The 130,179-nt window shown below is 39.3% G+C and overlaps 1 protein-coding gene across 1 annotated transcript; it reads right to left on the bottom strand.

The window, feature by feature from the left end:
* Positions 1 to 8,538: 8,538 nt before the first annotated feature.
* On the bottom strand, positions 8,539 to 77,964 carry SLC1A3 (solute carrier family 1 member 3). The gene is made up of 10 exons (XM_009903722.2): positions 77,628 to 77,964; positions 75,784 to 76,047; positions 58,580 to 58,717; positions 28,954 to 29,158; positions 27,541 to 27,583; positions 19,418 to 19,713; positions 17,644 to 17,877; positions 12,552 to 12,746; positions 10,496 to 10,630; positions 8,539 to 9,124 (listed from the first exon to the last, which is right to left on the bottom strand). Exons 2-10 carry the CDS (start codon positions 75,962 to 75,964, stop codon positions 8,920 to 8,922), a joined length of 1,632 nt encoding a protein of 543 aa, XP_009902024.1. The 5' UTR covers positions 75,965 to 76,047; positions 77,628 to 77,964; the 3' UTR covers positions 8,539 to 8,919.
* Between the last annotated feature and the right edge of the window lie 52,215 nt (positions 77,965 to 130,179).

Raw genomic sequence — 130,179 nt, 5'->3', positions numbered from 1 at the left:
TCCTCTTGTTCTGGTACTGGCTGCCTGGGAGAAGAGACCAACATCTGTCTGTCTACAACCTCCCTTCAGATAGTTGTAGAGAGTAATAAGGTCACCCCTGAGTCTCTTTCTCTCCAGGCTAAGCAACCCCAGCTCCCTTAGTCTTTCCTCATAGGGCTTGTGTTCCAAACGCCTCACCAATTTCATTGCCCTTCTCTGGACTCATTCCAGCAAGTCAACATCCTTCCTAAACTGAGGAGCCCAAAACTGGACACAGTACTCGAGGTGCGGCCTAACCAGTGCAGTGTACAGGGGCAGAGTGACCTCCCTGCTCCTGCTGGCCACACTGTTCCTGATGCAGGCCAGGATGCCACTGGCCCTCTTGTCTGCCTGAGCACACTGCAGGCTCATGTTCAGCCTACCATCCACCAGTACCCCCAGGTCCCTCTGCTTTCCAGCCACTCTGACCCCAGCCTGTAGCTCTGCATGGGGTTGTTGTGGCCAATGTTCTTGATGTTATTTTTATTCACCATATAACCTTTCTAGGTAAGAAGTCCCAGCCTTTTTTGCATCACCTCATAAGGCAGCTATTTTATTTCACATTCATTTCTCTGTATCTCTGTCAGTTACTGTACATCCTCCTTGAAATGCTCAGTCCTGGACTATCTACAAGACTTGAGATGTGTGTGCACCAAGCCCTTTACATAGCAGCAAAATGGTATCTCTGCTCTTGTTTCATCTTTACTGATGACACCCAGGATCTTGCTGTCTTTTTTTTTGGCCAATGCATTGATCCTGTGATTTCAATAAGCTGTCAGTGGCAATTCTAAGATCCTTTTCTTGGCTCATAAGTGCCACTTTAGAGTTCAACATCATGTACCCACATTTTAGATTTATTTTTTCCCCCCAAAGATGAACAGCATTGTATTTTTCTAAAGGGAAGGTAACCTGGCAGCCTTTCACCCACTGAGTCTTGTGAATTCCTTCTGGAATTTGGCACTAGTCACAAGGAATTTAACTGCTTGAAAGAGAATAATTCATCTGAACTCTTACAGAGATTTCCATACAAACTTTCTTCTCCAGAGGACTGATAAAAGTGTTCAATACAAATAGCCTCAGCGCCAGGTTCTGGGAGGCCTCCCTTTGGGCATTTCTTCACCTTTAGCAGTGTCCTACATTTTTTTTTCTTCTCTTTTAACAAACTCTAAATCCATAAAATACCTACCCTTCAGACTCTGGCAACACTTTTTTGTACTTGCAGGAGTAGAGTAGGAGCGTGAGGCAGATCCTCCCTTTACAGAAACTGTGTCAGCTCATTCAAAATACCCTGTGTTTGTTCATGTGCTGAGTGGTTTATTCTATTATCTTTGCATAGCAGGAGGCCAGAATTGCTGCTGCGTAGTTCCCAGTATCTCTCCTAGCACCCTTTCACCCTTCCAATACTGCCTGTTTTGTGTTCACAGCTAAGCTTATATCTGGAGAGTGCTTTACTGGCCAGACTAAAGTATGCTGTGAAAAGTCGTGAACTGAAGGGAAAGAAGGAACAAGCAAAGCTTGACCTTGTAATTTGTTGATTATGGCTCTCAAGTAGAAGAGCCACTTTGGCAGTAAACAAAGTCCTGCTCCCATGCTCCTGGGATTATTTTCACAATTCTTAAACTCTTTATATTTTTAGCAGATTATGTGCTTTTTTGATAGTGGTGGAGTTTCATGGTGATTTGGTTGTTGTTAAACTGTGAAAGTCCCAGTGCAGTTTGACAAAGATGTCAACTGACAGGATGGCCAATATCTGCAACATCCCCTTTCAAGGGATGTCATTTCGGTAGTATTGAGCATTACAAATGTCAAATGTTTGGAGTCATGGGTTGGACCCTTATAATACTGATAATAATTTGTAGCACTTCTTCTTTTCTTTTTGGTGCTTTATGTACATCATATTTTTAGAGAGTAGTAAGAGCTGGAAATGGATTTTAAGACTACGTGAGCAAAGTTCTCGTAATTCTGACTCTAAAATTCTGCAATACAATGTTTAGTACTATAGGAGCTCGCAGCACTGCTGGTTTGCAAAGAAAAAGCTCAGGCCAGATGACACTTGCTTTATGCAAGCAGAGATCACCTATGGAGCTTTTGGATGTGAAGCTGAAAGATCTCACCTGACTTCTCTGAATTCGGAAATCAGTTCAGAGATTATGAGGCAAGTCATTATCCCACCAGGAGGAAACAGAAGGAAGAAAAATGAAGTGTCATGCACTAATTATACTCTGAGAGGCTCTGTAACATGTTTGCATGTTAGAGTAGTTGAGTTGGGCCATATTCTGGCCTTTGGAGGAAGGGAACTTTGAAATTGTCATATGTTCTCTTCATCAAACATACCAGATGCTCCTTGACCACAGCTGACAGCCTGACTTTTTCAGCTAGGTGTTAATCAAGGGTTTCTGTAGAAAAGGCTAACATTTGGTCTGACTTTCCAGTCCTTTCAAAATGCAGTATGTCAGTGAAAAGCCTGTATGTGTCAATAGAGAAAAGGTTTGACAGGTACAGATTCTGAGTGTGCAAATCTAATATTTTCATATCACTTTTGAGGACATCAGATTACCAAGAAGAATTCCCTTCAAAGAGAAACAACTGAGCCTGGAAGAAAGATTAATAACTGTGTGAAATTCCACAATTAGTATTAACAAATTAGTTCATGCACCATAATTCCCTTAGTATCTAAAATAATATTTCAGGAACTGTAGCACATATTTTCCCCAAGACACCTTTATCGTGCCTCAGAGATGCTCAGATAAAGCACAGACAAATGTGGAAGAATCCATACAAGAATGATGGTGTTCACAGGTGAATACAGTACACTTTATGTACAGTTACTTTATGTAAGTGAAATGGGTAACAGGATAATAAGTAATGATGATAACAACAACATTCTGCATTTGAAGGAGATATTAAGTGTTGTGCTCAACTGTTCATCAGAGGATTTAACTTAATTTTTTTAATTGAAGGGAAAATGTTACTTGTAAAAAACATTTGCCACGCGATGGCAGCATAATCCAATGAGATACAAATTTTGGCTGTCATTGCTGGGAAACTGCAGGTTTTGGGAGGCTGATTGTTACAGAGCCACAGTACATCTGAAAATGAAGTGTTGGCAGCATCTGAATAACTCTTTTGCACTGTGAAGGCTAAGTGGCACAGTGGGTTAGTACTGTAGTTTGTTTTGTTGTTTTTTTCTTTTTTTCTGGAAACTCAGCCTTACATCCTGGCTTAGCCTGCAAATGAAAGCAAGTTGGGTGGTCTTATCCCAGACCCCATTTGTGCATATCACAAAACCACCAGGCAATTTGGCATGGCCAGAAGCTGCTGCCTTAGAGAGAAGCATGATTCAAAGAGGAGAGGAACTGTAGGTCACAAGCAAGGTGAACCAGCAGATCTGTGAAGGGAAGTTTGTACTGCAGCTGCTCAGACCAAGTAATAGCCTCTCATAAGTACTCATTTTATTGGAATATATTTGCACTGTAGTTTACTGTCTGTGCATGAAATCCAAGTTAGATCATTATTTTACCCTTCACAGTATCACAGTATCACCAAGGTTGGAAGAGACCTCAAAGATCATCGAGTCCAACCTGTCACCACACACCTCATGACTAGGTCATGGCACAAAGTGCTATGTCCAATCCCCTCTTGAACCCCTCCAGGGATGGTGACTCTACCACCTCCCTGGGCAGCCCATTCCAGTGGCTAACGACTCTCTCTGTGAAGAACTTTCTCCTCACCTCAAGCCTAAACTTCCCCATGCGCAGCTTGAGACTGTGTCCTTCTGCCTATTGCTATTCATGAGAGTCTTGTCAGTGAAAGGAACCAGCAAGCACCACAGGATTTGGCTTGTTTTTATATGCAATTGCAATTAACACATTAGTTTTTGTTTTGAAGAGAAGGTAATATGAATTCTCAAATATACCTTCAGTATCTACAGCCCAGCAGATAAACAGTACAAAGGTGTTATGCATCAGGACTAAATCCTCAAGGTTTGCATGGTGCATGAGACATGACCCAGGTGTGGCTGACAACTATGTTGTATGGGCTCTGCACAATCTTCATTACTCTAGAAACAGCTCTAGTGCTAGGGCAATACAATTGTTCCCATTTTATTGTATATGAATCAAAACACAGAAAGGCTGAGTTTTGTCTAGGCTTATGAAGAAGACCAACACAACTGAGACATAAATCAGGTTTTATGAAGACCTGCTGCAATGGAACTCTTGGCAGAGAAGCTACAAAAATGAAGAGTAAAGCCAAGAGAGAGAGGAATACCATACTGTAGAAACCAGGAAACTGGCTGAGACATTGAAAAAAACCAATCAAACAAAAACATGATTCAGGAAATCAAAACAAGTTTTGGAGCAAGGGTAATAGTAACAAGAGTGGGAAAATATCAGGGAAGCACTGTTTTTTAATAATTTTTATCAAACATCAGGACTTTTTAAAAGCTCTTTGAAAACAGCACACTGAAGAAAAAGTCTAAGCAATCAGGAAAAGTAGAAAAATGTGCAATGTCTGGAGAAAGGAAGTTGTAAAGAGCAAAGAAAAAGCATTAACATAAAAGTATATTGCTGAAAAATGCAGTTTTGAGACAAGTACTTGTGAAGCTGTGCCAAATTCTCCAAGTACAATTGGCTCTAAAGTGAGGAGATATTACAGAAAAGTTGAAATATTTCATTTTGATATTTTCCTAGTAAAATGTTTATGTTTTAGTTGTGAGTTACAGTTCATTTTACAGCTGAGTTTGTTTTAATTTAAAATAAGAGTAGAAGTGATCCAGAAGCAAGATAGGATGTTTCAAGAAGTGCAGAATAAACATTTCATTATACCTGAGACTTTTTTTTAAGTAATAACAATAAAAATTATGCATGATGCCCTTTAAGCATTATTGTCCTCAGTTTTTCAGTTGTCTCAATGAAGTGAAAAATCAATTATTTGTGCAGCCCTAGTTGTGTAATGAGGCATGTTGGAGGAAAGCTTTGGTCAGAGATGTAAGCGCTTCTCTACTTTTGGTATTTTAGATACTGCTGAATATCTTAGAGTTATTTGAGACTCTAGGTGGGAAAAGAAGGGAAAGCAAAGGGCTCACCATGCAGGGTTGTATCATCTGAGAGTAGCATTCTTTGTCATCAAAAGGAATCTTATTCACTGGCATTGCAATTCTGAGTTTTCAATTTGGCTTGGACATGTACAAATCTTCATCTTACGCCATGCTTCTGTTTAAGCTGCTCTCTTTAGAAAGATGACACATAAAAATCCAGGCAGGGAGTGATCTATCAGTTCATCTTACATGTTTTTATCCTGTTGTGGAAAATGGTTGATCACACTAGTAGCAAGTAGATCACACCGAGCACAACTAACACACTGTTAATTGCACTAGAAGCAAGATACAATGTTCAGTACCAGTTCCATTGTAACTTAAACAAAGCACGTGTTACACAGTTAGTTGAAAAAAAAAAAAGCTCTAAATTTATTATCAGTTGTGCCTGCACTGGAACACAAATGTCACTTGTGTGAATTCAGTCCTTCAGAAGAGAAGACAGCAACACTTTCCTGTGCTAGTAGTGGATTTTCCACATGCATGATCACTTTGCTTTATTCTGGCCACAACTGTTACAGAGACATAAATTTTTGCCTAAGAATGGCATGGGTGAAAAATAATGGAATACCAGAGATCATTATTCTGCATGGGGGCACAGAAGAGCAACAAAAGCCACTGTGTATTAGTATCTCCAAGTGATAAAACTAACAGTCCTTCTTCAGTTGTTCCCAGTCATGAGAGTAAAAAACCCACTTACCTGGATAGAGAGAGAATGAATTCGTAGGTAAGTAGAAAACAAATGAGAAATGTGCTCATACATTATGAAACATTGTGTCTTCTCTGATTTTTTTTTTTTCTCACAAGAAACTAGTTGGAGTACATATTGTTTTCAACCAAGAAAGCACAGATAAAATTCTTACAGGTCGTTGTCCAGTCGATTTGTTGGTGTATGCTCAGGAAGGCAGTATTTGTCCTTGCTGCCTCCATCTGCTCCAACCAACACAATTTTCCATATGAAATTAATTCAGCTTATGTTTTTCATACTTCCCTGGTTTTTGTGGTGAGACATTCACTTACACTGGATGATAACTACTGTCAGAAGTTGGTGCTGACACCATTTCAAACCACTTCTATGAGAAAAGCAGTGGATTGCCTAGGATGGCTGTAATGTTACAACCCAGGAGGTGGAGGGGGTATGGACCAGTTGAACTCGTAGTTCAGCTGAATCAATGAAAATGCAAACACTTCTAAATTTTTTTGCAGGTATCAATATGCATTTATGTATTTGCATTTGATTAAACTTAAGTAAGACAAACACTGGTTCTCTTGAATTATGTTCCTCCTTTCCCACTCTTTGCCTATTTAATTTTTACCATGAAACTATACGCAGGTATTTGAGGTGCAGAAACCTTGCTGTACCAAAGCCATGCTGTATAAAATGGCCTGTAGTTCCTGAAATCCCATATTGTGTGTTTATGCAAAGCTTCTATTACAGAGCCTTTGAAAGAAATTCTAATTCACAACAAAAGCAGTAATGTAAAACTATTTTTATTGAAAATACATCTACAAAGTAATGCTTCTCAATCCACTCTGGGTGCATATCAATGCTGAACCGCTGAGGGATAGGGAAGAGAATCTTTCTATAATACCTGATTTCCATAACAAAGTTAGTATAAAAAAGATCACATTCTTTGTGACACAATTCATTTTTCTCAGCTGATGTCATAGAAAGACAGCCACTTACATTGTCTTTGCAATGTATTTCCAAACAAAATCTTAACAAAAAATTAAATTGTTATGCCATACATCCTACAGTTAATGTTTATACACACATTCTGAATACAGTACCTATATAAAAATGTCTCTAATTACATATCATAAAATGCCTGTCTGTATCCTAGATTGCATTCTGTTAGCAAAAATATCCCCCTATAATTGTTTTCTTTCAGTCAATGAATTTCTCTCAGAGATTCATTTATAGCTTCGTTGGTTTGACTGCTCAACACTCTGTATTAAACCCTGCTCACTTCATTCATTGAAGAGTTCTTGGTCATGTTGTCTGCGTTACTCAACTGGAGAAGATGGGCAGGAATTTTCAGTCCTTAAAAAACCCAGTCTTGCCTGGGACAAGATTTGACTCCAACCAGCACGCTGAAATTTTCACTACAGTTACTTGTATACCATAGTTATGTTTAGTGACAGAAGCAACATGTTGAATGTTTTTAGGGTGGCAACTGGGACATTGCAATATGCCATCATAATTTTTGGTAGGGTAAGGGAGAAAGAAGGCAACTGAACATTGTTTTTTATTAAAAAGATCACTCAACACTATTTTGCCTGTTGATTAATATTTTTTTCATTCCCCCAATTGTAACTGTTATTTTTTTTTTCTAGTTGAACCTCAGTAACAGTATAAGGCAAAAAGGAAAAAAATACATAATTTATATTTCTAGAAAAGGGCTTCATCAGGGAATAATCTTGAAATGAACAAAAAAAAGACACAGGATTGAAAGTGCATTGTCTCCTTTTCTTCATTCTTTCCATGTCTATTCCCTGAAAGAATCTCACAATATTGTACTTTAAAGTCCTTGATAATATAAACTTAATCTTTTATTATAGCATTTACTGTTTTCCAATATATGTATTTTTCCTAGTAAAAAATAAAAAAGCATCTAAAGTGTTATTATTATTTTTTATTTTTGAGATGCTACTGAAAAACACACAAGGATTTCAAAATTTCATATTTTGATATGAGTTCCTTCTCCGTATGGAAAAATGTAAATCCAGCAAATAGCTCTGTGGGCTTAATAACCAATCCTTTAGGAAGTTTCCATTCAGAAAACCTCCTGTTGATTGCGGGGATTCATATTCAGAATCCAATCCCTATAAGATCTGGGCATCTCTCTCTTCTGCACCTTCTCAGAAGAGGCTGGCACTGCTTTCTATTTTTATTATTGCTTATTAAGTAGATAATTGGCATACCCAGAGAACGCTATCTACTTTTTTCCCAGAGGTAAGACACATATTCTGTCAGAGTCATTACAGCCTAGGGCCTTGCTCCTACAAATACACACATAGATTGTTCATTTGGATTATAATGTTGAAATTTAGGGGGGAAATTGTACATATGAAGATGTTTGCAAGTAAATGAGAGCTGACTAGGTTAAGATTTTGTCAAGTTCAGCTGAGGCTAATGCAACAAACTGTCTAGATAAAAACTTCCTCAGAAATATTTTAACTCAGCTAATCAAAGTGCTGATTTTCAGTATTTTTTTTTTTGCCTTATTTATGTGTTTTCCCCCTTTTTCTCATTTCAGTTAATGTCTTTTTTATTGTCCTGCTAGTATTTGAGCAGTGATACTACACTAGAGGAAAAAAAAACAACAACAAAAACCACTCCAGAAAAAAAAAAGTAAAATTTGTGTTAATTTATTTAGTTGGACGCAGTTATCAAGTTAGAACTATTGATTGTGTGTTTGTAGGCAGGAATTTTGTAACCAGTATTTAAAATAATAAAACCATTTCAGGTTCTGTTATCTGGTTTTACTTTCCAGTTCATTAAAAAAAAAAAAACAAAAAAAAAAGACTAAGTTCACAGGACTGAGCAATCTCTCATTTTATCCTCAGTTATCACATGTCCAGCAGGACCAATGTTGTTGCCTGTTAGTTTATTTTTAAGTGGGAAGCCAACATATACCATGATCACTGCTAATTTGGAAATTTGAATTTTCATTACTCCTTTCCCATGTTGTCATGAAAGCAGAAATCAATGAATAAGTGAACTTGGGCAATTCAAGATATAAATGGCTGGAAAAAGTGTGTGTTTATCACACTTGTAGTGTTGGACTCATGCATTCTTTACCTTACATCTTGGTTTCACTATCTAATGGTTTCTCGCTCTCATTTTCTTGTGAGATCAGTTGGTATGGTTTCTTCATTTCATTCTCCTCTATCACAGAATTACCCATTTCAGCATCCCTGTTCTTCAGCTCATGCCGTGATAAATGTTCAACAATTCCTGCTCCGATGGAGTCTCCCAAGACATTGGTTGTGGTACGGAGACGATCCCTAAGGAGAAAACACAAATTAGCCTTAATTTCACCACAAGTATTGCAACTAGCTGTTATAGCGGCCTTTAAATGGCTACCAGATGATAGTTATTTGATATATATTTATAGTTGGTAGCACATAAGACCCTTAATGGGAAGCTTGTGAGTTCAAGCCTGCAGTGGGCACTAGTGTCCTCCCTACTCTAGTCATGAGGTCTGTGGTGACAGGTTGGACTCGATGATCTTTGAGGTCTCTTCCAACCTTAGTGATACTGAATACTGAATACTGAATATGTGAACTGCTAATGCCATGATTTCTTCTACAGTAACTGACAATTAACTGATATTTGGAGTCACAAAATGTTCTAATACTCTTGACAACTTCACAGCAATCAACAACTGTGTGTTGAGGACAGCGAAGGAGATGTTTCTCAGAGGCATTTCCATCCTCTTGTGGTTAATGTTTATATTCTCTAACCATATAAGCCAACGAGAATCTACCTCGTTAGGGTCATTTGTCTTCTGACCGTAAACTATGGTCAGTAATTCAGAGCAGAACTGCAGTGAAATAATTCAAAGTAAACTGCAACAATTCATCCTTGGAGGGCTCTGTCCAAAAGACTCAGGAGGCAGCTTGATGAGCAGTGACTGGCAGTGCTACTTGATAAGTATTCACGTGCATAAGGCTGTGGGCATGTGGTTAAATAACCTCTTCTTGCAGAGATATTTGAGAAGACTGAAGTGTAAAAGCCTCTAGAAAGTGTAATTAACAGACATTAGCAAAATAGAGGTCAGAGGAAATCTGCCTTTGATTTAGATCTGGACCTAAGAGATTTCCCCATACACCAACAGATGTCAGTTAGTCTTCTACAGAGGAAGAGAAATAATGTGGGACAATACATTGTGGTGGCTGGATAGGAGTTACACAACTGGTTTTCATTTCAGTGTCCATAGGGTAAACTCGTGAAACTTTCCTAGGTTAGATAGCCAGTGGGGCTACAATGAACTGTGTTGGGTGTGAACCAGCTCCAAGTGTGATTGAGTGATTGATGGAAAGGTTTTCATATCATCCTACCAAGAAAAAAAAAAAAAGAAGGAAATATTTAAGCAATTACTTGCTAAGTTAATTATAGTGTATCTGAAAGTTTCCTTAGTACCCTGAGGATCCAGTAACTCTTTCTCATGCAAGAAGAACTAGCATTCAGTAAAACCCCTCACCATCTGCTCTGAGAAAATACCTTAATCACAAAAAACTGTAATTCTTTTTAACACTTCTTTCCCACTGCCTTCCACAGCAAAGAAGTACACACTGCAGCATTACAAGACTCTCCCTGATTATTGCACTTCTAAATATAGTCTAAGCACTTAGTAACTCCATAAAAATACTTACAAGAACCAGTCCACTGCAATGATAAGAGTGATATCATCTGTAGGCAATCCTACTGATGTAAGCACAATGACCATAGTGACCAGTCCAGCTTGAGGAATGCCTGCAGCCCCAATACTTGCAGCTGTGGCTGTGATGCTGTGCAAAGACATGATAAAAAAACAATTAGTTGGCCTCCACAATAAACTCTCCTTATCATCTGGCAAATACTAAGAACAGATAAAAGGCAAGATGGCATTTGTGTAGTAGTAAATAAAAGGATGAGACCAGTTCCTTATCTAACCACTGCATAGATACAGGGGATATGGATTTTAATCTGAAACCTATATCCAGAACTCCTGAAACACAATTTTGTTAGGCGGACAAGAATATTATAGCTATGTGCCCCCACTCATTGAACAAACTCACTCCACAAGCTCAAACATGCTAAAAGAAAAGCTGAGGAGGTAATTTTGTACTGACAGATTTAATGCAAGAACTTTTGGTCTCTGTCCATCTCACTATATCTTCATTCGAGGTGAAATACCTGTCCTCCAGCAGTTGGCATTCTGCCATCAGAAAACAGAAAGCTGCCAGAAGCCCTGAATCATACACTCTAGTAACTTGAAAGAACTATGCTTATCCACACCTGGTTTAGGAAGAATTTGTTTTGTCAGGTGATTTGGCAGGGAGCAGCTGTAGTACTAATGAATGTAAAACTATTGTCTTGGAGCATGAGGATAGAGTTTTAACTTCTGTTGATATAGAATTAGGCTGGTGTTTCTTATGAAGAGAGTAAATTCTTCCTGAAAGTCATAGTACATAGAAATGTCCACAGTTCACCATATCTGAACTTCCAGTATTCCTGTGTGATAAATATCCTGTCCTACAGTGTGCCACTTTCCCCTTGTTGACATTCTTTCTTCTGCAAATGCACCCATCACTCTTTTACCTCAAACTGATTGAGTGATATAATTTATTTAATGCAAATCAGTTATCATTGAGATCTGCTTAATGGGTCATTTGCTGTTCTATTTCAAACAGGAAGCCTTGCTTGCTTGGACACATAGGTATCTGTGGTGGGTTGAAGTTTCTCTCCAGCCCAGACTAGCTCTGTTAGAAGCAAATGAAGCTGTATTTACAATCAAAAACTACACTCTCCAATGGTATGCAATGAATATGTACAAAATACACAGTATTTACAATATTATACAGATATTTATGGTTAGGAAATAACATAAAATCCCTCCTGGTCAGAAGACCTGGGAAGTTGTTCCACTGTCCTCTCAAACCCCCCTCTCCCAAGAGACAGAGGGAGAGAAGTTGAGAGAGAAAAAAAACAGTGGGTTAGACTTATCCCAAGGCCAGCCGGAAGCATGTTATCTTCTCCTGAGTGAAGCAAATCAACCAAGATCAGAAGAGAAGAGAATGGTGAATTTGAAGAATTGTTATGATACAGCTTCTCTTATCCCAGACATTTATCCAATGAATTTGTTTAGAATAATATTTTGTTTTCCTTTTTACACCCAATAGTGATTTATTTATATTTTTCTACTTTTCTGCTCAAAATCTACAGCTGGATTTTAAAGGCATAGCCTAAACCCACCACAAGATCATCTCCACCCCAATCATTTGGTGTAGTAAGAGGTATTACTGTTCCTCACACAACTTGCTCTCTTCGAGACCATCAGGACAAAGAAAACACAACCAATGCTATCATTAGCACTTTGACGCTGCTGTTTTTCGTACATGCATGATAAACTTCCTGGTACTGATTGTAAGTCTACACATCTTAACTCATGCATGAAATCTTCAGAAAGAAAATTTTAAAACCATGAAAAACTGTATTAAATGCCATGATAGGTGTGTCATGTTGCAGTTTTGTAAAGGTTTCTCTAATGGAGGACTTGTGCTGGTGTGGTCTCCTCTGTGCAGAAGATCTAAATCATTACAGTTTTTCAGCTATTGTTGTAACTCATTTTTATCTCTAAATGCTTTTTTTTTGATCCCACACATAACAGCAAGAAACGGTCATCACAAAGGTGCTTCTATTAGATGTAAGTAATAATGACTTCTGTACCTGATTGTGATAATCTGCCCAAAGTTCAGATCAAAGTTGTTAACCTGTGCAATGAAAATTGCAGCCAAAGCCTCATATAAAGCAGTTCCATCCATATTGATTGTAGCACCAACTGGGAGCACAAATCTTGTAACTCGTTTGTCCACACCGTTTATTTCTTCTAGACACTTAAAGGTCACAGGTAGTGTTGCAGAACTGTGACAAAAAGAAAGTAGGTAATACAGGATATAAATGTTATAAAGAGGAAACTAAAAGAGTGTAATTCATTATGATTACACAAGAGATCATTCTGTGATTACACAAGAGATGAGAGCTGAATTTAAACACTTCTAATGATGCAGGTTCTTCTAACGCTCTTGGCATCTTTTTCCAATGGTTAATTACTGTTTCGGTCAATGCTGTCCTTTGAGTGTGTCTAACTTCAGTATTTTCTCATGAAGACAAAGCAGAAGAATGTTTTAAAATTCCTACTTCTCATTTTTATGTCATGGACTTATGATTGAGTCGTCCATAATGATTACTTTCCTGAAGTTGTACAAAAGAAGCTACTCAAGCCTTCAGTAAACAATATGCTTTCTCTTATTTATGTCATGGTTGCTCTGGAAAGGACATTTTGATAGACAGTTATATTATTTCACCACTTGTTGTTTGACACCAGTAGGCAGATAAGCACCACATAGCCACTTGCTTACCTACCCCCATGATATTAATGGGAGAGACTAAGAGGAAAGAAACAGGCAAATTGAGGAAACACAGGGGTTGAGATTCTAAAAAAGAAATTTAATGAGTGAAGGGTAAGTGGAAGAAGAGAGACAGAAAACAAAACAAGTGGTGTAAAGGCAATCACTCATCACCCCTCCACAGATAAACCAATATCCAGCCAGATGATCAATGTTGCTTTGGTTACAATGCTAAAACATGACACTCTATATAGGTTGGACATGATGATCTCAAAGGTCTCTTCCAACCTGGTCTATTCTATTCTATTCTATTCTATTCTATTCTATTCTATTCTATTCTATTCTATTCTATTCTATTCTATTCTATTCTATTCTATTCTATAAAGTTAACTCTGTCCCATTCAGGCCCTGTACACCCCTCAATCTTGTGCTGCTACAGGAGCAGCCTGGGCTATTTTTTTTTAAGAGATTGATGTGTACATCTGATCTTTTGACAGGTTTCTAATACCTAGCAATTCAGATTATGCTGTCTTAGTGATGTCTTCATTGCTAACTACTTAACAGACCTTCATGCCTTTGAAAAGTATATCGATACTAATAAAATAAAATACTGATAACATATAAAGAAGGGTCATGGAAGATCATGCTAGCAAAATCTCTTTGATGACTGTCAAATTACAGTCATATTTTTAAAAGCTTTCAAACTCAAAGTATAGCATGCACTCTTGTTCTTACTGAGAGTCTTGAGCAGTACCAAGTGGAATGTCTTACATAACCTGGAATTTATACTTACAACACTGTTACTGTTAACTGCCAAAATTCTAGTTTCATTTTATCTTCTCTTAAACACTGTTGACTGATATTAGTTTTATAATCTTCTTTTAAAATTCAAATTCCCTTTTAGGCATTCCACAGATTTGCAAGGATTGAGAACAAAATGTCAAAACCAGGATTACTAATTGCCCCTCTCTACCCACTAATACATGATCATATTTTTTTTAGCCCTCCAGCTTTCTTGGTGATACAAAAGATAAATCAGATTCCACACTAATGGTCATAGCAGCTGCTTTTCCAGACCTTCAAAATAATCCTGAAGACCAAAGACTTGGATTTAGTAATAATCTATCTTTTCAAATCTATTAAAATGAAAGGTGCTCTATGGAAAGATCATATGGTATAGAACTGTATATTTGATTACAACAGTGGTTCCTTCAATCATAGATGCAAAGAGGATTTTTATTTCCATCACTGGCTATCAGGGCTTTGAGCACAGAACATCAGCTGCTCTCTCTTAAGCTCTCTCAGAACCCCCTCTGACCACACAGCATATCATGCCTCATGAATTTGGTGGCCTTTTATGATTGAGTTATAGCATCAGTGGATAAGAGCAACTGATGTTATCTACCTGGACTTGTGTAAGGCATTTGACACTGTCCTGCATGACATAGAATCATAGAATCAGTCAGGGTTGGAAGGCACCACAAGGATCATCTAGTTCCAACCCCCCTGCCACGGGCAGGGACACCCTACACTAGATCAGGCTGGCCAGAGCCTCATCCAGCCTGGGCTTAAAACACCTCCAGGGATGGGGCCTCAACCACCTCCCTGGACAACCCATTCCAGGGCTTCACCACTCTCATGCTGAAGAACTTCTTCCTCACATCCAGCCTGAATCTCCCCACCTCCAGCTTCATTCCATTCCCCCTAGTCCTATCACTACCTGAGATCCTGAGAAGTCCCTCCCCAGCTTCTTGCAGGCCCCCTTCAGATACTGGAAGGCCACAATTAGGTCACCTTGGAGCCTTCTTTTCTCCAGACTGAACAGCCCCAACTCTTTCAGTCTGTCCTCATAGGAGAGGTGCTCCAGCCCTCTGATCATCCTCGTGGCCCTTCTCTGGTCATGTTCCAGCATGTCCATATCCTTCTTGTAATAGGAGCTCCAGAACTGGACGCAGTACTCCAGGTGGGTTCTCACTAGCATGGAGTAGAGGGGGAGAATCACCTCCCTTGACCTGCTGGCCCCACTTCTCTTGATGTAGCCCAGGATCTGACTGGCCTTCTGGGCTGCAAGTGCACACTGAGAGCTCATGCTGAGCTTCTCATCCACCAGCACCCCCAAGGCTCTCTCCTCAGGGCTGCTTTCCAGCCAGTCACTGCCCAGCCTGTATTTATGCCTGGGATTGCCTTCACCAAGATGCAGGAACCTGGTCATTAAATCAGAAAAACATGGACTAAAGGGATGGACCACTTGCTAGAAAAGGAACTGGTTGAATGATCACACTCAGAGAATTTTTGTCAATGGCTCGATGTCCAACTGGAAACAAGTCATGGGACCAATGATCTTTAGCATCTTTGTCAGCAATATAGACAGTGGAACTGAGTGCACCCTCAGAAAGTTTGTAGGTGACACCAAGCTGTGCAGTGCAGCAGACATGCTTCAGGGAAGGGATGCCATCCAGAGTGGCCTGGACAGGCTGGAGAGTATGGGCCCATGCCAACCTCATGAAGTTCAATAAGGCCAAGTGTAGAGTCCTGCCCTTAGGTCAGGAAAATCCCAGGCACAAATATAGGCTGGGTAGAGAATGGACAGAGAGCAGTCTTGAGAACTTGGGGATTTCAGCTGATAAAAAACTCATCATGAGCTTGCAGTGTGCACTTGAAGCCCAGAAGGCTGACCGTGTCCTGGGCTGCATCAAAAGAAGTGTGACCAGCAGGTCAAGGGAAGTGATTCTCCCCATCTACTCTGCTCTCATCAGACCCCCCATGGAGTACTGTATCCAGTTCTGGGGCCCTCAACACAAGAAGGATAGAAACTGCTGGAGATGGTCCAGAGGAGTGCCACAAAGATGATCAGAGGGATGGAGAAGCTCTCCTATAGGGACAGGGTGTGAGAGTTGGGACTGTTCAGCCTGGAGAAGAGAAGGCTCTGGGGAGACCTTATAGTGGCATTCCACTACCTGAAAGAGGCCTACAAGAAAGCTAGGAAGGGACTTTTTACAAGGGCTTGTAGTGGTAGGCTAAGGGGGAATGTCTTTAAGCTGGCAGAGAGTACAATTAGACTGGATATTAGTAAGAGACTCTTTACAGTAAGGGTGCCCAGGGACACTGTGCATAACCCCTCCCTGGAAGTATTCAAAGCCAGGGTGGACTGGGCCTTGAGCGACCTAATCTAGTGGAAGGTCTCCCTGCCCATGGTGGAAGGGTTGTAACTAGATGATCTTTAAGGTCCTTTCTAACCCAAACCATTCAATGATTCTTTTGTGCTTCCCCATTTCGCCATGCATGTTCTTTGCCAGCTGCATCCTTTGCCAGCAAACTGTTACAAACTACTTAAAAATTGCAAACGCCATGGCTAATCAAAGTCACAAGGCTCCCAGCCATACAGTCTGCATCAACAAACTAATTCAATCCCTTTATGGGGATTCTTATTGAAAATAGAGTTCCAATCAATATAATCATAGAATCCTTAAGGTTGGGAAAGACCTCTGAGATCAGTAAGTCCAACCCTCCACTCAACACTCACGTGACCACTAAACCATGTCCTGAAGTACCATATTTACACATTTTCTGAACATTTGCAAGAAGGGTGACTCCATCATCTCTCTGGCCAGCTTGCTTCAATGTCTGACCACTCTTTCAGTAAATAATTGTTTCCTATTTAACCTCCACTGTGTCCAGTTCTGGGCCCCTCAGTTTAGGAAGGATGTTGACTTGCTGGAACAAGTCCAGAGAAGAGCAACAAAGTTGGTGAGGGGTTTGGAACACAAGCCTTATGAGGAGAGGCTGAGGGAGCTGGGGTTGCTTAGCCTGGAGAAGAGGAGACTCAGGGGTGACCTTATCACTCTCTACAACTACCTGAAGGGAGGTTGTAGACAGACGGATGTTGGTCTCTTCTCCCAGGCAGCCAGTACCAGAACAAGAGGACACAGTCTCAGGCTGTGCCAGGGGAGGTTCAGGCCAGATGTTAGGAAAAATTTCTATACAGAAAGAGCGATTGATTGCCCATTGGAATGGGCTGCCTGGGGAGGTGCTGGAGTCACCATCATTGAAGGTTTTCAGGAGAAGACTTGATGGGGTGCTTGGTGCCATGGGTTAGTTGTTTAGGTGGTGTTGGATTGGTTGATGGGTTGGACGCGATGATCTTGAAGGTCTCTTCCAACCTGGTTTATTCTATGTATTCTATGTATGTATTCTTCACTGGCATAACTTGAGGCCATTTCCTCTTGTCCTATTACTAGTTGCTTGAAATAATTATAATAATTATCCCTATTGAAGAGTAGCAATATTTCAGGAATAGAAATAAAGTACCCAAATGATACCTGAATATAGAATTAACCAGTTGCAGTAGGAAAATTATTTCTCAGACCAATAATATTATAAAAAAATACAGCCTTAAGATATTGTTGTAATACCTGGAAGATGTTCCCAAAGCTGTGACTAATGCCTGGATTAAACCTCCAATAAATACCCAAGGGTTTTTACGAGTGAGCAGGAAGTAGAGAAGAGGTAGGACAATAACAGCATGAATTAGCAAACCGATGATAACCGTTACAGTGTACATGGCAAGCTGACCACCAATCACACCCATATCTTCCATCTCAACAATTTTCCCAGCAATTAAGAACAGGATTCCAAGAGGAGCATACCTATAAATTAAAAAATAAATAAATAAATCAGTGTTGTACTGCTCAAAGTAGAAATCCACTCTCCTATCCATGAATTTTGTGTTTATATGCATGCATGAATGTAAGATTTCATTGTTAAGATGACTGTTATTAACCAGAAGTAGTTCCAAGAGTTTAAGTCTCAACAGTTCAACCTGGATTAAACCACAGTAGCGGATGTTTCTAAAAGGCTCAGTTGGATCCAGGATTTTTTAAGGATTTCAAGATGCATAGCATGCCTTTCAGATATGCAGGGAGATGAGCTCCCTTTAGGAATCCCAGTATCATTTAAAAGCCTGTTTAGCCAAGTCAGTTATAATTCTGTTTTTAAGAATGAAGGCTCAACTGACATTATTGTACAATATGACAGCTGCCCAGTTCTATTATCTTGCTTGTGCTGTGTCCTATGCTATTGGGCAGGAATCCACACAGAAAGCTGGTAATTTTAGGTGATTTCAAGCTGCCATGGCCCATTTTATCTAGTGGGCCACTGGATAAGTACTTCAGCATGAATCCATCTGTATGACAAGGTCAGTTGCCCTGTAGTGCAGCAGCAAGGGTGGTATGATATGCTTTTTCCTATCAGTAAGCACAGCTAGAGATTAAGAAAGAACTAATGCTGAGCAGAAAAGCCTTCATTCTATAAACATTCACTTGTCTTTTCCCATAAACCCACCACAGAACAAAATTTATCCAGCATATCTCAACTGCAAGTTAGGCCATCAAATTAATACAAAAAAAATTCAGAAAATGGTTCTCATCCACTGCTCTGTCATCTTAAGTATGCTTGTAAAGACAGAAAAAATATTTTTGCTTTGCATGATGTTTCCTGGCAAACCAGAATTTTATTCCAGGAAAAATATATACTTTTTAATTTTGTATGCAGTAGTCCAATGTGTATGTGCTCTTACATAGGATTTTGGAGTTGATCTGCCTGTACAAGGCAGAAGGATGTAAATTCCTTTTTTAAACTTTCTACCTGACAAATAATGAACCTTCATTGTTGGAAGAGACTTCATAACTAATGTCTGAGGGAAAAGGTATTGATTTTGTTTATCACAATAAAGAAAGTAGGAAAATGATATGTATGTGTATGCAGTGCAGCGAAAAGAACAAGGACACACATATACACTATGCAAGTGCAGGAACCAGCTTGTGCTGGAAACCAGTAACAAAGTCTTGCTGTGTAGAATTAAGCTTGTGGGAGAGATTTTTCAGTTTCCTCTACAGAAGTCAGATTAGGATATAAGGAAACTTTGATAGCATGAAGACAAAGAATGGCTTTGTAAGACTCAGTTCTGCCACAGACCCTGATTTTCCTTGTGCAAAAAGCTAAACACATGGGAAGAGCAGGTGTGTTTGTACAAATTGTTGACATATAGAATTACAGTTCTTGGGTTCATTCATGAAAAAAGCTTACTGTTTGACTTCCTGCCAAACATACTCTTGCTGTCCATGGCCTGACTGAGATGAAAAAACAATGTTAGCAATTTAAAACAGAAGTTATCAAAGAGGCACTTACCACATGATTAGAGCTACCAATCTCATGATAGCCTCATTAAGGCTATCAAAGAAGTCTTTTAATGCCTGACCTTGCTCCTTCATGCTTCCAATCACCAGGCCAAAGCTTATGGAGAAAACCACCAAGCCAAGCGCATTCACTCCATTTACAGAACCTGGAACAGGAACTATTTCCTCCTTCATTCGAGTGAGGGTTTCCATTGCTTCAGACACATTGCTTATTATGGAAGCCACTGTGGATGTGCCATTGGATGGAATGTCTACTTTAAACATTCTCTTTTCATAGTTAGTTTTGAACTGTTGAAACAAAAATAAAAGAGTACATAAATTCTGTAATTACAGCAAACAAAGGTAAAAATCATACATTCAATTATTAATTATTACTGTATATGTAATACTGGTTGATAAAACATATTGTGTTGTAAACCTAGCTTTCTTGAAAGCAACAAAAGTCCATATTAATTGCAAGTACTAAATCATCACTTTGATATTCCAGAACTCATTTTCTCATAAATATGCCAACATTAAAAGTGAAGATCTGTCACTCTCATGAGTTTTGTGACAAAAGTTATTGATTCTTAATTAGCAATTTATTTACTTTTTCCCAACAATGTATTTTCAATAGTTAAATGAGTAGACCTGTTTTTCATAGAAACATAGAATCACCAAAGTTGGAAGAGACCTCAAAGATCAGCAAGTCCAACCTGTCACCCAAGACCTCATGACTACTAGACCATGGCACCAAGTGCCATGTCCAATCCCCTCTTGAACACCTCCAGGGATGGTAATTCCACCACCTCCCTGGGCAGCCGATTCCAATGGCTAACAACTCTCTTTGTGAAGAACTTTCTCCTTACCTTGAGCCTAAACTTCCCTTGGCACAGCTTGAGACTGTGTCCTCTTTTTGGATAATGAAAATATTTTCCTGTGTTCTGGAGTTTTCTTACTTTTTTATCTTTTCAAATTAGAAAAAATTAGGTTGAATTTTTTGCTATGGCAAATCCATTAGTTTTCTATGCTTTGAAGTAACAAATCGCCACTTTTCTTAATTAAGAAATACAATACCAGGTTGGAAAGGACCTCAAGGATCTCTTGTTCCAACCTTTCTTGGCAAAAGCACAGTCTAGACAAGATGGCCCACAACTCTGTCCAGATGAATCTTAAGAGGGTTCATTGCTGAAGACTACCACTTCCCTGGGAAGTTATTTTAATGACTGTGCTTGTGAAAAACTTTCCTCTTGTATCTAATCAAAATCTCCCCAGGAGTAACTTGCACCCATTTCCCACCTCTTTCTTCCTCCCTGCCTTTTCCATGACACTCCTTGTAAAAATGGAGTGTCCATCTTCTTTGCAGCCCCCTTTCAAATAAGGTGATAAGGTTTGCCTAAGCCTTCTTTTCTCAAGGCTGAACAAACCCATTTGTTTCAGCCTTTTTCATATGTCAGCTTCCCAGTCCTCTCATCACCTCTGGACGCTGTTCGCATCTTCTTTTTGTATGGTGGATGCTGAAACTAGCAGTACTGAACTTTTAATTCAGTCCTAACAGAAATGATAAAATACTGCCTACTGATATACATCAAACACTTCTAATTTCTGTTTTTAATATGTACAGTTGTGATAATTGTGCTATATAGTTCTTATTACTGTTTTTCAATTTGGAAAAAAATATATGCTGCACTTGTGGGCATGCAGATTAGACATTAAAAAGCAAGTTATCCAATGAGGATTAAATTTAAAGCCTGATTTCCTAGACAGATCATAAATTATTTTGTTGTGATTCTCCTCTATTACCCTCAGGTACTGCGGTCATTCCTACTTATCTGACTAGATCAAAACCAACACATGACATGGCTGTCAGTGTTAGATGTGCTCTCTCTGACAGGCTGGATGCTGCCTGTTGAAACAGGCTGTAAGCTAAGTGATAAAGTGCTTTTGTTTCAGTGTCAGCACAGCTTTGATTAGCCTGAGAACTGCCTTCCTCATGTCCACTTAGGTTGAAACTGTCCATTGGCTCTAATGTTCTGACACGGGTCTGAGAAGTTTGGCAGCTACAGGAGAGAAAGCACAATCACATGGATTTTCTGTATTTTTCAAAAACACAGTAAGAAATAATTTTAGGCTGTGCTAAGCATATTTCTTCTTCCCCCACCCCCTGATTCTGGAAGTACAGTATCACAGTATAACTAAGGTTGGAAGAGACCCCAAGGATCATCAAGTCCAACCTGTCCTAACAGACCTCATGACTAGACCATGGCACCAAGTGCCACGTCCAATCTCCCCTTGAACACCTCCAGGGATGGTGACTCCACCACCTCCCTGGGCAGCACATTCCAATGACGAATGACTCGCTCAGTGAAGAATTTTTTCCTCACCTCGAGTCTAAACCTCCCCTGGCACAGCTTGAGACTGTGTCCCCTTGTTCTGGTGCTGGTTGCCTGGGAGAAGAGACCAACCCCTTCCTGTCTACAACCACCTTTCAGATAGTTGTAGAGGACAATAAGGTCACCCCTGATCCTTCTCTCCTCCAGGCTAAACAACCCCAGCTCCCTCAGCCTCTCCTCATAGGGCTTGTGCTCAAGGTCTCTCCCCAGCCTTGTTGCCCTTCTCTGGACACGTTCAAGTGTCTCGATGTCCTTCTTAAACTGAGGGGCCCAGAACTATCTCAACAGGAAGACACCTTTAATTCTTAATTATGTCAGTCTCTTTAGGAGTGTGACGGTCTAGACAACATTGCTAGAGTCCTCTTATTACTGAGGATATTTGGTGCACTTTATCTCTAGTTTACTTTTTCCTGGTAAATTTTAGTTGCAATATATTAATATTTTTTCTTTAAGGTCATGTAAGAGTACAGATTATAAGGAAGGTAAATATTATTTGGAACATATTAACAGCTTTCTGGGAACAACCTCATCTGAAGGCAATATATAAAAATTGTGGCATTTCTTGACATTTTTACACGGTGTGATGCAAATAAACAACTTTAATTTTAATTAAGGTATCTCACTATAAAATATGCAATATAATTATTGCATGATATAATTAATTAGTTGTTTATATTTTAAAAATTATTTTAGTTACATTAGTAGTGTCAGACACCCACAGTCATTGGACTTGAATGTATTGCATGACTTTTTAACAAGCAACATTATAGCAATAGCAGTAGAACAATCTAGTGGTTAACTTGCAGACAAGGTGGTTGTATGGGTAACTGCTCTGAAAACTCATAACTTGCTGTCAGCACACTGAGATATTATAAATAGGGCTTTCTGTGCCAAGTCTGTGTGATGATGTATGTTCTAGTGAATGCTGCTTTTAACAAAAACTTTAACTTAAATGCAAGCCCAAGAGATGAAAATAAGTTAAATTAAGGCAGTGATATTCCATATTCCTAATTTTTTCTCTCCTTTCAATATGGACACGTGTGACAGCATTCTAAACTGTCTGCAGAAGAGCTGACAACACAGGTTAAGATACATCTTAACTAGCCAAAACTATTATAAGAAATAAACACAACATATTGGTTAGTATAGCTGGGTGTCTGATTAGAACTTCCAATATCCTTGATAAGGATAGAATATTTAATTAAAGAATATTTAATTAAAAATAGCTCAGAAGAAATCTAGTTGTCAGATGTACCTTTCCAGTTTTTTAAGCTTCAGATGGTATCAAATTCCATCTATTCTCAACAGAATGACCCTCCTCAAATTGCTAAACTAATTCTGTTATCTTGTGTTTCTTTTAATACATCCTGGGAGCAGAGAACAAACTATAAGCAGTTAAAAAGCAGTATTTGCCTAATAAGCAGACTGTGTATGCCTGCTTAGCCCCTGGCTAGGTAAGGCCAGAGTTGAAAGACAAATCCAGAGATTTCTTCAGATATTTCTAAATTGGGGGTAAATATAGTGTTATTGAGAATGTTTTGAGTAAAACAACCTAGTTTTAGAAATATTTATCTACAGTCTTTTCAGATTCTGTCTTACTGATAAAACCCACAAAAGCCCCCTTCAGTGCATAGTGAAGATAGCAGCATATATCATAGAGAAATAACTAGCACTGAAAAGCATGGTGTGTGGAATAACAGACTGCTGTTTCCAGTGAGCCCTGTCTGCCAGTGATTTAATTGAAGGAGGTACTGACAGAGGAAAAAGTGCCAAGAAGACTTCAGTCTTTTACAGCAAGAGAGGAAGTAACTAGAGAAGAATGGAGTAAAACTGATGCACAGCATCGTCTAGATTGTTCTTAATTTGATCTTAATTTGTCCCCATAGACTTTCCTGGGGCATGGGGCTGAATGCCACCAACTAAGCCTGAAATTGTTCTGTCAGTTCTCAGATGAAAGGTTTGAATGAAAGGATTTCCTCAGCTTTTCTGTGATCTCTCTTTCTTTTCTACAGGGCCTACTCTTCTGGCTTCTAGCATCCACAATGGGGGTCCTTTTTGGAGGGAAAGGGTATTTCATTCCACCACTCTTCTTGGGTTTTGGGAAGAAAATGTTCAAAGAAGAAGGAGCAGCAAGAGTAAACATCTTTGTTTGCCTCAGACTTGCTAGGAATAAACAGGAAATGGATTCCAAAGGACCAGAAGACTCAATGAGGAATATAAGCAAATTTAGGCAGATCCTTCCTAAATAAATCCTGGGGTCCCATTCTGCCTTCATGAATCTTCTCCCACCATCCCACAAATGCTTTCCTGTCTCCATCTAGTATCCCTGTACACTTCTCCACATAACTCCCATTGAATTTTGCAGAAGAGCAATTCCACATCCAGAGAGGTAACATCACTTCTTGAAAATTAATTTTATGAAGGAAAATACAATTTTCCTTGTCTTCATGTTAGAAAATTTGACTAACAGTGATCATTGAGGTTAAAAACTTTGGTCCTGTATCTTAATGAAACTACTCTGGGAAGTGCTTGCTATTGATAGAGAATGTACCAGGTTCAAAACTTGCTGTGAGTATTAACATTAGAGGACCCATCTGCTGGAAATGGTGACAAGGAAAGAAAAACTTTCCAGTGCATTCCAGTACACATCTCTGTCAGGAAAGAAACCTGCCTAAGGATGCTAAAAGAAAGAAAGTAAACATATCTAATATATCAGATTATATGACTTGAATGTGGAGTGCATACGCCAGTGTTGGTTTCCAGGTGTGCAAAGCTGTGGATCAGTATTACATCTTGGAATATAAACAATTGTGATAGCAGAGCTTGGGCCAGCAAATGCTATTCTTGGATGTTTCAGAACCAGATTGGTGCCAGATGCTTAATAATCCTTCTTCATAAATCGTCTAAGAAACAGATAAAAAACCCTACGTAAACTTTTGAAGAAAAAGTTAAAGTGTCAGATGTATAAAATCATCTGGATACCTATGAATCTTACACATACCTGTTTCTTCTGTAAAATATTTTAATTTATACTGAAAAATCTAGGTTTGAGTACTGATTGAAAGCACCCTCAGTAAGTTTCCAGAAAACACCAAGTTGGGTGGGAGTGTTGACCTGTTGGAGGGTAGGAAAGCTCTTCAGAAGGACCTTCAGAGGGACCTTGCTCTCTTGGAGTTTTGTCACCTAATATATCCTAGACATGAATTAGAGGGTTCTTAATTTATTTATTTTCCTTTCCAATGATAACTTTCTGTCTCAAAGTAGAAATTACTGTTCATCTTTAAATGTTTGTTTCATAAGTGATGAAGGAGATAGCCAAGCATGCCAGTGTCTGCAAAAGCCAATTCACTTTGTTGTGACTTTATCGTACTACAGTGTGCCAAGGACAGACCACCTTCTTTGGCATTTGTTACCTATCTGGATACAAATTGCTTGACCTTTCTTGTCATCCATAAATTTCATTGTCTGCATCTTGCAGACAATTATGTTGCATTATGTCTGCAATTATGTCTGCAACATAATGAATAAAAATATCAATGGAGATATTCTCAGTCCTTCAGCAACTTGCTTTGCTTTGCAAATTTTACAGTCCTTACAACAATCTTATTCCCTGCTCAACTATTCTCTCATATTAAAAGCTTTGTTTTACAAAAATATAAGATCCATTGCACTTATGTGGGGAACCCCCCTCAAAAAACCACCCCTAGCAACAAATCCAAACCACTCTCCCCCAAACCCCCAAACCCCAATAAAAAAACCCAAACAAACAAAAACCAAACAACAATCCACCCCCCAAAAACACAACAACAAGAAGAAAAAGTACCACAAAAAAACCACCACCCAAAACCCAACAAAATACAACACCAACAAAAAGAGCAAACCTATGGATGAAAGATGGAAGGTTAGTATGGTACAATCTGCATTTCTGAAAATTGTGTTTATATTTTTAAATTTTTTTAATGTATTTTTCATTTTTATTCACTATGAAGTCTTTGTTGTTTCCTTTAAAGTACTTATATCCTTCAGCACAACCAAGATCAAGCTAATGGATTATTAACTGCTTAAATAAATTTCCAAATACTTTTGCAATTGCAATTTGAAAGGCAGTGATTTCTTTCATCATTTATAGATAACAGCCTCCTAATTTGAATGATATATTAAAAATACTTGCTGCTAGATCTGTAACTGTATTCCCTAATTCTTTCATTGAGATAAAAATTATGAGATTCCCTGACTTTATTACATTAAATTATTTGAACTTAATTTATAGTTTAGCTGTAGACTTTTGCATTTCCATACTGCTCTTCTGCATCACTGTCCTAAGTTTATCATCAGCATCCTTGCTGAAAATGGAGGCATAGCATTTGTTGGTTTTTGACCTGGGTCTGTTTTTTCTTTAATCTTGACCAGATCTTTAATCTAGAAAGTCACTGTTTTTTATTGGTTTCTGTTTATATAACTGAAGATAATGTTACTGTTTCTTCTCAATTCTTCTGCAAGATGTAACTCAGCTGGACTTTGAAAACTTTCTACTTTATCCTCTTGCTTTTAATCTCCACATTTCAGCTTATTTTTTATTGCTGCAGCAATAACTGGTGAATAATATCAGTTCAAGATTGTCTGTGGGGGCAATGTGAAGCAATTAGATTATGAATATACACGTAATATGTTTCACTGAATCTATAATGTCCTTTCAAAAAAAGGGAACGTAATTAGTTACTATTTTTTTTCTCTGTAATTAGGGTTAAGACCAGGCTGATGATGGAAGACTCAGGGAAATGACATAGAAAAAGCAGAATCATAGAATCAACAAGGTTGGAAAAGACCTCAGAGACCATCAAGTCCAACCTATTACCTAACACCTCATGACTAACTAAACCATGGCTTCAAGAGCCACATCCAATCCTTGTTTGAACGCCTCCAGTGATGGTGACTCTACCGTCTCCCTGGGTAGCACATACCAATGGCCAGTTATTCTTTCTGTGAAGAACTTTCTCCTCACCTCAAGCCTAAATGTCCTCTGCACAGCTTGAGACTGTGTTCTCCTGTTCTGTTGCTGGTTGCCTCGGAGGAGAGATCAACCCCCACCTGGCTACAACCTCTTTTCAGGTATTTGTAGAGAGCAATAAGGTCTCCCCTGAGCCTCCTCTTCTCCAGGCTAAACCACCCCAGCTCCCTCAGCCTCTCCCCATAGGGCTTGTGCTTGAGCCCTCTCGACAGCCTCATTGCCCTTCTCTGGACATATTCAAGTATCTCAATGTAAGTACCTAAGTATCCCTATGCACTCCTGCCATAGGTGACAGAAAGCTTCCTGATTTGATTTTGTTACTGATGCCTCTGTAAATTTTTCCAGTCTTTGTAGAGAGGATACATATCCCAGTACCAATCAATTGTACATCACCCTGGTTATGGAAAGCAAATGCTGTACTGACTTTGCTGAAGCTCACTGTAGACTTGCACATTTGATCTTTTGAAAAAGACTTACTTTTTTATGTGTTTCAACAGGTGTGTTTTCCTCTCAAAGCAACTATTGAGACAGTATAATTGAAAGGAAAGCATGAGTTTGGATGGTTTCCTTTTGTTTTGTTTTGTTTTTTTCCTTTCTTTTTTTTTTTTTTTTGACAGCTGCAAAATACTTGTTTCTGTGGTAAATGCAAGCATGTGATAGTCCTGAAGAAAACACTGTTACTGATCAGTTTATTATTTTGTTATGTTTTAATTGGAAATAACAAAACAATTTTACCTGTTTAAAGCAAGCTTCCACTAGATTTGGAGGGAACATATTTCTGTGAAAAAGAAAGAAAATAACATGAGAAGTAATAAGACTCTTGTAACGTCTTAAGTAGGGGCACACCTAAATTTTCAAAAGAATCCTAAGGCAAATATGTAGTTAAGTATACAGTGAGTAGAGCTTTGCATATAGAATTGGCCTGGTTAGCTTTATCAGGAAAAATTGCAGTAGGGTTGGATAGATCCCAGCAATGGAAATCTATGTATCCAATATTATATAGCAGGTTTGGTTATGGAGCAGAATATTAGCTAAATTATCCAATAAACAAAGCTCTGTGGGTCAATGCTGACTTTGAGTTTTATATTTATTAATGCATTCTGAGTCTGGATTAATAAAGAAGTTATTAATATTTAATGCATTTCAACTTTTCAAACACTTTTTTTTGCAGCCATGTGGCCTAGTACATCATGACATTTATCACTTGATTTAGATTCTTGTAATGGTCAAGAAAAAATATTCCTGAAATTTGTGTATTCTTTAATATTAACACATGCACATATAACTATATATGGATGTGTATACTTGTTTATTTCTTTCCAGAATGGTGGCATTTCTGAGGGAATTAGAAGCAGCCTAACTGAATAAATCTTGAGGAATCTGAGTGCAAACCTCTTCATGGGTCTTTCTGAAGTCCCCCTTCCTGGCAGCATGAATCTTGGAGGCCTTTCTCCATGTCTCTGGCTTCTCCAAATGGGTTAGTGGAACACAAAATTTTGGTGGCTTTACCTGTGGAAAAGCTCCCGAGTTCACAACCTCAGCTTCCCTACTCCCTGGAATACATCTGTGACAAATTAGCTCTATAAAAGAGGCATTGCAGAGTCTCTGAGCAAGGAGAAAACAAGATTTTATATCTGTGCCCCTCTATTTCAAGCATTTTACTTGCCTGTTCCTGGAATTTATTTCCCATCCATACAATTTAACAAGTTGAGTAGATGCACCCAGGTTGGAGGCTACAATTCAAAATTAAGATGAATAGCTAAATCAGGGATTCAAGTGAAGTGAGAAAACTGTAAAAAGTTGGAAATAAAGAAAAGCAGAGGAATTTGGTAATAAGGATTGTGCTATGGAAGTAGGGGGAAAGACCCATGCAGATAGCAGAACAGAATTCTTTCTTTTGTCAGTGAAAGAAACGATCTTTCTTGAATATTAGAAGCAATTTCTTCCCTTGCAATAGCTGGATTTGAAAATAAACCAGTGTATTCTTTTGTAGCATTGCAGGAGTTAGAGATATTGATATCACAGTTGAAAAAGATGTGACGAGTTTATGCAGTCACTCTCTAAAATTGTCTACATTCGTTCTTGTGTGAATATAAATGTTGCTGTTGTTGCTATTGGTACAGAAAATGTGCAATATCATAGCCATACCTGATTAAATCAAGAAAAGCATCTGCTGCTGTCACTTGCACAATTTTGCCTTCTCTGTGCATGTTTTCTTTAGTACCTTTCCCAGGGTGGATGATGACCACAATGATTATACCAATCAGTACAGCAATGATTGTAGTACTCATGTAGTAGACTACTGCTCGGACTCCCATCTTCCCTGATGCTTTACTATCCAGGGCAGCAATTCCTAGTAAATGTAAGCACAAGGACACTCACCTTATACAGTTGCAAGTAAAGAGTATAACTCAGCAAGATGAAAATGGTTTTGTGGGAAGAGTTTTGGTGACCAGTGTATTTAAAGCTACCCAAAGTAAGTAGGCTCTCTTTTGCTCTTCATACTGTCACCGTCTTCCTATTCCACCCTTAATGCTTGCTATTACATAATTTTCTATTACGAAAACTACAGCCTTCTGTGCTTTCTTAACACTTTGTTAAAGATTATTAGCCTGATGCAGTGTGGCACTCCCCATATTTCAGTGCCTCAATTCATGTTTTCTGATGAGCATAGCTACCTTAGTCTGAAAAATGTGCCTCAGGAATGTGCCGCACAGAATTTGTAGTAATAAGGAAGAAAATAGAGTCTTTTTCAGTAATGCTGGTAATGTTTGCTTCAACTAATGTGTATGAAGAGTTTTCTTCAATTCCTAATGGAATTACCTCAGTTTACCTCTGTCCAAAGCTGTGGAAGTTTAAAATAGATTAAATGATGTTAGCCTGTTTCAGAAAATCCTTACTACTGTACGAATAAGCACTCAGAGTCTTTCATAAGCTTTGCAAAGCTTGCCTTAGTGCATCTGATCTGATGTGAATACTCAGGTGCTCACTATGGCATTCTCCAAGGTGTTTGTTCATCAGATTACAACAACAGGGCTGAACTGTGGTTTTTAAGTGAAGGTGCAGTTCTGCCAAAGAGCTCTGGATCTTTGAGAAGGAGTGTTTCATGAAATCTGTCAGAAATGGAAATGCTCTTTCCAAGCAGGTGCAGTCTGTTTAAAATGCCACTTTGCTCTTTCTCCTTAAAATTTCAAGTAGTCAATAATTTCCCCATACTTCATCTGGAGGCTTCACCATCTGACTCAGAACAGTGCTGCTATTTCTTCTTGGAATCAAGCTTTTAAAGTGCAGAATGAAAAAAAAAAACACAAAAAAAACAGAGGTCAGGAAAAGATATTTTTGACTTATTATCTTTTCCTACTGACCCCTGTATGACACTTCTAAATTAGACTTCTGTGGTTTGTCCGCATATTTATCTAGATGCCATCTTTGAACATATCAAATAAAATGCAAGTTCACCACCTTCTGCTCTGGGTACCTGTCTCAGGGGAGAAAGCATTTAGAATAAAACAACAGGGCATGAATGTAAATAACAATAAGACACTGAAACTAGAATTATGATGTGGAAAAAACACGTTTTTTCAGGTGATTCTAGACATCTAGACAGACTTCTGTCTGTCTTCTAAAGGAGGAAATATGTGATACTGGAGTTACAGTGAAAGTACTCTTGTCACTGATGTAACCAAGATCAAGGCTTCATTCCAGGCTCTGATCAAAACTTCGAAGTATAAAAGCAATCACATGCTTCATACTTACCCTTTCATTTCAGCTAGTCTTTGCCTGTCCTTTTCATCAAAAGCCATTAGAGACAGTAAGATTTGTAAAAGCAGTATTATTTGAAAAGGGACATCACTAGATTTGCACCCTGAGTTCCTTGATTCACATTTGCCATTGCAGTGGAAGAGCAGAGTGTTAGAGTAAGAACCTGAAAATGCAAATCCAATATTTGCAGTACTTGACCTTTGGGAGTTTTTGCTCAGCTTTTTGGTCTGTAAAACTGGACAACAATTCTTCTGGTAAATTTACACTTATGTTTTGAAATGCTGTGAGAAAAATAATAACTATTGCCAAGTAATAAGTATTATAATTATCTTTACAAACAGAAAGTAAGTCTTGTGGACCTATTGTCAGTGGATGGAGGATAAATTATTTCTCTAGACTGCTCAGAATAATGCAAATATAATTAACTAACGTACAAAAATTTTGGAGAATGTCAGAACTGCTACAGAGTTGCACAATGTTTGTATCAGACAGCATTTTCCACTCTGTAAATTCTTCTCCCTTACTCCCTTTCTCTGCTTAGTGGCCAACATAGCCCTAACCCCTGACAGAAGTTTTGTAAATGCAGAGATGTTGAATCGGTCAGTTCTCAGTATCCTGCCAGGTAGTAATTCAGCACTAGTTGCTGAGCACTGTCAGTGTAGAAGTTTCACAAGCATAGGTGCTTACCACTTTAACCAAGCCCAGTCTTTCTTTGTATGCTGCACATGATACCAGGTTGAGTCTCCCATGCTCCAAAAATCACTAGGAGTCAATGAAGGGCATAAGGATTATCTTACCACTTAAAGACTGATGTGTTGAAGGGTTGGAGCGTGTGATCCTATTTCTTTCTTGGAATGATTCTGGGGTTGAGTGGTTAACTGTGCACAAGTGAGGGAGCAAGAGTCGTGCTCTTTTCTTTATAAGTTTCATTTCAGTTTAGTTTCCTGTTGTGCACTCTGCCTGTGACTATGCAGCCCCTTATTTTAGGCTGTTCAGTGCCTTTCCTGCTCTTGCTGTCATGCAAATGTTTTCTCACTTTCTCTCTTCTTCAGCTCTAACTGCTTGTGGTGCATGCAGCAGCAAGTATGCAAAGCAAAAGGCTGACAGGCCTAAGAACAAATGCTATGTGATGAGGAACCAGGTTCTCACTTCAAAAGCCCTTACTGGGGAGCTACTGGGCAGCCTCCCCTCCCACTGAAGTTAAAGGGAGCACAGGTAACTCCCAAAACAGGCACTGTACAAAGCTGAAATTGCAAAAGCTTCCAGCATACCAACAAGAAGAATTATTAAAAAAAAAAAATAAAAAAGTTGTTTTTAAAACAAGAAGTATTTGTTTTTCTTTAAGTTTTTAAGATGTTGACAAGATCACTTAGAGCTGAATAGTACTTGGGAAGGGTCCTTAATGGAGAAGCAATAAAGTTCACTCCAAAGCTTTCATGTGCCACAGACCATTGTATCCTCAGTGTGTCCTTTGATAGCCAGCCAGCAGAACTCCCATTGTCCCGTGGGAGATGTATGTGCCCATTTCATTCTGCTCTTGCTGCGTCCTACTCATGGCTGCTGGATACAGCACCTCTGCCTCTTCTCTCCCCCTCCCCTTCCCCAGGGGGCCTGGGAAACTTTGCTGTGCCACTGGTGCCCACGCACAGGGATGACTTGAAGTTGTCAAGGCAACCTGGAGCAGAGCGCCTGTAATTTCTCCTAGCGTGTGCGCACACACAACGTGAATGGGAATTGTTTTTTAAGCATTGATGTGGAGGGAGTCAGGGAACGGAAGAGAAGAAAGAAGGAGGCAGGCATAATTTTGTAAAACTACAAACAAAACCAAGCCCTTACCCCTGTCCTCTTCCTTCACCTACTCTTTCTCTCAAGAACTGAGGAATCAGTCACACTGTGGATGAATTAAAGATATGACCAGGACTTCTCCAGAGTGTCAGGGCAAAAAGCAAAGCACTATGTTGCTCTCTTAGAAAAGAAATGAAAATACTCAGGATGTAGGAAAAGCAGCCAGCAAATATGTAAATATATGATTGCACAAGGAGAAAAAGCCAAAGGATGAAGAGAAAAGGAGAAAAAATGTAGTCAAAGTAACTTGATAAAAATTCTAAATTGTTAAACTGGGAATTCTGATTGTTCCTCTGACTTGATCATGGGTCTGAAAATTAGCTTGAACTAACCATGCAGCATCTTTCCTGAATAGCTGCTATACTGTCACTGTTTTGGTGTCAGGTTTTGTTTGCTTTTAATGCAAATCCAGTGTTGTTTCTTTTGCTTTTAATTTTCCTGATATTGAAAACATACTGCACATAGTCTATATGTAATGTTAGATTACACTAATGAAGAGGGATGGTATTGTACTTCTTGGGAAGATCAAAGCTGAAATATTCTGAGAATGTTTTCTTTAGATAACATTGAAGCCAATAGCTGATTTGTATCCACTTGTTCAAAAATAAATTCCAGGGAATAATTTTATAAGTAAAAAAGCAGAGGTTATGTTGAAATGTCCAACAACTTTGCAACACTTTCTTGCTTTAATTATCACAATTGCATCAATTGATTTTTTTGCAGAACCGTCCAATGTTCTCAAGTCATAAATTATGAGCTATTTCAGTCTGAGATTTGAGTTCAGCATATTCCTAATTATCCTACTACACCATATAAGAGTTTTTGCCTGAGGGTTTTTGTTTAGAAAGAAGGAATATACAGATTTATACAATTAGATATCATATGCCTATTTTCCACCATGGTAACTGTTTAGCAGCTGGTATGACAGATGCCCTGTTTCTGTGAGTTAAGTTCCTAGCCAGCAGAATGTTCTTGTCCTTAATGACTATCTAAACTGCTTTGCTAAGTGCATGCATATATATTATTTCAGTTTTAAAAGCTACTGCTTTTCATGTTCAAAGTCCCTGTTTCTGAAATCTTTCTCTTGTCCTTTAAAAGATTCTGGAAAAATTATTTTATGTGTTAGCTTTCCTATACTAAAATGCATGTGTTTTTAACAAAACAAACATTTTCCCCACAGTTTTTTTAACTTTTAGTTTATTTTATATTACTTTTGATAAATATAGAATAGGAAAGTTCAGCTGGAAGGAATCTACAATGATCATCTAGTCCAACTGTCTGACCACCTCAGGGCTGACCGAAAGTTAAAGCTTATTGCTAAGAGCATTGCCCAAATGCCCAAATGCCTCTGAAACACTGACAGGCTTGGGGCATTGACCACATCTCCAGGGAGGCTGTTCCAATGTTTGACCAACCTCTCAGCATAGTCTGAACTTCTCCTGGCAAAGCTTTGAACCAGTCCCGTGTGTCCCAGGGAGAGTAGATCAGCATACTCCTCTACACTTCCCCTGCAGAGGAAGCTGTGAAGGGCAATGAGGTCACCCCTCAACCTCAATTTTTCTAAATTACATGAAACCAGTGATCCCTTCCTCTCCTCATTGGATAGTAGCAATCCTGTGCAGTATGAGAAGAACCATAGGTTCAGAGCCTTGGCATGGGCACTTGACTGAGGAGCCACCAGCGTGAGGCAACCATGAAATAATTTAGTGAAATACAAGGGCCAGTGTGGAGTCTTACATCGGGGAAGAGACAAATTGATGTACCAGTATAAGTTGAGGGCTGACCTGTTAGAGAGGAGCATAGGGAAAAGGAACCTGGGTGTTCTGGTGGACAGAAGAATAATCATGAGCCAGCCAAGTGCCCTTGTGGCCAAGAAAGCAAATGGCATACTGGGATGTATTAGAAAGAATGTGGCTAGTAGGTCAAGAGAGGTTCTCCTCCCACTCTACTATGCCTTGGTGAGGCCACACTTGGAATGTTGTGTCCAGTTCTGGTCCCCAGTTCTGAATAAATGTGTAAAACAAGCTCTGCATTCTGGTCCTATAGCATGTTGACGACTGGAAATCAAAAAGAGAGGACTGTTGCAGTCATTATGTCTTTCTTTATTCTACATATTAGAACGGAACTGATGATCCTTACTTGTTAATGTAGATTTTTATATAAATGTCCTTCAGATATTTTATGTTCAGTCTTCAAAAGTGAAGCATTATGAACAGAACATCTTTTTATTGATAATTATTTTCCTGTTTAATTTTTACAGTCTCTTCAATAGGAAATTGCCGTTGCTTGTTAAGGACTCCTATGGTGGAGTATCAATAAAGGCAACTGTTGATTTAGGACTGTTGCCCTGATTTTGTTTCTTCAAGGTTGTCTTTCACTCTCCTAATGAAGTAGTTTTAAATGGGCTACTCCCTACCCCCTACCTCTACTAAGCACTCTGTGATGAGTAAACTCTCAGTGTGAGACCTTGAGAACAATCCCTTTTGTGTATGTTGATGGAGATTTGTGGAAATGAATAACACTGTGCAAGGTCATGGTAAAATAGGCTGACAGAAAAATTGCAAGGAAAAGCAGTAGTTAGGTAAAGACAGTGGAAGTACTGCCCAAGTTTAATTAAAATGATTAAGCACTAAAGCTTAATTATGATAGCTGCTGAGCATCTCATGTGTGATGCTGAGCACTCCCAAGAAACACAAGTAAAATAAAATTTAAAGCTTTGACAACTGAGTCCTTCACAAGATTGGGTCCAAAATTAGTCTGAAGTCTAGATTATTATTTTTAATAGCAGTAGCAGTAAAACAAAAAAAAAGCTAAATAACATTTTCAAAGAAAATGCATTGGCAAAGTTAATTAATATTAAAACAATGCAGCTAATGACTTTGTGAAGCTACATAAAATACGTGTCTGAAATACAGCTTTGTATGCCTTTTTGCACGAACTTACAGAACAGGCTGCCCACAAATTTCAGTTTAATTTATAATCTTATGAATGTGGAAATTTAAATAATGAAATTAGGTATTTTATTAATTTTCCCATGTCCCCTAAGAACACTAGGCAAGTATCTTGCAGGAAATTAGCAGCTGTATTTGATCCAAAATTATGCGACCATGATTAAACCAAGCTGACTAATGAAACCCATGTCTGAGACATACTAATACAATTCAATGACCCAATTAAATGGCTAAGAGTGACTCCTAAAGGACCAGGTCTGCCCCACAGGATATTTCCATTACTTCACATTTGCTGTATTGTTAAGCTGCATCCTTTGCCCTTTGGTGGCAGTGCTACTAAAGCAAGTTAAGCATTCCTTGCTTCCTCCTGGTTATCTTTAAGCTGGTTCTGTTCTCACCAGGTAGCTGAGCGAACAACATCCACCATTTGATGACAAAGAGAGAATGAGGTTTAGGTTAAAGGGCACCTGGGCTCAGGAGAACTCTGGAGGGCCAATGCTACTCAAGTTATCACTGCCTTTAACAAAAATCAAACAATCAGCATAAAAAAAAATATCCTTATGAAGATACATGAGCAATATATATGAAAATAATCTCATATATATAAGAAAAAATTCTCACTGCTTGAATGAATCAGAGAAATCACAGAAAGGTGAGACAACATATAGAACAATCCACATGAGCACTTAAAGAAAGCAATGTACCTTTCTTTATAGATTCTCCACTACTACAATGAGAAGAAATGTTGTATTTGATGAAAAAAGACTTTTTCTGGAGGATGCTAAACTAGCCCTGCAATATGTAGTTACTGCTTTGAGTGATGGCTTTGAAATAAAACTGAATAGAGTGATACCTTTGAAATAAACCTGAATGTGGATTCTGGATACCTCTCAGTGATTCTGAAAGCTATACACATGGAAAAGTGATGCAAATGGAACTTTGTACTCTTCCTGATGGTACAAATAATTTCTAGTGGCTTCACAGTGATTTGTACCTTACAATTAACCATGAATAATGAAAGACCATTTTGTTGTTATTCAGCACTGACACGAGACTTCCAATGAAATAACTTCACTACATGAAACTCTATCAGGTTTCAGTGTATCAAGATTAGTTGTTATCTTATTTAGGAAAAAGGATAGTAATCTGTGCTGGAAAGTATTTCCAAGGCTATCGAGTATAGCATTCTGATACTGCTTGAGGATCAAATTAGTTGCTATTTTTATCCTAAATATTTTCATGGTAGATTATTCCACAGCCTTGCCTACTTCTTCCTTTGCTTCTTTCCATACACAAATAACTTCATTCATCAATGTCCAGATGGAGATCAGTGACAAGTGGTGTCCCCCAGGGGCCCATACTGGGATCAGTTCTGCTTAATATTTTCACCAATGACATAGTGGGATTGCAGATGACACTAATCTGAGTGCTGTGGTAGAAATGCCAGAGGGATGGAACACGATTCAGAGTGAGCTGGACAAGCTTGAGAAGTGGGCCCATGTGAACCTCACGAAGTTCAACAAGGCCAGGTGCAAGGTCTGCCATGACAATCCCCAGTATTAATACAGGCTGGATGATGAAGAGGTTGAGAGCATCCCTGTGGAGAGGGGCTTGAGAGTACTGCTGCGTGAAAATCTGGACATGCTCTGGCAAGGCAGGCTTGCAGCACAAAACACCAACTGTACCGTGGACTGCACCACAAAAAGCATGGCCAGCAGGTCAAGGGAGGTGTGACTCTATCCCTGTACTCCACTCTAGCGAGACCACACCTGGAATACTGTGTTCAAATCTGCAATCTTTAGCTCAGGAAATACATGGGCCTGTTGGAGCAGATGCCAGAGGAGGGCCACAAAAATTATCAGAGAGGAGGAACACTGCCACTATGAAAAAAGGCTGATAGACTCAGGGTTGTTAACCTTAGAGAAGAGAAAGCTCTAGGGAAACCTTATTGCAGCCTTTCAGTAGTTAAAGGGGGCCTATAAGAAAGATTGGGAAGATCTTCTTGGGAAGATCTTCTTGGCAGGGCCTGTTGCAATAGGACAAGAGGTAATGGTTTTAAACTGAAAGAGGGGTAGCTCAGAGTAGATATAAGGAAGAAGGGTGGCTAAATAACTGGCACAGTTTGCCCAGGAAGGTAGTAGGTGCCCTATGGTTGGAAACAAAGTCAGGTTGGATGGGGCTCTGAGAACCCTGATCTAATTAAAAATGTCCTAGCTCACTGCAGGTGGGACGTTGGCCTAGATGACCCTTGAAGATCCCTTCCAAGACAACACGCTTTTTTGATTCTATGATTCTAAGTTAAGTAGCATCAGATCCCAGTGGACAATCATCCAAATAAAAGACATGGTTACAGCAATAGCATCTACTATTTGAAGTTTTAGTGAAGAAGCCAAGAAGTGACTGGCCAGCAACACTGGATCACATTTTGACTGAGAAGGTGATGCCTCCAGCATAGAGCTGTTGCAAGTTACATATGGGTACAATCCCATGCTCCAAATCATGAATCTTTTTGCACAGAGACATCCTTGAATGAAACATTAATTTCTGTTCTTCAAATCCTGCACATCTATGAGTAGAGCTATGTTCTAATTTTTCTAGCAATTCAACAGTTCTCTTCAGACATGTGTTACCTATTGAAGATGTAAAAGCAGATGCATTTCTACATTAGATTGCCCTACTAGCTACTGTTTCTTGACAGATACTTCTGGTCTCACATCTGTATTCTCAGGTATGTTGTATTATTTTTTCAGTAGCAGCTAAAGAAGATTGAGAGTTACTTAGCATAGTAAGTAGTATACAGCTTCATCACATAGTATACAGCTGGTCAGATAACATAAGCACTGTACACTGTGGAATTTTTAGTAAATGCTGTTCTTACAAAAATGTGTCTGTGAAGGACTCCAGCCTCAGTCTGCCAAAACTCAGACCAGAATTTCAGCAGATTAAAAAGCTTTCATATGTATGCTAAGAAATTGCATTATGAACTTTTATAGACACTAAGTTATGTGCCCAACACTATCCAGAAAGCAAATGTGTATTTATCAGTAGTATCTTGTACTATGTAATACATTTAATTTTTAAAGTAGACATTTTTGGCTATATCTTTAGAATAACTGAAAATTAGTATTTTTATCCTTGGGGAACAGGTTAGAAGTCCTACAACTACTAGTATATTTATTTCAATCTTGCAACAACATGTCCTTTAGGATTCAAGCTAACTTAATGTGCTTTGCCTTATCAGCTACCTATCAGCTACCACAATTAACATTATTCCTAATTAAATTGAATTTACCATGTCACATTATGCTATTTCTTAAGCAAATGTGCTCTTCCCTCCTTCTCCCCCCCTTCATTTCTGATACAGAAAATAAGCAACTTTATGCCCAACAGAAGAATCTCATTTCCAGGAAAGCTTAGTCTGAATGCCTGTACATAAAAGGATGTCTTTTCAGAATTGCACTGTGCAGGTAGCAGCAGTGTTTTGTTACCAAAAAAACTGTGAGCTGCTATTTTCTGTGTTCCTGGGACTCTGATTCTTGGCTTAGAGACAGTCAGTCCTTTGTACTCTGTTATTACAATGAGGTAACCAAAGAAAGAGAGTCTTGGTTTGAGGCTGTCAGCTGTTACTAATCACTGCTCCATGGCTTGCTGTGAATCCCTGCTTGCCTCTCCCTCCTGCTCTGCTTAGCACACATAAAGAAGATAAATTACTCCCTAGTTTCCCTTCAAAAAGCATATTGTTTGGCACATTCCAATACTGTGAGCAAAAGATGGAATAATGCAAAGAGTTAAATGGGTATCTAAACAGCCCCACAGCAGGGTCCTTCTCAGGCAGATGTGAGTTTCAGGAAGTGTGCTTTCTTACTGGTTCCCCAAATGTATTCTTTTATATTGCAAACCAGAAAAGTAAATCAATTATACTTTTCAGAGGAGTAGACCATATTCCTGATAAAAGTTTCCTTTAGTAACACAAATATCACTGACATTCAATAAACACAGCATCTAATTATAGCATGTTTACATATTTAATTTTACTGGGAGGTGTAATATTTTGGTGTCTATGAATTATTTCACAATGACAAGCACAGTCTGGGAAGGTTTGAAGTATTGAAAGGCAGCAATAACATCTCCCCAGAGCCGCCTTTTCTCCCAGCTGAACAACTCCAGCTCTGTCAGTCTGGACAGCCCTCTGATCATCTTTGTGTCCTTCTCTGGACCTGCTCCAACAGGGCTATGTCCTTCCTGTGCTGAAGTCTTCAAACCTGGATGCAGCACTCCAGGTGGAGCCTCCAGTTAATTTTATATTCATGCACAAACCATCACCTGGAAAGACGCTGTGCCCAGTTGGATATGACACAGCTAAGACTTGAAGTAACACATGGAACACATGCCCTATGAGGAAAGACTGAGGGAGCTGGGGTTGCTTAGCCTGGAGAGAAGGAGACTCAGGGGTGACCTTATCACGCTCTACAACTACCTGAAAGGAGGTTGTAGACAGACGGATGTTGGTCTCTTCTCCCAGGCAGCCAGTACCAGAACAAGAGGACACAGTCTCAGGCTGCACCAGGGGAGGTTTAGGCTGGAGGTTAGGAAGAAGTTCTACAGAGAGAGAGTGTTTGCCCATTGGAATGGGCTGCCTGGGGAGGTGGTGGAGTCGCCATCATTGAAGGTGTTCAGGAGGAGACTTGAATGGGTGCTTGGTGCCATGGGTTATTTGTTTAGGTGGTGTTGGATTGGTTGATGGGTTGGACGTGACCAACCCAGTTTATTCTATTCTAACAGTGGTGTGTCACTAGTGTATTCTGTAACAATCTGATCTTTAAATTTCTGCCTTGAATTTTTGTTTTAGGACAATTTTTAAAACCCTGAGATTATCTTTCTTTTCAAAGTCAGCATTATGAAGATAATTTGAAAAAGAGAGGTGAGACATTACCTTTACATATATAGACATGTTCAACAAGATTTGATTTTTTTGAGTAATCTTCCCACTCCCTAAATAGCCTTCTTCTTCTTTTTTTTTTTTTTTTTAATAGAAAACTTGTCAGTGACACTGACTGATGCATGTGTCCAACTTAAAAGTGATATATTTTCATTCTGCGTTCAGCTAGCAGTGGTTCCTCTGCTGCTCTTCTATTGATCTTCAGAGAGCTTATCTGACCTACTCATGGAGCTGTCCTTTTCCTATTTGTCTGTGTTGCACACACCCTACTGATGTTTACATTTTCCTGTAATCCTTTTAGTTTATAACATTCTTTCCTGTGCCTCATGCATTTTCTTCAGTTTGTACTATTTTGCAACAGTATGTTTGATCCTGTGGCCTGTTCTTGATGGATTCACACTTTGTTTGTTGGCTTTCCTCCTCTCATACTTCAAGACTAACTATAATTTCCATCAAGCTGTAGTGCTATCTGCACTCATGTGATGCAGCATAAATGACTTTGAATGGAGTTCCATGCTACTGTTTCTATACTGCTCCTGATATTGATACAAAATTAGCTCAGATTTCAATCCATGACAGTGACGTCTGCAATGTTGACTTAACATCTTTTCAGCCTGGGGTATTTTGTCCTGAAAAATACATCAAATACTGCAATGACTTATAGAATAGTGGGGCCCCAGCTTAAGTATAGCTGAGAGAGTTGGCAGATGAGCTTGCTAAGCTGCTCTCCATCACTTTTCACCAGTCCTGGCTCAATGGAGAGGTCTCAGATGACTGGAAGCTGGCCAACATGATGCTGATCCACAAGAAGGGCCAGAAGGAGGAATCAGGGAATTCCAGTTCTGTCAGCCTGACCTCAGCGCCAGGCAAGATTATGGAACAGGTCATCTTAGGATAGAATAGAATAGAATAGAATAGAATAGAATAGAATAGAATAGAATAGAATAGAATAGAATTAACCAAGTTGGAAGAGACCTTTGAGATCATCAAGTCCAACCTGTCATCCAACACCATCTAATCAACTAAACCATGCAACCAAGAACCCTATCAAGTCTCATCCTTAACACCCCCAGTGATGGCAACTCCACCACCTCCCTGGGCAGCCCATCCCAAGGGCCAATCACTCTATAAAGAATTTCTTCCTAACATCCAGTCTAAACCTCCCCTGGCGCAGCTTGTGACTGTGTTCTCTTGATCACAATCACACAGCACTTACAGGATGGCCAAGGGATTAGGCCCAGCCAGCATGGATTTAGGAAGGCAGGTCCTGCCTCACCAGCCTGATCTCCTTCTAGGTTCAGGAGACCCACCTGGTGGATGTGGGGAGGGCTGTGGATGTAGTCTACCTGGACTTCAGCAAGGTCGTTGATACTATCCCCCACATCAAACTCCTGGCCAAGCTAGCAGCCCATAGCTTGAACAGCAGCACTCAGCACTAGATTAGGAACTGGCTGGAGGGCCAAGCCCAGAGAGTGGTGGTGAATGGTGCCACATCCAGCTGGCAGCCAGTCACTAGTGGTGTCACCCAGGGGTCAGTGCTGGGCCCCATCCTCTTCAATATCTTTATTGATGATCTGGATGAGGGGATTTGAGTCCATCATCAGTAAATTTACAGATCACACCAAGCTGGGGGCAGGAGTTGATCTGCTGGAGGGTAAGAGAGCTCTGCAGAGGGACCTTGACAGGCTGGACAGATGGGCAGAGTCCAATGGCATGAGATTCAACACATCTAAGTGCTGGGTTCTACATGTTGGCCGCAGCAACCCCATGCAGTGCTACAGGCTGGGGACAGAGTGGCTGGAGAGCAGCCAGGCAGAAAGGGACCTGAGGGTACTGGTTGATAGTAGGCTGAACATGAGCCAGCAGTGTGCTCAGGTGGCCAAGAAGGCCAATGGTATCCTGTCCTGGATCAGTCTCAAGCTGCACCAGGGGAAATTGAGGCTGGATGTTAGGAAGAAGTTCTTCACAGGAAGAGTGATTGGCCATTGAAACGGGCTGCCCAGGGAGGTGGTGGAGTCACCATCACTGGGGGTGTTTGAGAAGAGACTGGAGGAGGCACTTAGTGCCATGGTTTAGTTGATTAGATGGTGTTGGGTGATAGGTTTAACTTGATGATCTCAAAGGTCTTTTCCAACCTGCTTAATTCTATTCTATTCTATTCTATTCTATTCTATTCTATTCTATTCTATTCTATTCTGTTCTATACATAAGATGCACCAATATATGTCAAAAGGAAATACATGGAGGTCTTTCATGTCTCTAAGTTATTATTTCCATTAGAAGTTTCAGAGCAGAATTTTGACAAATCAGAGTAGTTTTAAATTCTAAACTTTCAAAGAAATACATTCACTTGGGATTGATAAAAAATGTGTGCATGAAGTTTTATATAATATCAAAATAATAATCTAGTTTTGATATGGAATCTAGAAACTATCCAAGAATTCCTTCGTCAAGAGTAGCAAAGTCCTTCTAAAGAGCATAGGATCTGATGCAGATATAATCTGAAAAAATGTGCATAGACATTTTAAAATGTATGAATTAGCAACAGTATAAAATGCTGTTTATAATACATAGGTTAGTATCTTCATAATAAATAAGAACATCCTAATACATAATATCATCAGTAATTTTCCATTTTTTTTCTTGGACCACAGGAATAAATTTTGGTTTAATTACACCCTAAAACCACCCCTTGAATTTAATGAGCTACAATGAGATCAACTTAGGGGAAAAAAAGTACTTCCTATTTGTGAATTTAAGGTCCCCTGGTATTATGCCATATGAATACTAAGGAGTTATTACTTTAGCTGCAATTAGTCTATTATGTTTTAAATTGTTATTATAATTGGAGGTTTTTTTCACAACTTGGTAATGATGTTAAGGCTGTTCTGAGAACTCATTATGAAAGTGTGGAATAGAAGTTTCATGTGAACAGGCTTTTGTTTTCCTTCTTTTCTCTCCTTTGTTTCAGTGACCTCTTGAACTTTGGGTCACTGATTCAGTTACAGCCTTTCAACATCAAAGCCATACATTTTTGCTTTGTCTTTCCCCACCTTTCAGATTTCTAGCAGGCAATGGAAAGAAGTTAAGTCTTCCTCTAGAATGAAATCAGGGCTTTTTAATAATAATATTCATCTCTTTTCCATTGTATTGCAATGCTATGAACAGCTGAAAAACAGGTTTTAACTTTCATAATTCACATGTTATACAGTTGTCATGTGGGCATCGTCTGCTTGCTGGCAGGACCGAGGATATTAATTTTCTTGAGAGGTCTGAGGTACTAAAGAAAATATCAGCTGATTTTAAACTAAAAGGATGAAAGAGAAAAGGGTCTTTAAAATCACTGTTATTATTGGACTGTGATGATCTGAGAACAGAGGAGAAGTCTGTTTACTTTTTAATGAACTATTAAACATCCTTACTTGAATTTGAAAGCTTTATTTCCCTGGTGAACTCGGGCCCTTTGCACAGCTTCATTAGCTTTGAGATGGGTATTAGCCAGGCTTAGTAAGCTAATGCTTTCAGTGTTTGAGCAATAAAGACATACTAAAATTGTAAATACTGGACAAAGCTAATTTTCAGTGCAGGAATGTATTCACTAATGACATGGCCATTCATTAGGTGAACTCTTGACCAAAAACTATGTTTCCTCTGTCTCTGAAAAGAACCTATATTCACTGGAGAATCTCTGATATTATCTAAGTATTCCAATCCAAGTTAGAAGTGGGTGGTGAAATGTCAGAATAATGTGAGTATTTAGCTGTTCATACAAGTAGAGAGAAAAATAGAGAGCTGTTTGTGGAGGAAAGAATCAGCATCAGTATGTTAAATTTTAATGCAAGTAGTGTACTTCTAGTCCTGTGCTGTACTTTTCTTTTTCCTATATACCACCAGTAAGGAGCTAGTGGTACAGTTACCAAGGATGAAAAAGTGTAATTAATCTGAAAAAAAAATAAAAATAGTCAAATCAAGTCTGACAAATCAAGTCAGACAAAAGTCTGATCCTGAAAGCATTCTTACCTGGGACATCCAAATAAATGTGTATTTAATAGAAAAAACCTCTTCACAACTTGTGAAAAACTTGAAGCCCTTCAGACTCTTCAGTGGAGAGTAAGAATACTGCTTAATGATTAGTACCAGATCTGATAATTCAAACTACTCAGGAACTAGTCATGCTGTCCAGATACCGGAATAGCCTGAACTCCAACATGTTTTCAAATAAGTGCTCTTTGTTGTGTGATTCTTTTGTTTTCAGAGTATACTCAGGATCTATTTTTGAGCTTCTCTTCACAACCAGGGTGCCAGGAATTTAATTTGCTTTGATACTTGAATTCCAGAAATGATGGGTCATTTAAGAATAACATTGAGAACTTAAACTTTGGTGGCTTGAGTGTTGAGATGTTTTCTCTATTTGAGTGTCTCTAACTGAGTGTTAGAACTAGATTGTCATGCAATTATGTGAAACCATAAAGCATTTTATCTTTTCACTTTTCACATTATAAGGTCCCAAATATAATACAATTTGGGTTTTTTTGCATAAGTATTTAGATATCTTACTTATTTCTGTTTCTTACTTCTCTTTGTAGATCAGCTTTGGTATGTCTGTTTTTGACAGACCCCTGCAGAGAAAAAGATCTTTTCCAGATAGTATTAACTGAAGGAACACATGGAGCTTTTGTGTTTGGTGAGCTGAAGAACCATTTTGCTAGATATAACTGTCTTCACAGGAGTAGTAACTGAAACTTTGTTTTGTATGAAACTGCCCTCTTTTGCTGAAGAATCTGCACTTGTGCTTCTTTCAGGTGTATGCTTTACAATAATACATGCTTTGTAATTACACACAGTTTGTTGACCTGATAAATACTGAGACAAGTGACTCAAGAAAGGCCAACCTTGGGCACAGGTAGGTACCTGTAGTAATTTCTTTTCCCCCATTTCTGGAATTCAGATGGTACTTGCTATCTCCCAGTGACACATAAATGGACCTTTGAGGGTATGTAACAGTGCCATCATTCAGTCATACCTCAGAAGATCAAGTCCTAGGAAGAACCAAAGGGAAAAGGCCTTTCATAAATGAGGAAACGTGTCATCAGGGTGGCCCCACTAAAATATCTCAGACTATGTAGAGAACTTGCAGAGTATGCCCACACCTAGATAAAACTGATGCATTCTAGAATAAGCCATCACCACAAACCCCAGTAATTTCTGGAATGGGAGATCTGCTACAAGAATTTTTCATCAAACTGGAGCACTAAAACAGTATCCTGGATCTGCCTGAAGACTACCACGTCTGTGTAAGCTTGAAAAAATTCACAATGAGAGACATTCACAGTATAACTAACTATCACAGTATAACTAAGGTTGGAAGAGACCCCAAGGGTCATCAAGTCCAACCTGTTGAGTGGAATCAACCTGTTGATTCCACTCAACTGAAAAAATCCTGGTAATTCTGTGAGGAAATTCCAGGTTTCAGCAAAAATTTTGCTGTGTTCATGACTGCATCAGACACTCATGTGGCGTGTCTGGATGAAAGGTATCATAGCTCATGCAGAACCTGCTTTGTGACTCTCCAACATGCAGCTGAAATCCCAGACATTGCTGATTCTTAGTTATACCATAGTATCAACAAATCATTAGAGACTTCTGTCTTGAGTGTCTCTACTTTCTCCTTGTCGTCTTCCATCACCAGGCAGAACTACGTCATGCAGACAGATACCAGGATGAGCAATTTTCTGGACAGGATTCCTGCTCCTCCACACTTTGAGTGCTCTGTCCAGTTCTGGGCCCCTCAGTTTAGGAAAGATGTTGAGTTGCTGGAACGTGTCCAGAGATGGGCAACAAAGCTGGTGAGGGGTCTCAAGCACAAGCCCTATGAGGAGAGGCTGAGGAAGCTGGGGTTGTTTAGCTTGGAGAAGAGGAGGCTCAGGGAAGACTTTACTGCTGTCTACAACTACCTGAAGGGAGGTTGTAGCCAGCGGGTCATTGGTCTCTTCGCCCAGGCAATGACCAACAGAACAAAAGGACACAGTCTCAAGCTGCACCAGAGGAAATTTAGGCTGGATGTTAGGAAGAAGTTCTTCACAGAAAGAGTGATTGGCCATTGGAATGTTCTGCCCAAGGAGGTGGTGGAGTCACTGTCCCTGGAAGTGTTTAAAATAAGACTGGATGAGGCACTTAGTGCCATGGTTTAGTTGATTAGATGGTGTTGGGTGATAGGTTAGACTTGATGATCTTGAATGTCCTTTCCAACCTGCTTAATTCTGTGATTGTGTAGTTCTGTAATGCAACATCTTAATCAAATCCAGATCTAAGGCTTGAGTGCAGCAGCTCTTGTGGTGCACACTGACTTTCCTCCATTGCTCCTGATGTCGGTGAGGTGTCCATCAGAGCTATCAAGACACAAGTATTCAACATCTCTTCCTCCAGTGATGATGATAATGATGGATCTGCTTTACAGAAGTTTTTATCCAAAGAATTCTCAAGTTTTGAGAATTTAATGGAAAGAATATACTATAGGCCAACAACAGCCCATTACCAAAACATTAAAAAAAAAAAATCAGGGGTGAAAATAAGGGTAGAGGACCTAATGTTACCCTCACAGTCTCCTGTCTGAAAGATGACAACTTTCTGCAGTTGGTCCTTCTGCAATGGTCTGTGTAGCTGATACAGTAATTCAGAAAGCATGTTGTGTCTGTCAGATTTTACAGTATTGATGAAAGGATGATGCGTGTTACTTCTGCTGGTGCGCAAGAGGTGGAAGGAGTAGGAAAGCAAAAGCCTGGTGATGCATCTGTGTACCTAACTACCTTGTGAAGGTGTAATGCTTCATGAGTTTTCAGCCCTTTTTTTTTGTCATACTTTGAGAATGGCTCTTACACACTGTTGTGATTTGTCAGATTTCCAAGACTGACATAATTAAGAGCTAATATGCTGTGCATAGTTCTTTCTTTCTTGACATATAGTTTGCCATATATCTTTTATTTGCAGGTCTAATTTCATGCTCATGGAGTAGGTTTACATTTGTTGAAGCTGAGATGGTTGTCAGATCCTGGAACAGGTTTTTTTCTTGGTTTTGGAATGGCTCTTTAAAGAGCTATGTTTTAAAAAGCTGAAACAGTAGGCAGTGATCATTGCTTAGAGCAATTGGTAAGTGAAATCTTAACAGGTGAAAACACAGAGACTCCTTCAATTTGACATAAAATTCTGTGCAGTGCAACAACTTAAACCTCTGAGAAATCAGTCTGATGGTCAAAAACCACAATTCCTTGTCTCCAGTTCTAGCTGACAACTGATTCATGCTGAAAGAATCTGGAAAAGGTAGTGCTTGGGCTCTTGCTTGCCCTCCTGCCTCTAGCCAGCAGTGGGGACTACTAGGGCTTTCCTAAACTGCTAGTTCCACAGGTTTACTAGTCATTACTGACTGTATCTGTGAACTCTAGTTTCATTTTGAAACTATTAACTTCTGGCTTGTAGCAGTTGAGTGCTGTGTTAAAATCTACTTCCTTCATCATAAATTCTTTCCCTAAGTATTTTATTGTACACACCATATTTCCTTTGTTATAAAAAATACTTTGGAGATATAATAGTAAATAATTACTCTTTCTAACCCTCTACAACTGGTTAGTGATTCCTCTCTACTTGTATGGTGATTGTCTACAGTTACACCTTTTTTGAGCCAAAAAGTTTGTGTTTTACCTCCTTTCATTTCACTAGAACCCCAAGACAAGGAAAAAAGTTGAGCTGCTGAATAACTAAGTTGCCAGTATTTCTCAGTGACATCACTTTTTCCATGGGGGTTCAGCCCCTGGAATTGAAAGCAGAAAGCAGCCCCTGCAATCCAGGAGGAAATGATCAACAGCCTATTGTGACACTTAGATGTGTGCAAGTCTACGGGACCAGAAGGAATCCACCCAGCCGTATTTAATGAGTTGGCAGAAATGCTCACCAAGTCACCTACCACTATTTGTCTACAGCCCTGGCTAACCAGGAAGGTCCCAGCTGACTGGAGGCTAGCAAATATTACAAGCCCTATGAGGAGAGGCTGAGGGAGCTGGGGTTGCTTAGCCTGGAGAAGAGGAGACTCAGGGGAGACCTTATTGCTCTCTACAAGTACCTGAAGGGAGGTTGTAGACAGACGGATGTTGGTCTCTTCTCCCAGGCAGCCAGTGCCAGAACAAGAGGACACAGTCTCAGGCTGCACCAGGGGAGGTTTAGGCTGGAGGTTTGGAAGAAGTTCTACACAGAGTGTTTGCCCATTGGAATGGGCTGCTGGGGGAGGTGGTGGAATTGCCATCATTGAAGGTGTTCAGGAGGAGACTTGATGGGGTGCTTGGTGCCAGGGTTAGTTTTTTAGGTGGTGTTGGATTGGTTGATGGGTTGTATGTGATGATCTTGAAGGTCTCTTCCAACCTGGTTTATTCTATGTATTCTATGTGAATGTGACACCCATCTACATGTCGGGCCAGAAAGATGATCCAGGGAACTACAGGCCTGTCAGTCTGACCTTGATGCCAGGAAAGATTATGGAGCAGATCATCCTGAGTGCCATCACACCACACTTAAAAGATAACCAGGTGATCAAGCCCAGTCAGCATGGGTTTATGAAAGACAGGTCCTGCCTCACTTAACTGATCTCCTTATACAACAAGGCAACCTGCCTAGTGGATGACGGAAGGGCCATTGATATTTTCTACCTGGACTTGAATGAAACCTTTGACACTGTCTCCCAAAGCACTTTCCTTCAGAAACTCAAGGCACAAGGCACTCTGCACTGGATAACAAAATGGCTGGATGGCCAGGTCCAAATCATGGTGGTGCATGGAATTCAATCTGGCTGGTGCCCTGTCACTAGTGGTGTCCTCCAGGGTTCAGTACTGGGGCCTCTCCTCTTTAATATCTTTATCAATGATGTGGATGAGAGGACTGGGTGCACCTTCAGTAAGTTTGCAGATGACACCAAGCTGGGTAGCTGTGTTGATCTGCTAGAGGATAGGGAAGCTTTACAGCAGGGTCTGGACAGGTTAGGCCAATGTTCCAAGACTAATTGTATGAAGTTCAACAAGGACAACTGCCAGGTCTGGCACCGGGATCACAACAACCCCATGGTAAGCTACAGGCATGGGGATGTGTGCCTGGAAAGCTGTGAGTCAGAGAGGGACCCTGGGGTATTAGTTGACAGTTGAATAAATATGAGTCAGCAGTGTGCTCTGGTGGCCAAGAAAGACAATGGCATCCTGGCTTGTATTAGAAACATGGTGGCCATCAGGAACAGGGAGGTGACCATGCCCCTGTACTCAGCACTGGTGAGGCCACACCTAGAGTATTGTGTTCAGTTCTGGGCTCCTCACTACAAGAGGGACATGGAGGTGCTGGAGTGTGTTCAAAGAAGAGCGATGAGGCTCATGAAGGGCCTGAGTACATGACCTATGAGGAGTATCTGAGGGAGCTGTGGTTGTTCAGTCTGGAGAAAAAGAAGCTGATGGGAGACCTCATTGCACTGCCTGAAAGGAGGTTGGAGTGAGGAGGAGGCCAGCTTCTTCTCCTTGGTGTCAAGTGACAGGAGTAGAGCAAATGATTTCAAGCGGTGCCAGGAGAGGTTCAGGCCAGATATTAGGATATATTGCTTCACAGAGAGGGTTATCAAACACTGGAGTGGTCTGCCCAGGGCTGTGGTGGAGTTGCCATCCCTGGGGGTGCTCAAGCAGCAAGTGGACCTGGCACTTAGGGACATAGTTTAGTACTGACCCTCCAGTGCTGCGTCAAGGGTTGGACTGGATGATCTTTGAAGCCTTTTCCAACTGGATGCTTTCTGTGATTCTCTAAATCCATTCTGCTAATTAGCCCTATCACCTTCTCTGAACTCTTTGCAGTGCATTTGAGAACTCTTGCCTGTGTACTAATGGCCATTATCTGAGAGCTCTCTTGTGATTAGGTGGAGTAATGGTGTACATATTTCCCTTTCCCAGGTGTATTACATTGCAGCTGGCACCATTCTAGTTCATCTGTGACATCATCACAATATACTGAATAAAATTTTTCCTACCAGAGTTCCTATTACGAAAATGCTGAGAAGACTTGGTTTTGCATTTTGAACATTTTGCTGTACAAAATACAAACCCAAGTCTTTTCCACTGACAATGTAGTGTATCTGATTTTACATTTCATAATAGAGTTTTTAATATTCAGGTATGCAGTTTTACTCTAACTGATGCATATTTAGTCTGTTCAGGCCTTTCTTCCTTTATCTACATCTAAGCGTGCAAGATTTCTGGTAGGGAATGTGTCATCTCCCTAGAGATTCTATTTTTAAAATAGAATAGAATAGAATAAACCAGGTTGGAAGAGACTTTCAAGATCATTGTGTCCAACCTATCATCCAACACCACCCAATCAACTAAACCATGCAACCAAGCACCCCATCAAGTCTCATCCTTAATACCTCCAATGATGGTGACTCCACCACCTCCTCACGCAGCCCATTCCAATGGGCAATCACTCTTTTTGTGAAGAATTTCTTCCTAACATCCAGCCTAAACCTCTCCTGGCACACCTTGAGGCAATGTCCTCTTGTTCTGGCGCTGGTTGCCTGGGAGAAGAGACCAACCTCCACCTGCCTACAACCTCCCTTAAGGTAGTTGTAGAGAGCAATAAGGACACCCCTGAGTCTCCTTCTCTCCAGGCTAAGCAACCCCAGCTCCCTCAGTCTCTCCTCATAGGGCTTGTGTTCCAAACCCCTCACCCACCTTGTTGCCCTTCTCTGGACTCGTTCCAGCAAGTCAGCATCCTTCCTAAACTGAGGGGCCCAGAACTGGATACAGTACTCAAGGTGTAGCCTAACCAGTGCAGTGTACAGAGGCAGAATCACCTCCCTGCTCCTGCTGACCACACTGTTCCTGATGCAGGCCAGGATGCCATTGGCCCTCTTGGCTGCCTGAGTACGCTGCAGGCTCATGTTCAGCCTACCATCGACCAGCACCTCCAGGTACTGGGGTATTTATTTGTAATACACTTAAAAAAAACAAACCAAAACACACACCCCCCACTCCCCCCCAAACTCTAACCCGCCCCCCCAACTTTTAATTTGTTCCTAAGATATTTTCAGTCCTTCTGCCTTTGAATCAAACAGAATTGTTAATAAAGTGTCAGCGTGAATTGACAGTGGTTTATCAGTGCTCAGGCAAAAGGCATGAATTCTTACATGTTCTCCAAACAGATTTTTTCTTTTTGTCTTGCCTCTCAGCAAGTGAAGCCTTGATGTTATAAACTTGAACAAAGATAAAGAATCAGAACTAAGTGTTTGTGGATGGGAGATTGTTACCTTTTATTGACTATATTGGAATTCTATGCAGAATGCAAAGTGTGGAACAACCTCTTGTTAATACTTTGTAAAAAAAACCCTAGTTGTCCAATAAGAAAATTTTGCAATTAAATTTAGATCAGCTTTTAATTAAGGGCTTCTAACACACTTATTTTGTTGGGTTTATTTTAGTTTTAGCTGTCTTTAATTCTTGCAGATTTTGAACATTCTTGCTGTTTGTGCAGTACTGCTTGAGGAGGATTCAAAAACTACATTCCTGTGTACTTTCTCCTTTTGAATGCTGCATATCACACCTAGGTTTTCTTTCTTAAGGTATAACCAATTTTTATTATACCTTATTATATGTAGGAATTTAATCTCTGCTCTTACTGTGTTTTAATTTTTACTAGGATCTGTATTCACTTAGAATTGTTCTCTCAGGCTCTTGAGAAGACAGATTGCTCTGTACACCCCATTGTAAGACTGTTTCAGAAACAGTTCAGTAGTGAGCTTATTTGCATTTTATAATCCTTTCTGCAGCTCCTTGCTTACTGTATTTGCATAGATTAAGATACTTTCTGAACCATTTTCTAAGAAATAGGTTCCACCCAAAGCTGTGGATTTTGGACAAATTCATATGACACCTCATGATTTTCTAACATCCCTGCCTTACATATGCTTTCTGACTTACACCTGGGCATAGTTTGTTTCCTACTGCAGCATTTTCTGTGCAAGAACTTGTTCAGGGAACAGAGTCAGGAAATTATGGTAAAAACTGATTGCTGACACACACTCAATCTGCACCTATTTCTTCTTTGTTTAGACTTGAAAATCGATGTTGCTAGATGTTGAATAGTTTCCAACCCACCTTTTTTTTTTTTTCCTTTTTTTCTTTCATATTTTTCAAAGTGTAACTGCCTGCTACTTAAACTCATTTTGTTAACTTTTAAAAGCTTTGTCCAAAATACTTTGGAATTGCAAGATGTAATTATTAAACATATCCTGCTCACATTCCCTTGAAGACTTTGGAGGGGAACAGCATAAGAAGGTTTAGTTATTTTCATCCCTGAGTGCTTATTAGAGGCTATGTCAGAGTTGATGGACTTCTGTTTTACACAGTAATACAGGTACTGAAGGATAGGTGCTTGAAGTAATTATGTCTATAAAGTTTCATCTTGTTTACAAGATGATTGGATCTTTACAAACTTAGTAACTTGTCCACATTTTTAGCCAGTGTTTGTTTGGACACACAAATCAAAGCATGAGCTTTACTTTATTTATGGGGAAAATAAGTATTGGATGTTCACATTAAATAATGTTGTGGTCCAGTTATGGAAATTGCATGTGCAAATACTGTGTGAATGCATACACTGATGTGTTCCTGAAAATCACAGCTGCATAAAGTTAAAGCTGCCATGTAATACAGCTTTTACAACATTGACATGCTTAGAAATTTTTGGCTGGGGTAGAAAAAGGAAAGAGTTGCCTGAAAGAGAAGACAAGATACTTTTTTAAAAACTAACATTTTATGTATTAAAAGTAAGTTGTAAGTGAAAAAGTAATACACTCCAAGGATGGTCATGGATTGGTTATTCATAGGAGGGTTACTACTGTAGGAGACATCTACACTCTTTCAATACAAATACAGGCAGCACAAATACATTTGCAATCCAAAAGGTGCTTCACTCACGGAGAAACTATCAGTTCCCTGCTTTTGCCTGTACCTAGAGTCAGCTGAGATTGGTATAAAATCAATATGGTGGATTTTGATTACTTTGACTTCTATAATAATTTCTTTAGACCATGCAAAAATCAGAAAATTGAGGGAAACCCCCAAAATTTCCAATTTTTAGAATGTGTAAATAAGTTCACTGCTCTGATTACCAGCTACATTGAGCAAACACTTCCTAATTTTTTCTCAGTTCTCATGCATTAACTGTATGAACTACACAACTCAGGAATGCTGTATTTCTTAAACTGAAACATGGAAGAGTAAGACTGACCTCTGTTAATGTTTTCGACTTTCACTTGACTGTGAGTAACCAAGATGTTGCACCGGCACTGGTTAAAGGCCTGTTGCCAGAATGATTTAAAGGGAATTACTGCTAGGGCCTTCCTTTTTCTTCCTGGCAGAAGGATAATGCTGGCTCTACAGCATTTGTTCTTTCCCTAGAATTCTGCTGAATGAGAGAATTTCCATGTGTTTAAATGACCATAAACGTATGTGAGACATATGAGACAGCACCTGAGACCTTGTAGTAAGTGATGGCCTTTTTTTCCACATGAGATTTGTCAGGAAATAGAGAAGAGAACACAGAGCCTTGATGTAGTATGGCTTCTGCTACCACAAACATGGGAAGGAATCTCAGTCTCGTCCTTTGAAAAGGTGATGCAGCGGTCTCTTCCTATTGTGTGCTGTGCTGAGATTTATTAGCACTCATACCATATGCTAACTTCAGGAGGATTTTTTAAACATCATGGCTAACATTTTCCTGTTAATCAGTTGAGTCTAGTGAAAAAAATGTAGCAATGGTTTCTGTTATGACTCCTTACAACATTCTTGCTGTAATTATTTGCTTATTTTCATCTATACATCTATATAGCTAAAATATCTAGACATTTTCTGCCTGCTGATCTGGGGCAACTTAATCTACATATCTCCATTAAGCTTCACTGCCCACCAGCTGTAAAAAAAATTCACTTTGCCTAGTAGCTGTACAAAATGGATTCATCAGCACTACACCTGAAAGGACAAACAAACCAAAAAAAAAAAAAAAAAAAAAAGAAGAGAGATACAAGAGAGAAACATGATTTGTCTAAGCTTATGCAACATGTCACAGCATTAATTTTCCACATTTTACATTCATGAGATTATTTGTGCAAAATCTGGCTTTTCTGAAGTTGAATCTGTTCCTATCTGGATGCTAAGTTTTACCTAATATATGTAAGGGAGTGGCTTGATGACTATTTCAAATTTAGTTGTTTCTTTTACTATTCTGCTTGTTTCATTGTAGGTAACTTCAAGCAACTGAGTCTGCAGCTTGGCTGTTAATCGTGTTCTCTACCTGTATTCTATTTCGATATTTGAGCCCCTTCGTGTGCCTTCGCTTTTGTCTCAGTTAGGGAGTCAGACTGTGTTCCTTACTATTTGTTTCTAACATTGTCTCCCTTTATTGCTCTCCCTTTATAGCTGAAATCACAAAAATCATCCCAAGTTAGTTAAGAGGCACCCACTCTTGCAAATTTAAACTTTGTCAATAGCCTATAGTCTTCAACAGAAATGTGCACACAAAATCCTGCTGTGTGATTAAGATTATTTTCTACTGTACTAGTGTTGCTCCCATTAAGAGCTTGGACAAACATTGGATTGGTTGACGGGTTGGACGCGATGATCTTGAAGGTCTCTTCCAACCTGGTCTATTCTATTCTATTCTATTCTATTCTATTCTATTCTATTCTATTCTATTCTATTCTATTCTATTCTATTCTATTCTAATATTTGTCACAACTGCTGGGCTCCAACTATGCTTTTTCCGAAGACATTTAGGAAATGTGTAGATTGGTTAAGAAAAGGCACCTTATTCTCCACTTATATTAAGTGAATAAATAAAACACAGATAAAATTCTACGCCAGTTTTAAGGGCTGGATTTTCAATATCATTATGATATTGTTGTAGTAGCTCAGAGAATGTTAATGCATAGTGCTTTCAATGCTGGTACAATCTTGTAGCCTTTGCTATTTCATGACAAGTTTAATTGTTATCTTATGTATCTGTATCTTACATACCTTTTAGGGACAATGCATATTTAAAAATAACTATGCCAAGTAATTTGTTCATGTAAAATTCTTGAAGTTATAATGATATAAGAAGGTATAAAAAATCCTGAACTCCTATAGAGAGTGAATTCAAAACAGAACTGGAGTAAAATTGTTAGTTCTGTGTTTTCAGGTCTTATTAGGCCTTAAAATAATCTGAATGGGAATAGCATCTTTTTCTTTGGTTATTTATACTGATTACCACATACTGTGCTTTGATTTTGCCTTCAACTTTGTAAGAGATACTGATTGGGATTGCTGACTTAGGAGTTCTATTTGAAAGACTGTAGAGAACACAGACTAGTATAGACTATGCAGCTAGGTTTGTGTCTAAGCCACAAAAAATAAACAGCAGAGATTTTTGTAAATTTATATTGTCCTATAAACAATAAAAGATGGTGAGAAGTATGCAAGTAACTTCCATTTTCTCTCATGCAGATGTTATTACATGCTTGATAACATGCACATCAAAAGATGTGGACAAAATTGTACATCTGCTTGAGACGTGTAATAAGGGTAAGCACTAAAGTAAATGTGAGTAAAGCCTTTTGGATATGATTCTGCATCTTTCTTTCGTCAAAGTACTAAAACATCTATGGGCAAATGTAATTGGGTTGATTTGGCATTTTGTAGTTTATTTTCCCCAGAGTCTGTGAGTAACTGTCAGAACTGTTTATCTATATAGCAGAAGTCTTCAGTTTCTCAGTTTATTGTTAATTTACGTAACACTGCATAGCTTCTGTAATTATTGCCTTGTTTTTATTGTTGCAGTTCCTTTGACATTCACAGATTTTGTGAAGGAGTTCAATAACCCTTAGCCTAGTTCTAATACCTCAGACCATAAATTCTGATATTGTCATAAACAGATATATTGCGCATGCTTACATAAATACAAACAGAAACCCAGAACTACCATGCTGCATACAGTAAAGTACTTATTCAGATCACTTGCAGTCAGAAGAAACAATTACCAGCATCTAAGACCCTGAAGGAATCTTTTGCAGGTTAGTTAAGAAGCATCCACCTTGCTTTGGCAAAGAAAATACAAGGAATAATAGATATAGATCATCAGTGCTAACAGAGGTCTTAAGGCTGACTTGAAAACCATCAGACTTCTACCTAGTGAATTGTCCTATAATGTGTAAAAACAAAAAAAGAGAAACCAATAGCATCTATACAATTGTACAGTAGTACACCTGTAAAGGCTCTAGTTCATTATTATTTAGATAGTCAATAATACCTACATATTTATGTCACTATGAGAGTCCTGCAGCAAATATGAAAGAACATGTAATAAAATAATTTGTATGCCAAATGAGGTATTATTCAGCATAGAAAATGCTTTTTAGCAGTGAAGTGGGAAATGTCTTTAATTGATTGAGAGAAGATGTATTCCTCTTTTACTTACTGATTTAAAAGAAATAATAAAATAATGGCATCTGACATTTGTTAATTTCATTGTGTTCCCTGACCAACTAAAGAAGATAAATATGCTGTTTTTCACTCTGAAAACTACTGTCTCTACTTCACAGGGAAATTCTAGGAATAATCCATTTAGCACCACAAGACACTTCTATGTTAATAAGACAAATCTTGCAGATAAATAAGATTTCTCTGTACCAAAAGCTTTTATATAATAAAGGATGTAATTGTCATGAAAAAAGGGGGGAAAAAAAAAAAAAAGGATAAAGTGTTCCAAAGAGTTTCAAGTGGAGGGGGAAAAAAAGAAAAAGCCATCAAATAGAAGGGTATTGTTTGAATCCAGGAACTGAAGATTCTTTTTGAATAGAATTAGTTGGAAACCCATTGTTCCAGTATTTTACAAAATCTCCACTGAGACCTGATGATAAGACAAAAGAGCTTGTTTTATCGCAAGGCTAGATACTTGTGACTCTCTGATGTGTATTTGATAGTCTTTACCTAATCAAAGTTTTTCTACTTAAAATTTTCCAAGTGAATTTGAATTCTTGCATAGGACGATCTACCTAATTTCCCATTTAACCTGAAGCTCTCTCAAACAATCAGTATGGATGCAGATTTACAAGGCACTGAGTAGGTGAATTCTCTTGCAAGAACTCATTCCTCAAAATGGAGCAGCAGTGTCAGTCTCAGCTAACACAAAAAGGGTAATGTCTTTCCTTTTCTACTTTTAATGGTTCTTCTATCAGTGTCTAGCCAACCTGGGGAGTTCTGCAGGTAAAATGGATAACAAAACAATAAGGATATATGGCATGTAACAGAATTATACAATGGTTGGGAATCAAACTTGTTACTGTTTCCCCTACAAGATCTGTAAATTTCTCTCTAGTTTTAATGTTCATCAAGCTTTCAGTATATAAAAGTGAAGCAAATTATTTTGTAACTGTGAATACCATAGTCTTCTGCTGTTGTATTAACATCTTACATCTACACATGTCTTTGGTATCTGTGAAAATGGAATCTTGTTTGCTTGTTTGCATTCATATAAGGAGATCTGCATATTAAATTATTTGAAAATTAATGAACTAGAGAACAGCTATAATCTCAAGATGCTCTGACAATTGAGGTAGTGTATTAGGTGTTTAAATCCTAGGACTGCAGTGTGAGTGGTTTTCTTTAAGTTCTTCAAGCTCTACCACTGATTTGCTGATAGACCGAGGTCTATCCTTTCTTTTCTTCAGATAAGTAACAGAACAAATATGTTATGGGTACATCCCAACCATTCTCCTCCATGAAACTTACATGGAATGACAAGGCTTGCTAAAAGATTAGGAGGTAGGCAGACATTTCATAGATCTGCATTTACAAGTATGGATTATGCCCACAATCAATAGTTAACACTTGCACCTTGGAACTATTTTTCTGAGATACATTTTGTTAGCAATAGGACATTGTGGAGGAAATACCTGTTCAAAAAGTAAAAGAAGAAAACGGAGTACAGAGACAGCTTCATAGTAGTTATATATAGTAACTTGTATAGATAGTGCTGAAATTAGGAAAAGCAGCTTTCAGTTTCTTAGTATGTAAATTCCAACCTCTTGTTACATCATCTCTGAAAGAGCAAAGGTATCTCTGTCTGCAGGTTACAACATTTCTATGATGTGGAATGTTATTTAAAACAATTATTTAGTGTGTGCATCTTTATACAATTCTTTTTAAAAATTAAGATCTGTTTCATTTTTTACCTGTGACTAAACTGGATACAATGAGTGGCAGGACCAGCATTTGCAGCATTCTCATGAGTAGTTCTCCTGGAAATGAAAAATACTTGACTTCCCGGTAGCTCATCTTATATGGTCGAAGAGAAAATCCAAGGATTACACCTGTGAGGGAAAAGACATCATAGCTTGCTCTTATAAAGTAGTAGCAACATCAGAACATGAATGTCTGTATAGTACTTCACATATACGATTGTAACATGCAGATTGCTCTCTTGATTTGCTCTCTCAAGTACCAGCTACTATAATGAGCAGTCCTACTTTTCACTGTAACAGATTCAGAATTTATTTGTGCTGCTATTTTTTTAAATCTGGATCGATGCACAAAGAACATCTTGAGCATTGGTGAAAAAAAAAAACACAAAACAACACACCACACACACACAAAAATCAACAAAAACCAACCCAACAAAATACCCACCGAAAACCAATCCCTGCTACTGCAGCCAGCTTTGAATTCTGGGAGTTTGAATGTAGTCATACATGGAATGTATATACATACTAGCTACAAGCCTTCAGAAGCCTTGCCCATGCCTGTTTACTCTGTGGAGCCTGATCCTGTAGATGTGTTTCAGATTGGATGAGATAATGAGGACACATGTATTTGAGAATCCCCTTGTGGTTAGGGCTTTATACAACAAAACAGCATCAAGAGGTAAATAGCTTTACAGGTGCCTGCCTTCAGAAACACTTGCAAAACAGCAGTTAACCAGGGCTGGAAGGCCTTACTAGGTGATTATGTTGTGGATTTCAAATGCCTAGGCAAGTGGTGTAAGGGATATACTTACAAGTGGAAACCACAAGCAGACATGCGAGGACCTTAACTTCTCCATTAGAACTTGCAGATTTCATGCTGTACTTAGCAGCAACTGCTTTATTTCCTTACTTGGTTAATTATTTTGTTAATTGACATAACTAGGTATAAAGGTTTGGTGCCTGTCTGATGTAGGTCTTCTATATCCAGCCAGGCAATACATTATCTAAATATCCATACAGATGGTGAAAGTCATCTAGCCCTCTTTCCCATTCCTGACTCCATGTTCTTCCACACTCTAGTACTGGTATTTCTGCTATTTATGGCTGTATAGTAAGTTGGATCAGAGAACTGATGCTGCTCCAAAAAAAATTAATTTTACTGGGTTTATTTTCAGACAGGTCAATTCCCTGAGTTAATTTGTTTGCCTGGTTCCACAAATGTTTGTACCATTACCAAGGAATAGGTAGAAGTGTGCCTTTGAGAAGAGTAAGACTGCTTTTTTTTGTCAGATAGGCAGACTTAGGTTTCCTAAAACTTTTAATTAAACTGCATCCTTGGTGATGTTGGCAGCAGAGTAGTCAGCGTCACTTCCAGATTGTGTTAGAACTCCGGTATGTCCTAGAAAAACCATAACACTGAACATTATCTGGATGAGGGTATTGAGTCCATCATCAGTAAATTTACAGATGACACCAAGCTGAGGGCAGATGTTGATCTGTTGAGGGTAGGAGAGCTCTGCAGAGGGACCTTGACAGGCTGGACAGATGGGCAGAGTCCAAGGGCATGAGATTCAACACAACCAAATGCCAGGTGCTACACATTGGCCACAACAACCCCATGCAGCACTACAGGCTGGGGTCAGAGTGGCTGGAGAGCGGCCAGGCAGAAAGCGACCTGGGGATACTGGTTGATAGTAGGCTGAACATGAGCCAGCAGTGTGTGCAGGTGGCAAGAAGGCAAATGGCATCCTGGCCTGTATCAGCCTGTATAGTGTGGCCAGCAGGAGCAAGGAGGTCATTCTGCCCCTGTACTCAGCACTGGTTGGATCACACCTTGAATACTGTGTCCAGTTCTGGGCCCCTCAGTTTAGGAAAGATGTTGAGCTGCTGGAACGTGTCCAGAGAAGGGCAACAAAGCTGGTGAGGTTTTTGGAGCACAAGTCCTATGAGGAGAGGCTGAGGGAGCTGGGGTTGCTTAACCTGGAGAAGAGGAGGCTCAGAGAAGATGTTATTGCTGTCTACAACTCCCTGAAGGGAGGTTATAGCCACGTGGGGGTTGGCCTCTTCTCCCAGGCAACCAGACCAGAACAAGAGGACACAGGAAGTTTAGGTTGGATGTTAGGAAGAAGTTCTTCACAGAAAGAGTGATTGGCCATTGGAATGGGCTGCCCACAGAGGTGGCGGAGTCACCATCACTGGAGGTGTTTAGGAAGAGACTGTATGAGGTGCCTGGTGCCATGGTTTATTTGATTAGATGGTGTCAGATAATAGGTTGGACTCGATGATCTCGAAGGTGTTTTCCAATCTGGTCTATTCTATTCTATTCTATTCTATTCTATTCTATTCTATTCTATTCTATTCCTGGAAACTGATCATTTAATTTCTTAATTTCATTGTGGTTTTGTTGTTTTGTTTTGTTTTTATTAATCAGATTTTACATTGGTACATCCATACAGCAGACAGTATCTTTATGTCATTTCTTACGAGTGCTAACATGCTGTTACACCTCCTACACAAGCTTACTGCTGTCTGCTGATGTAAGGAAGAAGTTACAGCTCTCATGTTAGTGAGGTATCCCTGTTTGATTGTGCTGTTAGGGACTTCACAGGTTAAGTTAGAGGAATCCAGAAGCGGTTTCATGTGGGACAGAAAATCTCAGTGTTACAGGATGGAAGAGGAGTGATTAGTGCACAATTTTGAGCAAGCATGAAGTTCACATGGAGTGGTGGGAACAGGAGGCATTTGTTTTAGTTTCATTTATGTTCTATAGACTCAGGCAGTAAAACTGCATTTTTTGCATAAATGACTTTCTTAGGTAAAAACAGTTCATAAAAACATATAAGAAGAGCTTCTGATTCCTTCTTAATTAAAACACCCGCCTTAGAGTTTCCCTTCTTTTCAATAAGGTTTTTAAATCTGCTGCAGTTCTACTCATTATTTTCTTGTTATATGGGAAACACTTCTCAGATATAAAGAATCCATCTGAATGCTTTGTTTCTGCACTTAATGAGCACTACATTTTGACAACTGGATAACAAGCAAATAGAGCTAGACCAGTTTTTTACTTAGGCCACAGTCTTGCTATTAGTTCCACATGAATTAATCTCTGCACTAGTACAAAGCCTCACTGAAGTTAGTAAGGGTTTCCGAGGTTGCCATAAGAACTAGTCCTTATGCTATACTGTAAGTGCTTGATTATCTAGTCCACTACTGTGGGAGCAGTACAAAGTGGCCTAAGAGAGAATCAGGGCCTGAGTATGAATGTTTTAATGAATTTTACTGGTTAGTGAGAGTAAGTTTCTGAAGTTCCTGAGCCAAAAATTATTGCTTGCTGTTTTTTCCTTTTTCTCCCCCCCAACCCCCCATTTGTCCTAAAGTGCTCTGTGCATAATTACAGCACTGCAGTTGACAAAAAGAATTTCTGCGATGTTGAAAAAATGTCCTCTGGTAGTGTATTCTGGTGAACTGGGTCAACACCCAGAAGTTGCTAATTATTCAGCCTTACTCTTGGCACTACGATTTAATTTATATGCAGTCATGCCTAAACCGTAAGAACCTTTTTATTGAATCAGTTCCTCCACTTGTAAAATAGGTAAAGTAGTAATGCTTCACAGATGTTTCTGAAAATTATTTGTGTTCTTAGTAATGCAAGAGGGCATGTCAGCGAATTATTTTCTCATTGTAGCAAATAGTAGCAGCATGATTTCACTAGTCTTGATTTTAGACTGTATGTAGATGATACTGGGTATTACCTCCTGTCCAACAAGGTTTATACAAAAATTATGAACTTGAAACAGAAAAGTCAAACTTGGTAAGGGTAGCTTTGGCTTCTTTGAATTCACGGCTCATGACCAACATTCCTAGCCTTTAAGTGGAGAGATAAAAGCATACAATATTGACTTAAAGACAGTCACAACGACAAAGCATCAAAATAAAATCAGAAAGTAAGAACGAGTGGGAGGTACTAAACTTTTGGATGGTGTGCAGTATTTAAGCAACCATTCACATCTTCGTGTGTGTGGTGAGATCTGAAGTGCTCCATGGTCAAGACTGAGAAAATTAAATCATGGAGCTGGCTTTTCTCAGTAGACGTTTCAAGTTTCTGATTAATTCTGAAAATTGTAATGAAACAAAGCCTTGAAACAAGCTCCCACAACCTGTTGTGCAGGTTTCTGTCTACCCTTTGTAACAGAAAAGAACAGCTAATCAGCACTAATCAGAGCCTGTCTAAATGGTGTACAATTTCTGCACTGCAGGAAAAGTAGGTTTCTTGACAGAATCTCTTATGCTTTTTCTGGGAAAAAAATTGATAGCTCTTGCTGCAGTTAAGGAGATGGATTCTATACATGTGTATAGCTGTGTAACCAAAACCATATTGCTGACTATCTTATATGGTTCATAATGAAGAAGCAAATCATATTAACATTATAAAAAGATTTTTTGAGTGCTCTTGTCAGTGAAATGTATGGAAAATTACTGGAAAATTCATTAAATTTATGAGAACAATTCTTGACCTAAACAATTTCATTGGTTTTTTATCCCAATGCAGATGTTCACAAGAAAATTCAGCCTATATTAATAAATGTAAGAGTGGGTTTAAAATCTGAAAGGAGCAGAAGCCAGAAATAATTCAATGGCACTTATGATTTGTGTTTACTTAGTCCAAAATTAGGAAGACATTGATGAGTGTCCTAGGCTTTTCACTTCTAGATGCTGCAGTACTAGAAGGGAAACAATAAACTACTCCCATCAGGCTTTAAAAACTGCCTTTAAAAATTATACTTGTAATTGCTAAGAAACACAAAAACTTCTACAGAGACTTCCTTAAATTAATCAAAATAAAGGTGCAATGAAGAAAGCATGAAAATCAGGGTCTCTAGCAGCAAGGACAAAAAAATACACTTTTGTAATGATCAGTTGTTTAAGAACAGGTTTTCTTGTTTTAATTTTTTTTTTTTTACAAAAAATATTTTTTTAATCGATCTACCAGAATATCACCAATTTATATGTAATTTCTTAAACTGAATTTGAAAATTAACTTTAAAATCCTTCTTGAAAGAAACTAATTTCTTAATTGTGTAACGAAACGCCTTGGTCTCACAATGGCAGAAAGCTGTTTCACATTCTATTTTCTGTTGTGTACATAAAATAGGTTGCACACTTACACAAGGACTTAAAATGCCACCTCAGTAAAAAACAAAGAAAGAAACAAAACCCATAACTATTAGGAGATGAGAAATATCTCTTTACCCAGACCTAAAACTAATTCAAGAACTTTAGGGAAGCTTGCATCTGTCCTCCAGCATGGCTGACTAAGGAGGATTACATTTTAAAAAAAAAAAAAAGAGAGAGAGCATTGCTGTTTTTTTTCCCCCACAACTTCAAATAATATATAATTTTAAGACAATAAGGAAGCTTCTAACTGGCACGATGTTTTTAAGTGAGCAAAAGCAGCTGTTCTGTTAAATAAGTCAAGTAGCATTTTACAAGACTCCTTAGGAGCTTCTTGTCTCCATGTTATTTCACAAATACACAGGAACTAAAAGCATACTCTTAAGTGAAGTATTTTTGCTGGTTTTTTTTTTTGTTTGGTTTGTTTTACAATTTTCATGCTAATTACTGTATTTTGATGTAGAAAGTAGGAAATATATCAGTTTTACTTTTTAATTGAACCAGAACCTTGTAACCAGAAAGAAAATAACATTTTGTTCTATAAAAGAAACTGGGGCAAAGCCTGTAAGAGAATCAGGCTCCTACCAGTTTAATGGGATATTGTGTGTTTTTGTTAGCTGCACAGCCATTTAATTCTTATGTTCCTGCAGAGCTCTGGAATGAATGCTTTTGTTCTTTGGGTCATTTGTTTCTGCTTAATTTACCTTTTTTTCTGACACCTTTTCTTCTAACAACCAGTTTCAGATAAGGCTGCAACTGTATTTACTTGAGACAGACAGGTAAATAACTTCCCTAGTGATAAGAAATAAATTCAACGTTCTGACAAAATCACAATCATTCTCAATATTTTTCTTTGCTGACCACAGGAACCACAAGCTCAATTTGCACGCTTTCTACCCTTTCCCTTCCCCCTTCCCCTGCCAATTTTATATTTAAACATCCCTCTCAACCCCTTGTATATCATCCATTCCTTCTTTCTGATTTTCCTCAGGTTGGGTAGGGAACATCTTCCCTTTGAAACCATTTTGTTGAACCTAAATACTAGGTACCTAATTTAAGTACTCAATTCCTAAATATTGCAGCAGTCTTTTGTTTGTTTGTTTGTTTGGGGGGGGGGGGCCCAAGGGGGATAGTGTATTTTTCTGTTATTTTTACTAATTTTATCTTTAATATTAGCTTTTATTATACTGTTTTTTAGTAGCTAACCAGTTACTATTTTTACTCCATTTAATTTAGCACGGTAGCAGGGTTACTGCTCTTAATCCTTTGAGTACTACTTATTATACCATACAATCATTAATATGCCTTACTGCCTCTCTTTCACCTTTTTTATCCTTCTATCTTAAAAGTGTAATATTATGACCCTCTTTAAAGGTCCTTCATGCAAAGCACATTTAATGGAATAATGTAAAAGCACTTTATGAGTCCTTATTGAAACAAAAAGAAAGAAATGCACTTGGTTCAGGAGAGATAGTTGAAGGCTTTTTCATCCAGGTCCTCCAATATGCAAATAACTAATACTAGAAAGGGCACATGCAGCATCAAACTAAGGGCAATAATGCTGTGGAGAGCACCAACTTGCCACAGTCAGGAGGAGACTATAGTTTCAGTTGATCTTTTCTATAGACTAGACCAGAGTAGAGTAGAGTAGACTAGACTAGACTAGAATAATAATTCAGTTGGAAAGGTTTCATAACAATCATCTAGTGCACCAACCTGACCACTGCATGGCTGACAAAAAGTTAAAGTATGTTGTTAAAGGCATTGTCCACATGCCTCTGAAACACTGACAGGCTTGGGGCATCAACCATATCACTAGGAAGTCTGTTGCAGTCTTTAGCAGCCTTTTCAGCAAAGAAATGCTTCCTAACATCCAGTGTAAAATTCCTATGTCATGGCTTTGAACCACTCCCGTGTATCCTGTCAGCAATAGGGAGAAAACAGCACCTACCACTCTACTTCTTCTCTTGAGGAAGCTATAGAGAGCAATGAGGTTTCCTCTCAGCCTCCTTTTTTTTCTTCAAACTAGACAATCTTAGAGTCCTTACTTCACTACAGCTTTACAGGTTAGATATTGAGGATGGAAATTCACAGCCAGAGACGGAGGTGAGACTGGCTTAATCACAGGAACGTAACCTTAAGCAATTTTACTAGTTACTCTTCCTATGGCAGTTTAAAATTCCTTTAACTTTCATCCTCTGAGGCTGAATTTAGAGCAAATGTTTTTCACAAAAACTTGTTTCTCTGATTCAGACCTGAAGAAGACCAACTATCTATTGGCTTGTTTGTGTGTGTGTGTGTGTGTGTGATATTTTCCTGGTCTTTCCTGGTTAATTTGGACATAAATAGCTGTATGAGATATCTCAAAGGGTGTCATGGGAGAAGTGCTGTAGAAGAGCTAGACACCCAAGATGTTATTGGGATCCAGAAGATCTGAATGATATTATTTACGGTGGTATGGGAAGGTTCTAGCAGCAAAGTGATACCCTACTACCTGTTGATAATTCTGCTGGGAAGAATTAACTGCCTGATTTATCTGTACATAAAACACAAATCTACTTCATTGAGGACACACTACACTAACTGTGCACACATTACCCATGGTAGTTCTGCATGGCACATACTGATCTGTGGCAGGCCCAACACTACCTGAGAGTGCTAACGGTATTACCTACATGCTAAGGAGTCTACTGTGCATGCATACATGAACCATGGAGCTCACTGAGACTTTCAGAAATCAAGACATTAATCTGGCTCAGTTAAGCTGTGACAGGCCTCTGATTGCATCAGGATGGAATTCTGAGGCTGTCAAAAGAGATAGATGCAGAGAAAAGCAAATGTATTGTGAAGTAAGAGTTACACTGATGTCAAAGCTTATTCCATGCATCAAAAGATAAACCAGTGTGTTAGTTTTGCTCACAGTGCTCTCAGCTGTTCTGAAGAGAGACAGAGCTGAATTGTTGCAGTCACTGTCCTGCAGGAATACCTTATTACAAACCTGACCCTGATGATGCGCTTTATCCAGGAAAGATAGTACCTTCCAAAAGAACTCATACTAGGCTTCTAACATCACCATTCAGTTACAATTTGGAAAGATCTAGAAGCATTTTGTAATAGTCATGCACTCAGTCGAAGTTCAAGAGGTTGTTCTCTTTTTATCCATCTTACACTTTCCTGTTTGCCTTCCCCCGCTTCTTTTCCCTTGAATTATTTGTCTGTTTATTTCTCATCTTTGATTCTTCTTTTGTTGTTATATATAAGACAATTCCAGGGCATTTCTAGAGAATTTAGAATGAAGGAAAGTTTTTACTACTGGCACTGCAGCAGTTTATTCTGAAGCAGACACTATTCCTAATTTCATCCTCAGACAAGAGACTTAATTGAATGAAAAATTGTTCGTAATTTATGTACTTTTACTAGCCTCTGAGCTATAGAAAAATTACTGTTGATTCAAAAATCAGCAAACAATTCCACCAAAATGGAGGAATTATCTATTACTATATATATGAGAAGAGCAAGTATTCACAATATAGGCCAGGTTATATTTTGTGATGTATTACTCAGAATTATGCTATGACCCAGTAACAGCTTTATGAAGAAACTGTGTCTGAGTTTACTTTTCTACTTATCCTTCTAGACTAATGTTTTCACTCCCATAAAGCATAGTTCCCAATAGATAAGAAACCTGCTCTCTTAAAGTTTACAGAATTCCTTTCTCGCCTTTACTCTTTTTTTTCCTTCCTGTTTTCCCTCAATTGGAAGCTGAGATAGTTTCTAGCAACACCAGTTCTGGTTCTCGCTACTATGGTTTCAGCTGCCCGCCTGTACTATTTTGTCTGTTTTATTGTATAGCAACATTGAGGAGTTGCAGTCAATGAGACTGAGATACATCAGTAAGAAGTAGTTTGCGCAAATGTTCTCAAAAAAAGAGAGCTGCACTTTGAAGAACATCTAGTGTAGTTCAACAGTAAGCCTGAAGATAGACTTTAATCATTGCCTTTTTTTTGTTATTCTGTTTTAGACATGCACTACAAAGCAGTTCACTTTGGGTTTGGCTTCCTTGAGAGGCAGTTTTACACCACCATTTTCGGGACATAACAAATTATGCATTCATATCTCTATGGAGCTACCCAATTTTCCATTTCTACAAAACCACCTGTTATTTAGCTTGGTGCAGATAATTTAAATCTTCCACTAAGGGTTTGTTGAATCAAGATATGCCTATGCCAGAACATTTTGAGTCATGGAACATAACTCACATGGCAGACTGTTAAAAGATTTTAAACAATCTTTTTCATCTAGTATTTTACTGACACACAGAGACAACCTGGACAGACTGACAGGAAGTGTTTTCTCTTGCAGAATACAAGATTTTTGCCATCTCAGGTGTAAGCATTACTGGAATCCTTCACTTATATTTGATTTATCATTTGGTGAATTCTTTAGATGAGATCAGGTTCATGGATGGAATTAATGGAATCATGTTACCTTTTTTCTTTTTTTTTAATAAAGATACCTAGGAACCTTTCAGTCCCTGGCTGTTTAATTGTTACTTGAACCACTTCATTACTAAAACCCACAATATAGCTATGAAACTACTTATAAATAGAACCTGTCATTTATTTAGTTGACTTTTCAACACATACATTTCCAAAAGCATTTTATTTCAGATGATTAAAAAGAGGTCTCCTGCCTAACTTCTTGTGAGTTAACTCATCTGAAGCATATGTTGTAGCATAGAGGATTAACTTAGATGTAGCCTCCATATAGTTATGATACCTCTTTTCTGGTTAGGTGTTATGTCCTAACAGAATTTCCTTATCTTGAAGGTCACAAAAATGGTAATGGGAAACCAACACCTGGAAGAACACTTAATTATGTAGTAAGTACTTGAGTCAAAATTGTGACCTTCAATGTCCTTCTAGATAAAAAAAAAATTAGTTCTGGAAATCTGTCAAGTTAACAGGCGCTTCGCTTTTTGTTTGGGAAACCCCCTTATTTCTCATCCTTCTGCTTTTGTTTTTCTCAAAAATGCTACAAATTACTATCTATTTGCTTAATTCCAGGCTAAATCATGGAGATCAGAAACTGAAAGCAGCTGACACACATACAAAGATACACCTATATTTGGAAGGCCTTGTATTCCTGTTCTTAAATAAAGAATTACTTCACAGCCTGGGAATCCCTTGCCGTAAATGAGTGGTTTAGCCATTAGGCTAAAACATCAAGTGATTGTATATTCTCCTGGCAGAAGTATTTGCCTTTAGAAGTCTTAGATTTCCTTCTGTCTGATGACAAAACATTACAAGGAATGGTGGAATGATATTCTCTAATTTGCCTATTGAAAAGAAAAGTGTAAACCAGTTTCTCAATTACTACTAACACCATTCCCAAGGTGAGGGCTCCTCAGTTTCTGAAAACATCTACCATGATCTCGACTCGCTCCAAAAGGAGTGGGAGTAGAAACGCAAACCTGTTGTTTGGTTTTCTCCTGGCAAATTTTAGGTGCTTATATACTCAGTTTGTGGACTAGTGGGATTATCCTCCTGAGTCTCCTAGCTCTTGTCCATGCATTAAAAGGCACTCAGCTCTGAGATTTGGATTAGATATGTATCTTTCTTTGCTTACGTGTTAGGCTTTGAAGGACTAGATTGCACGACTATGTTTGTTTAACATATGTATTCCCAAATCACGATTACTTTATAAGACATTAAAATATATGCAGTAGTTGTTGAGTCAGTTTAAGAGACCAGTTTATGTTTCAGTGGAAACAATGCTTAATCTTTAAGCCCCATCTTTTACAGGCTTTTTTGAATAAATTAATTTTCAGTTATGCCAAGCTACAGTAAATGGTGAAACCAAAGCACACACTTTTTAACTGTCAGGCTGTTTTCCATTTGTGATCTTCTATCCATGCTAATAGAAAATAAACAGATAAGTCAAATTTCAAGTAAGAAAATACATTTCATCAATGTATAGGAGTGAACAAGAAATTGAAAGCTGTCGATACCTGCTGTGGAATAGTTTACATTTGTTCTTTCCCTATTTCCCATAGTTTATTCCCCATTCCATACTGTGTATTTTTGACATGTCAATGACTAATTTTAAACTCCTTGGCCAGTATGCTGCTTGTTTTCTATGAACAATGCAGCTGAAGAAATTAGTATAGGAGGAAGGAATGTTTTCGCTCCTTACTCAAGACATTTGTACTGTGGGGCTGGTGACTCTACCACTTCTCTGAGCAGCCTTCACAGTATTTTATAGACTGTTTAGTGAAGAAATTTTTCTTGATAGCCAGCCTACACATCCTTTGGCACAACCTGAGGCTGTTTTTTCTTCCTCAATCACTTGTTACACAGGAGAGGAGACTAGCACCCAACTTGCTACAACCTCATTTTGGGTAGCTGTAGAGCATGGCATGATCTCCTCTAAGCCTTCTTTCCTCCAAACTAACCAACCCCTGTTCCCTCAGCTGGTCCTTTAAGACTTGTGGTCTAGACCTTTCGCCAGCTTCGTGAGCTTCTTTAGACATGCTCTAGCACCTCAATGTCCTGCTTGTGGTGAGCTGTAATCTGAAACTAAATGAAGTACAAAATCTGAAGGGAATGCACAGTAAACAAAAGGAACTGGGAGCACATCATATACACAACTACTGTGACTGCGTGATCTTTGTAACAAGAAATGAGGGGAGGGGGAAAAGTATTTCTCAACTGCTGATCTGGAAGTCAATGCTGCAGTATAAATAATCATAATGCCTACATTTATGTTACTATTTTTTCAACCCTATTAACATCCAGAAGTTCTATTACACCTTATTTATTTACCTCTCTTTAACATTGGATCTTTTTGTATGGTATTTCACATGCAGTTTATCTTGATTCACCTATAAAAAATAAGTATTTTATACAAGTGTGGAGGTTTTGGTACCCTAAAGTCCTTTGAAACTCCCAGATGTCTAGATATTGCAAAAGATTATGTGAGAAATTTGGTAACATGAATGGAAGTTTCAGGAATTCATAAAAGAACCTGAACGTGCCATCTTGAGCTATACCTTCATTGAAGCCAACTCAAAAGCATTCCAGTTCATATGACAACTTATTCTATCTTTACAATAGCTAGGCCACTAGTAAGGATCTAAAAATGTAAACATTTATTCAGCATACAGATCATTGTCACTTTGCTTGTGATTTTTATACTGCTTTGCAGTCACCATGGTGACCACAGCGCATGCCTGCTAAAAAGCAGAAAGGACAGGCATGCCCTAATAGTTCATTTGATGCTGAAATATAGTTTTAGTCCTCTCTGATGATCAGCAGAATTATGGGTTTGGTTTTTTTAGTCCTTGAGATGGCCACAGTTTCTGTTATAACATAGCTTTTGATAGAATAATTTCCATGTTCTACTGACATCCAGGGAGTTTTTTGGTAAAATCTCTGTGAAACCATGTCTCATGTGGTTGCTGTCCTGCATTCCTTCCAGGATAACCCTGACACATGCTTTATAAGAACTGGCATTACAGACAACAAAAAAATATTAATTTCTAGAGAGAATTCTGAAAATCTCAACTTCCTTTACACAAGTTGTATGAAGAGTGTAGTGAATGTTTCTCCACTTTCCCCCAAACTATAATTTATAGAATAATTAAGGGTTTGTCTAGCATTTTTTTTCAGAATATTACTTAGAAAGGTTTTGTCTCTCTGTAAGAAAACAATTGTGCAGGACAGGTTCATCAGGAAAGCACTGGGATAGGGGTATCCTTTGAGTTCAGGACAGTCAGAATTAATTTTTCCTTAGGTGTCTCCAAACTATCTTGATTTTCTTGTGTATATCTTAGTCTTTTGTCTGATACCACACTTCTCTGTGTTTTAACCAATTTTCTCACCTAGGCCTTTACTCCCACAGTTGTTTCTCCTATAGGCATGGATCTTTGTTGTGTTCTCCTGCAAATTTTCCCAAGGCTGCCTTACATACCATCAACATATTAATTGCCAGTGTGTAATGGGTTCAAATACATTTTTCTGAATATCCTAAGATGTCATCCTCAGTCTTCAGTAAACATGAAGGATCTACCAGGAGCAGGAAAGATACTGCTTTAAGACAAGACACTGATTTTTGTGGGCATTGCCCAGGAGTCTGTCTGCTAGCTTATTACAGACTTGTACCTCTTAGGATTAATTTTAAACTACAGTTCAGACCAGGAGTGTGTTGAGAGAGAATAATCTGCTTCCCTGCACAGCTTTTCACTGTTAAGATATTTTAAGGGGTTTATGGGATTTTTTCTTTCTGTATTATGAATTATCATCTGCAAGCTTTATTTAGCACTTCATTTTTCAGGGACACAGGGACAGCAATCATTCTTTCATCTGTCCTGTCTTCTTCCAGGACTTTTAACCAGGTGGTTTTAGGAAGAAGTTGGAGAGTTTGGGAATCTTACGAACGGTGTTTGCTGTTGTAGAACAGATGTTGTAGAGGCCTATCTGTATTTCACATCTGTTGTGAGATTGCCTGCAATTACAGAAGACTGGGTTCAGTGATACAGCCTGAGCCCCTGGCAGAACTGGATCCATCTCTGTCCTATTGAATGTCCCTGTGGGCAACTGCAATATATAAAGAGGATTTTAGCGAGCAATTTGGATCCATTATTGCTTCATAACTATGAAGAAACTACTTTTAACAAGACTTGCTCCACGGCTTCCCTCTATTTCACTGAGCTCTCAATTAAAACAGTATTTCTCTGTGAATGGCTTCTGAGGATCTCTCCTCAGTAACTCTGAGTGTCTTGATCTTTCCTTCAGTACAAGTTCAGAATCCACAGGAGATTCTTTGGCATTTAGGAATCCTGCCAGAGTAAAGTCTGTACTACTGTGGCATTTTTGGGAAATGGGAGGTAGGTAGCAGACAATCAAGACCAGTCTGCTGAAGGAAGGGTATCTGAAAGGAAGGCATTTTGGGGACAGGATGATGGACCTAAGTAGCGTGGGAGAGAGGGCACTGCCTGAGATTTTGCCAGTAATTTGGCTAGCACTTCAAAGTTTGCAAGACTTCCTGCAGATTTTCCATGAGCCACCATGACCTGAGCCTACCTTAAATTGCTCCTGGTCATCGTAACACTGAATTTACCAATGGTCAGTTTCCCTAATGTGCCTCACATAATTGCTCTCAACTATTGGCTCTTGCCAAGCTCCACTGAAGAAAACTAATTTAATACTTCTAGGAGTACCAGAAGAATCTGAAAAAATGCATCATTATTCACTTACTGGCCATGATTTTCTCTCTTTCTTAAAGGACTTGAAAGTAGTTTAAATTTCACTAAAAATAGCCATAACTATGGCAATGATGATGTGCTAAACAGACTTTACCTATGCAGAATGTGAAATAAATAGGACCTTTCATGAGGTTTTTGGGAAATGGAGAATAGTGCTAAGTGATTCTGAACATGAATTATAACTTCAAGAGGCCTCATAATTAGATTTTTTTTAAGATCTATTGGTTTTGCATTGCAGCAGCTAGTGAACTCAGTTCAGAATTCAGCCCAGAATCAGAGTAACAGCAGGAGTTAGGCTAAATGGCCATACTTCACCTTATCATGTGAATGCCAGAAAATCCCTGCTCTGCATGCAAAGTATCAGTATGCCACACAAACATGTTGCACCCTACCCATTTCTTAACAAAGCACATGTTTCCAGACACAAATTCAAAAGCCAGCCCTGAAACTGGGCTAAGAAATACAATCCTATGCACTTAACCTCTAGGAGCAGCAGTCCTACTCAGGCAAGGAACTGGAAATGCTTTATTAAATAAGCTTTCTCTTGTCAAGCTCTTGACAAAAGAGGCCTGAAAGAAATGTTTCTAAAGCAATGGCACTCTCTTCAAAGTTAAATTTTGCTTTTCTTTAGTCCTTGTGAAAATTGCTGGATTGACAGCCCTGAAAACAGGTGTCATCTGTCTGTTTAGATTACAGAGCACGTAAGAATTTATTGTCAATGATTCAGCCCTGGCCCAAGTACAATTTGATGCCCACCTACACTCACATCCAAGCATATCTGATGAGACAGCCAGTGGTACTAATTGGTGGCTTAGTTTTACAATCTTGATTGCTGTCTACTAGGAAAGGGATCAAGCCCACCACCCCATTTTTCCACAGATCACCAAACTGAGAGATAATAATAATTTATTCTTGCTAGATGAATTTAAGCACTGAATTGAAGAACTCCAAACTCTTTAGCCAACAGCTGCCTACTTCTGAATTTTTCTACAACAGCAAAAAACTCCTAAAACACAAACCTTACCAAGTGTTCATATGTGCTCTGAAATTACACCACAAATAACAAATCTGAGAAAATGTCAGAGTGTGCTGTCATACTAATCAGAAGACTTTTTTTCCACATATGCTATGTCTATAGGTTCACAGGAAGGATCAGAGCAGTATGCCTATCCTAGGCTGCACATTTTCATCAGTTTTCCAGTGTGTTCCTGCTTTACTGTTGCTCTGGCATTGCTGTAAGTGGTATTGGAGCTGTGGGTAGACATTTGTCAGTAGTCAGCTAAAGCTAATTGGAACATTCAATAACAGCAAGAACTCCTGCCCAGCCTACATTTATGTTCCCACACTGCCAAATTTATGGGAGTCAAGCTGGAGCTAGACAGTGAAAAATTCACAAGAGTGCATTGGTCTTGTGCGGTATAGGCAGATGACAATCAGAAATTCATTTGTGGCTGGACACTGCTTAAAATGTTCTTTTTTTGTTTGTTTTGGGTTTTTTTTTGTCTTCCCTGATCACTATAGATTAAGTGCCTAAATTTTTTAGTCCTGATATTAATGGGATTTTTTGCACTGAACAAATTCATTTGTAGGAATTAAAAGCACGTATGATCAGATACTGTTGATAAATATGAGAGACTGACATTTCCATAATAGTAACAAAGTACTTTATTTTACCAATATGCAAAGTAGTATAATTGTGTTCAAGAAAAAGATCATCAAACATGAAGTTTAAAATAAACCTGCAGATGTGGTATCAAGCAACAGTAATTATAAAGACCTAAAATATTAATTCCTAAAAAAAAGTTGTAGAAACGTAGCAAGCGGATTTATATGGAGCAGTATTATCGAAGACATGGGGAGTTATGTAAGTGTGGGACATGTACCTTTGTCATTAAATGCTAACAGATTCACAGACTTATGTTTCAAACTAATTATAAAATAAGAAAGAAAATACCTCCTAAAGCCGCAATTTTCTTGCTCACCCTATTGAGACTGGTACTTCATGAAACATATGGTGTCATTTAGAATGCCCATAGTTAAAACTACCAGAAGTTATCACACACTGATAATAGAGGAAGTAAATTCTCCTTCTAGTGTAAAGTCAAAATGTGTAGCAGTATTTTAAATTTACATTTTGGTGTATTTCAAATCTAAATGCTGGCTGCTCTTCTGGATTCCTCTCCATATGCTCTGAAGGGACATTTAATCAGGTGCAGTCTTGCAGTCCTTAGAATAAGTAACAAAACCATTGTTGTCCCAATTGCACCCAAAAGATGCAAGTGTAAGATGGCAAATGACTGAGATAGCATTATTTTGAATTTATCAAGGTAAAAGTGCCATGATTTAGGCTCTATTAATTACCTATCTTTCATTTCTTTCACTGATGACTACTGTTTATGATTGCAAAGTGTTATTTTTTGATAGATATGGTAAATAAAAGTTACACCCTGAGCATTTTGCTGCAGCTAGCTTTGGTAGAAAACATTCAATCCAACTACTGCATTTGATTCATTATGAGAAGAATCCAAAAACTAGCTGATTTCTTTCAAACAAAATTCTCCTTAGCAACACTAGGGGAATTAAAATGACTCCTCCCTAAAATTCAACACTTAGCTGTCAAAGCCCAAACTCTCCAAGCCCAGCATTCTTATCAGTGCAGAAGAATTTGAGATCTCATCTGCAATGCAAATCACCCAGGCTGATTGTCATTGTCAAATGCACTGGTGAACAGAATATTCCTATTGAACAAATTACTCACCAAGAATCACAGCAACAATGGTGAAGAGCACAAAGGCATTCCTCAATAAATAACTTTTAACATCATCCTTTGTTATGCTCTGCACTTTTTTTTTTGCCAAAAGTGTACGTTTCCGGACTCCTTGTTGAATGCGTTCCATCCTACTTCCAGGTTTTGGATCTTCTCCGTCACTTTTAGTCATCTATCTTGCAAAAAGTTTTCTATATAGTTAATTTCTGTCAATATCCCTTCAGAAAAGTGGAAGGCTCTCTTCCGTGTGAGGTGCTGGAAAAACCGACAAGAAAGGGAATTATCGAATATTGCAGTACGGTTTTAGAAGGATGATTAACCATGTTTACAGGGAAGCAAATATTCTCCATGTTTCAGTACAACTTATACTATTTGCAATATCTGATTTGTGGATTACAGGTTTTGATACATAGCCAAAATGATTGTTAGAGGACTCTTTGAAGGGATTTTTATGGACTGATATATGCACGTGTTCTGTGTCTTCAAAAATTGATCTGAATTGTCATGCTGTAAAACCCACTCAGGAGTACATTTTTGACATTACTAGCGGTATGCTAATGTAAAATTAGTACAAAGAAGCATAAGGTGCATAAGGTGCTATAATGTTTTAAACTATCTGGCAGTACTGCTTTCCATACATTTAGCAAGCCCATATTATCTGAAAAACATTCTAGCTCAGCTTCATATTAACTATTGGAGAGAAATATTTCTCTTGAACTGGTATGTTTAAAATGCCCTGCATTTCAGTTGGTTTTAAAGGGTTGAATGCATTATCCAAATTCCTCCTTTTCACATAGCAAAATGCAGCAGAAATGGTTTATTTATCCCTCAACCATTATTTAGAAGATATGCCTTTGACAGTTTTATGTTGATAACATTTATCTTTTATGTGTATAAACTATGCAGAGCACATCTGTAAAACATCAGAATTTATATCCCACTTAGCTTGTTGCTTCAGACTGTAACACAAGCTCACACTACAAACTAATTCTTAGCTTTCCCTGACAGCCATTATGGGTATATATTCTGATTTTTAAAAACCACATGCTGAATTGCCCTTAAAGCCTTTTAATATTAAAAGTCCTTCAGTTGGACATCATTTTGCATTTTGAAATTATTTTTTTTGTAGCTGATTGGTTTTAATTTATTTAGTAATGGAGCCTGAAAAAAGGTACATTCCAAGATGAAGAATCTGATTTCCGAAATTAAATCTTAGCTGATGCAGAAAAGTTTTTATGAAAAAAACCCTAGAAATTGATTAATAGTTGCTTCCACTGAAGTATCTTTCCATTGTGCATAATTCAGCTCTAAACATCTTGCTTTCAATAAATGTGGTGCCTAAGTACCTTCTTTAGGATAGATTTTGAATGTAAACACACGGGGTTTTCAAAGAGCATGCTTCAGAGCAAATACCACCTTAAAACTAACGTATGTTTTGAGATTGGCACTTCAGTGCAGCTATCTCCCCCGAATTTTAACAGAATGCTTGCAGGCTTTGCTTCTTTAAGGGAGAGGAAACATTCTGAGACTGAGCTAAATACTTAAATTGGTAAATATTGCATGGACACGATTAATACATGCAAGCAGGATTTTTTCCTATAACAATCAATTGTTGTATTTGGGATTTAAAAAAAAAAAATTAAAAAGGAATAAAATAAAAGATTCATTCACATTGCCACTTCATTCCACGATTATTAATGCAGCTAATTTACATTGAGATCCGGAAAGAGCATGGATACAGCTTGAAGGATCATTAAATTAAGTAGCATACAAAAGCAGAGTCAAAAATTAAGACTTTTTATTCAAAACCCCAGCAAATTAAGTGGTCGACTCACCTTTTCAGATCCGCAGTACTCTTAAGAACAGGGTGGTGGCAGATAAGATAGGGATTTCCCAGCAAATACAACAGAGCGGCAGAGCTGAGCGAGCAGGACTCAGAGAAAACTGACAATCTGCATGTGCTTTGGAATACAGCAACTTACTATCACTGTAACTTAAGGAAAGGGGAGGAGACTGTTAGCCCAGCTGAAAAAAAATAAAAACACATCACAAGAGAGAGGAAAGCTGAGCTTCTGGCATATTGATTAGTCTTGGCACAGTGAGCACATGGTCACTATCTTTGTTTTTCCTTTTAGACCACTTTCACGCTTTGTCAGTTCAGCTTCGTTAGAAACACAAAATCAGAACCAGGAAGAACTGAGGGATCGCACACACACGCACGCACACACACACACACACACACACAGCGGGGAGGGGGGGGTGAGGGGCGCTAAATACTTCTTTACTAGGTATTCCAGACTGGAAGCCTAAACATAATTACCTAACACTATTGCTCTGCTTTTTTAGATACGTGGTAGAATACGTGAACAAGCTAGTGTGTTCTAAAAAGAGGCATGGTGTGAGTCTACCACACATTTCCTAATTCCTAAAGACAGTTATTCGCGGTCTACACTTTCCAGGGTGGGGAGCCAGACGTATCTTTCAGAAGCAACTGAGGCATTATCAAGAATAGAAAAACCCACCATCAGCTGTATTTTTTGGTATGTTTCGTGTAGATATTCAAAACGTATGGTGAGACTCGCCTCCTGTTTAGCAATTTAAACTCACTGGTACTGAGCCCTACTCACCCTGTTTCAATTAAAAAAAATTTAAAAAAATTTAAAAATCCTGTTTGAGAAATAATGCACCTTCATGTTTTTCAGCCTTTAAAAGTTTGTACTATTAAAAAGGTATCTGGAGAGGAGAATAAGGGGAAGTCCCAACGTTCTTCTTTCAAATATCTTTCACTTTTAAATGGAACACAGGAACATTTTAATTTTAAATATTGGTAGCCAGTTTAAAATATTCAATAATTATATTTCAGTCCCTTTCATGAATTTTTTTTACATGTATTGCTCCTAAGCTGAACAAATACTGTACGTGAAAATTTATATACTTAAAAGATAATGTGGCTTTTCATGTTTCGTTGTCTTTTTTTTTTTTTTTTTGGGTTGGTTGGTTACTTCCTTTTTGTTTGTGTTGTTGGTGTTTTAAAATTATTATTATTATGTTTTGTTTTGTTTTACCCGGAAAGTCGTTTTAAGTAGGTGGAAATTATGTTATGTACTAGGAGCATGCAAAAAAAAATAAAGTTAGGTACAAAATAAGAGAGAAGCGTTGCTTCCACAAAATCACAGTAATGGTTTTGCTAAAGTGTTTTCTAATTTGAATGTGTTTCAAATAATGAAATAATGCAAAAGAAATGAAAAAGAAAAAAAAGTGTAATGCACATTTGCTTGTGATTAATGTAGGTTTGAGATTGAAGTGTGTGCTGTGGAATCTTATTTTTTAGGTACATACAGAAAGAAAGTAAGCATCAAAATTAAATTAATCATTGACTTTAAAAGTAAGAAGAAAAGGTCAACAGCTTGTGTTGTAAAGCTAGAAGGACATGCTGTATTTTCTTATACCTAGCAGCTTAAGTATCTCTTATTCTGACTTTTCATGGTGCAGTTTTAAAATATTTTCATCATTTTGTCTGGAGATGGAAACTGACCCCTTCACTGACCTTTGGCCATTAGTGATCTGCTTGTTTGATCTTTCTTTTTTGGAGTGTGGCATGCTTTCTGTAAAAATCTCCCAGATAAGGACTTCATTCTGCCCTCCGTTCATATGAATAGTAATGCTTCAGTTGCCTTAATGGGACAGGGGTCAGGCCCCTAAATGAGGTGATCCAAAAGTACGTCATCATTTAATGCTTTCATAATGGTAGAGCCTATGAGAAATGAGGATAACCCAGTAAGAAAATTGGCTATTCAGTGAAAACAAGCAAACAAACAAACAAAAAGGTAGAAAGAAAACAGACAATAGGCATACATCTTTTCTTAACTTCAGCAGTGATACTTTTATTAGCTGTCAGTAAGCAACAGATATTATTACACAATGCTTAGAAAAACGGAATATTACTAGCATTTTGGCAAAATGACCTTGTTCAGATTTTTCTGTCTTTTTTTCCCCTCTCCTAAATTTCCTGACATCCATTTCTTTTACTGATTTTAACTCTGATAGTAAAATAAGGAAAGTATATAATTTAAAGAGGATTATGCTTTATATTACAATAAACATGCATTTTCGATATCCTGGATAGCAATAAATAAACCATAGTTCATAATATGGTGTTAGTCTGAAAGATGTGAAATTGCAATGGGCTGGAATTTTCTTATACAATAGATTTAACAGACTTAGTAATAGTGTTTAATACTAGTACAAATGTTAATATTATTGGATAGAATAGAATAGAATAGAATAGAATAGAATAGAATAGAATAGAATAGAATAAGTTGTTCTATCTGTAATTTATAGCACTATACATTTGTAGGAAGAGTAATGTAGAACAGTTAGTAGAAATATTTATCATATGTTTTGTACAGTAATAGATAACATCAGTCATTGGTATTACCATCAATTTTACATGAAGAAAATGATGTTTACATTCTTCAGGTTTAAACAAAACCCACAAAACAAATAAAAAAACAAACCAACCAACCACCACCTCCAAAACCAAAACCCAAATCGTACCCCTCCTCCCAAAACACACACACACAAAAGCCCCACAAGGAATGACCTAATGCCTTAATGAGCCTGTCTGTGTTGTCAGATTGGTTTAGCACTCTAATTTGTGCTTTGGGTTTCAGTTTCAGCCCTCCTTGACAGTGCACCAGGTAGCTTGCAAAGCAGGAAAGTGGAAGTGTAGGGTAAGGACTGTCTTTAACCTGATCCATGTCCTTACAGGAGTGTAAATTCAGCCAGCTGAAATCACGTTGTGGTAAACTCATGCCGTTTGGTGGTGCCTAACAAAACCAGTTATTAAATGTACTTTACACATTGGTGCCAGTGCCTTGTAAAATAAGGAAAGACATTGGAGTGGAAGCTGGTGATCAAACATGATGCAGTGTTATTTTCAGCTGACTAAACCTATCAAATACAAACCAGGGAAGTCAGTTGTAGCAAATGCAAGAAATGGAAATGAAGTTATGAACTGTACAACCCTTTCACTTCCCAGATAGTAATAAATCTTATATGAGAGTGCATGAATCCCAGTTGATATAAGATTTTTTAACATTCAAAGTAACCCAGTCTTCACTTTAATAAATCGGCATTATAAATTAATACTAATAGACTCATTAAAGTTTTAGAGTTTTAAGTAGAACCTCAGTAAAGTATTGCTGAAAACTACAGTGGCAAAACTGGAATAAAATCCTTGTGAAATTGTTTATTCATGGTAAACTGTATTCCAGTCTTCAATTAAGTTGGGCAAATATGAATATATATATAGAGAGACTCCCTTGCTAGTTCCAGTCAAGGATAGAACTGTTAATTACCATTATAACGTGTTATACCAAAGAAGAAATGGAATCTTTAAGAAGTCCAATTTAATACATAGTTTACTAAATAGTTGCCACAACTAAAATATGTCCTTAGGCTCCACAGCACCATAGTACATGATTATATACAAATTAACTTTGTTGGCTTTTACTTCCTAGAGTATGCTAAAATTGGTATGAGAAATGAGGTTTCATGTTTAAGTTCTTTTCACATTGGTGTATCAGAGTGGGATTTGACACATACCTCAATTTTGTCCAGGCAAATGTGAAAAAATATACTCTATTGTTTATTCAGATCTGATGGAATGGAATCACATGACTTTATTGAAGACAGTAAGAAGATCTGGTATGCTGTAATTTATACTTACACATATCTATACTTACATGTATATATATTTCCATATGCTCAACACATCAGAAATAGCTACATTCTTTTAGCAAATATGAAAAGCTGCAGTAAAAGATCTGTGGATCCATAGGTATTGAGGAAGTGACATTTACAGTGTATGTAGTACAGGAGGGTTATTTTGGATTAGTCCTAACCTTGATGTGGCCCAAACACTTACTAGTGCTTGGACTGAATGATCTGGTTTTGTTTCTCCTTAGGGAATCTAGTTCACACCTTCTAAGACTACTCCAAGATAGGAATCAAAGCAGGTTAGTCAATTTTATTACAAAACTTCTTCTGCTGATTGTGCTGAATTTATCTTTACTACATTGAAAATTGCTGGTCAAGATCAGCAATCAATAAAAATCATGTTGTAAAATAGTTGTAAAATAGTTGTAAAATAGTCTCTTGATAGGAAAGATTGAATGGCTGTTGCAAAATGATATGATTCCCCCAAAAGATCACTGAAAAAGTGTTTTTCCTGAGATAAGGCAGAACAGTAAGTGACAATGGCCAATACAATTATCAGGACTCAGGTTTTCAGTGATCTGTTTCTTCATTTCTATTTGCTGTTCCAATCTAGTCTTAACATTGGTTACTCCAGCCAGTCAACAAATCCTTCTGGTCTTTTTTTTTTTTTTCTTTTTTTTTTCCTCTTTCTTTTTTTTTTTTTCTCTCTCTTTTTTTTTTTTTTCTTCCTGCATTTTGAGGTCTTATGCCATGAGAAAAATTGTGATAGTACGCTTTCAAGCTCTGTCAATTGTCAGTCGGAAGTTGCACAACAAAAACACAGCATTTCTGCTCTGTGAAAATTCCCAGCAGAGAAACATGAACCTCTAGTATCTCCATTCAGCATCATGGGCTGTCTGGGCCTTAACACATACTGTATGTCTGACTGCAGCTGAATAGACAATCTTGTTTCCTTTCAACACAGGGAGTCAGATCACCCACTCACTCCTGGGAGGAGGGAGAAAGGAGATGAAGTTATAACAGTAGAGGATGTGGCTCATGAACTTTTCCCCTCACTGTTTTACCAAGAATGTGAATGTCTGTATTTACAATGGAGCAAGTCTAGCCAAAGAATAGGCAACGTCAGCTTGGAAGGATGGAAGATAGGATGGGATTTTACTGTAAGAAATCTAATGAAATCGTATCAATAGCTGATAGCATTTCAGATCCAAATTTCTATGCAGTATGGTTTCATTGGCTTTCCCACAGCTAGAGGCAGCCACTTAGATGCATGCTGAAGGAAAGAGAGGCTCATTTGAAAAGTGCATAGAGCATTGTGGCTACTTGCAAAATAGTGTGGCACTGGAACCAGAAACTTCCTACCCAGTTTCTCTCAGGTCCTTCTCTATTTCCTCTTCCTGATTTCTGTTTCTTTTAAACATTTCCTCTGATCAGCTGTAAATTTCAGTAGCTCGTGAATTGACTGGAGTGCTGGAATTACACTGTCATGGGTACTCTGTTGCGAGTTCCTGCTAGCCACAGTAGCAACAGAGCAATGATCCCCTGTTTCAGGATAATAGCACCGTTGGTGGGTATTCCTCTGGCTGAACTGTTTTCTATCATTGTTCCTTAACAGACTGGTTTTTGAAGAAGACCATTTCTTGGATCCTCTGATACTTTTAAACCAGATGTTCTTTACACAGGGTGCAGATCAATTGCTACTACATGTGCCAGGCTGTACAGATGTGGTCTTACATGCCCTTTTCCTCTCATTATTTTCCTGACATTATCACCTTAAAATAGCAATGGCAGATAGGTGAGAAACACGACTGAACAGAAATGTGCATTTCTGCATTATAATCTGTTATTATCTGCATGAAACACATTTCATATAAAAAGTTTGTTCATTTGATGTCTTTATCAGTAGTGATTTTTATAATGAAAGAATGATTTATCACCTGTTTAATAGATCCTAGTGTGTTTTTAGCATTAACAAGAAAGATAAACTCAGAGAAAACCGCTCATGAAGTTAATTTAAGGAAACTCCTTAGCAGTAAGCTAACATGACTTTTTAAATACAAATTTACTGCTATGGGATCATAGCTACTGCAATCAAGACACATAAAAATCTTCTGTAAAAATTATAATTTAAAAGCACACAACTCAAAGTTGCTGTTAGAATAATGACTATAATAGCAACTGTTTAGCATTGGGAGAATTTTTTGGCAGGAGGGCTTTGCATTGTTTATTGTGAGAAAGAAACGAGCTCTGAGAAAACAAGCACATTTTCAGCAAGGGAAAAAAGCAGCATCAGGCTTGGAAATCAGAATGGTAGAAAGTCATCTCTGCTTCTATCTCTCCACGTAGGCTGAGATACAGTCATTATATTCTTCTGGTTGACCTCTGTCCAATATTCTATGGAAGGTCTCTGTGTATCATAGTGCTGCTGGCATCCAGACACTCAGGCTCTGTGGTGGTCAGCATTTACTTATTCATTGTGTTTGGTTTTTTTGTTAGTGTGGTGGTTTGGGTTTGTTTTTTTGTTTGGTTGGGTGTTTTGTTTTGTTTACTCTTTATTCTAAAATTCCATTGTTTGTTGAGATCCAGAGCCCACAGGACTCATTAGTAATCTGCAAATTACTTAAAATAAAACGGGAAGAGTCCTCTAATATTTATTACTCACGATTTTTCTTGAAGTGCAATCAGATGCCTGTCATTAGATCTATGGATAAATGAAGTATTAGATGGCAGGATGAATAAATATGTTTGAAAGGAAAAAAGACATATACCACTGATGTGATATGTTAGCTCACATTTGTGTTACACAGAAGGGATGAATTATTCAGCCAGTATTTGAGTGTATAAATATTACTGGTATACAAAAGAAATTCAGAAATTTGTAATTAAATATTAAGAAAAGTAAATTTTAAAAATGCACGGAGTTGTCATTAAAAAAAAAAGTCTTTTCTGTAATGAAACAAAATATTGATACACTGTACATTGTTTCTGTTTAGATTTACTTGGTGTACAATGAAAGCTTTTCTGACATACACTGTGTATGCATTTAAAGAAAGAATACAAACATTAGTCTTTTCACTCAGACCAAAAACTGTTACAAGAAAGAGTGAAACAAAATATTTCAGTCATAGTACAGTATCCTATCATTCATTTACAGATTCACTATACATTAGGTTTGCTTTTTCATGCAGTCACTTTCCCTGTCCCTTCTGCTCCCTTTTGAACTTCTACCCCGGGAGAGTGTTGCCTTTCCCTGTACTCCTCTTTTTCTTGGTAGAGCGTTAGTCCTCTTGGTTTTGCAGGTTTATCGCACTTCTTCTTCCTTAATTTCCATTGTTTTTATCTCCCTTTTAGTCTTTATGCCACCAGTACTTTCCTTTGAGTAAGAGAAAAATATTTAATGTCACGTCTTGTTTTCACTCAAATCATGAATCTAAGTTTTAAGGGAAGCTTAGATCTTCATCTTACTTAGTTCTTAGACACTTCTTCCAAAACATTCCTGATTTTTTGCTCCTTCTGTGTGTAGTTTTAATTTTTTTTTGTTCCTCTCATTCTCTCTCTTTCTTTTTTTTTTTTCTGTAGGTTTTCTTGTCCTGCTCTTTTGTCCTTTTACTTTGTATCTTTTTTTTTTTTTCTTTAAGCTTTTCCCTAATTTCTGCTTATTTCAACTCTCAGTTGGGTGAGGAAGTGGGATTGAAGGTCTCATTCATATTGACATGTTTGTGGAAGAGTTTGTATTGCAAATGTATAGCTGAGGGTGTCTGTATAGGTGAGTGGATATGCATTTACATAGCAGCATGCTGAGAACTGGTTAGTTAGATCTCTCCTCCGTGAAAAAAACATGAAACAATTAAACAGGGTATGGAACAGATTTCTGTTTTCAGCTGCAAGCATGTCAACTCTTCCCTCCAAACAAGGATGGCTCTTCTGGCTTCAGACTGCATTCAAATTAATTAATTTGTTAAATCAAGGGGAATGTTGAAGTGAACAGCCAGATATCTTTCAAAACAGAAGGGAAATAAGAGACAATGCTTTTGAAGCACTGCTTTATGCAAGTCTTTCACATGGCTCCAAAAAATGTCTGTATTTCTTCCAGTTATGTCTACCACCTAGTGTTAACTGCAAAATGGTAATGTATTGGGTGCTTTACTTAGCTACTCTGTGAATGGCTCCCATTCACTAGAAGTCCCATCTCACTTCATATGCAGGCAAAACTCCAGTGAAGACAATGGCAGTCCAGGTCTCCTGACTCACATTTTGCTCAGGCAAAACCCTCATTGTCCAGTGATTGCTTTGCTCAATGAGCAGTTATTCAGAAGTGCTGAATAGGAACCCAGTCAGCTGTGCTTTGATATTAATTTCCTAATGATTCAGTAATTCTGTAAAGTCAGTACCAAATTCTTTTTAGAATTAGACAAAAAATTTTCTTCAGCCTAAACATTAAAACCACATCATCTATGAGAATTTGTAAAGTTGTATTTTCTAAAGCAGTATTTTCTCTGAGATCTGAATACTTCTTGAAAACTATGTGCTGTTCTTGAGACCAGGAATGTGAAAGCATTTAAGTATTTGATCAGATTCCTGATAAGTTATTAAAGACAGAATTCCAGTGATTTAGTGACTTAAAATAGGAGAATAAAATAAGAGATGAATGAAATGAGATTATCACACTCAGCTGCTTTTATCATGCTGTTTCAAACAGCTTAAAATGAGGTAAGTGAACTTCATACAATAAGGTACTGAAGCCTGCAATGGTTCAGTCACACATGAAACTCAAGATTCCTGTTTGCATGCAATATGTAATTAGAAAAGTTGAAATATTATTTGAACTGTAAAAAATATACTTTGATGTGAAAATGAAATACCTTTTGCCTCAGAATAGTTTTAATATATTTGGTATTAATTTGTATTTTATTAGCATGAGCATCTTATTCCTTTTTTACCTCTGACAGCTAAAGGTTCTCTAAATGCAGTGCGAAAGAATGTAAAATGTTACTAACTTCAGTTTCCAGGAATTTCACTGATGGGAGTGCTTATAGTTTTATTCTGTAAATATTGTGATGAGAGGCTGGGTTTTTACACATTCACAATGCACTACAAAATTATTCTTTAAATATGTATAAAGCATAATTCTTAATATATTCCATTTCCATTACTAGAAATCCCAGGAAGGACCCCTAACAAGGGTCCGACCTTCTACAGATGATCCACTGCTCTGTAAGGTGTGGGAGCAGTGAACCATGAAGAGCAACTCTGCCTACCACAGAACTTTCCTAGGATTACATTAGAAATAGAGATGTTTAGTAAGAGCCCCTCAAATGCTCATAAGTGACAGCGTAGCAAAGGAATCAGTAAGTACATTGTCAGATTAATGTATTAACAAAGAATTTAATGTTGGAATCTTTAAATAATCCTTAAAAGGATTTTCACCCAGTATTCTGTGATGGTGATCTGCTAGGTGTCAGACTTCCAATATTAGCACTGTATTAGGATTTTGCTTTGATGGGATTCTGGTTCTTTCCTTTTCCACATTAGGTATCCTATCATCCTCTTGTACAAGATAAGTTTTAGACATCGTGTTCATGTACAATATTCCAACACATCCTTCAAGAGAAAGCACTCTGCTGATGGTTCTTTTCCTTGCAATATTTTAACTTTCAATGGCTTTTGGAGATGCTTTTATTTTCTACAGAGTTAACCCTTTCCTACCAGACTATAATGTTGGCTATTGTGTTAAATCAGCATAATCATAGGCCCTCTTCAAATCCCAGATACTGAGCTTCTCAAGATTCTTCCTTTGAACACCACAAACCAATCTCTATAGAAGCCTAAACTTCCATACAATCTTGGAAGTAAAACATAAAAAATTGTGGTTTGTCTGAATTTGTTTTTCTTTTCCTTCTGTGTCAGTTCCCTGAACTGTTTTTCTCTGAAATCCTATAGTCAACATAGAAGGACCTAGCACATCTCTTTTTTATGAGTTTTCAGTATGTTCCAACCTTCAAATTATTGTGGCTTTTTTTTTCTGTTCATTGTCATCCCATTGATTAGAACAAGAAAGCTGTTTGAAGACCCTTGCAGGAGATATTTTCACTTCCTCCTGTTTTGTAAAGTTTTTTAAAAATTTACTGCTAAACTGCTTTCCGGAGGGAGGTTTCTGCTCTGGCCTTTTAAGCACTGTTGTAACACCTTAGAGTTCTATTCATCTTCTGAGTACTTCAGATAAAAGCCCTGGAGAAGGGACATACTCAGTTCCCACATTAGGATATCAATACATGATAATAGCCTCTCCTAGTCTCGGGATCTCAGAACTTTCCTTTCTGCTATTTTCTACATGGTACAATATAATGGGATTTTCAGAGTCTTGTCTAAACTCCCAGCTGAGGTCTCAGCACCCAGGTTGCACAGTAATATTCAAGACAAGTCCTACTACCAGATGTCTCTCTCTCTTTTTTCCTTCTTTAAAAACCCAACCAAAAAAAAAACAAACAAACAGCCCCAAACAAACCTGCACACTTAATTTCTACAGCCAAACAGCTCTATGAAGAGAACAGTTGGAGCATGTTATGTTTGTTTGGTTTTCTTGCCATCCTCATGCTGTCTGAAAATATCCATACATGCTTATATAAAACTTGTCTGTAGGTAAAAGCATGAATGTGTACAGTATATGTGTAAATAGAACCCCAATAGCTGTCACTTTGAACATACTATTTGTAACAGACTAACAATGGTATGATTGTACTTCAGAGTACAGGAAAATGAACACAACATTTCAGTTATTTTGAATTATTTTGAATTTTTATTTGCTAGAGGCATTATAAGCAACAGTAATAATACTCTGCTAAATAATTTTTACATTTCAAAGCATTAAATTGCCATTCATGGCACTTTGGCATCTTTCACTTTTATTCAAATAGCATGTACCTTTCACAGCTCTCCGCAACAAAGTTGTCTATAAAACAAGATCTGGAAGACTAACATTTAGTAGGGTTTAGTTCTCATTATATAAATAAGTAAATATTGCCAGAAAAGAAGCCCCGTGTGGGAAGATAGATTTTGTTCTGGCTGATGCTTTTTGAAGTAGAACTGTGAAAGTGTTACTAAAACCATAGTGAACTGTGTTTTTCTTAATGTTTTAGTTTTTTTTCAGATTTGAACCTTAAAAACTGTAGCAGGTTACATCAGTTTGAGTTTAATAAAATAGTAAATTAAATAGTAACTATTGTAAAACAATGACCTTCAAACAACTGTGTTTGCTATGATAATAACAGAAAGTTTTAAGGGCATAGATCTTAGTTTTGAGAAAGGTAGTAAATTGTACAATGGTTAGCTTCTCCTTTATGAACTAGCAGGAACTGCAGAGCAAAGCAGTAGCTGAGGTGGAGAAGCCCATGAGAAGCTGCATTGCTGAGGCTGGCACTACAAACAAGAGGCTGCAGGACTGACAGGCTATAGTTATTGATGTGTTCCTTTGCCAGAAGTGGAGAGCAAGGTAAAGCACAATGATGAGCACAATCCTAATAAGCAGCTAAGAGTCAGAGCTTTTGAAAACAGTATGATGAAGAAATGTATACTTTTCTGACCCTGGAAATCAAGCTCATATGCTTAGTAAAACAGGATCTCATGAACATTCTTTAGAATAAAGAGGTACCAGGCTATCACCTTTCTAGCTGACAATCTCCTTCTGTTCATTTGGTGTCTTTACTTGCCCTCCATTATCAACAGATCAAAAAACTCACGTTAGAGAAACCCTCACTGTAGTCCAGATGCTGCCATAAAATACAAGCATGATTCTAAAATTAGGCTTGAAAGTTTAAATAAGCTATATAAGTTAATATAAAATGATTCTCATGCATCTGGACAGGAATGTTAGCTCTGTCATGGGGTAGAGAAAGTAGACATGGTTTAACTTGGAGTTAGTGAGGCCAGACAGATACAAGTAGCTTGCATCCTGCCTACCTTGCTATCCCAATGGACTAGCAAATGGTAGCAGATGTCACACCCATCTACAAGAAAGGAAAAAAGGAGGATCCAGGAAACTATAGACCTCTCAGTCTGACCTCAGTGCCAGGGAAGGTCATGGATCAGATCATCTCATTACAGGCTGTGGGTATTGTCTACCCAGACTTTTGAAAAGTCTTTGACACTGTTCCCCACCGAATTCTCATGGACAACTGGCTGCTTGTGGCTTGGATGAGCGCACACTCTGCTGGATAAAGCACTGAATGGGCGAAGGGGCCCAAAGAGTGGCGGTCAGTGGAGTTAAATCCAGCTGGTGTCCAGTCACAAGTGGTGTTCCTTGGGGCTCAATGTTGGGGCCACTTCTGTTTAATATCTTTATTGATGGTCTTGACATAGAGTGGCATGTCATCAGTAAGTTTATGGATGACACCAAGTTAGGTGGGAGTGTTGATCTGCACAAGGGTAGGGAGACTCTACAGAGGGACTTGGATAGATTGTATCAATGAGCCTGGCCAAGTGTCAGGTCCTGCACTTGGGTCACAAAAATGCCAAGCAGTGCTACAGGCTGGAGGAGGTGTGCCTGGAAAGCTGTCTGGCAGAAAGGGATCTGGGGTTCTAATCGACAAGCAATTGAATATGAGCAAGAAGTGTGTCCAGGTGGCCAAGAAAGCCAATGGCATCCTGTCCTGTGTTAGAAATGCTGTGTCTAGCAGGAGTAGAGAGGTGATTGTCCCCTTGTACTCAACTTTGGTGAGACCACACCTCAGGTATTGTGCTCTCTTTTGGACACCTCCATACAAGAGAGATGTGGAGGTGCTGGAGTGAGTGCAGAGGGCAACAAAGCTGTTGAAGGGCCTGGAGTTTGATAATGCAATATTTTTGTCAGAAAATATTGGGGGAGACTGCTACAAATAGCTACAGCATTACTTTTAAACCTGGCATTCTTCTGGGTTTAGAAAAGCTTCCAAACCTCTTAATTTAAACATGTTAATCCATCAGTGATTATACTACACACATATGAAATTTGAGAGCCAAATCTCCCAGCTACCTGTTTGAACCTCATTAACATCATTCTGCCTTTTTTCGTCATGCCTGCCTTTCCTTTTTGTTCACAAACGTGGTAATGATGGAAATCTTCTTGGTATGACTTGTACAACGTACAATGACTTTGTATAGTTAAAATGGTTTGATTTCCTGTTCTTCATTGTTTTCTTGATAACTCAGCACTTTTATCTTGAAGCTGCCTTACCCCTTCACAGCTTTGGTTTTAGAATACATAGAATACATAGAATAAACCAGGTTGGAAGAGACCTTCAAGATCACCGCGTCTAACCCATCAACCAATCAAACACCACCCAAACAACTAGCCCACGGCACCAAGCCTGTGCATTCTTTGTGAATGAAGAGTAAAAAGTAGAGTCTCCAACCACATGAGAATGAGAGTTGTGAGTTAGATGAATTATAGAAATTTACTGTTTTGACTGTTCTGTTTTCAGAAAGCCATTCACTCTCTGGGCAAACTCAGAATAAATAAATAAATAAATAAATAAATAAATAAATAAAGGCATTTAACATAGCTTACAGTAAAAGCTATGAACTCCTTCACAGGGATACTATGAAGAAATTTCTTATAGAAATTAGATGGAAGCTAACTGAAAGACTGAAACGGGATTGAAATGTTCATCCCATTATTTCCCCATCATTGTACCTCCTATCAACATTTTTAAAATGAACAATCAAAACAACGTTAGAAAACTGTTTCTGTTCCACAGATCTCTTTCAAGTTAAATTTTTAATTAAATTATAATTATGAAAAAAAAAAAGGCAATCAAAATAATGAAAATTTATTTTGTCACAGATGGTTAATGTGAAATTCTACTCCTGCAGTGTGTACCTTACTCATAAATAGCAGGGAATTGGTGACTGGAAAGTCTGGGAGAGCAGTTGCTCTTAAACCCTACATTACAATTGTTGCCTTTGGATACACTTGAACACCTTTGATTGAAGGGATAGAGTCAGTCATCAGCAAATTTGCAGATGACACTAAATTGGGAGCAGATGTTGATCTGTTAGAGGGCAGAAGGGCTCTGCAGAGGGACCTTGACTGACTGGACAGATGGGCAGAGTCCAACATGATGGCATTCAACAAATCCAAGTGCTGGGTGCTGCACTTTGGCCAGAACAACCCCATGCAGAGCTACAGGCTGGGGTCAGAGTGACTGGAGAGCCAATGGAGGCCAATGGCATCCTGGCCTGCATTAGGAATAGTATGGCCAGCAGGAGCAGGGAAGTCATTGTGCCCCTGTACTCTGCATTGGTTAGGCCACACCTTGAGTACTGTGTCCAGTTCTGGGCCCCTCAGTTTAAGAAGGACATCGAGACACTTGAACGTGTCCAGAGAAGGGCAACAAGGCTGGTGAGAGGCCTTGAGCACAAGCCCTATGAGGAGAGGCTGAGGGAGCTGGGATTGTTTAGCTTGGAGAGGAGGAGGCTCAGGGGAGACCTCATTGCTCTCTACAACTACCTGAAAGGTGGTTGTAGCCAGGAAGGGGTTGGTCTCTTCCCTCTAGCAACCAGCAGCAGAACAAGGGGACACAGTCTCAAGCTGCACCAGGGGAATTTTAGGCTCGAGATGAGGAGAAAGTTCTTCACTGAGAGAGTCATTCATCATTGGAATGTGCTGCCCAGAGAGGTGGTGGAGTCACCATCCTTGGAGGTGTTCAAGAGGGGATTGGACGTGGCACTTGGTGCCATGGTCTAGTCATGAGGTCTGTGGTGACAGGTTGGACTCGATGATCTTTGAGGTCTCTTCCAACCTTGGTGATACTGTGATAACTGTGATACTAGCATAGTGGAAAAACAACCAAAACCAGCCAACCAAAACCCCCAACAACAACAAAAACAACAACAAAACCCCAAACAAACTGAAAAGGCAGTAAGAAAAATAGACATTTGTAAACTAGGTTTTTCCACATAGGATCTTTTTTAACTTGAAAACTACTCTCCTCAGCTGTTGCGAATTTTGAAATGTCTAATTCTGAGAATGGCAGTGGAAGCCCAGGGAAGATCTTTTTATTCAAACCATATGCACTAGAATAATAAATATAGCATGTACGGTTGGCGTGATACAGTCTTGCTTCTTATTTCTCATTCCATATTTGCACTGACAGAGGTTGATATATTGGCACAGTGGCAATCTTGTCTTTGCCCAGTGGACATACACACTTTTGTGTGATACAGGCAGCCACATTGGGAGCTCCCTACTACCCTGTCAAAAATCGCAACCCTGTGATCAATATTTTCTTCATGCACTTGTTCAGTTTGGGCTTAGTATCATGAGCAGTTTAGAAAACACCCTCTATATTTGCATAGTAATTTTGTAACTCCATATGAAAAGTGGAGTCAAAAAGCTTACAGGGATTTGTGTTCCATGTACTTACCACTATTAATATTGTACCTGGAATTTTTGAGTGTTCAAAAATCTGTACTTGAGTATGGGTATTAGGAGGTTTGGTTTCTGAATATTGGGCCAGTTCATATTAAGTTGCTTGCAGCTACTGGGTCCTGTGTGCAGTAAATAGTGACCAGATATTTAGAAATTTTAAGGGATGGATTCATTGTGCTTAGGCTGGCACACAGGAAGAATAAGGGACAAAGAGTCTTTTTAAAAGAGAAAGAAATCTACTTTCGTTTTTATATGGATTTAATGTCTGGTGGCAAATGTAGAAGGATATCAGTAGTCTGATCCCAATGTCTTGTAGGAATGGTCTGATAATGGAGAGAGATCAAAGCATCTGTTAAAATCCAGATAGCATCCAGGTTCCCACAGAGGGTTGGGCCTTTTGTGTCCTTTTAAGCAAAGAGAGTCTGTGCCCTGAAGGCCTTTCTGTCTGAAGGCACTGAATTAAGGTAGATTGTACCAAATAAATCAATTTGTTGAGGAACTGGCCCTGCTGTCAGAGTTGTATGGAATGCACTCTTATTTATTTTGGTTTCTTTCTGAGTCTAAAAACTGGGAAGGAAGTAGCATTAAAAGGAATATAATGATGGAAAACAGCCACAAAATCCTTATGTCTGGAAATTTGCCAGAAGCTTGAGGCCTTACAGAGCGTTTTGGTGGTAGATAAAATAATTTCCAATTATTTATGGGAATTTTAAGAGGAAGCTTTTCCAAACCATGATACCATGACAGAAGGAATTTTAATCTTGCTTAGCGTTCTGGTGACAAAAAGGAAAAAGAAGGGAATGTAATATTCTCACCACAACTGGTATTATTTACAGTGTCATGGCTTTGTGTACTTTACTTTCTATACATTAGCCTAGACTAATGTTGCTTTGAACGGTTGGGATTTATTTGGGAACTAGACATACATGTAAGTTTCACACTGAACCCTGTGAATTTGAATCAGTTTGACTGAAAGGTATTAGGAGGTGCTTGCAGAGAAGCTCTACTGGCAAGACAGAAAATATGGTAAGCACTGCTAAGAAGTGCACCAGTGAGTAGCCAGGAACGAACAGCAGTTGTAGCTGTCTGAGCTGACAGCCACAGCCAGAAAGCGTGCCCTAAAATACTCATAATCTGCTGCTGTATGAGTAGGTGTCTCCACAGGCAAGTGCCAAGTCAATGGAATGTGAGGAGAAAGCAACAGCAAAAGACTAGTGCAGTTTCATTGCCTGCCCAGTAGTATGAATGAAATAATTACTCTGAAACTGACTCTGTTTGTACACCTTCCAGATAGGGTTCAACATTTTCAAGTAGTCATACTGAGTAAAAAGCTGGGAGGATCTGGCTGGCATTTGTGCTGTCCAAGAACTTATGATTGTGTTTCTGTACTGCTGGATTTAAAAATTTATCTGTTTATTTTTTTGATTATGATATTAAATAAATATAATAATGAACACTCCCCACTGTTTTGTGGAATAATGTATTTAAAATACAGTTTAGTAATGGCTGTGTAAGAGACTTAACAGAGTCAAAGATAAGTGGAGTGTTAATAATTTTTTAATCCTCTAGAATTCTCTAGATATCTCTTCTGGAACACTTACCTTTCTGCAGTACTTTTGCTAATTACTTCTATTTTTAGTCGTAAATACAGTTTCCTTTTGTTTGTTTACTGCGGTTTGACATTTACATGACAGTTTATGCTGGTGGCTCTGAAAAGTCGATGTAAACCACTCTCATGTTTGTTAAAGGGTTACAACTGAGAGTCACAGTTCCTTCTTTTTTTCTTTTTGTTTTCCCCACACAGCCATGACTCTCAGAGAGTAGAGGAACACTTTTGGGTAGATTTTCACAGAACCTGCACTTGCATTAGCCTCCAGGACTGTCTGTAAAATGCTTATATATGGCAATCTAGCAGATAGGGCACGCAAAAAGCCTTGATAATAAACTCTGGTGATCTTTCTGGACAGTGCATATTTGATCATTTTATCTTGATTTTTTTTTCAACAGCTCTTTTTCTCTGAGTTGTTTTTTTCTTGACTCTTCTCTTGGCAGAACAGCTGCTTCTCTCTGGCCACTGGGTATAGCCTTATTTTATTTAGTCTTGTCTTTAACTTTTGTAGGGCAGCCAGATACATGGGGATGGGTGTTATATAACAAATATAATAAATAAATAAAGCCCTATTTGCAACGTTCTTGCTGCCCACAGTGAAAGCTGTGGTCATGGAGAAAGGAGTTCATTACACAAAAATGCCCTGTTTGATCCTGTTGGGGCAAATGGCTGAAAAATAGGAGGGGTAGTGTGAACACGGAGTTTGAAAGCTGAGAAGTGAAAGTGACAGAAAATCTCTGGTCTTGTTGTGTGCTTTTGTTAAAAAATAAAATTAAAACATCAAATACACTTTTAGGCTAGACAAGTCACTGGATTTACTTTTAAATGCTTAATCCTTCCAAATTCAAAATGGTTGAAACTCAGGTTGCTGCTGGCACTGGCTGCTGAGAAGTAATGCCAGAGTCTCTGTGTGCTGTGGAAAGTTGATTATGCAGAGCCAAAAGACTGATCAAAGATTCACATGCTGAAAGCGGTCGCTGAGTTTATGTGAAACACTAGGAGAGATTTTATAGTGGTTAAAACTTTAAAAGAGACTGAAAGAGGAGGTCAGCAGGGTCTGTTTTTGCAGTAGGCTCTAGAGATTGAGAAGAGGCCTTTACTAGCATTTTAAAACTTTCTAGATGCTTACAAAGACTATTTCTTCCCTACCTTTTACCTCTATAATAATTCTCTTGCCCTTTCCCTTACCTTTTCCCATTTTACTCTTTCATTAGTCCCTCTTCCTTTCTTCCCATGCCATTACTCCTCCTTGCTGCTTCTCATTACATCTCTCCCTTTGAACCATTTCTTCCTATTGCACTCTTTAGTCACTGGGATCAAATACCCTATGTATTATTTTTCCCTCAGGGGATAAGGAGTTAGTTGTCATTTGGAAGGGAGAATGTCTTCTAAGATGGACATTGAAGAATAAGAGATACATAACTGTTTTGTTTGAAATTTGAAGAAGAAAGCTCTAGTGATACATGTAAGAGTACAATCAAAACAGAACCTTTGTTTTTACTGGCCTTGTAACTGGAATGTATCAAGCTCTCCCTGGGCGTGGATGAAGAGTGAGTTGCAGGCTTGTGGGTAAGGATTTAGGGGCAGGCCAATAAGAGAGACACTGTTGTGGGTATTTATGAGTGATCATGAGAAGATAAGAGTTCAGGATCTCACAAGGCACAAAACAAGTAAGATCATAATCTTGGATTTCAGGAGGTCTAACTTTGACCCCTTCAAGAAACTGCTTAGAGAAATCCCATGGGTTAGGGCTCAAGAGACTTGGTAGTTACTCAAGTACCACTTCCTCCAAGGTCAGGATTAGTCTATCCCTAAGAGTAAGAAGTCAGGCAAGTAAAGCAGGAGACCTTCATGGTTGAACAGGGAGGTTCTAAAATCTTCAAGTGGAAGAAGAAAGTTTGCAGTATGTGGAAAAAGGGACTGGGGAGAATATAAGAATGCTATCAGAGTACAAAGGGATAAAAAGTGAAAAGCCAAGGCCTTCTTGGAATTAAATCTGGAAAAGGATGTCAAGGTCAGCAGGAAGGATTTCAAGTATGTTAGAGGCAAAAGGAAAACCAGAGAGAATGTAGGCCTGCTGTTGAATGAGGAAACTGCCACAGTGATGGAGGATGCAGAGAAGGCAGAATTACTGAATGCCGCCTTTGCTTCAGTCTTTACTTCTCAGGCCAGCCCTCAGGTGTCCCACACTTTGGGGGTAACAGAGAAAGCCAGGAGGGAGGAAGACTGCTTTGATCAAAGAGAATCAAGTTAGAGATCAAATAAATAAACTGGGTATCCAGAAGTCCATGGGTCCTGATGGGATGCACCCATGAGTGCTGGTGGAGCTGGCAGATGTCATTGCTGGGCTGCATTTCATACCTTTGAAAGGCCTTGTAGAACAGGCAAGGTGTCTGAGGACTGGAGGGAAGCCAGTGTCACTGCAATCTTCAGAAGGGTCAAGAAGGAAGATTCAGGAAACTACAGGCCAGTCAGCCTTACCTCCATTCCTGGAGGACCAGCTTATTCTGGGCATCATCTCAAAGCATGTGGAGGACAAGAGGCTTATCAGAAGTAGTCAGCATGATTTCACCGAAGGGGTTTTTTTTCCTTTTCCTTCCACACCACCACCTCCCACCCCCACCCCCCCCTTCTTTTTATACCACAAAGGTAATAGGCTTTGAAACAGGGTACCAGGGGGGCTGTGGACTCTCCTTCAGTGGAGATATTAAAAATCCATCTGGATAAGGCCCTGAGTAGCGGGACTTTAAAGCACTCAAGTCTGTCATTCTGTTGGTTCATTATTGACTTTGTAGTGTCATTGTGTTGAGGCCATTAACCTGAAAGAAATAGTAAGATGTCATTTGGGCAGTAGCACACTACAGATAAAGACCATAAGCCAACTCAAAAGAGTAACAGGGATCTAAATTACTTTGAGGTACTGACTTTATGTATATTTTACTGATGTTAATGTAATCTTATTTAAACTTGGCCCAGGATGTGCACTGGGATAAAACAGTCTGAGAGTTTCCTTACATTGCCTTGCTCTTGAACTCCAAGAGGGCAGACTGAGGCATCAGGCTGTAGCCGACAAGGGCTGCATTTGTGCTGGATTGCCACACAGTCTTTTTGTAAAATGTAAAGAGTGACTTAAAAGAAATACACAAAACAAAGCCTTCATTATTAACACAGGGAGAAAAAGTTACTCAGCTCTTGCACAGCACTGTTGTTTTTCTTCTTGGATTCCAGATGTTAGTTTCTCCATCAGTGTAGCTGTATCTCTATTCACTATATCTCTTCACAGTGCTAATACACTTAAACCAATGTAAGTATATGATGAAGAAAAAAAGTAACTCAGCTTAGTTCAAAATAACAAAAAATACTTAATAACAGGGATATAATATATCCAGTAAAACACGCTTTTACTGGTTATCCCAGTTTGCATAGATTTAAACTGGTCAGGAAAAGTTTTATTCAATGAAAGCTTCTACAATATTAAACTAAAGAACAGCATGTTAGGTGGGTGGGCTCTTTTCAGCCATTTGTGCATGAAGGTTTGGAGTAGTACACGTAATTCATAAATACCTGTACTGTGATGGCATAATTTATAGAAATTAATTTTAAAAACTTGTACAGAGACAGATCTAAATGTGTACAAAACTGATGATATGAACAAGTGAGGTTTTAACAGCATTTAATCAGAAAGCCTTTGCCACTGTATTTCCTTTAGCGTTCCTGGAAAATCTTTAGAAGAGTTCTGTCTTCATATTTTTGTAAAGATACTTTACCATGGCATAACAAGAAAAAAATGATCTTGTGAATTACAAAAGGCTAGAAAAGTAGTTATGCCAGCTACAGGAGTGATTTGGTGCTAAGATATCCTAATTCAGTAGTCTAGAAGGAATTCAGATTACTAGGGCAAATTTTGAGAAGATAAGAATGAGATAATTTACACCCACTTCTGTGCTGCATAAACCCTAAGGACAAATTCTTCCTTTCACTCAGAATTTCCATCTCAGAGCAAATATTAGCATCATTCTCTACAGCAGAGCACATTTTTCCCCCCCTTCTTTCTTATTTTTTTTTTCTTTCTTTCTGATTACACAGGCTCAGGGATGTCTTGCTGTGGGATCCAGGTGGCCTCAGGTAAGAGCTGGATAGCTGACAGTGCATCTGGAATGCAAAGTATGTCAAGTTTAGATGGGTAAAAGTTTAGGCTTAAAACATCTGATACTGCAGACTGCAGATGTTGTTGTCACTAATACAAGATGTAATTTTTGCACAAAGTACCTTTTGGGTGTCTAAATTACATTTTTTATTTTGCAAAAGATGGAATCTAAGATGGGAAGAAGTTTAAATATATTTTTATAGCTCTCTCCAATATTGTGAAGGCTATGAGTCTCCTGCAACCACACTTAAAGAAATGAGAAATGCAAAAAAGAAAATCAGGTTTATTTAATGAATGTTTGACATATATTCCTACTCAGACTCTTCTTCTGAAGGGGTAAATTGAGAAATAATTGAAACTGTGATTTTAGTTATTGACAATGTAAATGTATCTTTACTTTACTGTACTTGGTATAAACTGTACTTTTAGACAGGAGAAAAGCATTATTGCATATACATTTAAAAGAACCTTATTTCTGACTCTCTAGCTACCTGATTTACCTTCTGATGAACAGTAGAAGGCTTTAATCAGATTTTTACTGACCGAAGTACTCCAAAATAAACATTTTATGGGCTCTTGCTTCACTTTTGTCTTTCATGCGATACAAGAATAAAATAAATCCCCCCTACAATCACTGAAAATCTGTCATTAAACATTTTCTAATGACAAGGAAAATGCTCAAATCAGTGACTGCCATGGTAAAGGTGAAACTACATGCTTTTACTTTGTTAAAAGAAAACGGAACTGAAATTGAAACACACGACTTTTTTTGCTGTTAACATCTGGAGCGATCCAAAATCTACACCAAACAGTTCTGATGGCTCTAGAAGTTAGTCCAAGCTGTCTCTGTTTTGTTCCTTGTGTGTCCTGCCCTCGTCACACCTCTCTGACTCCCATCACACTTTTCAGTGTTTTGCATATTGTCTAAGTGGATGTGGAGAACCATGGTGAGATCTGATGGGAATACAACATCCCCCCTCAGTGTTAAAGTCAGTTTAACTTTCCTTCTCAGTTCACTGAAGTGTCGAAGAACCATCATGCTAATGCAAAGGGAAGAGCAGAAACATACTTCCAAGGACCATAGGGAGAGCTGTTCTACCGGTTAGCAGTATTCAGCTATTGGATGCACTTAGCTGTCTCATTACAGGGTATTCATGAGCTGCATTCCCTGCCCTTCCCCCACCGCCCCTTCTTCAAGCCTTTGCTGACACTGGTGGCCAAAGTCTTATCTGAGAGAATGAGTTCTAGCCAAGCTAACATTTGGCCACATTTGGGACTGATCTGGCTAACAACTTGGTGGCATCAATAACAAAACTGCAAGTTTTCAGCTCAGCCAACTCCTTGATTTGGAAGTGAGTCCCCAGATAGATGCATAAATGCCAGCAGTAGCATGTACCCAAGGGCTGTGAGCTCTGAAATTTCACAACTGCAGCTTTCAGGTGGTCAAGGGACAACATTCCAGACCACTTCTGTATTTCCTACCACCTGGATTAGGTATTGCCTTCTTTTTACACTGCCTGCTATCTAGATGTAGAACTCCCTTTCTGACACTGTATTTGGAATTTATCAGCAACTTGGGTTTATGCTTTTAGCTCAATACCAAACTCTTTTTTTTTTCATCTCATTCAATGAGTAAGATTAGAGGAAAATATTAATGCGTTGGTGATTATTTCATAGGAGTAGGAACCTGGGGAAAAAGAATGGAATGTCCTGTGTTATTACTTCTGTCTGTAAAGAAGTTCAAGTAGTTGGTATCATGCCAACTTGGATCTGACATCACTTTAAAATTATTTTTAGAGAACAGTTCTCAAAATAAATCTATGGTTTGAAACAATGCTAAATGATACCAGCATGTAGCATCTGATATACTAAACAATATATAATGTAAAAACTACACATTTGATTTTCCTTAGAGAATACATTGCTTTCTCTCTTGTTTGCTAACAGCATATTATAAATGCATGTGGAATAAATGATTTCCCTGACTTTTACACATACAAGTTTAGACTCCTGTTTACAAAGATACTAAAATTAAAATTACTCTTTTGATCACAATGTTTTGGGGGGCGGGGGGGGGGGGAAGTTTTACATAATTAATTAACTTGTACCTGCATTGTATGTTAATTAATCATTATGAAATTATGTGTATATAAACAGATGGATTTTCCATCATACCTGTACCCTTTGGAAAGATACCAATGCAGCCAGTAGCATGGTTTTCTTTAAGAAAGTGATGGACACAAAGCATTCAAACCATTTGATAGAAGCCAATCAATGAGGTACAGTGTGCCAGCTGGGGAGAGATCACTCTATAGCATGAGATGCAGAAGAGACTTTTTGTCTAAATGATGCCCTTACAAAAGAATGTGGAGAGTCTGAGCAAGGATCCTTCTTTTGGGACTGTGGGGTAGAGATGCTTTCTCACAGAAAACACTGAAAGCAATGCCTTTTCCCCAGATCACAAATTCAATCATAGAATTGTTTTGGTTAAAGAAGACCTCTAACCATCAACCAGGAGCATCTCAATCATCAACCTAACACCACCATAGCCATTAAAGCATGATATTATGTACCCAAGGACAGGCAGAAGACTCAACAGGGACTGAAGAACTGTGCACACTTCCACCTACCACCCTCCCTATTTTCACAGCTTTAGAAATTTTCTAGAAGATGGGAAGAGATGCCCTTTTTTAACTTTCTCTTACATACTGAGCAAGCAGAGGGAAGGATCATGATCAGTCTCCTACACTGCATTACTTTCAGCTGTAACTTAGTCATCATATATCAGGCTCTCACATGAACATCTTTGTTCTTCTGTTGAGCTTGTCTAGCTAGATTCTGCTGGCTTTGAAGCATCAAGTAGAAATTAGTGCCAATAAAATTGTTTGATATTCATGGCTTTAATTTTGGTTTAATGTACGTGGCTTATGTTTAATGACAATCATATTCAGTGGCTTAAAATTCTACCAAAAGTAAGTTTCCCTTTAGACATCTGTATGGTGTCTTATTCATGCTCACACAAACTTCTTTACATAAAATAATCAGCGTGATTTCACATCCTGGAAAAATACTGAGGAACTGTGCTGCTTATACTGAGAGACAGGTAAAGATTTCTTGAAAATGGTTATGAGATAATAAACCAGTGGCCATCTCTTGGTTTTCTTGCTCTCAGATTAAAAGCATCACTGGTTTTGTACCCAGGAAAGATCATACATCTCCAACTCTCTGGATAGACTTTTGGAGTTTAGGTACTTTATCTGCTGTCACACTGATGTCAAAGAACATCTATACTCAACTAAAGATCTCCCTTTCAAATATTACTGCCTCCAGACTTGTTCATGCAAGTAGCTGAAGTATCCTGTTATCCCCTGGGCACTGTTGAGATTTTAACTGAGATACTGGGCGTTCTCAGAATGATCCAGGCTTCCAGTTTTCAAAGCTCATAAGCAGGTGTTGCCTTGTCCTGAAGCTGCCTCTTTACTCAAACTTAATCTGCATCCTTAGGATTTCTGTGAACATAACTTAATAATGACCCTTTTTGTGAGGCTTTACAACACAGGTTCTTTTAAGCCTTCTGGTACTGAATACAGTTATGGTAAAGTATTCCTGTAATAGATTTTTGGTTCCATGACTTTTAGCTTAGACTTTAAGATACCATGATATATCTTATGCAGCATTTCTGAGCTAACACTGGATAGTCTGATTCTTTCTGCTAGGTTTTTTTCCTTCACAATCAGTTCTGTACCTTAGCTTACTGAGTGTGAAAGGAAAAGGGAATCTAATCCCACAGCAATTGAGCTGAAGATAAAAATGTTTTATCATCCTCCAGTTTATTTTGAGATGGTTCCTTCCCCTCCCCTCCCCTTCCACCTTTTATTGCCTTTTTCTCCCTTTTTGCCTTGCTTTCCTTTGCTTTGCCTTTCCTTTTTTTTACCCTCCTTTTTTCTTTTCTTAAGAGTTGTCATAGCAGCCATCACTACCGTAGTAATTGTAAACAAACAACTTCTGTGATCCAAAGTTGCAAGTGGTGGAGCACACAAAGAGCAGCCCTGTGGGCAGTTCCTGTCACTACTGGAGAGTGAAGGAAGCATTATTTTAAAAAACAGACCATTCTCCATCCTTTAGTGGCACATAAAAATGACAAGAGGTTCCCTGGGACATTGTTAGTAACAGGATTCAGTTAGAAGTGGTAAGTTTCACTGTATTGCAGTATAGTCAAAGCTGCAGTCATCATACAAAAAAAGTCACTCTTCAGGCTATTGCATTTTCTGGAATTACTGTTCAAGCCTGTTTGTAATGTACCAGTGCTCAGATAAAAATAGTAGTTATTGGAACCTGGTTCAACATTTTATTCTGCATCCTTGCTGTGTGATATGGTCCCATAGACCCACATGCTTCCATAAATGGGTCTATCATCTTTTCCTTATCCTAGGGATTCTGAAGTTCATATTCAGAAGTTACAATTTTTAACAATACAAAAAATGAGCTAAACAGGCCTAGAATTTTATTGGTAATGTAACTGCATTTCATGCCCAGGGTTTTATTATATCAAAGACACAGTGTGGTATAATAGCCCTCGGTATGAAACAAAGCAAGCTTGGTAGAATCTGAAAAAAAATGCCAAGTCATAGAATCATAGAATCAGTCAGGGTTGGAAGGGACCACAAGGATCATCTAGTTCCAATCCCCATGCCATGGGCAGGGACACCCCACACTAGATCAGGCTGGCTGGAACCTCATCCAGTCTGGTCTTAAACACCTCTAGGGATGGGGCCTCAACCACCTCCCTGGACAACCCATTCCAGGGCTTCACCACTCTCACAGCGAAGAACTTCTTCCTCATGTCCAGCCTGAATCTCCCCACCTCCAGCTTCATTCCATTCCCCCTATCACTATCCTGATATCCTAAGAAGTCCCTCCCCAGCCTTCTTGTAGGCCCCCTTCAGATACTGGAAGGCCACAATTAGGTCACCTCAGAGCCTACATCCTCTGCACGGGATTACTACTGCATCTGCAAATACTCAGGCACAATGCTTCCTCCCTCATCGTCCTGACTTGCTGGGGCTGGAAGAGCTTTTTAGCTGCTCCATTTGGATAGAAATTCAAGAGATGTGTAAACTAGACATGTTAATTCACCCATGCAGAATCTTGTGCTGTGAACTTAATTTTGAAAATACCTCAGAAGAAAGCTGGGTTATTAAAAAGATAAACTGCAAGAGGATTATAATCAAATTTAGTATTTCTGAACAGATATAATTCTACAGAAACAATTTCAAATAAGTAAACACAAAGGAACAAAAGATAACATTTGTCTGTTTTTCACTGACTTTATCAGTTAGTTCTAATAAGGATCAGTAGTTTCCACATACATATATATATATGTGTGTGTATATGTGTGTGTCTACATACATACACATATATATCTTGCTTTCCCATTTATATCCATGGTTTGAAGGCCTCCTACAAGAATATGAAAGGATTTAAACCTCTCCCAACACAGATGGGCCCAAAACACCCACATGTGCAATTTACTTACATTTAATGTAACTCATAGAAACTCTTGACTGCTTGGATAACCAATAGTAAATTACTGCTTTTATGCTGCTGGAGGACATGTTACTATTGTTCATTTACTTAAATGTTAGTGCAGCAAAGTTTACAGGAAGACATTATCCCCACCCTTCTGTTGGTATTTTTTCTTCAGAGAACATAGGAAGGTTGCATACCTGTCTAATTTTCCTCCTTAATTCTGCCTACCTTTTATGGTTTTTCAGTCACGTTTAGAAGCTGCAGGCAAGCCCAGTCCATTAGCTGAATTCTTGCAGTAATTTTGTAAATATCTGTTGGTCTGCCATAGGGCAGCTTCAGACGGCTTGTTGCTGCTTTGTTTCCATCATTTTGCTGGCATAGTCTACTACTAAACTAGATGGCAGGGAAGTTCCATGTTTCTGTGAAGCTTAGCATGAAGCATAAACTATGCAGCAGATTGTATGTTCAGGGTATTTTTTTTTTATGTCTGTCACGTAATACTGTTTACCTGTACAGGCACATAAAATTTATTTTTGCTTCATTCATAAGAAAATGTCTGAAAAAAGGACATTGATGAGAAGATTTGTATCAGTTCAACTTTCCCCAATGTATCTCCCATAACAGTAATGAAGTGTGCCAAAAGAAGAGCACAGAATAGATACCTCTCAATCAAGTATTCAGTATGATACCACCCAATAAAAAACCTCATTCCAGCGAAGAAATAGCAGAAGCATGCTAAAAATAATTTTGGAATCTGTAATTTTATGAACAACTGATCAGATAATATCAGAAGCAACAAACAAATCTGTTAATAACTTATCATTTACAGCTAATTCTTAGCAGGGAATGTTTGAATTGCATTGTGATTTATTTATTTTTTTTCTCTATGATTTTCAAATGGAAGAAATTTGTCCTATTCAGAAAGAGAAAACCGTGAACTCTTACATTAATCAAAAGCATCCAATGAAATATATCTAAAGTTAACTGCAATAGGAATCAGCAATTAAACCTGGATCTGGGATGAGGTGTAAGTTGTTTATAGTTTCTCCTTTAATTTCCAAAGAGCAGTTTGTGTACATTCAGACAAAAGTGTGTTCAGCAAATATCTAGAATGGTACCAAAAAATGCTTAAGGCGAGGGTAGTTGTTTTGACATCTTTAAAGAGATGTAACAGAAGAAACCTAGGGAATGAATTACAATATTTTGATCTATATTTGGGGTTCAGATGGGATGCTGAGGCAGCACACCTGCACAGTAAGCCAGCTACTTAAAACTTTTCAACAAAGTCACTGCTAAGTCAGTTTCCTTGTAAACTGTACTTACCTGAGTTGTACTGCAGACATTTTGGGGATCTTGGGACTAATAATGAGCAAATATTTTGAACATGTTGTCTAACTAAAATTAAATTTTAAATTTCTATTGAATAAAAGCTGCTTTGCTTGAGCTGCAGGCATTTAAACAAAACAATCAAAGAACCACCTAGATAAAGAAGGGACTAGGTATCTCTGGCATTTTTAGCCCCTGCAGCTGTTGTAATCTAGGACCTGATGGACCTTTTGGAATTAATGTTCTTGACTTGTTCCCACTGAGTAAAGACACCCATACAGGGTTTTCAATAGGAGAAACTGAGTATTTCATAGTTTTTAGAGGATAAGTTCTTGCATGTCTGTAAGCAGTTTAGTTTGTTCTGAAATAGAAGTGATAGCTAGAACACAAATAATTATGTAGCTTAATATCCAACATGACTGTAACAAATGTAGGTTTCATCTCAGTGGTCTGAATTTTATTTATTTCTCACCTGCTTAGCAATTATATAAAGATATTCTTATCTCTAGAGTTCTGTTTAGATGGCCAGTATCTAATATAATTATTTTGACTTTTTTGGTCTTTTTTTTCTCTGTTACTTCCTCTTCCATGTCTGGATGAATGTATGATTCCCACTGAAACCTATTAGTGTTTGTTTGGTAAACTAGAAAGTAAACTTTCCATTGTAAATTCTTTTACTCTGAGACAATATTGACACAATTATTTGTAAGAGATATGGGTCAACCCCAACCATATGAATCACCTGGGGCATATTTTGACTGAAGCTGCATGCACATGGGTCTCACTAACATAAGTAGGAGCCAGTTGCTTTGCTGTTAAAATTGTTTCAGACCACTTTCAAATGCTGTTACATGTATCATATTCATAGACTTTGCTTCGTTACTGGGCTTGAAAAAGGAGATCTCAAAGATTATCGTCTACCAAAATACTGGTAAGAAGTAGACCTTCACTTACAGTTTCAGAAAGATACACTGCTCCTTTGACTTCTTAAACTAAATGGCTCCTCATGAAAAGTCTCTTCACACAATTTGTTCAGCAGTAAGAACTGATGAGCTAATTATTTGTATGTCATAGCTTGGAGTAAGTGTTGCTGCTGTTGCTACCACTTTAACATTTCAGCATAGTAGTTTCATGGTGATACTGTCTCAACAATGTAACAGCACAATAGCTGCTGCTATATCACTTGAACGAAGTGCAAAACCAAGCTGTTGCCCTCATATGAATTGAGAAAATGTTTACAGCACTGTTCTTAAAAGTAGGGTTATTTACCTTTGTGTCTTTGCCGAGGTTAAAGGGAGAAAAAGATAAGATGATCCAGCCTGGTTATTCTCTGTTGAAGTAACACTGCAATTTCTTCTCTCTCTTCACTGAGTTCCTGCATGGCATAAACCAACTGTTGTGTATCTCTTCACAGGGTGAGAATGCTGAGGGAGAAGGCCTGCATGCAGCAGCAGGCTCTTTCATTCAAGTCAGTTACAGGGATTCCAGTGTATTTGGAAAGGATTTCAGTTCTGGGAGTTAAAAAGCAGAGCATATTGAGCTTATATGTTCCCAAGAGAATATTAAATCTACTACTTATCACATATTAAAGCCCATCAAAGATTTACAGATTTCAACCTAAGTTTAATCACAGAATCATCAAATGGTTTGGGTTGGAATGGACCTTTTAAGGTCACACACTCTGGCTCCCTTGCAGTAAGCTGGATCAAGTTGCTGTGTAAGGAAGTCCAGTGCAGAGCCACAAAGATGATTAGAGGAGGGGAACATCTCCCTTTTGAGGAAAGGCTGGGGGAAGTGGGTCTTTTTAGCTTGGAGAGAAGACTGAGGGCTGATCTCATTAATGTTTATAAATATGTAAATGGCAAATGTCAGGAGGATGGAGACAGGCTCTCCTCAGTGACACGCAATGATAGAAGCAGGCAATGGATGCAAGCTGGAGCATAGGAGGTTCCAGGTGAATACAAGGCAAAACTTTTTCATTGTGAGGGTGACAGAACACTGGAACAGGCTGCCCAGAGAGGTGGAGTCTCCTTCTCTGAAGATATTCAAAACCTGCCTGGACGCATTCCTTCCTCGAGAAGATCCTAGATGATCTTTTGAGGTCCCTTCCAACCCCCTAACATTCTGTAATTCTGTGTTCAGAGCCCTGTCCAACCTGACCTGTAATGTTGCCAGGAATGGGACATCTACCACCTCTCTGGGCAACCTGTACCAGTGTTTTACCACCCTCACTGTGAAAAGATTTCTTCCTTATATCCAGCCTAAATCATCCCTCTTGTAGTTCAAAACCATTACCTCTTTCCTTGTCTCAACAGGCCCTGCTGAAAAAATTGTCCCCATTCAGTATGAAAAGAACACAATAAGGTCTCCCTAGAACATTTGCTTTTCCAGGCAGAACAACACCAATTCTCTCAAGCCTGACCATATGCTGATTCCAGCAGTGTTCCAGCTGGGGTCTCTCCAGAGTGAAGCAGAAAAGCAGAATCACCTCGCTCTTCATGTTTTCAAGAATGTGATTAAAATATCCTTCTAAAATATTCAGTAAAGCATTTATAGTCTTACAAGTGGCACTAGCTACCAGGATTTTACTTTTATTATGTCAGTTTGAGATACAATTTTGCTTTGGTATTTTTTTTTCTCAGCAGAAATTTTTATGCTTGCATTTTAATTTTCTTCATTCTTTTATTCCAAGGGCTTTAAACTACTTTATTGCTGCTAGAAGCATTGCAGGCTGTTCTGTGACTGGCAACATGAGGACTGTATTTCACAGGATGGAAACACAACTGTTTGATATTCTAATAGGGGAAGGACTTAAGCTTGCTTGCCATATTGAGTACAGAGCAACCCAAGTAGCTACTCACACATAACCAAGAGTTAACTCTATGGCTGCCATAATTCTTTCTATGTTTTTTCTGACCCTGCAGTCCTATAACATTAGAAATTAAAAATTCATCACTGCATGTCTGGTAAGCACAGGAAAATACAAAACCCCCAACAACTGTGTTGGATTGGTTGATGGGTTGGACGCGATGATCTTGAAGGTCTCTTCCAACCTGGTTTATTCTATGTATTCTATGTATTCTAACTCTACCTGGACAGTATTTTGAAGTGGAAAGATGGAGATAGGCCCTGGAAGAGTAGGCACACAGTCTTTACTCTGTAAAGTGGATCTTTCTTAAGTTTTGTGCCAATCAAAATATTTTGTATATGTCAAGGTGATCCTCAGTTTTTATTGAAAAATGATGGTCTTTTTCTTTGAGCACAGGATAGAAATGAGAGATTGAGTGTCTGCCTCTAGCTTAGTGTGAACCAAGATAAGTTACAATCTTTAACCTGAGGGTTTTTTTTTTTATCTAGAAAAAAGGGCTAATAAGAGACATCTCTTTCTAGATCTGTAAAATGCTCTGAGCTAGCTATTGTTAAATAACAATAGTGTCTTTCAGTAACATGGATCCCGCTGGCAAGCCATGTAGTTTAAATTCACTTTCTCCAAATAGAAATTACTTCTTAGAAGATAAGGACTAGATTGTACTAGAATAACATTCAGATCTGAGGTCAGGCATAGTGGACTCCATGTTCTCTGCCAGCCCTCAGCTCTGATCCCAACTTCCAGGACAAAACATACTTCAAACTACAAACTAAAGATGTGTGCTGACTTTTGGTAAATAACAACAATTTTCCAAAATGGAATTTCTTGGTTTTGCAAGAGGTGCTAGGGGATGCAAATGCTCAGGGTGTCATTTTGCAAAGACAGAGATATACCTGTGATTAAATTATTGCAAATTCGAAAACATTTTCTTACACCACTGTCCCATTTCTAGTACTTACTGTAAAGCTTTTCAAAGAAAATAATGATATACTCAAGCCCTTAACATAACTAAATAATCACAAGGCAGTTTTATTTTTTTGTTTTGTGAAAAAGCCCGAAGGTTCTGAGCATGAATCAAATTCTCTGATAAAATACACAGGTTTTAATAAAATAACCATACTTCATGAAAGTACGTGTTTTGAGTCTCAACTGCTGTTTGATTTTGTACTAGCAATTTAAAGTACAATTAGCAGTAAAATAGCCAGTTGTTAAGGCCACCAATACATTAAAGCCAGAAAACAATGGTGACTTGTGCTTAGTATGCAGATCATATAACCCCCAACTGCAGAGCCGATCATTAGGATTCTGGACAACTGGTCTGCTCTGATGGGGAATAAAGAGCAGGGCTGAATGTTGGGCTTCAGTCATACACTTCTAGTAGTTAATCCTCTTTGTAACGGTCGATTTACATGTTAGAAGATCTAAAAGACAGGAAGTACAGTGTCTGGCATTGAGTTTTGGTCCGAGAGTTTTCTGTTCACCTTCCTATGGCAGGAACTGCAATTTTCCCCTCTTTATTTTGTAGCTTGCCTTGAAAAATTTTCATACATTATACAGTAATACAGCAATTGAAAAGCGTGGGTAAAGTTCAGATTCTCTGTTCCTACAGCTTAAAATAAGGGTGTTTGTAATATTTATTAAATACTGAATATTATCTAAGATGTGTAACAGCATTGTTGAATATGACTCAACGATGGAAAACAAATGTTCAGTATGAGTGTTCAGGTGGATTTCACCTCATCCATAATACGCTGCATAGCTCAATGCAGTTATTCTGCTTTAAATATGATTTAAAATTGTAGAAAATACTACTAAATAAGTTATAAACCAACTTGAAAATAGAGCTCATGGGTCTGACAATGGGTAGTAATTTACTAAGGTAACTTAAGCCCACAAACCTGCTTTCTGTATCACAGCAGGGCCACACTCTTTAAATGGAGCCTGTGAGCAAAACATGCAAACTATAGAACCCTGCGTTCTCTCAGATTGCCCCCTCTGACTAGACTCCCTTCAGCTAAGACATTGCCAACAGATGGAGAACCTTCCAGAAGGGCAGGCTATGAGAATAGCAACAGGCAATCAGCAGGCAACGTGGGAGACTGAATCAATCAGAAACAGGCATTCTCTATCACATTTGTGGTTCATCTCAGCAGAGATTGTTGAAGGCTCCTAGAGTGCATGGGGGCTAACAGTGGCAGGGGGACACTGCAGTCCTATCCCCTTCGTTTGCACTGCCAGCTGGGACCACTGCACTGGCCTGTCTGAATTTTTCTTATGGATCAAATTCTGCCCAATTTTATCATATGAGAAACCATTATGCTGATCATACAAGCATCCCTCCCAGGCTTCATTATGACTGCTGCATCAGACAAGTTCATAGAATCATAGAACCGTTTTGGTTGGAACAGAACTTTAAAGGTCATCTACTTCACAGTATCACAGTATCACAGTATCACCAAGGTTGGAAGAGACCTCAAAGATCATTGAGTCCAACCTGTCACCACAGACCTCATGATTAGACCATGGCACCAAGTGCCACATCCAATCCCCTCTTGAACACCTCCAGGGATGGTGACTCCACCAACTCCCTTGCAGTAAACAGGGACATTGTCAACTAGATCAGGTTTCTCTGAGTCCTGTCCAGGCTGACCCAACAGTAATGTTTCCAGTAATGGGGCATCTACCACTGCTCTGGGCAACATGTGCCAGTGTTTCACCACCCTCACTGTAAAAAGTTTCTTCCTTATATCCAGACTAAATCTCCCCTCTTCAAGCAGAAAACCATTACCCTTTGTACTGTTACAACAGACCTCACTAAAAACCCTGTCCCCATGTTTCTTACAGGTCCCTGGTTAGTACTGAAAGGTCAGAATAAGGCCTCCCCAGACCTGTCTGTTCTCCACGCTGAACAACCTCAACTGTATCTCCCTTCCTTCATATGAGAGGTGCTTCAGCCCTCTGATAACTTTTGTGGTCCATCCTCTGGACCCACTCCAAAAGTCCATGTCTTTTCTGTAGTGAAAACTCTAGAGGTGGGCACAGTACTCCAAGTGAGGTCTCACCAAAGTGGAGTAGAGAGGCAGAATCACCTCCTTTGATCTGCTGGCCACACTCTATTGATGAAGCCAAGGGAAAGATGGACCTATTGGGCTGCAGGCACACATTGCTGGTTTTTGTTCAACTTTTCATCCACCAAGCTGTGGCAGTTGTTAACATTCAGCAATGTGCCTGCCTGAATGTGCTGTGTTATCTGAACCTATTTAGTCTCCATGATGTCAATTCAGTCTCAAACGTCAGCTGGATCTCAAACAGTCTGAAACAGGCTGGTGTTTCTGTTTCAGTGGTCATTCATTTTCTGCCTAGATGTTCTGTGCCCCTATGGATCTCCATGTCTCACAGCAAGTTGCAAGCAATTTAGTTACTTAGATCACCTTGAATCTGCAATCCTGTCACGTATTTCCTGTGGCTTTTGTCTTTTCCAGTATAGTCACATATGCAGATGAGATTTTGCTTGTAGCTGATAAGAGAAAAAATACAGTATGTTATGCTGGATGTTGAATGGTTCCTAGTAAGTGTAGGGAAGTTTCAGACTTCACTCAGTTGAAATGTGGAAACAAGTACATTTATTTTTTTTGTAAGTGATGGCTAAAATAGAGCGAGACATCATCCAAATATGAAACCTGGGGAATGATTTGGATTACTCTGTAGACAAGGCCACTCTGGTTTCCCCAATTAGGAGATAAAAGTTTACCAGAAATTTTTGAAGCATAAAAGCTGCTAGCATATGATAGGAAGTCCAGCTTCCCTTGCTTTTTTTCAGTGATGCTAAGCTTTGCTATGTAAGCTATTTAAACAGGCAGATGAAAGATGGTAACTAAACACCCTTTTAGTATTTAAAGGCCAAGTTGTTTGTAGATCACTGTTTGAGAGTTTGGGTACTGGCTATGTCTTGTACAATGTCTATGAAGAAGAAGGTGAGGCTAAAGGTATGTGTATGTATTTAAAGTAACTAAAGAGCAGAAGGTTGGTTGAAACACACAGGTACGGTGATGTAAGCAAGATGCTGTCTGGAAAGACAATCTTGGACATGCAAGCAAGGAATTGCTCTGTACAGTTTGATCTTAATCACACTCAACAACGTGAAACTTCTTATAAATCCTGTTTGAAAAGTCAAAACCCCCAGCAACATTTGTAGTGTCTCATTCCATCATGTTTGGTTTGCTGCTCTTTTTTAATTTTTTTTTTTAATAGGAGTTCAAAAGAATCCAGACAATGTTTATACTCTGGCCAAAACAGAGAACAATATTTCTTTTTCAATGGAATGTAGTGCACAGTGTCAGTTTCACAGGAAAAAGAAACCTAGCTTAAGTTACTGGATTTTTGCCACCAAAAAACTCCCAGACCCCCCCCCCCCCCCAAACCCACCAAACAAAAAACCCCACCAAACCACCACCACCACCAAATAAACAAACAAAACCCACAAAACCCAACACAAACCAAACCAAACAAAAAAGTCTAGTTTAGTCATACAGTGCTGACTGCTTTTCAGAACCAATGCAAACTGCCATTGATCTTTGTTAGCTTTCTTCATTCATTTCCTCAGAGTTATGCAGAACCAAGGTAATAAATAAAAATTTTTACAGTAATTTGGGGAATTTCTTGATTTTTTTTTTTTGCTGCATTGGACTGCATCTAATAAATTTATCCTTACTTACAGGTGAACAAAATTCTTAAACCTGCAGAATAATTTACTGCATAATATTTTTCCAAATGGATTTAATTTACATTCATAAATTTTTAAATAATCACAATAAATCAACTTGAAGACCAAAACTTAAAACATAAGTGGTTAGAGGTGGAGAAAGAGTGTCACCTGAAAATTAATCTCAGATGAAATTTATTCAGCTTAGCAAGTCCAGTCACTAGTGGTGTGCCCTGAGGATCAGTGCTGGGCCCCATGCTCTTTAACATCTTTATTGATGATATGGATGAGGGCATCGAGTCCATCATCAGTAAATTTGCGGATGATACCAAGCTGGGGGCAGGAGTTGATCTGCTGGAGGGTAGAGAGGCTCTGCAGAGGGACCTCGACAGGCTGGACAGGTGGGCAGAGTCCAACGGCATGAGATTTAACACATCCAAGTGCCGGGTTCTGCACATTGGCCACAGCAACCCCATGCAGAGCTACAGGCTGGGGTCAGAGTGGCTGGAGAGCAGCCAGGTGGAGAGGGACCTGGGGGTGCTGGTTGATGGTAGGCCTGCAGCGTGCCCATGCAGCCAAGAGGGCCAATGGCATCCTGGCCTGCATCAGGAACAGTGTGGCCAGCAGGAGCAGGGAGGTCATTCTGCCCCTGTACACTGCACTGGTTAGGCCGCACCTCGAGTACTGTGTCCAGTTCTGGGCCCCTCAGTTTAGGAAGGATGTTGACTTGCTGGAACAAGTCCAAAGAAGGGCAACAAAGTTGGTGAGGGGTTTGGAACACAAGCCCTATGAGGAGAGGCTGAGGGAGCTGGGGTTGCTTAGCCTGGAGAAGAGGAGACTGAGGGGTGACCTTATTGCTCTCTACAACTACCTTAAAGGGAGGTTGTAGACAGGTGGTGGTTGGTCTTTTCTCCCAGGCAACCAACACCAGAAGAAGAGGACACATAGTCTCAAGCTGCGCCAGGGGAGGTTTATGCTGGAGGTTAGGAGGAAGTTCTATACAGAGAGAGTGATTGCCTATTGGAATGGGCTGCCCAAGGAGGTGGTGGAGTCACCATCATTGGAGGTATTCAGGATGAGACTTGATAGGGTGCTTGGTTGCATGGTTTAGTTGATTAGGTAGTGTTGGATGGTAGGTTGGACGTGATGATCTTGAAGGTCTCTTCCAACCTGGTCTATTCTATTCTATTCTATTCTATTCTATTCTATTCTATTCTGTTCATTTCAGGTTTAGAGGTATGGTTTGGAACACATACGTGCCAAAGCCTTGTGGACAGGGAACTGGTAAAAATCGAGGCTGGAAAATGCTGAAGTAGACAGATACAAACAAGATTTAGGCTACAACCTCTTACAAGGGTGAGCAAATCAAGATGCAGATCATGTGTGTCACATCTCTTTATCCCCACTCTCTTCCTGCTCCTCCCCTTTCCCCTTCTTGCATCAGGTTCATTATCCAGTTCGTTTCTTTGACATCGATAATGCTATTCTTAGCTGCCTTAATGCACTGCAATATGCATAAACCCTACTCAGGGTTGCCCATTCAAGGGGGTCCAACAAGTGGCAGTATCAACGTGAAGTGGAAGGAGGATGTAACCATACCACAGAAGGGAAGAGACGTGGTGCAATCATTGAGAAAATCCCTCTTTTTGTGGCAGTTTTTTTTGTTGTGTTTTGTGAAATGGAGTTCACAGAGGGAACTGATGGGTGACTAGAAATGGCTGCTCAATGGTTTTGGGTAAAGAACATGATATGGGCTGCAGGTCCATGTCTCCAGAAATAATGAGATACTTTATTGATATTGACACATTTTTTGACAAATGTACAGATTTGAGTATGCATTTGTGCAAACAGGCAGAAATTCTATTGTCTAGATATAGGAGTTATTTTGATTCTGTTACTCCAGTTTCCTGTTAATATTAAACAGAAAGTGCCATGCACTGGTGTATCCATTATCAAATTAGTCAAAATCCATTCGGAAATTAACTTAAAGCTCTGCTGTTTAGACTGTGTGTGTTATATCCCTACTTTTCACTCTGCAATTTTGTTAAAGTACTTTCATTACCATAGCAACCACAGAAACATGTGATACTGCACATAAGAAAGCACACAGCACCAGGGGAACTAAGCTGCCAACTCCTGGGGGCAGCAAATGTTTGAAATAAACCAAATTAAATACATCGTTCAAACAAATGACAAAAGTCTCCCACCAGTGATGCAAGACAAACAAGGACTGAGAACCTGTGTTATTGTAGGACTCTTCAGACACTTCCTCTTGCTGCTTGTGTGCTGGAAGTTTCAGGCATGCCACTTAGGAGATGAACCCACCAGCAATCCAAGCTTTGTTACTATATTCCTTTCACAATACTTAAATTTTCTGAAGTTTCCCATAGTCTTGTTGCCAGTATTGTGATTTTAAATTTACTTTTATTAAACTTATAAAATTACTTAGCTTACAAAATTATTGAACTTACAAAATTATCTCTGATCCAGTGTGGCACTTTGAGGCTGGTTGTAACATCCAGTCAGGGTTTAATTTGTTAATGCAGATAATTTTGTATGTCTAAAGATAGATTTGATTTATTTCCCCCCCCATGACTATGTCAATAAACAGAGCAAATATCTCAGAAGTCTCTTTAGGAAAAAGTGGGTATGTAAATCATATGTCCATGAACATTTCAGCTCTTTTAATTTAGGATTAATTTATAATGCTTTCAGCTTCCGTTACAACTATTTTCCTACCTTAGATGCTTAGATGTGCAGCAAAGGTATGTTGTTAAAATGACACTGGAAAGAGCAGATAAGCTAAATCAACACTCCTTTGTATAATACAAACTTTTTTACTTCTGAGTTATGTAGACAGACATAAGCTCATGTTCCCAAAGCAGGTTAGGTTTGACAGACAGAAATACAGTAGAGGCATCTGCTGTATAATGTCATGAATGTGTTTCAGCCTCCCAAGTATGTAAGCTGCATTTTTGTAGGCTGGAACTTAAGAGTAGTGTTATTTATCATCAACTGTCTTGAGCCAAATCAAAGATTACCATATTGCAAAGCAGTTTGCATTTGCTAAACTGCACCTTATCACATCTGTGGTGGTGAGAGAAAGTTCAGTTCTCCACACACACACAAAGAAACCACAGCTAACTGAGTCGGAGGAGCAAAATGGATAAGCTATATTTACAAGCAGGATGAGATGCAGTGAATATATACACAATATACAGTATTTACAATATATACAAAAATATACAGCAAAGAATGTAACACAGAAAACCTTCCCCCCTCCAGAGAGGAGGGTCCCCACAATCTTCCTTTTCCCCCTTCCTCCCTTTTTTTCCCCAAAAAGGGTTAGAGAGAGAAAAGGCAATAATTAAGGAGTAAATTCTGTTAGCTCAAAGCGTATGCAAGAATTAGTTTCTTATCTGGTTAGCTCAGTTAGTTCAAGGTAAACTCCGTCCAGCACAGAGGAAAGACAGCAGCTGCTCATGCAGACTGGAACAGAGAGAACTGACTGAGATTTAAACTGAACTAAAGCTAAAATTTGAAGTTACCAATCTACCAATGAAATTCGTATAGAATACCTTTGTTTTCATTCTTCCACCAAAACATTCAGCCAGAGTGTTCCTGCAACTGTTCCTTTCGTAAAGGCACAGCCTAAAATGGTCACAATCCACCCCGTCTGAACAATTTCACAGGCTGTTCGTACTGTCCATCCAATCTAAAACAATATCTACAATTTGTAAGTAAAGTTCTTAGTCCATTCCGGCTATCCTCAGATGTAGAGGATTCAGAAGTCCACGACAATCAGGAAACAAGAAAATGGAAAACAGTTTGTCTCTTCACAGATGAAACAAAGAAAAGGGAAACAGGGACTCTCAGTTGACTCAGGGCTCTCAGGGTTCTCAGGGTTCGTGCACCATAGATTCCTCATGGATTCTTCCTTGGGCACGATGTATCTGTACAACACTCTGAAATTAAACTCTTTCTGCTAAATTTAAATTTCTTTGTGGAATACACTGAATTTCACCCAATAGGTGAAATTTCACCCAATAGGTGAAATTGCATTACCCAATAGGTGTGACCAGGACCTTCAGCTGAAACCACCCCTCGGACAGGTTTAGCCTCTCCTGAGGGCAAAAATACCCAAACAGTTTTACAGTTTTTCTCTAACAACAGGAACTCTATCACCTCCTACTTTCTGTAGCAGCTCTGAGTGTGCGGGTCCAGCTCAATTCACTGAACCTCTCCTATTCACCAGCCAGCTTGCTTGTGCTAAATGTTTTTCCCAGTTTTTCAAAGATCCACCTCCCATGGCTTTGAGAGTGGTCTTCAGCAAACCGTTGTAGCGTTCAATCTTCCCTGCAGCTGGTGCATAGTAAGGAATATGGAATATCCACTCAATGCCGTGCTCTTTGGCCCAGTTCTTTGCAAGGTTGTTCTTGAAATGAGTTCCATTGTCTGACTCAATCCTCTCTGGAGTTCCATGTCTCCACAAGATTTGTCTCTCCAGACTGAGAATGGTGTTGCATGCAGTTGCATGTGGAACTGGATAAGTTTCCATCCAGTGTTTGCCTCTACCATAGTAAGCACATATTGCTTACCAGAACGAGAACGTGGTAGAGTGATGTAGTCAATCTGCCAAGCTTCACCATACTTGTACTTGGACCATCTGCCACCATACCACAAGGGCTTAATTCACTTTGCCTGCTTAATAGCAGCACAAATGTCACAGTCATGGATGACTTGTGTGATGGCATCCATGGAAATGTCTATGGATCTGTCACGAGCCTACTGGTATGTTGCATCTCTGCCTTGATGTCCTGATGAATCGTGAGCCCACTGAGCTAAGAATATCTCACCTGGGTGTTTCCAGTCGAGATCAAGATCAGAGTCCATGTCTACTTGAGAAACTCTTGCAGCTAAACCTGCCTGATGGTTGTGTGGCTGTTCCTCAGTAGCTTTGCTCTTAGGAATGTGAGCATCAATGTGTCTCACCTTCACTGGAATTCTCTCGACTCGATCAGCAATGTCCTGCCACAGGTCGGCTGCCCAGATGGGTTTTCCTTTCCTCTGCCAACCATTCTTTTTCCAGTCCTTTAGCCAACCCCACAGAGCATTGGCTACCATCCATGAATGGGTGTAGAGGTAAAGTTTTGGCCATCTCTCACGTTCAGCTACATCGAGAGCTAGCTGGACAGCTTTTACCTCTGCAAACTGACTGGATTCTCCTTCTCCATCCTTTGCTTCTGCAACTCAGCGTGTTGGACTCCACACTGCAGACTTCCACCTTCACTTGTTTCCAACAAGACAACAGGAACTGTCTGTGAACAAAGCATATTTCTTTTCATCATCAGAAAAGTCATTGCAAGGAGAAGCTTCCTCAGCATGAGTTACTCTCTCCTCTAGAGGTTTAGTACAGTTGGTATCTTCAAGCTAAGCAAGTCTCTAACTACTTCCTCCTGGATCACAGGGGAACTATACTGCTCCCTGACTCCACCTGCCAGCTCAGGAGGCCAGTTGTCTGGAAGACAACCTATCCTGCTATTAAAATTTGATGCAAAGGTGGTGTTAAGTACCTCTGCCTTTTCCTCATCTTTGGTTACAATATTCCCCTCCATGTCCACTCAGGAGTGGAGGTTGTCCTTGCCATTAATATATTTGTCAAAGGACTTTTTGTCATCCTTCACAGCAGTGGCCAGTCTAAGCTCTAAATGTGCTTTTGTTTCTCTGATTTTTTTTTTTCCTGCATGACCTAGCAACATCCTTACACATTTCATGGGTAAACTCTCCTTCCAAAGATGATACACCTTCTTTTTTCCCCTTACTTCGCTCAGAAGTTCATTGCCCATCCAGGCTGGCTGTCTGCCCCAGTGGCTCATCTTCCAGCACATTGGCACAGCCTGTTCCTGTGCCTTCAAGAGTTCTTTCTTGATGTAGGTCCAGCCCTCCTGGACCCCTTTGTTTTTAAGGGCTGCTTCCCAAGGTACCTTCTGAGTTAGTTCCTTAAGTAATCTGAAGTCTGTCCTCCAGAAGTCCATAGTGGAGGTTTTGTTGCTGCCCCTCTTAGCTTGACTGCATATTGAAAACTCAATTATTTCATGGTCACTGGACCCCAGACAGCCTCCAACCACCACATCTCCCACCAGCCCTTCTCTGCTTGTAAAAAGAAGGTAAAGCAAAGCCTTACCCCTTGTAGGTTCACACAGCAGCTGGGATAAGAAGCTATCCTCCATGCACTGTTAAGAACTTTTTAGACTGCCTTCTCTCTGCTGTGGTAAGTTCCCAGCAGATATCAGGCAGGTTGAAGTTGCCCATGAGAACAAGGTCTGTCAATCTTGAGATAGCCTCTAGCTGCCTATAGATTAATTCATCAACCTATTCATCCTGGTTGGGTGGTCTATAACAGACTCCAACCAGGATGTCTGCCCTGTTGGCCTTCCTTCTAATTCTCTCCCACAGGCACTCAACTTGGTCATCCTTAATCTCAGTGTTATGAGTACAGATGAGGAGAAATATTTGTATGTAAGAATTATCTTTCTTTTCAATAGTAATAATAATAATAATAATAACAAAAAAACAGGTTGGAAGAGACCTTCAAGATCATCGCATCCACCCCCTCAACCAATCCAACACCACCTAAACAACTAACCCATGGCACCAAGCACCCCATCAAGTCTCCTCCTGAACACCTCCAATGATGATGACTCCACCACCTCCCCAGGCAGCCCATTCCAATGGGCAATCACTCTCTCTGTATAGAACTTCTTCCTAACATCTAACCTAAACCTCCCCTGGCACAGCCTGAGACTGTGTCCTCTTGTTCTGGTGCTGGTTGCCTGGGAGAAGAGACCAACCTCCACCTGTCTACAACCTCCATTCAGGCACCCTCACTGTAAAGAAGTTTGCCCTCATGTTGAGGTGAAATCTTCTATGTTCATGCTTGAACACATTGTTTCTTGTCTTATTACTGTGCACCACCAAAAAGAGCTTAGCCCCTTTCACTGGACACCCACCCCTCAGATATTTATTGATGAGATCCCCCCTCAGTCTTCTTTTCTCAAAACTGAACAGCCCCAGGTCTCTCATTCTCTTTTCATAGTGGAGATGCTTAAGTCCCTTAATCATCCTCGTGGCTCTCTGTTGGATTGTCTCCAGCATTTCTCTGTCTCTCTTGAACTGGGGAGCCCAAAACTGGATGCACTATTCCAGGTGTGGTCTCACCAGGGCACAGAAGAGAAGAAGAACCTCCCTAGACCTGCTGGACACACTGTTCTTGATGCACCCCAGGATACTATTGGAGAACTTGCTGTCCAGCAGTGCTCTAAGGTCTTTCTATGTGGAGCTGCTTTCCATCAGGGCAGCCCCTAATCTGTACTGGTGCATGTTGTTATTCCTCCCCAGTTGCAGGACCTGCACTAGTCCTTATTGATCTTCATGAGGTCTGCCTGCACCCAGCTCTCCAGCCTGTCCATGTCTCATTGGATGGTTGCACAGCCTGACAGGGGGTCAGCCAGCCCCCAAGTTTTGTATCATCAGTGATCTTGCTGAGGGTACTCTCAATCCCCTCATCCAGGTTGTTGATAAAGATATCGAACAGAACTGGACCCAGTACCGATCCCTGGGGAACACCACTGGCCACAGGCCTCCAAGTTGACTCTGCGCCACTGATGACAGCCCTCTGAACTCTGTGGTTGAGCCAGTTTTCAGTCCACCTCACTGACCAGCCATCTATGCTGCATTTAATGAGCTTTTCTATGAGAATATTATGGGAGACAGTATCAAAAGCCTTACTGAAGTCAAGATATATGACATCCACTGCTCTTCCCTCATCTACCCATTTGGTCATAATTTCATAGAATACATAGAATACATATACATAGAATAAAGCAGGTTGAAAGAGACCTTCAAGATCATCGTGTCCAACCCCTCAACCAATCCAACACCACCTAAACAACTAAACCATTCAACCAAGCACCCTATCAAGTCTCCTCCTGAACACCTCCAATGATGGCGACTCCACCACCTCCCCAGGCAGCCCATTCCAACGGGCAATCACTCTCTCTCCCTAACATCCAACCTAAACCTCCCCTGGCACAGCCTGAGACTGTGTCCTCTTGTTCTGGTACTGGCTGCCTGGGAGAAGAGATCAACGTCTGCCTGTCTACAACCTCCCTTCAGGTAGTTGTAGAGAGTAATAAGGTCACCCCTGAGTCTCCTCCAGGCTAAAAAGAAGACTATCAGACTACTCAGACAAGATCTCCCCTTGGTAAATCCATGTTGGCTACGCCTGATAACCTTCTTGACTTCCATGTGGTTAGTGATGACCTCCAGGATGAGCTGCTCCATCACCTTTCCAGGGATGGAGGTGAGGCTGACTGATTTGTAGTTACCTGGGTCTTCCTTCTTGCCTTTTTTGAAGACTGGAGTGACATTTGCTTTCTTCCAGACATCAGGCACCTCTCCTGGTCTCCATGACTTTTCAAAGATGATGGAGAGAGGCTCAGCAACAGTATCAGCAGCTCTCTCAGTGTTCATAGATGTACCCCATCAGGGCCCACGGACTTGTTTGTCTTTAGCTGGTATAAGAGATCTCAAATCTGTTCCTGACTGACCAGTGGAGTGTCCACATCCCTCCAGTTCTGCTCCCTTGCTTTTAGAGACTGAGGTTCCTAAGGGCTGGACTTAGGAGTAAAGACTAGGGTGTTATTTTGTTCTGCTGGGTTGGGTTTTGTTTGTGGCTGCTGAAAACAATTTGATTTCTGGCTTCACAGTATCACAGTATCACCAAGGTTGGAAGAGACTTCAAGGATCGTCGAGTCCAACCTGACACCACAGACTTCACAACTAGACCATGGCACCAAGTTCCATGTCCAATCTCTTCTTGAACACCTCCAGGGATGGTGACTCCACCACCTCCCTGGGCAGCACATTCCAATGGTGAACGACTCGCTCAGTGAAGAACTTTCTCCTCACCTCGAGTCTAAACCTCCCCTGGTGCAGCTTGAGACTATGTCCCCTTGTTCTGGTGCTGGTTGCCTGAGAGAAGAGACCAGCCCCTTCCTGTTTACAACCACGTTTCAGGTAGTTGTAGAGAGCAATGAGGTCACACCTGAGTCTCCTCTTCTCCAGGCTAAACAATCCCAGCTCCCTCAGCCTCTCCTCATAGGGCTTGTGCTCAAGGCCTCTCCCCAGCCTTGTTGCCCTTCTCTGGACACGTTCAAGTGTCTCGATGTCCTTCCTAAACTGAGGGCCCCAGAACTGGACACAGTACTCAAGTTGCGGCCTAACCAATGCAGAGTACACGAGCACAATGACTTCCCTGCTCCTGCTGGCCACACTATTCCTAATGCAGGCCAGGATGCCATTGGCCTTCTTGGCCACCTGGGCACACTGCTGGCTCATGTTTAGGTGGCTGTCAATTAGCACCCCCAGGTCCCTCTCTGTTTGGCAGCTCTCCAGCCACTCTGACCCCAGCCTGTAGCTCTGCATGGGGTTGCTGTGGCCAAAGTGCAGCACCTGGCACTTGGACTTGTTAAATGCCATCCCATTGGACTCCACCCACCTGTCCAGTCGATCGACGTCCCTCTGCAGAGCCCTTCTACCCTCTAACTGACCAACATCTGCTCCCAACTTGGTGTCATCTGCAAATTTGCTGATGACTGACTCTATCTCCTCATCCAGATCATCAATGAAGATGTTAAAGAGCATGGGGCCCAGCACTGATCCCTGAGGGACGCCACTGGTGCCTGGCTGCCAGCTGGATGTGGCACCATTCACCACCACTCTCTGGGCTCGGCCCTCCAGCCAGTTCCTAACCCAGCACTAAGTGTCGCAGTCCAAGCCACGAGCTCACAGCTTAGACAGCAGTTTGCTGTGGGGGACAGTGTCAAAGGCCTTGCTGAAGTCCAGGTAGACTACATCCACAGGCCTCCCCATGTCCACCAGATGGATCACCTGATCATAGAAGGAGATCAGGTTGTCAAGGCAGGACCTGCCCTTCCTAAATCCATGTTGGCTGGACCTGAGCCCTTGGCCATCCATGACTAGACCATGGCACCAAATGCCACATCCAGTCCCCTCTTGAACACCTCCAGGGATGGTGACTCCACCACCTCCCTGGGTAGCCCATGGCTAATGATGCCAATGGCTTAAGACTCTCTCAGTGAAGAACGTTCTCCTCGTCTCGAGCCTTAACTTCCCCTGGCGCAGCTTGAGACTGTGTCCTCTTGTTCTGGTGCTCGTTGCTAGAGAGAAGAGACCAACCCCTTTCTGGCTACAACCACCCTTCTGTTGCTGCTTCTGCATTTCTCCTCCACTTTTCTGTACATTTCTAGTAAAATTCTTTGTGTCAACCCTAAAGGGGTGTTCTTTGTGTCCCTCCCATCTGTGTGGGGAGAGAAGGGCACTTGTGAGACCTGGCTTGTGAGACCCAGGACAGTCCATATTTGGTACCCAGTGTGGGGCTCGAAAAGCAGGCTGTCTTAACTAAATCAGTTTGGCAGGAGATAAAGAGAAGTGAGATAATGAGAGGATTCAATTAAGACTTGAAGCTTGTTAAAATAATATTATATACTTCTTTTCTCCCTGTGGTGTGTTTGCTATGTTGAATGATTTGCTTCCCAGGGGCACCCAGAGCCCACTATGTGCTCTCTGTAGTGCTGAGTGTCACCTTAGGGGAATGGCTTAGAGCTGTGCTGTTGCTATGCTGGTTACTGGTGGGCCAGGTTTTGTCCAGACCAGTACAGGTCTTTCCAAGAATATCACCCAGAGATCTGCCCTGAGGCTGAATAATTATGAGTGGCAAAGTTTATGGGAGAATTATGGGCAAGTGTCTAGGTCAGTGGTCACTTCCAGTGTTTCAGAAATTCATCCCCAAGCAAGTGCAAAATCCTGGCAAGCTGATGAAATGCTTTGAAACAGTCTGTTGTCAGCCCAGAAGTTCCCAAGAGACAGAAATTGCTGCAATGTGTTAGGTCCTGGTCTGTGCCTATTGAGCCTTTCTCATGACTGTCCAGAGCAAGGAGGGGCAAGAGAAAGTCTTTGAACCAACAGCAGGCACAGCAGCTGTACCAGAGAACCAGTCTGTGCCAGTATAGGTTGCCCCTGTATAGAAGAGGAAATATACAAGGGAAGCAGCAGATCTGGCAAAGGATGAATCAAGGTTATCACAGGAGCAAGAGAAAGAGCCAGGGGTGTCTGTCTTTATCTCTTGGAAGATGGCCAAGGACAAATGGTGGTTGAAACAGCTAGTAGGCTTTGGCAATGTGAGGGGACTCTTTCTTCCTCTTCACAGGCCTGTGCTTTAGCTGTGGAAGAACCATCCCCAGAAGATCGAGCAAATCCAAGAGTTTATGTTCTATTCCCCACCTTCATGGTCCTGTGTTTCAGCCATGGGAAGAAGGCTCTTACCCATCTAAGGGAGAGAGTCTGGGAGGTACACACCACAATGTACCCTGTGGTTTTACTTACATGACCATGGGGAGGACATGAGGAAGTGGAACACATCCTGCAGATTGCTTCACTTTAAAAGTACCACTGGTCTATACTGAAAAGATACATAGTTTATATCCTCTAATAAGACTGTAAGTGTCACCACAAAAATCAAGTTGCCTAAACGTTACCTACAGAACAAATTTGGTTTAGAGACACTCCAAAACCTCTCTGGGGCAGCCAGTTCCAGTGATCTGTCACCCTCGTGTACCCATATGATTGCACTTGTGTATCTGCCCCTATGTGTGCTCTTGCACTTACATGTTTTGAGAGGCTGAATTTTCACACTATACTGGTGGCAGCAGAAAAAGTAGTCATTTATATAATGTTCAAAATATCAAATTCTTTGTAGCACCTAGTGTTTTCCTGAATAGACAGATTACCTCACTTGTTCCATGGTATATATTCTGTTTAAGTACCCTAATCTAAGCTTTTCTTCTTCTGTGGCACCAAGCAAGCCCTGGGTCATGTCTAGCTTGTGATATACCCCTAGTTCCATATACTGTGTTTGTACAGTTGGTTGATCTCTCCTACTTTTCTATAATACTTATATGCATGCTTGCTGAGCACCACTCACTACTTCCTTCTATTTTACATAGAATACATACATAGAATACATACATAGAATAAACCAGGTTGGAAGAGACCTTCAAGATCATCGCGTCCAACCCATCAACCAATCCAACACCGCCCAAACAACTAACCCACGGCACCAAGCACCCCGTCAAGTCTTCTCCTGAAAACCTCCAGTGATGGCGACTCCACCACCTCCCCAGGCAGCCCATTCCAATGGGCAATCACTCTTTCTGTATAGAACTTTTTTCTAACATCCAGCCGGAACCTCCCCTGGCACAGCCTGAGACTGTGTCCTCTTGTTCTGGTACTGCTTGCCTGGGAGAAGAGACCAACATCCGTCTGTCTACAACCTCCCTTCAGGTAGTTGTAGAGAGCAATAAGGTCACCCCTGAGTCTCCTCTTCTCCAGGCAAAGCAACCCCAGCTCCCTCAGCCTCTCCTCGTAGGGCTTATGTTCCAAACCCCTCACCAACTTTGTTGCTCTTCTCTGGACTCGTTCCAGCAAGTCAACATCCTTCCTAAACTGAGGGGCCCAGAACTGGACACAGTACTCGAGGTGCGGCCTAACCAGTGCAGTGTACAGGGGCAGAATGACCTCCCTGCTCCTGCTGGCCACACTGTTCCTGATGCAGGCCAGGATGCCATTGGCCCTCTTAGCTGCCTGGGCACACTGCAGGCTCATGTTCAGTCTACCGTCGACCAGCACCCCCAGGTCCCTCTCAGCCTGACTGCTCTCCAGCCACTCTGACCCCAGCCTGTAGCTCTGCATGGGGTTGTTGTGGCCAATGTGCAGAACCCGGCACTTGGATGTGTTAAATCTCATGCCGTTGGACTCTGCCCATCTGCCCAGCCTGTCGAGGTCCCTCTGCAGAGCCTCTCTACCTTCCAGCAGATCAACTCCTGCCCCCAGCTTGGTGTCGTCAGCAAATTTACTGATGATGGACTCAATGCCCTCGTCCAGATCATCAATAAAGATGTTAAAGAGCATGGGGCCCAGCACTGATCCCTGGGGCACACCACTGGTGACTGGCTGCCAGCTGGATGTGGCACCATTCACCACCACTCTCTGGGCTCGGCCCTCCAGCCAGTTCCTAACCCATCGCAGTGTGCTCCCATCCAAGCCATGGGCTGACAGCTTGGCCAGGAGTTTGCTATGTTATTTTGACTACTAAACATACACCAGTACACTCTGGGCTTGAGTTTCCAACAATTACGCAGCGCCTCTGAATTAGGAAAGTAAAGAAAAAGATTGCCTAAGCTGTTTATGACAAAAGCTTTACCAGCATCTGGAAACATGGCATTATCTACTGCATCCTCAATTGCAAGTCCTATAACTTTTAGTAACAGACAGGATTTCACAGAATTATAGAATAGCTCAAGTTGGAAGGGATCCATAAGGATGATTGAATCCAATTCTCTGCTCTGCACAGGACAAAACATTATTCTTGACAATGTTCACAAGTTAGTTATTTGTAGTGACATTTTTCTGGTAATTGAACTGAATTCTTCACTATTGAATTTAATTCTTTTTTCCTCTCTCTCCTCTCCTGTTAAAGTTATATATTGCATTTCCAGTCTCTAGAGTCTTCTCCTCTCTCAGTTTTCTTTCAGGAGTACTCAGAAGACTGTTTAAGTCCTGAGGTTCTATCAGGCATTTTGCTAAGTAAATTTTCATAGTGAATAGATCAAACTGATAGGAAAATTATTTTAACCTGCTTTCATTTATAACATTTTAAAATTGCCTTTCTTGTTACTTCCTTATTTTAAGCTAAAGTTACATGTTACATCACTCAATGAAGCTTCCTGCTTATGAATGATCTCAGTAAATTCTCAACTCCTGTAACTTTTCATCTCTACCATGAAGCAGAGCTCTATTACCCTGCTCTTCTTATTGTTAGCAATGAAATTATTATATATGTATTTCTTTCTTGTTATTCTTAGTCTTCCTTGCTAATTGCAGGTCTTTGTACCTTGGCCTGAGTTTTAGTCTTCTGAAAAATACTTCTCCCTAGCAGTCTAACCTAATTTCCACTTTCTCTGTGTTCTCTTCCTGTGTTTGGGGCTAATAACAAACTCATGACTTAGCCAGATTGGTCTCTTTCTACATTTCCATCCTTCCTCTGCATTGGGCCAGTTTGTACTTGTGCCTCAATACCATTTCTTTGAGGAACTGCCAGGTCTCTTTAACTTCTTTCCCCCATGAACTTGCCTGCCATAAATTCTTAACTAATGTTTCTCTGAGTTTACTGGAATCTACCTTCCTGAAGTTCATTGTTTTTATTTTGCCTTCCTCTTTTTGGTTTCCCAGCTCTTTACTGTTGTCCTTGAAACAGACTTCTCTGTGGTAAGTAGTGCTGATACTCCAGGGAAGCAGTGGAAAGCTTCTGAATGTTTAGAAGTGCAGAAAATCACATCAAAGATTGTCAAAGAACACTCTCAGTTCTCTCAGAGCACTGCATGGTCACTTCAGTTTTATTTGCTGAGACCGTGTCATGGGAAAGTATTTAATACATCTTTTTAGCGTCTTTCATGTCTTTTTACAAGGTTACAGCCAGCACCATGTGACAAGCTAGCTCTCTGTGGATGACTGCAAACAATAGTTTGAGAACTACTGATTTAGAGTACAGCACTTGCTCTATTGGAGCAGGTCCTTGGTCCATTCAAAACAAGGTAGAAAAAAATCCTTAGGGACTTAGAATGCAATGCACACATGCAAAGATTACTTGGAATAAAGTTCAGGAAAGAATTACAGGGAGAGCATAATTGTGGAAAATATTCTAAAGATTGACTCAGTCCTTAAAACTCAAGTGCTTAATTTTCCACTCCGATCCAAATTTTATAACCAAAAGAAAACTAACGTTCCCACTGATGGCACTTGATTAGAGTGTGCAGTGTTTTTTCCTCATACTTTTTTTCATCCATAATTTTCTTGGTATTAGCTTTGTCTTATTTTCACCCCAACATGACTTTTCTGAAAATCCTTTTCTCTTCAAGGAAGTCTCATGCATCAGGTTAGTCCATTTTGTTTGAGTTGCAGTTATAATTTCAGAAACCTCTGTATCCTGATGGGGTGACCTTATTACTCTCTACAACTACCTGAAGGGAGGTTGTAGACAGACGGATGTTGGTCTCTTCTCCCAGGCGGCCAGTACCAGAACAAGAGGACACAGTCTCAGGCTGTGCCAGGGGAGGTTCAGGCTGGATGTTAGGAAAAAGTTCTATACAGAGAGAGTGATTGCACATTGGAATGGGCTGCCTGGGGAGGTGGTGGAGTCGCCATCATTGGAGGTTTTCAGGAGAAGACTTGATGGGGTGCTTGGTGCCGTGGGTTAGTTGTTTGGGCGGTGTTGGATTGGTTGATGGGTTGGACACGATGATCTTGAAGGTCTCTTCCAACCTGGTTTATTCTATGTATTCTATGTATTCTATGATCAACAACTGCTTTCTCTTTTAAATCCATGTTCATCTTTATTACCTCTGCATAAAACATGCATTAGGTTAGAGCGTGTGCCTGTTTCTTCAATATGTAGTGCTTTTCAGTACTGAAGTTTTGTGTAAAAGGTGATGCTCATACAACAGACATTTCAACTCCTTGAAATTATTTCTTTTTCTTTTTCTTTTTTTTTTTTGTATGCAGTAAGAAAACCTTATCAAATATCTTTTCAAGGTGCTGTAAATTTCCACTGCTTTCATGCAAACTTTCCAATTGCTGCAATGCAAATGTAGTGTTACTAGAGGTTACAAGTTGGTCAAAAATATATAAGACATCATTAGGATCCAGAGCTGTCCAGCACAAGTTAGTTTGGTAACCATCAGACTGCTGGTGCATGGACATAGAGCACTATCAAGCCTCTCACATCTACTGATGAAAGAAACCTGTAAGAGACACTTAGAGAAAGAACAGGATGTATATTGTTAATGGTTTCATTTATTTTGTATAGTGAGGGTACCTTGGGATGGAAAAGCTCATATTTTGTAAAACATTGAATTGTATTTAAAGGGGAGGTTGTGATTTTGATTTAGCCATCACTCTGTGTGTACACTTGCCAAAGTAAAAACCTGTGGTCAATATCTTTCTTTAGAAAGGACCCCAATATGCCTCCACATCTGAGACAGCAAGTCCTTAGTTCTGCATGGGCCGAGTAACTCCAGATCCAGTTTAGACATGCCTTTGCTCTTCTTGCATTTAACAATTCTGCAATAACCATCCATAATGCCTTTTGCTAGCCTCTTGGATGGAGATTTCAGCTTTGTTAGCTGTGTATAGCTGACTCTTAAGCTTAGAAGCCTTAAATTACAAAAGTGCATTTCTGCCCATCCAAGTTTTCAAAGAGGAACAAATGCTACAATCCCATTATGTTGGTATGTCAGAAAAGGGCAGTGACCATGTCAGGCATCCTTTTTGGAAAATTTTGGGAAAGAAATGCCTACAGTCTGATCTTGAGGGACTATCAGCATCTAGGTGAAAGGATGAGGTGAGAGGCAGTGCTCCATCCATGACAGAGAGACTGGAGCAACTCAACACAACAAGAAGTATTTCAGTCAATTCCAGATGGAGTGAAGGCTGATTTCCTGTATGTACTGGTAGAACAATTGTTTTAACTGGATCATTCTGAAAGCTCAGCCCTTACCAGACATGATAAGGAGAGACAAGAGATGAGACAAAAACACAAGGTATGTCTGCTGTGGAAAAAAAATGCTCAACTGAAATTTGTATTGTGTGAGATGTCAGAGAGCCTAAACAGAGGAGAATCCTTGTCTCAGAAGGACTTACCTAAATAGAGTGTGATCTCTTGTGAGCCTTGTTTCCTCAGGAAACCAGGCAAAAAGTCTGTAGCAGTTGTTGGGAGTGACTTCTGTAGGGAGCCTCATGCAATTCTTTCAAGGGAGGAAAACACTGCACTGTTGCAATGGTTCAAGTTCCCATGTTTCTGAGCTCCATAAAGAAGGGCAAAACAAAAGTAAACGACTCTTTCAGCAAGAGAGGGACAAGGTCTACATAGACGTAATTCAGACTT

Source organism: Dryobates pubescens, chromosome Z (assembly GCF_014839835.1).
Source record: "Dryobates pubescens isolate bDryPub1 chromosome Z, bDryPub1.pri, whole genome shotgun sequence".
Taxonomy (NCBI): Eukaryota; Metazoa; Chordata; class Aves; order Piciformes; family Picidae; genus Dryobates; species Dryobates pubescens.
Note: the sequence above shows the minus strand (reverse complement) of the source record. Positions and strands in the feature narration are given on the sequence as shown.

Coding starts and splice junctions, on each gene's coding strand:
- SLC1A3 (XM_009903722.2), bottom strand. CDS start 75,964: ATGACTAAAAGTGACGGAGAAGATCCAAAACCTGGAAGTAGGATGGAA. Junction 29,159..58,579: donor TGTATCCAGTTTAGTCACAG/GTAAAAAATGAA, acceptor TACATTTACTAG/GAATTGCTGCCCTGGATAGT. Junction 9,125..10,495: donor ATTGCAGTGGACTGGTTCTT/GTAAGTATTTTT, acceptor TTTTCTCCTTAG/GGATCGTCTCCGTACCACAA.